This window comes from Ochotona princeps, chromosome 4 (assembly GCF_030435755.1).
Source record: "Ochotona princeps isolate mOchPri1 chromosome 4, mOchPri1.hap1, whole genome shotgun sequence".
NCBI lineage: Eukaryota > Metazoa > Chordata > Mammalia > Lagomorpha > Ochotonidae > Ochotona > Ochotona princeps.
In genome coordinates this window covers 1,643,021-1,782,345 of record NC_080835.1, presented here as the reverse complement: position 1 = coordinate 1,782,345, position 139,325 = coordinate 1,643,021, and the positions used below count along the sequence as shown (strand labels likewise).

General features: G+C 62.2%; 5 protein-coding genes and 1 pseudogene across 5 annotated transcripts in view; 3 read left to right on the top strand and 3 right to left on the bottom strand.

Annotated features, from left to right (window-relative positions):
• The window catches only part of PPFIA1 (PTPRF interacting protein alpha 1), a 101,366-nt gene extending 93,150 nt beyond the window's left edge, over nt 1–8,216 (bottom strand). The window contains exons 1-2 of the mRNA XM_058662692.1: nt 8,056–8,216; nt 7,061–7,324 (exon numbers count right to left, since the gene is read on the bottom strand). Coding sequence (XP_058518675.1) covers nt 7,061–7,324 — 264 coding nt within the window. The 5' untranslated portion in view covers nt 8,056–8,216. The remainder of the gene's footprint in view (nt 1–7,060; nt 7,325–8,055) is intronic.
• Nucleotides 8,217–29,719: 21,503 nt separating this feature from the next.
• FADD (Fas associated via death domain) lies at nt 29,720–32,470 on the bottom strand. The gene is made up of 2 exons (XM_004598276.2): nt 32,140–32,470; nt 29,720–30,141 (listed from the first exon to the last, which is right to left on the bottom strand). The coding sequence occupies exons 1-2, from the start codon at nt 32,423–32,425 to the stop codon at nt 29,816–29,818; spliced, it is 612 nt and encodes a 203-aa protein (XP_004598333.2). The 5' UTR covers nt 32,426–32,470; the 3' UTR covers nt 29,720–29,815.
• A 1,482-nt stretch (nt 32,471–33,952) lies between these two features.
• On the top strand, nt 33,953–34,463 carry LOC101532822 (small ribosomal subunit protein uS15-like; annotated as a pseudogene).
• Nucleotides 34,464–61,326: 26,863 nt separating this feature from the next.
• Nucleotides 61,327–89,116, top strand: MUC5AC (mucin 5AC, oligomeric mucus/gel-forming). The gene is made up of 57 exons (XM_058664141.1): nt 61,327–61,399; nt 62,949–63,023; nt 63,652–63,711; nt 63,923–64,184; nt 64,431–64,545; nt 64,839–64,929; nt 66,019–66,128; nt 66,220–66,433; nt 66,517–66,642; nt 66,767–66,884; nt 66,997–67,135; nt 67,700–67,810; nt 68,003–68,072; nt 68,155–68,292; nt 68,375–68,539; nt 68,809–68,903; nt 69,179–69,305; nt 69,492–69,747; nt 69,829–69,881; nt 70,229–70,329; nt 70,486–70,637; nt 70,745–70,883; nt 70,968–71,081; nt 71,167–71,346; nt 71,892–72,131; nt 72,430–72,586; nt 72,814–72,942; nt 73,050–73,212; nt 73,586–73,629; nt 73,722–73,910; nt 74,464–75,523; nt 75,625–75,761; nt 76,153–76,446; nt 77,287–77,778; nt 78,598–78,891; nt 79,612–80,220; nt 80,833–81,411; nt 82,171–82,464; nt 83,086–83,309; nt 83,695–83,889; nt 84,257–84,431; nt 84,538–84,791; nt 84,880–85,063; nt 85,263–85,455; nt 85,770–85,948; nt 86,045–86,132; nt 86,212–86,315; nt 86,412–86,443; nt 86,778–86,949; nt 87,205–87,306; nt 87,476–87,513; nt 87,815–87,940; nt 88,023–88,121; nt 88,236–88,355; nt 88,441–88,504; nt 88,587–88,701; nt 88,875–89,116. The coding sequence occupies exons 1-57, from the start codon at nt 61,327–61,329 to the stop codon at nt 89,101–89,103; spliced, it is 10,458 nt and encodes a 3,485-aa protein (XP_058520124.1). The 3' UTR covers nt 89,104–89,116.
• A 7,380-nt stretch (nt 89,117–96,496) lies between these two features.
• On the top strand, nt 96,497–126,758 carry MUC5B (mucin 5B, oligomeric mucus/gel-forming). Its single transcript, XM_058664139.1, is given in 53 exon segments — nt 96,497–96,566; nt 96,672–96,690; nt 96,868–96,931; nt 98,410–98,702; nt 98,785–98,899; nt 98,981–99,071; nt 99,241–99,347; nt 99,729–99,930; nt 100,052–100,177; nt 100,263–100,380; nt 100,485–100,623; nt 100,760–100,870; nt 101,012–101,081; nt 101,205–101,342; nt 101,557–101,721; nt 101,852–101,946; nt 102,545–102,671; nt 102,881–103,136; nt 103,392–103,456; nt 103,544–103,644; nt 103,726–103,877; nt 104,083–104,221; nt 104,371–104,484; nt 105,060–105,239; nt 105,513–105,752; nt 106,994–107,150; nt 107,407–107,535; nt 107,636–107,780; nt 107,862–107,905; nt 107,994–108,191; nt 108,516–109,529; nt 112,536–113,048; nt 117,603–117,643; nt 118,109–119,960; nt 120,095–120,285; nt 120,520–120,691; nt 121,194–121,447; nt 121,616–121,802; nt 121,945–122,100; nt 123,388–123,472; nt 123,556–123,737; nt 123,805–123,878; nt 123,997–124,096; nt 124,240–124,271; nt 124,493–124,673; nt 124,837–124,941; nt 125,030–125,067; nt 125,325–125,441; nt 125,610–125,696; nt 125,784–125,906; nt 126,005–126,050; nt 126,134–126,245; nt 126,572–126,758. Coding segments are annotated over 53 exon segments (9,819 nt in total).
• Nucleotides 126,759–133,363: 6,605 nt separating this feature from the next.
• The window catches only part of TOLLIP (toll interacting protein), a 16,165-nt gene continuing 10,203 nt past the window's right edge, over nt 133,364–139,325 (bottom strand). Inside the window, exons 3-6 of the mRNA XM_058662687.1 lie at nt 138,485–138,667; nt 137,728–137,880; nt 136,196–136,286; nt 133,364–133,937 (exon numbers count right to left, since the gene is read on the bottom strand). Of these exons, the coding sequence (XP_058518670.1) occupies nt 133,723–133,937; nt 136,196–136,286; nt 137,728–137,880; nt 138,485–138,667 (642 nt within the window). The 3' untranslated portion in view covers nt 133,364–133,722. The remainder of the gene's footprint in view (nt 133,938–136,195; nt 136,287–137,727; nt 137,881–138,484; nt 138,668–139,325) is intronic.

Below are 139,325 nucleotides of genomic sequence, written 5' to 3'. Positions count from 1 at the left end.
CCAGCTGATGCTGTGGCTAAGCCCAAACAACCCTCACCCACTCTAATTTATGCTTGCACCAGTAGGAATAATCAGCCCAGCCTGGCTTTTCCCTGATCTAGTCCACATGCGGCACAGGTGTTATAGCCCTGCTTAGTCTGGTCTGTCCCCATCCCAGCCCACGCTCTCCAGTGGGAGTGGCTGTCTGGCAAGGGGACCAGCCCCTTAATCCCCCTGCCAGCTCTGTCCCCTCCATTCCTGGATCTCACGCGTGCTGGTTGGGCGCTGCAGTCAAATCCAGTACAGGCAACCTCACCCTGGCATTCCATATTGTGCACTGGGTTTTGTCACGACCAAACCTGGCTCGACCCACACTCTGTTCTGGTGTCCGGATTTGCCAGTGGATGACATGAACTGATTCAGCCTGGTCTGCCCCCGACCCATGCCAAATGTATGCCAGTGGGAAACTTTCCATGGCCTGTTCTGGGCTGTTTCCTATCATGCTTCTTGCGCTTACCTGCAGGGACTGTGTCCTGCCAGAGGAGTTGCCCAGGCTCCTCCATCAGAACCCCTCCCAATGCCAGATTTTGCGCATACCAGGGGGTCCATGAGCCAGCCCTACTCAGTTCACCTCCTGTCCTAGCAGGAACAGTGGCTTTTCTTGGCTGGCTTTCAACCCATTCTGGTTCTTGTTGGATGTTTCAGCCCAGCCACGGCTCGTCCATACCCACATACAGCTCACACATGGCTCAGTAGGGGGTTGAGACCTAGCCTAGTCAGTCCCACATCTATCCTGGTTCTCCAGGACACCAGACGGTGTTGGGGTCTGGGCTGGCCTGGTGCATCCAGTCCCAGCCCACACTAGTGCCACGGGAGACTACAACTGTTTCCTAGTTAGGACGCAGCCCCCATTCCCAGACCTGGAACTGTTTACATCACGGCTTAGAGATAGAACACACCACTTATCTTCCACTTACACCTTCTACATATTGCCTGAAGGTAATTTACACAGTATTTCTAGTATACCTGTGTTTCACAGCAACTTGTCACATGAGACTGAATGTGGAATTTTCCTTTTACGACATCAATCGGCACTCAAAAAAATGTTGGAGGCACTGGGTTCTAAGCTCCAAGCCGGTAGGCCGCGAGGGGCTCTCCCACCTAGACAGTCTGAGGCCTGGTTCAAGTTTCTCCTACTTCCTACCCAGGTTCCTGCTACTGCACCTGCACACCCGGGGGGACTGTATGGAGCTCCTGACTTCCATGTTTGGCTCAGCCCAGCCTCAACTGCCAGACACTGGGGCAGTGGGTTGGCACACGAGACACACTCTCTCTCTCTCTACCTTTCAAAATGTTTTTAAAAATTTCTAAATTGGGGCCCAGTGTGGTAGCCTAGGGGCTAAAGTCCTTACCTTGAAAGCACTGGGATCCCATATGGGTGCTGGTTCTAATCCTGGCAGCCCTGCTTCCCATCCAGCTCCCTGCTTGTGGCCTGGGAAAGCAGCTGAGGACAGCTCAAAGCCTTCCCAAGGATTCTCCCACGTGGGAGAACCAGAAGAAGCTCCTGGCAGTGAGGCACAGGAGGACTCTGAGTGCTGGGGGACACCCAGTCACTCCCACCCCGTCCCCCCCAGGGCAGTGAGGCACAGGAGGACTCTGAGTACTGGGGGACACCCAGTCACTCCCACCCCGTCCCCCCCAGGGCAGTGAGGCACAGGAGGACTGTAGCTGAGTACTGGGGGACACCCAGTCACTCCCACCCCGTCCCCCCCAGGGCAGTGAGGCACAGGAGGACTGTAGCTGAGTACTGGCGGACACCCAGTCACTCCCACCCCGTCCCCCCAGGGCAGTGAGGCACAGGAGGACTGTAGCTGAGTACTGGGGGACACCCAGTCACTCCCACCCCGTCCCCCCAGGGCAGTGAGGCACAGGAGGACTGTAGCTGAGTACTGGGGGTCACCCAGTCACTCCCACCCCGTCCCCCCAGGGCAGTGAGGCACAGGAGGACTGTAGCTGAGTACTGGGGGACACCCAGTCACTCCCACCCCGTCCCCCCAGGGCAGTGAGGCACAGGAGGAAACCCCAAATGTGCATGGGTCAGCTCTGGACCACCATGGTGGCACGACCGAGGAACCCGTCACGGGACCCTGAAATCCCACACAGGAGTGCCAACCTGAGTCCCAGCCCCCAGCTCAGGCGTCTGAGAGGCAGCGGAGGACAGCCGGGGCTGTGCGTGGACCCGGCCAGGCACGCAGCAGACCAGGCGCAGCGTCACTGGCTTGGACCAGCCCTGGCCGTCTGGCAGGGGAACCACAACATCAGCGACCTCCCCCTCCCTCTGCCACTCTGCCTTTCAAATAAACAATCAATAAGCGAATCAGTTCTATCTCTATAAATCAATCAATACCAATGTGTAGCTTAAAGACGTAAGTTATAATGACATCAAAAACACCAGATATCCGTTAACAAATATAATTAAAGGTATACACCCTGTATAAAGGACAAAGTATTAGATAAAGTGACTTTATGTTCATATATTAGAAAGCTAATATAAGCAAGGTGTCACTTCCTCCCCACACTGGTCCACAGGTTAGCGCAACACTAAATAAAATCCCAGCACATTTTTGAAAGATGTTGCCAACTGGGTCCTACGGTTTATCTGAAAACGCAGAGCGCCAACATGAAGGGAAACTCGAGCTCAAAAGGGAGTTACGCGAGCAGCTCTCAGGGCAGTTACAGCCCCAGTGACCACGGATCTCCACGAGGAGCAGGGGCAGTCCAGGAACAGACCAGCACGCTGCAGCCCGATCCACACACGGCACTGGGCTGACCGGCTCCGGGTACATGAATACAGACCCTGGGGTGGGCTACGCTGGGGGCCCAGGGAGCCTCCCCAGGCCAGGCACAGCTGGCTCCCTGGGCCGGCTGCGGCACCTGCTGTGTGGAAGGCCCAGCAGTGACGTCACTGTCAGCGAGCGGCACGTCCTTCCACCTCATGCTGGCCTCGGACACGTCAGGCTCTCTCGGGGACCACAGCCTGAGGGCGTTGGTCTGGCCTCGGCATCAGAACACCCCTGCAGTGGACTCTTGTGCCAAGAAGCCAGCTGCTCAGAGCAAGGCTGAAGCCGCGGGGACACCGGTGCTGGGTGGGCGTTCTCCGGCCCGTGAGGGGGATGCATTAGACGGGAGAGGGCTCCGAGCCCGGGCGGCCAGCGGAAGGTAACTGCAGGAGGCGTGAGGCATCCGCGCCCTGTGGCAACCCTGACCTGGAGCTGGAGGCCTCTGAGGAGTGAAATGGGACGGGAGGCAGCCAGCTCAGGCCCACGAGCCGAAGCCACTCTCCCTGCTCCCCGACCCATCTATCAGCCAACAGAGTGACCCCTCCTCCAGGACCTGCTTCCCTCACGGGGACCTCGGGCGGACGTCACAAAACCACCCCCCTTCCCAAGACCACAGGAAGACGGGCAGCTCGGCGGGCAGCGGGTAAGCGTGCTCTTCCAGACACAGAAACGTTCCTGTCCCACCTTCCACCTCCAGAAGCCCCCCAAGGACCAACCACCTCCTCACCTTCTGAGTAACACTTAAAACTGTCAAAATTATCACACACATACACAAGACACAGCCCGTGCCTCCCAGCATGAACACGTCAGCCTCAGACGGCACACAACACCAAGCTTTGAGGGTCGGGGCTGTGGCCCGGCTGGCCAGGCCTCGCCGCAGCGCCAGCATCGCAGCGGACTGCTGCTCAGAGTCCTGAGGTCCGCTTTCCTCCCTTTGTTTGTTTTTCTTAAAGATGTATTTTGTTTTTATTGGAACAGCAGATATACAAAGACACAGAGAAAGATCTCTGTCCACTCCCAAAGTGTCCACAACAGTCAGAGAGAACCAATCAAAGCCAGGAGCCGGGAGCTCCTTCCGGGCCTCCCCGACGGGTTCAGGGCCCTAAGAACTGGGCCGTCCTCGACTTCTCTCCCAGGCCACAAGCAGGGAGCTGGAGCGCAAGTGGAGTAGCCGGAACATGAACCAGTGCTCATAACGGATGTGGGTGCGTGCAAGGTGGGGATTTAGCCACTAGGCTATTGCAGCAGGCCCTGGTGCTCCAGGTTAGCGCCTCACCTAACAGCCCCTCACCTGCATGGAGACTGCGGTGGAGGTCACGGCTCCTGGCTTCAGGCAGACCTAGCTCTGGCAACCGCAGTCACTTGGGGAGCGAACCATCGCATAAACGACATCTCCCTGCCTGTGTCCCTCTCCAGCTCTGCCTTCAAAATAGAAATCTCTTTAAAAAAAGAAAACAGAAAAAAGTGAGACATAGCTCTGTCACCAGCAGAGCAGTCGGGCTGTCCCGGGGAACTCGGCCCGGCAGACTTCCTCCGCAGCCCCGGAGGGACTGGCCAGCCGCACCACACTGCGTGGAAAGGCCACAAGGCAGGCACACACACACGACATGACCACCAATGTGTTCTCACACACGTGTCCTCACGTCCACTACAGCGACAAACGGGCAACAGACCAAAGGCCGGGCGGCACAGCGGGCAAGCTCTGCTCCTGCGTGTGTACCACCAACAGCCACCCAACCCGCCGACAATGACACTACACGCTGGCACGGGGGTATGGACCGGCACAAGTGCCCCACACTGGCAGGGTCCATCAACCAGGCAGGGACAGAGACAGGGCTTCACTCCGCAGTCCTTCCCATCAGTGGGCCTCCAACAGACACGCATCTGCACACAGACCTGAACGTGCGCAGGGACCACAGAGGGGGACACTGCGTACTGCACACCCAACACCGTGCCTCACCTCCAGGCCAGAGCGTGGGCGACCGGGAAGGCCCTCGGGGACAGAGCGTGGGCGACCGGGGCGGCCGTGGGGACAGAGCGTGGGCGACCGGGGCGGCCGTGGGGACAGAGCGTGGGCGACCGGGGCGGCCGTGGGGACAGAGCGTGGGCGACCGGGGCGGCCGTGGGGACAGAGCGTGGGTGACCGGGGCGGCCGTGGGGACAGAATACAGATGGAGAGAATCAAGAGACAAACCAACAGGCTGTTGTCACTGCGCAGGCACAGGTGGCGGCCCCTGGGAGGAGGTGGGAGGTGGCTCCAGGAATCCCAGGTCTGTTCCTCTTCTGCTGCTCCATAACCACTCCTCCTCTAACCAACCCACTCGCGTGACCCCTAACCTGTTCCCATAACCAACCCACACCCACAGCAGCAACTAGATCATGCCACCATGATAACTAACCCACTCCCATAACTAACCCACTCCTGCAACATCTAACCTGCTCCCAAAACCAGCAGGCTCCCATAACCAGCCCTCCCAGGACTGTCCCCTCCCACGAGAACAGACACGCTATGACAACGCACTCACAGGACAGTATCACCAGATCAATGAGGGTAGAGCCCGCAGCCAGTGGGCCTCTCACGCCCTGCAGCCCAGCGTGGCAGGTGGGGACGGGACCCACGCCCCGCAGCCCAGCGTGGCAGGTGGGGACGGGACCCACGCCACGGCCCTGGCGATACACAGCTTCCGGATGCGTGGCACCTGAGCAACTGCGTTCACTTTGTGACGAGTTCGCCAAGACACACTTCCTGCCCGGCGCTGTGTCGGCGAGGTTATCCACCACACACTCTGACTTGCTCATCTGGTCACAGTCGCCGAAGACGCCAGATTCCAGGAAAGAAGGAACAGGTTCATGGGCTGGTTCCCACAGGGCTGCCGCCGCAGGCTAGCTGTGCCCATGACTGCCCGTGTCCCAGGACAGTGCCACATGCTCGACTGTGCCCTGTGTCCCACAACTGTATCACGTGCCCCATGACCATGCCACATGCCCCATGACTGTGCCCTCTGTCCCACGACTGTTCCTCGTGTCCCACGACTGTGCCCTGTGTCCCACGACTGTTCCCCGTGTCCCATGACTGTGCCCTGTGTCCCACGACTGTGCCCTGTGCTCCACGACTGTGCCCTGTGTCCCACAACTGTTCCCCGTGTCCCACGACTGTGCCCTGTGCTCCACGACTGTGCCCAGTGTCCCACGACTGTTCCCCGTGTCCCACGACTGTTCCCCGTGTCCCACGACTGTGTCCTGTGTCCCACGACTGTGCCCGCGTCCCATGACTATGCCCTGTGCTCCACGACTGTGTCCCGTGCCCCACGACTGTGCGTGTCCCATGACCGTGCCCCTGACTGTGCCCTGTGTCCTATGACTGTGACCCGTACCCTATGACTGTGCTCCATGCCCCACGACTGTGCCCTGTGTCCCATGACCATGCCCCGAGCCCCACGACCATGCTCCGTGCCCCATGCTCCCTTCCCAATAATGGCCTTAGCAAGCACAGGAGCAGTAACGACCCACTGCTCCACATGTCCCTTAAATGACACAAAAACAGACACAACAACCACAAACTACCAAAAAGTCACAAATGCTATTAGGAGACAAGCGGGCCAATTCCTGAACACCTGCTGGCATTAAAACCTGACGGGCAATCAACCTGGTGATTCGAAAAACCTAATGATTCCAACACCCCACAGGCACTGTCGCTGAGGACAGCTTACCTGTCTCTCAGAACGACTACAGCGAAGAAACACATTGTGGCGTGCAGCGCGCAGAGCGGCCTGTGGCGTGCAGCGCACAGAGCGGCCGACACACGAAAGCACCAGCTGGGGACCAGTGAAGTGGCACCCACATGGCAACCGTCCTCCATGCTGCCCTGGGTGCCTGCCCTGCACTCCACACACGTAACACTTGCCCTGAGACTCTCACTCCCCTCCACGGCCTCCCTGTCTCCCGGCTCCCCAAAGAGGCATGACCCAGCGAACACGGGCAAGGCCAGCCCTGCTGAGCAGCTGGAAGCTCCAGGCTGGAGTGTAAGAACGGCCTGGAAGGCACTTTGGCACATTCCCCAAGATGTGCCCCAGAGCAATGGAGTGCTCCCCCACCCCGGGGCTGCGGAGTTCCAACCAGCCACCCCCCCCTCCGGCCAGGCACACTGCATGTGACCACAAACATCAGACCCTGTCCTTTCCTAAATGGTGGGCACGCAGCCTGCAGCCCCCAGACATCCCGAAGGCCCCGGGTGGCTGTACCTGCGGGAGGGCCGTGCTGAGCTGTCTCTGCAGTGAGTCCCGCTCGTGGCCAACCTCGTTCAGCTTGCCCTGGGTGAGCGCCAGCGTTTCCTGCGTTTCCCGCAGCGTGTCCAGCAGACGGTCCCTCTCTTCCAGCATGGAGACCATCAGCTGCTCGAAATGGGACTCGGCGTCCGGCTGGGAAGGGGAGCCAGCCCCGTGGCTGCCAGCGCCGCCCGGGGGGCCTTCGGCCTCGTTGATGGTCGGCATCACCTCGCACATCATCTAAGAAGCAAAGACCCAGAGGCGTCAGGGGGCGGCACGACCCACACCGGCAGGAACCTGCAGCCGTCACGACGGCTGAGCACCTGCGGACCCCTTTCTCGGTGTTGAGCCCCAACTGCGCTTCTGTTCCCTCGTTTTTATCATTAGGATTACTTTTTCCTGTTTTCCGGCTGGGGAGAGAGAAAGGCAAAAAGAGGCAGTGCACTTCGCAGGCAAAGCGGAGCAGGAGGAGGAAGAGGTGGAGGCGGCGCGCACGGCGAGCAGGACAAGTCCCAGAGCGCATCCCGCATCTCCCGGGGAACACGGGCGGCCGCGCTCCCCGAATTCTTGGGCTGCATTTGGCCAGCACTCTCGGGAACCGGGCTCCGGGAAGGGTTGGGAGAGGTGTTTTCTGGACGTACAGCCCCAAGGAGGAGGAGGCGGAGGCGGCGGGTGGGGGGTGTGGAAATTCCACAATGGAAAAGAGGGCCAGCCTGGAACGGAGGAAGAGCGAAAGGTGAGAAGCTGTTAGGTGTCCGCCGCAGGACCTCGGGGCCCGGTGACACCGGCTCCCGGCCGAGGACGAGCCCGGTGGCGCCGCTCCGTGACCTCCAAGCGCTCCGAGCCGGGAAGGCGCCCGCGCGTCCGAGCGCGCAGCCCCCATGGCCGGCCCGAGCGCGGGGCTCCGCGGCCCGCACCCGGCTCCCCGCGCCCCGCAGCCGGGCGCCCGCACCGGCGGCCCCGCGCCTCACCTTGCTCGCCGGCGGCAGCGGGCGACGAGGCTCCGGGGGCCGACCCAGGCAGCTCGCGCCCGCCCCGCGCCGCGGCCCCGGGGCCCGCCGCCCGTCGGCCGGACACTGGCCGAGAGCGCAGGAGGAGCGGGCCCGGCGGCGCGTCGCCGGCGTCAACGTGCCCGACGTCCGGCGCGTCGGCGCGAGCGTCAGCGCCGGCCCGGGGAGGAGGGGCCCGCCAGCGCGCAGGCGCCGCCGCTCGCGGGCCGCTGATTGGCTGCGCCGGCGGGAGCCCCGCCCAGGTGTGGCTCGGGGCCGAGCTGCAGGTGGGGAGGCGTGGTCCGAGGTGGGCGCACCCGGGCTGGTACAGGGTTCTCGCTGCCTACGGGGAAGAGGTGGACGGCAGCCGGGGGGGAGCCGGGGCGTGGCCTGGGGCGGCCAGGGGCGAGCCCGGTGTCGGCCTGGGGCGGCCAGCGGCTGCCTGGGACCTAGCCCAGTCCCAGGAGCCAGGGGCCAGCCCGGTGTGAGCCTGGGAGCCAGGGGCGAGCCCGGTCACGTCCTGGAGCGGCCAGGGGCTGCATGGAACCTAGCCCGGTCCCTGCCTGGGACCGCCTGGGGCGAGTCCAGTCCCGGCCCAGGAGCCAGGGGCCAGCCCGGTGTCGGCCTGGGAGGCAGGGGTGAGCCCGGTCACGTCCTGGGGCGGCCTGGGGCTGCATAGGATCTAGCCCGGTCCCTGCCTGGGGCTGCCAGGCACCGAGCCTGGTCACGTCCTGGGGCAGCCTCGGGTGGCCTGGGAGCCAGGGGCGAGCCCAGACACGTCCTGAGGCTGCATGGGACCTAGCTTGGTCCGGCCCGGGAGCCATGGGTGAGCCTGGTGTCAGCCTGGGAGGCAGGGGCAAGCCCCGTCACATCCTGGCATAGCCAGGGGAGGCGTGGGTCTTAGCCCAATCCCGACCTGGGAGGCAAGGGTGAGCCTGGTCCTGGGCTGGAGGGGCCTGAGGCAGCCCCTTGCTGCTGTCCTCGTCCAGGCGCAGGGAGCAAGCTGCGGCTTCGGGCACCAATCTCAGCCCCACTGTTTCCCAGGGCAGTGGAGAACATGCAGGGTTCCCGCCACAGCCACTTCTGGCCAGCAGTGTTGGGTTTCTAGGCTCCTGGGAGACTGTCGCCGTTGCCCGGGGGCTCTGGGGGCTGGCAGAACACACACCCAACCCTCAGGGCATCACTGCTCAGCCCCGCTGACCACTGGGTGCTGTTGGCGCTGAGCTGAGAACCGGGGCTGCGGTAGGGAGATCCCCAGCAGACTGCTTGGCTCCCCGTGTAAGCTGGTCAAGAGTGGGCACTGCCTCTCATGGTGTCCTCCGACCAGAGTCCCGCATGTCTCCGTCCACTCGTGGGCCTCTCCAGCACCATTTTCACTTCATGAAGATTACAGAATTTGGGGCTGGCGCTATGGCATGATACCCCTAACCCTGCAGTGCAGTGCCTGCACCCCATATGGGAATTCCTGCTGCCCCACTTCTCATTCAGCTCCCTGCTTGTGGCCTGGGAAATCAGCAGAGGACGGCCCAAGTGCTTGGGGCCCTACACCCACGTGGGAGACCAAGATGGAGCTCCTGGCTCCTGGCTTTGCACCAGCTCAGCTCTGGCTGTTTGGGGAGTGAGCCAGTGAATGGAAGATTCTCTGTCTCTCATTCTTTCTGTGAATCTGTCTTTTTTTAAAAAGCATCTTTAAAAGAACTTCAAAGCTGACCCCAAGTCCATCCTCCAGGTACCCGGTGCCCCTCCACACGCCAGCAGCCCTGCTGTGCAGGTCCCGGATCCCTGAAGGTGGGCTGCTGAGCCCGTCCCGCCCCTGTCGGCGCTCCAGGTACCCAGTACCCTTCCACATGCCAGCAGCCCTGCTGTGCAGGTCCCGGATCCCTGAAGGTGGGCTGCCGAGCTCGTCCCGCCCCTGTCGGCCCACTGCCCATCAGGCACCTGCCTCCTAGGGAGGGGTCTCCCATGCGGGTGCGGGGTCCGTCCCCCCGCTGCTCTCCTCTGAGAGGGTTGACTGTGTGTGTCCTGCTGCTGACGCAGTGCCAGAGTCCAGCGGTTAGGGACACGGGTTAGCATGCCTGCGTCCTGCATCGGAGTGACTGGGCTCCATCCCCAACTCCCACTCCTGCTGGCCGCAGTACAGGCCTGGGGCATGCCGGTGCTGGGCTCCTGCTGCCCCCGGGCGGCGTGGATGGCAGTCCTGGACCCTGGACCGCTCTCTGATGCTCTGCTTTTCCAACATGTATGTTTACGACTCTGGTCACCAGGCCTCCTTCCAGGCCGTTAACCTAAACTAAAGAATGCAAATGAGTGTGACCTGGGCTCTGCTTTGCCAGGAGCCAGAAGGGCTTCTCCTTTCCCTGTGGACACACCCAGCAGGGAAGTGCCAGCTCTGTGAGGCCCTGTGACCCGGAGCTGGATTCTGGGGTGACCGGTGCCATGTGGATGCTCCCCAGCAGGGTCTCGGCTGCCCCCGGGCTGAGGACCCAGGCCGTTATGGGCTCACACATGCTCCACATGTGTTCCGGAAGTCTGGTCCAGGCCCGCTAAGCTGCCACCCATGACACCAGTGTCCTCCATGTAGGCCAGTCCGAGTCCTGGCTGCTCCAGCTCCCTGCCAAGGCTTCTGCGAAGGAGGAAGAGGCTGGGTGCGTGAGCCTCTGCACCCATGTGGGAGCCCGGAGTCCCAGGCTCCTGGATTGGGCTGGCCATTGTGGCCATTTGGAGACAAGGGAAGATCTCTCTCTTACGCTTGGGTCAGTGACGGGCAGCCAGGGCGCTGAGTCCTGAAGCCCACCACGGGCGTGATAGCCCTGTTCCAGCTGCCTTGTCTGGGTGCTGTTCATCACCTTGGCATGGCTCAGGAAGTCGCTGGCCCCCGGGGCCCGTCCTGGCCTCCTGCAAAGGTGGAATGACTTTTGTCTCATGGGTATACATAACGTGCTGCTGGCACAGGGAGGAGAGTGCAGAGGATGCCCCTGCTCTCGGGAGCACCGCACCTGCCGGTGCTCATTCACCCGCCTGCCTGACCTCCAGCCCCGCCTCTTCTCCACAGGCAGGGTGATGACACCCACGCATGCTGTCTCCGGCCAACAGTGACGCTCGGTGCCAGCTCCTGGGCCTGTCACCTTTGCTCTCAGTGGAAGACACTCCCGTCCACGTGCAGAGGCCAGACGTCGGAGCCAGATGGCCTGCCTCCAGGCCTGGCCGCTTTTTTTTTTTTTTTTTTAAGATTGATATTATTTTTGCTTGAAAGGAAGAGATACAAAGAGGAGAGACAGAAAAACCTCCCATCTGCTGGTTCATTCCCCAACTGACCACAACAGCTGGAGCTGAGCTGATCCAAAGCCAGGAGCCAGGAGCTTCTTCCAGGTCTCCCACGTGGATGCAGGGTCCCAAGGCTTTGGGCCGTCCTCGACTGCTTTCCCAAGCCACAAGCAGGGAGCCTGGAGGAAGTGGAGCAGCCGGGATACGAACTGGTGCCCATATGGGATGTTAGCTCAGTTGGCTAATGCTCTACTTGCAAACGCTGGCAGCCTGTGTGGGCGCTGCTTGATGTCTCAGCAGGAGGTCTGGGGCGCTGCTCTCAGCTGTGACATACAGGACGAGTGTCTAAAGTTTTCTGCAGTTTTCTTCAATGGAAGAGAAAATGTCAGGCCATCCTTCTCTTCCTCTGTGGAACTCCGCCCTCAGTGCTGGGACCACAGCAGCCTGGAGACCCCGAGGGTCCATCGCGTTTCCGGGGGCTTCCCCACTATTTCTGAACACCGTTCCCAAAATGAAGAGAAAGAGGAAAATGCACTCTTAGGGAAATGCGCTGAATACTGAACACGGGGAGATCGCACGAATGGGCTCAGGACACTATCACTCGCAGCTGAAGGTCAAGGTGTCTGAAGCGGGCGGAAGTGTGTGGGCGACAGCCTGGCACCCTGAACCTGCCTGGCAGGCTGGTGTCCGAGGTACGCAGTGCCTGCTCTTGGCCCTGCCGCCACCGCCCACGGTGAGTCATCCCGGTGAACAGTCACTGCTAATGAGCCCCCGCACGGAGCGGGCTGGAGCCGCATCCAGTGTGCGGGGGGCCGGGCTAGGAGCAGGCCGAGGCGGCTTCTGGACTGACCCCTGGGCTGCACGGCTCTGCCGAGCCGCTACCCCGCTGGGCGCTCTAGCTGGCACACCACTCAAAACTGCCCCCTCAGAGGGGGGTTGAGGGTTTGTCCAAGTGCTACTCTCCATAGCAGGCAGAGTGGGCACCGAGTGGGTCCACAGGGCAGAGGGCCAAGGAAGGGGCACTTGGCTCATGCACCAAGCTGGGCGCTCAGTAACCGCCGCAAGAGTGACCTTTGTATCCTGCGAGCCTCGCCTCGAGGGTAAACGAGCAGCTGGACGCTGCCTGCTGCCCAGTCCAAGTGGACTTTTTTTTTTTATGGGTAAACATTTTAAGATGTATTGATTTTTACTGGAAAGGCAAACATACAGAGAGGAGGAGAGACAGAGAAAGATCTTCCATCCATTGATTCACTCCCCAAGTGAGCGCAACAGCCAGAGCTGAGATGATCCAAAGCCAGGAGCTTCCTCCGGGTCTCCCACGCGGGCGCAGGGTCCCAAGCCTTTGGACCATCCTGACTGCTTTCCCAGGCCACGGGCAGACAGCTGGAAGAGAAGTGGAGCAGCTGGATACAAACCGATGCCCGTATGGGATCCTGGTACATGCAAAGTGAGGACTTCAGCCACTAGGCTGTCGTGCCGGGACCCCAAGTGGACTTTTGGATGCACTCAGAAATTCTAGAACCTGAGCATTTGTCACAAAACAAACCCAGTTTATGCGTCTGAAGGCTGACCTGGGAAATGTTAGCCCTTGGTGTGGTCACCTTCAGATTTTAAGTAATTACTTCCACTTGCTTTCTTTTCCTGATATCCCATTCCTTCAAGCGTTTGTTTATATTCATTTGAAAAGCAGGTACAGAGAGATCTGGGTCACTCCCAAGAGGACTACAGTAGCCAGGTTGGGCCAAGCAGAATCCAGGAGCCAGGAGCTTCTTCTAGGTCTCCCACGCGGGTGCAGGGCCCAAGGACTTGGACCATCCTCGACTGCTTTCCCAGGCACATTAGCAGAGAGCTGGATGGGAAGTGTAGGAGCTGGGACTTGAACCACTTTCCAGGCGAAATGCTGGCGCTGCAGGTGGTGGCTTAACAGGCTACAAGACAAGCGTGTTTTTGTGATTGAAGTCCATTTACACATTGTGACAGTGGATCATCTTATCTGAACATCGTGGATTGGGGCAGTAAGAAGCCAGACCCTGCAACTTCTCTGAAGACCCCTGAGCTGTGTATGTCTTACCCTCGGCCACATCCTTCAGGAATAGATAAAAACCATGCCTGGCTGGGGGTGGGGGTGGGGAGGGTGGAGGAAGAGAGTCCAATTGGCGATTCCCAACAAGGTGAGTGCCTGTCTCAAGTTGGGAAACTGATGGGCACTGTGCCGCCACCACCCGCTGCCTCTCAGGGCCTGTGTTGGCAGGAACCGGGAGCCGGGCGCTGCAGCCCATACTCGCAAGACCAACTGCATGCGGGTGGGTGGGTGCCTTGTTGCCGCGTGGTCGGCGGTCCGTGCCACACAGCCTGCCCCTGTGCCCCTGTGGCATCTCATGTCTTGATCCCGGATGCAGGCTCTCTGCTATTGTGTGGGCATGTGGTGTCTTGGGTGGGTGTTAGGGTCTCACACATCAAGTGCTCCTCACACACATGTTTTCAGTACCACTGAAGTGTAGGTCGGCTCACCAGCTGTGCCAAACCGTGTCCCACAGCCAGCCAGCTCAGACCTCTCGGTGCCTCATGCCCAGGAGCCTGCACCTGCCGCAGGGTGGCCAAGGCAGACGCGGTCCTCACGCCTCCAGCCCAGCATCCCGAGAACTGGCTGGGCTCACTGAGTTGCAGCACAAAGAAGGGGAAATGAAGCCGGTTTCTTGGGCGGTGGGGGTGGGGACTGCTTCCCTGCCTCCTCAGCCAGACTGAAATGCTGCACTTGTTGGACAGATGCAGCCAGAGACCTAGGCCGGGCGCTGGGACCTGAGCTGTGCATGGAGTCACTCGGCTCCCGGAGGAAGTGACACCCTCACCACGTCAAGGCCGCGAGGAGACCACAGCAGCCGCTGCCACCACGGGAGTTCCAGGAACTGCAGCCCAGAGACAAGGCTGGCGCAGCTCCCAGCTAGGGTTCCAGGAGCGCACTGGCCTGGGGCTCCTTGCTGTCCCAGCAGCAGCAGCTCTGGGCTGTAACCCCTCAGAGGGACGTGGGTCGGAGTCTCCACAGGGCTCCCGCTGACCAAGGTGGCAAGGCTGTGACTCGCCTGTCGCCTGAGGGCAGCGACGATGAGACATGGGTGTCATTCCTCGCCACAAGCTGGCTGGGCGTTCACTGTGACCCAGCCCACCCTGCAGGCCACTCCGGCCCAGGTCAGACAGATCAGCCTCAGCTGCAGGAGACCCGTTCATTTACAGTGCCAGGATCTCTTACTGGGCACCCAGGAGAACCGAGCGGGCTGGGCATGGGAAAGATGTGGCTGAGGCAGGTCTTCGTACCCGCCACGACTTCCACACACCCCACAGAACAAGCACAGGATGCCAGGCCGTGGCAAACCACGCCGGAAGGCCCAGGTGAGGCTCATGGGGCAGGGCTCTGGGCCAGACTGGGCTCTGTGGACAGCAGTGTGGGAGGGAAGACATGGCCACTCCCACACACTCAGCAGCATCCTCGTGCCCCTCACAGTGTCCTGGGTGACCCCGCAGCTAGGGGGAGAGCTGCCAGGGGGGACCCCAATCACTAAGCAAATTGTATGTTTCTCCAGAAGGCAGGTGCAGACACCCACCCTAGGTCCCCACACACAATGACTTTGAGTGTTCTTAAATGACACACAACGAAGGCTGTCAGGGTGAAGCCAGCCCGGGTTCCGAGTGGGCCCCGGGTTGGAAGGACAGGGTCTTAAGGAGAGCAGGAGCTGACATGGGGGCGAGGGGCACTGTGGGCGTCCACAGCTCCTAGAGGACATGGACCTTTTCGTGGACTCAGCAGTGTGCAGGGGAGCTGGCGGGCGGGCAGCAGATGTAAGCAAAGCGCGGCACAGGTGGCAGGGATATGACGAGTCAGGCGCAGCAGGACGAGAGCTGGTCCTGGGGTGTGTGATCTCTCAAGGGGCAGTGGCACGTGGCTGCCCCTGGTCCGTGGTGTTTGCCTCCTGCAAAACATTCCCTCCGTGGTTCAGCAGGAAGGGAGTATTTCATCATCAAAGGCATTTTCTCTTTTAAAGACACGGGAACCGGAGTCAGGTGTTAGGGTCATGCTGGCCTGTGCACGTGCTGGCCTGGAGCAGGTCCCTAAGCTGGGGGCCTGAGGGCGCCTCAGACCAATCAGGTGCCCGGCCCAGCAGGCACATCCCAGGGGCCCAGCTGGTCCTGGGAGAGAGGTGAAGGACGGGCACCCTGGGCTTCATGACCCCGCGCTGCTCTCCCAGCCACCACCCGCCTTGGGGTGCGGGGAGGAGGCCTGCCGCTGCCTGGGCCACCCACTGCTTCCCACGCCCCCTCCACTCTGTGGGCGGCTGACACCCAGGTCTGCTTTGCCCGGGCCTAGGTCTTGCCTTCTGGGCCCTGGGTGCACTCCCTGCTGTGTCTTGGGTGAATCCCCCCAGAATGACAGCGGAAGGTGGGCGGGGAGGTGGTGGTGGCCACTTGGGGCAGCAGAGACCCCAGGACTACTGCGAACCACCCCAAGTCCCATCCTGGGGTCTCTGCTCACCAGGCAGGGGTCTACTTGGTTGGGTCGTGTCCATGCCTGGCTCCCGTCACACCACCCACGTGGTGTCACACAGTGGCAGGCCCAAGGCCCTCCCACCCGCCAGGCTGCTTCCCAGGCTGCTTCTTCGCACTTTGCCCGGCTGATGTCCCGTTTCTCAGGCCACAGCACCGTCCCCGCTCCTGGGGTGGGGAAGGCGGCAGGGGGGTGGCAGCCTGCTCACTCCCACTCCCCGAGCTCCTGGCTCAGCTTCAGGCTGGGTAGTCCCCGTGGGAAGGGGGAAGCCAGGGGCCGCAGGCAGCGGGGTGGCGAGCTTGTCGTGGGACGAAGGGGAGACAAGCAGGTACACTCCTGCCCCTCCCGCTGCAGCCCTACCTGCACTGTGCCTGGAGGTGGGTGCAGAGGGCACGGGCCAGAAGACCAGGCTGTGGAGAGACAAACACACACAGTGCTGGGGCATGGAGATGGTGAGGTGTTCTAGAACCATCCCAGGTCGGCAGCAGCAGAGCAGTGTTCCGGGAAGAAGGTGTGGCCCTGGGGTGAGCCAGAGCTGAGCGCTGGTCGCACAGAGCTCAGAGTGAAAGAGGGGAGCCCTGCGGAGGCGGAGGTGAGCGGGAAGCCACGGCCCTGGGCCGCACGTTTGACGGAGCTTGAAGACAGGTAGGGAAGCATGGTGAGAAGGAAATTCCTCCCTTCACTTATCTTGGGAGCCACTGGGGCCCGGGAACTCCCAGGGGCCCAGCAGAGCGGAGCGCCTGGCCAGGCTGGCAGCTCGGGTGTCCCCGCCCCCGTTTCCCACGGCCCGCAGGCAGCATGAGCTCAGGCGCCAAAGGCGGGCTCCCGCCCACCGGTCAAGCAGGGACTTGCCCCCGATGACAGGCTTTGGTCAACCGTGAGAAAGAGCGGCTGCAGAAGGCCTCTAACAAAAGCTAAAACTCCGAACCGACCCACCAGGGAAGCTCCCCTGGCCGGGGCAGGGGAGCCCCGAGGGGCCACGCGTGGACTGGCCAGGGAAAGAGAGCAGAGGGGTGGTGAGGGCGTGGAGGCAGCCGGCAGGTGACCTGCAGGGCCTCAGGCCCCCAAGACCGTGGTGAGTGGGAACCCTGGGTTTCCAGTGCACCACACCGTCTGGCTGGCACCCTCGCTTGGTGCTGGACGATGCCGTGGGATCCCATGAGGGGTCCTCCATGTGAAGGGCACAAGGTGCCTGGCGGCAGGAAGGGGTCAAGGCCTCTGCTGAGGCCAGAGCTGCGGAAGACAGTGGAGCTGCCACCTGGCACGGCCATGCCCCGTGAGTCCCTGCTGCTCTGCTCCTGAGCTAGAGCCCTGGGAAAGCTGGGAAGGATGGCCAAGCATTCAGGCTCCTGCACCCACATGGGAGATCTCCCCGGAGCTCCTGACTCCCAGCTACAGCTCTGGCTGTCATGGCCTTCCGGGGAGTGAACCAGTGTGTAGACGACCCTCTCTGTCTCTCCCTTTCTGCAACTCTGCCTTTCAAATGCATAATTGAGGGCCCAGCATGATAGCCTAATGGCTAAAGTCCTCGCCTGGCATGCCCCGGGATCCCATAGGGGTGCTTGTTCATATCCCAGCTGCTCTTGGCCTCACTCCCTCATCCAGCTGGGGCCGGGCTCCCGGCTTCTCCCGCTGCTCTACGGACCCCCAAATGCTGGGGCTGCTTAGGGCTCCCCCCTCCCCTCCTCCCACTTGATTCCTTCCAGTAGTTTCGTTTGCATGTGGGGGAGGGCACTGACACCGCATGGACACCTGGAGACCCCAGGAGGGCGGCTCTTGCTGGCCACAGCAGCAGGGCGGGCCCTAAACCCAGCCACGTGTGTGCTTGGGAGGTGCCGCGGGCCACGGACCATGGCGGGTCAGAGGGTTAAACGGCAGCAGTGCATAGATGACCACTGGTTTCACCTTGGACCGTCTGGCCTGAGTGCGCAGGGTCACAGCAGTGTGTTCAGGCGGCCTCTGTGACCCAGCAGGACCCGCGACCCAAACCCCTCACCTGTGGCCAGCTGCCCCTTTCCAAATCTGTTTCCCCAGAGAACAGTTTCCTCTGATTCCTCCCCCGGAGGGCCCACCCCAGGCCCCGACTCCCTCCACCCAAGAGACGTTCAAGCCCCTCCATGCCCTGCCGGGACTTTGCTGAGGCTTTAGAAACGGGTGACATCCAATGAGGAAAGTCAGCGCTGGGGCTGCTGGGCCTGCAGACGCGCTGGTGGCTGCCAGATTTCAAAGTATGAGGGGGGCCACCTGCCCGAGGGGACCTCAGGATCACAGGTGGAACACCATGCCTTGTCCGCTGCTGAGCCGCAGCAGCTCAGCAAAGTCCACCTGCCCCACTCCCCACAGCATGAACGCGGAGGGGAGGGCGGTCAGCGCCCGGCTCAGGACACCTGCTTGCTGGAGCACCTGCTTCGAGCCCCAGCTCTGTTTCTGATGACGCCAGCCTCCAGTGACGCCCATTATGGGAGGCAGCAGGTGACGGGCCAAGCCCCTCTCCTGCCTGGCCTGGTCCTCACTGCTGTGGCTATTTGGGCGCCGACTGTCTCTCTGCCCTTCAAACTAAATGAAAGGAAGTCAGTTAAAACAAGCATGAAGAAGAAAGCAAGAGGAAACACAAATTGTTGTGTAGTGTCTGTCTGAGGACACAGACGGTTCAGGGCACTGTTCTGTCAACTTTCAGAACTTTTTTCTTAAGATCAATTTTATTTGTTAGAAATAGAGAGAGAGATCTTCCATCTGTTGTTTCACTCCCCAAATGGCAACAGTAGCCACAACTCTGCCAGCCCACAGCCAGGAGCTTCTTCCAGGTCTTCCAAGCGGCTGCAGAGTTCCAAGGACTTGGGCCGTTTTCCGCTGCTTCCCAGGGTGCATTGGCAGGGAGCTGGATTAGAAGTGGAGCTGTCAGGATTCAAACTGGCACCCGTAGGAAATGCCAGTACTGCAGGCAACAGTTTAACAGGCTGTGCCCCAACTTTCAGAAGGTTTCTAGGAAAACTCAGGGCAGGAAACCTTCTACTCTGATGCCCTTGCTGCCCAGCCCATCTCTGTGCCCGCTGCCCAGGTGCCCAGCCTGCCCAGCCGGCGCAGCTGCCTGACTCCCCAGCCTTCTGTCTGCAGCTGGAGCTCCCTGCACACTCTGGCCACAAGCCCTCTGCAGCCTGCTCCTGGACAAGGCCCAAACTCCTGTGGTAACCTCGAGGTGCCCCCCACCCATCCAGCCCCTCAGCATTCCCGCAGGAGCCCGGCACCCCTCTGCTCTCACTCGTCTGCTCACCCGCTCCCCTCCCGTCCTCTGGGGAGAAGGCCCTTTCCTCCAGTGTCCCCCACCACTTCCGTCTTCACGTCTCTCCTCAGAAGCCCCTGCTCTGCGAGCCAGTCCTGTGCCAAGCACGCACGAGAGAACACGCTCGCCGTGAGTGGTGCAGCAGGCTCTGACGGAGTCTCTCCCCGCTGTACCACCGGCAGCAGTCTCCATATGGGGCAGGGCTGGGTGCTTCTGTCTCGCACACCTGTCAGGGGACCTGGCATTGCCCATCGAGTCAAGCACCCATGTTTCTATTTTCCTTGTTTTAAGTGAAGGGTGATGGATGGCTGAGTAGATGGGTGGGTGATGACAGGCATGGAAGTTGGATGGGCATGTGTGGACAGACAGCAGGCTGAGTGAGTGAGCAGATGGGGGCAGATGGGTGTGTGGACAGCGGGCAGTGGGTGCGTGGATGGTCAGGTGGCTGAGTGTGTGGAGGAGGCAGGGCCGGCACTCTCGGCCGTGATTGGATGAGGCTTGCTCTTGGCTGAGCACCCGGACCCGACCCTGTAATCTCCACGACGGCCCTTGCTTGGACCAAATTCTTTTCCCCCGTCCCCAGTCTCACTTCGCTGGCCACAATTATGTGAAAGGAATTTTAAAACATGTGAACTTTGCAGAAGGCAGATGGTAAAATCATGACAATTATCATAAAAACATTCCTCCCTTCGCAGACAGCTGCGGGCACGGCAGGGAACGGTGTCCACACACGGAATGCCCAGGGCCTCCAGGCTCGGTGCCCGGTGAGGGCAGGTCCTCTGGACCCGAGGGCACCCCTCAGCTCTCCAGAAGCAAAGGGTGAGAGGCATAGGGAAGGGTCTGGTCAGAGTGGGGTGGGGAGGGGTGTGCCAGGAGATAGGGGCTCAATGGAAGCGGGCGCTGAAGCCTTGTGTGCCAGGCTGGGGGCGGGCAGGAGGAGCTGGAACGGGCAGAGCTGGGAGCCAAGGCTGGGATGGCACTCAGGGCACACGGGGGAGGGGCTGCGACCATGCGCAGCCTTCCAGCCCCAGCCCAACAGCCTGGCTTCGCTCTACCTGCTCATTAATCACCCCACGTACGCTGGAGGGGACATGCCATTCTGCCCACGTTGCTGGCCAGGCTGAGGCTGCCCAGGGCTGCCATGCTTGCCCAGCAGGTGTCTCCGCTCCCTCCTCCTCCGGGTATGACTCATAGCAGGAGGTGCAGAGCCTGCCTCCTGGTTCTCACGGGAGCCCTGCCGCTGCTGCATGGCAAGCAGGTGTGGCAGCCCCTCTGTCCCTCGTGGGGAAGGACACCGTGCTGAGATTCAAGGGTCCTGGCTCGTGGTCTTGCTTTGCCACTGCATCATATGATGAGCCGGGACTCAACCTCTGTCTGCCTCCCTGTAACATGGGGTGATGCCCCCGTCAGGGGTCCTGGGAGACATCAACCCTCCCCCTACCCTCGGTGCTGCTGGATGCTGTCGCCATCTGAGCCAAGGCAGAGCAGGGATGTCGGGCTGGGCGGACAGTGGGCGGCAGAGCTGGGCCGTGGGCTGGGTGGACAGTGGGCGGCAGAGCTGGGCCGTGGGCTGCGTGGACAGCGGGCCAAAGCAGAGCTGGGCCGTGGGCTGCGTGGACAGCGGGCCAAAGCAGAGCTGGGCTGTGGGCTGGGTGGACAGTGGGCAGCAGAGCTGGGCCGTGGGCTGGGTGGACAGTGGGCCAAAGCAGAGCTGGGCCGTGGACTGGGTGGACAGTAGGCCAAAGCAGAGCTGGGCCGTGGGCTGGGTGGACCGTGGGCGGCACAGCTGGGCCGTGGACAGTGGGCGGTGAGCAATGGGCTGCAGAGAGAGCCTTGGGGAGTATCCAGGGCTCGGGCCTGGGGAGAGCAGAACCAGGAGCCCCAGGCTCCTCAGGACACAAGCTCCTTCTGGGGTGATGGCTGCCAGCTGGCTCTGGAGCTGAATGCCCTGGTGGGCTCCCACTGGCACCGCAGCCGAGAGGCAGGGAGACAGAGAGGAGGACAGGGAGAGGGAGGAGGGATGGAATCCCTAAGTCCCCCCTGCGTCTCCTTCCCTCTGCTCAGTCTTGTCTGGTTCCTTTTTAATTTCTTTTAAAGGTTTGAGAGAGGGGGCCCGGTGCAGTAGCCTACTGGCTTAAGTCTCCACTCTGCTTGTGCCAGGATCCTATATGGGCACCAGTTCACATCCCGGCTGCTCCACTTCCCATCCAGCTCCCTGCCTGTGGCCTGGGAAAGCAGTCGAGGACGGCCCAAAGCCTTGGGACCCTGCACCCGCGTGGGAGACCCAGAAGAGGCCCCTGGCTCCTGGCTTCAGATTGGCTCAGCTCTGGCCATTGTGACCACTTGGGGAGTGAATCAGCAGATGGAAGATCTTTCTCTCTCTGTCTCCTTCTCTTTATAACTCAGCCTTTCCAATTAAAAAAAAAAAGTTTGAGGTCTTTCATCTGCTGGCTCACTTTCCAAGCAGCTATATCAGCTAGGACGTGAGCTGGTCTGAAACCAGGAGCCAGGAGCTTCTCCCACGTGGGTACAGGCTCCCAAGGACTTGGAGCATCTTCCGCTGCTGCCCAGGACATTAGCATGGAAGTGGAGCAGCCAGGACTCGAACTGGCACTCTGTCACAGCCGGCCACTTGTCCACGAGTCTTATTTCCTGAAAGGTTTAAAGTCAAACGCGTGCCCCAGGGAGCAGGAACAAGACCCTCAGGGGAGCTTGCCCACCGATGAGACAGTTCCATAGGGGCTGGGGTTTCCCTCTCTCTCCCCAAATTCCCCTATATCATTACTGTAGTATAGTTCTTCATGCACAGTCATAGGTCCATCATTGCAGGCATGGACAGTGGAGGAGTCCAGCATCCTGTTGTCAAGATACAGTAAACAGTTTCATTGGGAGTCCATCTTGGTCTGGAAGTCGAGATGCCTACTGCATTGTATCCTCACATCTGGATAGGATAGTCTCCATGACACAGCTACTGTACATCCCATAAATGAAAAGCCACAAAACAAAATCAACAGCAGGAAGAAAAAAGAAATTAGCAACACCGTGAAGTTAAATAACACGCCACGCACTTTCACATGCAGATAACGACACGCCGGGCGCCATCGTGCCCTCGTAAATAAAAAGTCTCGCATACATTCTAACAAATTGTCACTTATTTCTTTTAAAAGATTTATACTTATTTTTATTGGAAAGTCAGTTTTAAAGAGAGAAGGATATGCAAAGGTCCTCTATCCTCTAGTTCTCCCCATATGGGCGCAATGTTGCTGAGCTGATCTGAAGCCAGGAACCAGGAGCCTCTTCCGGGTCTCCCACGCGGGTGCAGGGTCCCAAGGATTTGGGCCGTCCTCGACTGCTTTCCCAGGCCACAGGCAGGGAGCTGGATGGGAAGTGGAGCAGCCGGGACACTAATGGGTGCCACATGGGATCCTGGCACAAGCAAGGTGAGGACTCTAGCTACTAGGCTACCGCGTCGGGCCCTGTGATTTCTTCTTTTTTTTTTTTTTAATTGCAAGGCAGAGATGCCTACATCTTGGAGAGAGAGGAACAGAGCGAGCACCATGCCCAAATGATGGCTGGGCTGGAGCTGGGAACTTCACCAGGCCTGCTGCGTGGGTGACAGGGGTTCCCCCGCCCCTTGAGCCATCCCTGCCACCACCCCGGGGTGTGCTTGGGCGGGATGCTGGAGGCAGGCAGCAAAGTCGGGCCTTGAACCCTTGGAGGCCACTGCACTTTGTACAGAGTAGTGCCCCTTGGGTCTTGCCGCTGGGGGTGGAGCCAGAGATGGGTTGCTGAGGGGGATCCCCACACGGGGGCCCTGGCAGCAGAACCGGGCAGCAGCGGTGGACGGGGGAAGGTGTGGCTGGCAGCGGGGGCGGGGCCGCTCTGAGCTCCTCTGTGTCCTCAGTGTCCCCGAAATCCCAGCCTACCCTGCTCACTCGCCTGTGACCCCCTGGAGCCTCCCGGGCAGGAATCTGCCCCCTGCCGAGTTCCAGTGCTTTTTCAGAAACCCCGGTGGGCCCTGGGGCGTGGCCGCGTCCTTGCGTCATCAGTGGGGACTGTCCCCCCAGTGTCTCCTCGTCCACACTGTCGTCTTTAGAGGCTGCCATCCTCCAGGGTGACCATGTCTGGTGTGACGTGTTTCTCTGGGAGGTTATGCTTTCAGCTTTTGGGGGGGCCTGTGGGACAGGCAGGTGGGGGTGACAGAAGTGTGATGGTAGGTCTCTGTGTCTCATGTTGGTGCCCATGAGCCGCGCTCTGCCCCAGGGCTGGCCACTCCAAGCAGTCATGGTTCCCTGGCTTTCCCTGCTACGTATGTCCTGTGACTCGCTGCCCTGGGCTACAGACAGGCCACAGCCTGCACAAAGGCGGGGTGGGAGGCAAGGGAGGCCAGCTGGAAGTGACTGTGATGGCGTCACCCAGCACCGTGGATCTCATCAAGTCACGGTGTCTGCACCCAGCCACCCGCACGCACATCGGGGCAGGCTGCACCTGCCCTGGGGCACTGGCATCCTACAAGTCCCCCTAGAAGCTTCTCTGTCCAAACACCGCAGCCCATCCCCCTTCCACTCTGGGCCTGGGAAGTTCGCCTGCAGCTACCACTGACGCAGGGCATTCTGCTACCCCTGGGCTGCCATGCATGTCAGGAGGGAGCTCGGGCTGTCCCTCCTGAGCCCCAGGCCCTAGAGACACACACAGGACTCAGCAGTGCTGGAGGCCCCGGGGCCGGTGGCTCACAGACCACCTTGGCCCTAGCCGGCCTCTCAGGGCAGGGCGGGGTCGGAGGGTTCAGGCTGCTGAGTCACACAGCAGCAGCAGCCGGAGAGCCAGGCCAAGGCCCAGTGGCTGATGTGGAGGGCCCCCAGCTTCCTGCCTCCCACCCGTGTTGCTAAGTGAGCCCCTGGTGGCCAGGCCGAGCCGTGGACCTGTGCCCTCCCGCGTCCCAGGGCTCACCGTTTCCCCCCCGCTGCTCCCCTCGCCTGTCCCACCAGCTCCAGCCCAGGATCTGCACGTCCAGGTGAGCTGGCTTCAGAGCTCCCGGGAGTCATGGTCCCCAGCCCAGTAAGGGAGGGAGGCTGGTGACCAACAACCACCATGCCACCGGAACCTGGGGGGACACGCCCAAGAGGGGGCCGCGTCTGTGAAGTGCTCTCAAAGCCCTCCCCCCGGCCTGCTGACAGTAGGGCCTGCCTGGCTCCCACACTACACCTGCTACAGGAAGGGCCAAGCACCCTGACAGGCTGATGGGGGACAGTGGCTCCATGCTCACTGACCCCTCTGAGTACTGCCAGCCACCCGGAGCAGGGAGATGCTGTTGGTGCCCTGGTTTACAGACACAGCACGGGGAGCAGTGGGGCAGGGCCGCTGGATGGGATCCCAAAGGGTGGCAGGTGTTTCGAGGCCCAGGGAGGAGGGGGCGATACTGTGCACTCTCTTTGACTGTGTTTCCTGGGTGTCAGGAAGAGGGCATGGACAGGGCCCGTGATCACCACTGCAGGTAGGCAGGACACAGAGGGGCCCAGCTCCCCGCAGGCCTGGGCCTAAGGTGGGCAAGTGCCACAGGGACCCTGGGCGGGAACTGGCTCTGACGGGCAGTAGGTCCCACGGTGTACACATTTCTGCCTCATGAGGGACTGCTGGGTGTTTCTGAACACGCTGGAAAGATCTCTCGCTGGGATAACACTGGCGTGGGTCAGAACCATGCCTTCCAAGTGGCTCGGACAGCGTCCTCTTCGGAGCCCACCTCTGGCTTGTCCCCCGGGGACCTGGCTTCCAGTCGGGGGGGGGGGGGACTGTGTGTGCCTCTGACAACAGACATTTGTTTCTGGCTCCAAATCCACCCTGACTGAAGCCTCCCAGGGCTGACCTGGGAGTGCCTGCCATCTTCAGCCCTGCAGGCTCCTTATCATGGCCTCATTCCTCATGACTCAACACGGCTGCCTAGGTTCCAGCTATCGCACTTGCATTCCAGCCAGAGGCAGGCAGAAAGGGTGGGGTTGGGTGTTGAAGAGGCACATTCTGCACACCCCTGCTGGTCCCAGGCAGCCTTGTCTACCTTGGGGCAGGGTGGGGGAGGGTAAGGTGGGACATAGGGAGGTCCTGGGTGAGACATAGGGTTTCTGTTTCAACTTGAGTCTCTCTGTGTGAATGTGTGAAAAGGCTGAGAAAGGAAAGAGGTGGACCTGGAGCCACCTGAGCCGGGTGGAAGGGGCGCCTTCTTCCCCGCCCATGCTCCTGGTCTGCAGGCAGCTCCTGGGCTCCACCCCCAGCCCCTGGCCTGGGGCGAATGGTCCCGTAACACAGTCACCCACGTGGCTGAGCAGCTGAACATGCCAAACAGGGACGCTTTTCATCTGGGAGACCAAACCCATGCCAGGGCCGCCCCTGAACCCGGCTGGGCCTGGCACCCCTCACCAGCAGTGGCCTCCGCACCTGCTCATGCAATGCCCCTGGAGAACTACTCAGGCTGTGAACCAGCTCCAACTGGCCCTTCTCAGAAGAGGCAGTGGGCGTGCTGGACGGGGGGCGGGCCTCCCGGGCTCGGGCTCCAGGCCCATGCCCGCCCGTGACCGCCCTCAGGCCCGGGGCTTTACCATCTCCCTGTCCCCACAGAGTCAGGGGCCGCCTCCCCCCAAGTGCTCAGTCCCTGGCAGAGTCAGGGGCCGCCTCCCCCCAAGTGCTCAGTCCCTGGGAGAGTCAGGGACCACCTCCCCACAAGTGCTCAGTCCCCGGCAGAGTCAGGGGCCGCCTCCCCCCAAGTGCTCAGTCCCCGGCAGAGTCAGGGGCCGCCTCCCCCCAAGTGCTCAGTCCCCGGGAGAGTCAGGGACCACCTCCCCCCAAGTGCTCAGTCCCCGGCAGAGTCAGGGGCCGCCTCCCCCCAGGTGCTCAGTCCCCGGCAGAGTCAGGGGCCGCCTCCCCCCAAATGCTCAGTCCCCGGCAGAGTCAGGGGCCGCCTCCCCCCAGGTGCTCAGTCCCCGGCAGAGTCAGGGGCAGCCTCCCCCCAAGTGCTCAGTCCCCAGCAGAGTCAGGGGCCGCCTCCCCCCAGGTGCTCAGCCCGCCAGGCAAGACTGGAGGTGGGGTAGGGACACCACACACCTCGTGCCCCGCACGGCTCTCCGCCAGCCGTCGGGAGCAGCCTGTTGTCCTGACAGGAGAGGGGGCGCGTGGAGTGGGGTCACGGCCCCTCTGTCCATCAAGGAGTGCAGGGGACACAGAAGTCCAGCTGCCAGGAGTCTCGGGGAGAAAGCCGTGAGCGTGGCACCCATGTGACCTGCCGTGGGACAGGAGGGCGACCGTGAACGAGGCACCCATGAGTCACGCTGGCTCGCTTCAACGAACAGGACAGAGCCTGCGGGTGAACTGCAGACTGAACAAAGTCCAGCCCTGGCACTGCGCTCCGGCTGAGGTCACTGCCTTCCGGGGGCGGGCAGCCCCGAGATCACGGTTCCAGGCCCCCGCACCTTGGTGCCCCGAAGCGGAGGGGCGGCGGGTGGGAGGCAGACTGGCTGGCTGCCCCTGGGGCCCAGACTGCCGTCTGAGATGGGAGGGGAGTTAAGACGTTCCTGCTGACCCTTGGCCTGCAGCCTGGGGAGAAGGACGGAGCTGGGTGGTTAGTGCCAAGTAGCTGATGAGAAGCAGGCCCTCTGCCCGGCTCTGGACAGGGAGTCCATCATGGGAACACAATTCTGGAAGGTTCTCTCACCCCTGCTTTAGGGGCGCACGGGTGTGTCGGGGCAGGTGTAGGGAGGACCGCTGCCCCCACCCTGCCCTGCTCACCTCCTCTGGCCAGCTGGGCCCTGTGCTGTTACCCTCCAGCTCCGAGGACAGCCCTCCCCGGCCCCCGCGCTGGAAACCAGACACCTCCGCCACCAGCTGCCTCGGTGGCTTGCGCCCCAGCTTCTGACCAGGAGCATGGAGGGTGGCAGACCCCTGCCCGGCATGCCAGCCCAGCCATGTGGGCCCTCGAGCTCGGGGTGGGCGCCTGTTGCCCCCGGGAGGGGAGTCCTTCCTCACCCGTGTGTCCTGCGACCTGCCATCCGTTGGCCGCCCTCCTCGCAGAGGCCCTGAGGACCCTGCTCGCTGCCCTCGACGAAGCCCCAGGGCTGGCAGGCCACCACACAGCAGGCGCCCAGGGGACACTTGGTAGAAAGGCTGCAGTGGACAAATAATTCAGACTTTTTTTAATATCTGAAAGTCAAAGTCACAGAGGAAAGAGACAGCTCTTCCACCTGCTGGCTCATGTCTCAGACACAATGGCCACAGCCGAGCCTGTGCAGGCTGGGCACAGGGAACCTGCTCCGGTCTCCCCTATTCTGCAAGCAGCCCAAGCTTGCGGGCCACCTCCCACTGCTTTCCCAGGTAAAATCTCCAACTGGCTGAAGACACGGAAAAGTAGCAGCTTTTGAATGGAGGGCAAGTGGGCAGCGGGCATTCATGAATAGAGGGCAGGCAGGCAGCGGGCATTTGTGGACTTAGCAGGGCTCCTCTGGCTCCACCGTGGTGAGGAAGGCCAGGAGTGAGAGGTCACAGGGAGCCACGGCCGTGCAGCCACCGAGATCCTGGCCCCTCAGTGACCTGGCCACGGCCATGCAGCCACGTGGCCGACACCCTGGCCTTCAGTGACCTGGCCACGGCAGCTTAGGGACACTCACCCAGGGAGTCAGCTCTCCCCTTCCCGCTCAGATCAGCCCCTCCATGAACTGGTCTTGCCTCTGCAGGGCCCCTAGCCCTCCCCACCCCACGCATGTGGCTCCATGAATTCCGATCAGAGCTGAGAAGACTTGGGTCTAGATGTGGCTTATCTGTCGGTTCCTGTGGCCTCTAGCCTGGGGGCCACCACCAAGAATTTACAGGACAAGTGATTGAGGGTGTGGAGCTGTGCCAGCATCAAGTCCACCTGGGGAGTGCCACGCTCGGGGCCCACTCCAGGTGGGGGACACCGCTGGCGGCCCTGCCCAGCCCAGCGTTTGCTGCAGAGGGGCAGGTGGGCCACGTCCAGGCGGGCTGAGCCGGATCTGAGCTTGAGCAAGGCCAGGGCTCAGGCAGGGCTGTGAGCTGGGCTGCTGCTCAGGGGCTGGGGGCAGGCTTGGAGCCATGCTCGCCACTGGAAACTGTGCCCCAAGGGTCCCGGGGCCACTAGGGAGGGAGCAGGGCTGCCCTCCCCCTACAGGCACAACCCACAAAGCAGTAGACACACACAAGTGGTCCCTAACAGCTCACACTTCTGCCAGGGAGGGAACACCCGCCCCGCCAGGACACAGGTCAGGTCAAGCGCATTACCAAATTTGCGGCATTTACTAACTTGGTCAGGGACAGCATTGCTCCCACCGAGCGGCCGAGAAGGCTCACAGTCAACCGACGCGGCACAGTTGCCGGGACCTCCTCCCCCGTTCTGAACACAAGCTGTCCCCAGTGCGTGTGCCACACACGTGGCCACCCCTGCGCATCCACTCACTCGACAAACACCCCATTTGTGTCCTAATCAGTCTCTGCTCCTTGGTGGCCATTCCTTTCACGGGTGGACAAGATTCCCACGATGGATCTCCACTCAGTCTGAGCCCCGAGGAGGTGGCCTTCCAGCCACACGTGTTCCCGTCCCAGAGCAGTTGCAGGGTGATTGGTCCCTTTGGCACATCCACGTGGTGGCCTGCCCACCCAGGCAACACGACATGGAGCATCTATGACAGAAATAAAAACACAAACGGAAAAAGAACAGGGTCCCAGACCCCATCTGTGGTCCCACACGGGTTGTTCCTGGTGCCGGGGTGTCAAGGGCTAGGTCCCCAGGGCTGTCCCGAGAGAAGGGTGAGGCCCTCGCGGGGCAGAGTGACAGGGGTCAGCCAAGAGCTCCAGCTACACATGGGGCTGGGGGAGCGAGGGGCAGGAGGCCCAGGTTCTAAACCCCAGGGACACCCCACATCTCCCCTCGTGGGGCCCGTGGGGTAAGAGGCCAGGAGGGGCCTTGTCAGAGGCTGGCCCCTGGATCCTGCCAGACGCAAGACCGGCCCCCAGGCCGGCCAGCGCCAGGCAATGGGGGACCGAGGGCCTGGCCGGCCCAGCCCCGAGGAACACCCAGACACCCCGGCAGCATCGACAAGGGGACAGGCCACCCAGTCCTAGGCTGCAGCAGACGGCGCTGGGGGCAGAGGAGGCTCCGGCCGCGGGCTTCCCAGCGTAAGGCACCTTCTTGGCTGAGCTGGCAGCAAGAGGCCAGCTTACAAATGAAGGCTCCTGCTTCCTAGCTGGTTCGTTAGAGAAACATGGCTCTGAGCAGAATATCAAAGTGAATAGCAAAGTGCAGTCACCGGGACCATGGTCCTTCTCAGGGTCGCCCCTGTTGGGGCATGTGGCACACAGCACCGCAGCCTTGTGACCACCAGGGTCCTGTGGTGCCAGTTAGGGCCTGAGCGGGGTCTCCGGACTCCAGGACCATCCTGCTGACCTGGTGGGGCAGGCCGGGCTCAGGCCCCGCTCGCTGGTCACTGCTGACCCTTCTGCCCTCACCCACGGGGGATGGTGTCACCGGCTCATTTGTAGACACCCTCTCCTGGGGCCACAATGAGATGCCTGCCTGGCACACAGGTGTGCTGGGTAAATGCAGCTCTGCCACATAAGTGGCAGGCCCAGGGCTCCTGGGACGGGGCCTTCCCCTGCCCGGCTCTCCGTCAGGGTGATCCTGAGTCCCACAACATCGGGGATGCGGCGCCGCTCTGGTTCTGGGGGTCCCGGCTCTGCTGCTCCTCCTCCACCAGGTCAGCCACCAGGTTCATCCGGCAGGCCCTGAGCGCCTCCACCAGGCGGGCTACCGTGGCGTTCTCCCTCTCTGAGTTCTTCCAGACTCGCAGCGACTCCCTCACCCGCTCGGACAGATTCCGCGGATAGCGCTCCTCAATGCCGTCGATCTTGGCATCCGAGACCCGCAGCTGCCGGGCCAGCCGCCGCCAGTCCTTGCCCACATTGTCGCACACGATGTCGAAGGCTGCACGCAGGTCTGGGGGAGAGAACACAGTTACTCCAGAGACCTGGGGGAGACAGGTGGCCCTGCATCCCAACCCCTAGGGGGCTCTCGGCGGAAGGCAGCAGACAGGAGGCCACTGCACGGTCAGGAGAAGCCCAAGGGCAGTCCTCCCCACCCCCTGGTCTCGGCAGGTGTAACCACCTCCGGGGAGCAGTCTGGAATACACAGTGACATGTCCGTTCCTGTGAGGCGCACCGAGGCCACACGCCCCGGAAGGCCTGCAGCCCCCAGAGGCAGCGAGAGGAGTGAGGAGGGTGGCCCTGGTCGCTGCCAGCCCTTCACTCATCGCGGCAGCCCCAGGGCTGGGATGGGGTGTTCCCACAGCTCCCAGCCACCAGTCTCCGTTTCTGGGTATGAAGCTCGGCTGTGGGGGTCCAGGGTCCCCAAGGTCACCGAGCTGGGCACCAGGGACCGCCAGATGCTGGCCTGGGCCATTGGGGAGGTTCCTGCCAAGTCCCTTTTCTGGGAGGTGACTGCTGCATGCTGGGCTTCTGTGGTACCACGACCTCCTGAATCACTGAGGGGACAGTGGGACAAGGACCCCAGCGACTTCCCTGAGGTTGGGCAGCAGGACAGTGGCAGACGGCCTGTGAGAGCAGCAGGCAGCCACCCAGCCCCCACACCCAGCACTTGGCAGCCTGTCACTCCTGCTGAACACCACACCTCTCTTTGTGAGCCACCATGTCCATCCATATGTAACATCTGACCAAGGAGCTGCTCCACTTCCCACCCAGCCCCCTGCTTGTGGCCTGGGAAAGCAGTCAAGTGCTTGGGCCCCTGCACCCGGGTGGGAGACCCAGCAGAAGCTCCTGGCTCCTGATGGGCTCAGCTCCGGCAGTTACGGCCATGTGGAGATTGAACCAGCGATGGAAGAGTTGTCTTCTGTTCTCTCTCTCTGCAAAATCTGCTAAACAAACCTAAAAATCTGATCTTGACCATGTTCAGCAGCTGCACTGCCCAACTGACCACCCAGGAGCTCTGGTCCTTAAGGTGCCAGCATGCGGACACGCCTGTGTCTGTGTCTGGCCCGGCGACTCTCGCGCTTCTGGGTCCAGCTGCAGGTGGAGCGAGGGGTGGCAGCCCCCTGCTAGCCTACAGTCCACTGCTGGACACTAAACACGGAATTCGTTTCCTTCAGAAGCACGAGTGGGTACCGCCTACGGCCAATGCTATAGGCTGTGCTTGAAACTTTACTGGAAAGGAAGACAGCCATCTCCTCCCTGCGCATAATCAGGAACTCCCGCTGGGAATGTCCGGGGCTTGTCATCACACTGCGTCCAAACAGGGTGTGGACATCCGTCACGGCCCTGAGCTTCGGGAATCCTGGCATTCGGGACTCCTGGACTGGGCACTCACAGCCAGCCCCTGGGCGCACACGGGCACCCCTCACTGGGCACTCAGCCCCTGAGCGCACACGGGCACCCACCTCACTGGGCACCCACCTCACTGGGCACTCAGCCCCTGATACAGACGGGCACCCACCTCAGTGGTCACCCACAGCCCCTGGGCGCACACGGGCACCCACCTCACTGTGGACTCAGCCCCTGGCACACACAGACGCCCACCTCACTGGGTTCCCACAGCCCCTGGGCACACACGGGCACCCTCACTGGGTACCCACAGCTCCTGGGCGCACACGGGCACCCACCTCACTGTGGACTCAGCCCCTGGCACACACAGACGCCCACCTCACTGGGTACCCACAGCCCCTGGGCACACACGGGCACCCTCACTGGGTACCCACAGCCCCTGGGCACACACAGACGCCCACCTCACTGGGTACCCACAGCCCCTGGGCACACACGGGCACCCTCACTGGGTACCCACAGCCCCTGGGCACACACAGACGCCCACCTCACCGGGCACCCACAGACCCTGGGCACACACAGACGCCCACCTCCCGCTGTGCCCGACGCACAGGGTCCCCGGCCGCCCGTCCCGCGCCCCTCGCCCCGGAGCCGGCCCACCCACCTGCCGCCCCCGGCGCCGGCCCGCTCGCCGCCCCCGCCTCGAAGGCGTCCAGGCGCAGCAGCAGGTCATGGCGCCGCAGCTCCGTGAGCAGATCGCGCAGCAGGTCGGTGCGCTCGGGCTCCAGGTCGTTCTGCTCCAGCAGCACCGAGAAGAGGTCCAGGCCGCTCTGCACGCGCTCCAGCTTCCGCTTGCCCACACGCCCGTTGCACAGGAACTTGAGCTCCCTCAGCTCGTCGCTCGACAGAGAGGCGGACAGCGAGTGCAGCAGCACCAGGAACGGGTCCATGGCGGCGGCGGCCACCCCGGGGAAGCCCGAGCCCGCCTGCCCGGAAGCGGCTACCCGGAAGCAGCTCCGCCGGCCCTGCCGCCGCGCACGCGCCCTGAGCACGGTAGAAGCCGTTTCCGCCCGAGTGTCCGCGGCCCCGGCGTCTGCGCCTGCGCGCTCTGCCCGGGGGAAGCCGGGCCGGGGGTTCCCGTCCCGCACCCCGCCGCCCGGGCGTGGCCGGTTCTCCCCGAGCCCTTCTTCAGCGAGGGACGCGGAGCAGCTGTCCTCGGCGTCCTCCTCCCCCAGGACCTTCTTCTAGGGTGCATTAAGATTTAATTTCTTAAAGCGACAGCCGCCACCTGTATCGGTGGCCCGGGGTTCACGCTGACCGCAGCCCGTCGGGACGGGGGTCCCACAGCCCCTCGCCGCCCCGAGGAAAGCAGCAGAGGGTCACCCAGATGTCCGGGCCCCTGCACCCATGTGGGAGACCCAGATGGGGCTCCTGGCTCTGGCCTGGGCCAGCTCCGTGCGTTGTGGAAGTTTGGGCGCCCTGCACCCCCGGCCCACCACCGGCGGGGTCTTGTCCTGCATGTCCGACGCAGGGGGCGCTGCCCACGGACACGCTCAGCTCTGCTGCCCTGTGTATTGTGTGGTCGCCCAGGGTCTTCCTGCTGAGCTGGGACCCCCAGAGCCCGACGCTGCCAGGGCCAGAGCTTCTGCCTCCTTACCCCGCCCCCCACAACCCCAGCCCAGGGCACTCCCACGCTCGGCTCTCCCTGCTGGAGTGCCCACTCCGCTGGGATGGACAGCAGCCATCTCCCTGAGCTGGCCTTGTGTCCCAGAGACCCAAATGCCACACAGGCCCGGTGCCGCAGGGAACCACACACCACATAAGTCCCATGCCCCCTGGACCCGCATGGCGGCACCAGCCCGGTGCCTGTGCAGCGGTGGTTTCATACAAGGGTGGCATTTGCAAAGCCTCAGGCAGAGAAAAACCTCCTGGGACCCCTCCTCTTCGTCACCCCAAGTGTGTCTATAGTGGGACCCTTTGCGGGGGTGGGACCAGCGAGTCGCAGCCAGAGCCTCCTGCAGACCCCCTACCACGCTGGCGCCTTGGCGGTTCCTTGGCACCGGGGCGGGGCGGCACACCTGCCGGACCCTGGGGAGACCTGGATGGCGCTCCAGGCCTCTGGCTTCAGCCTGACCCAGTCCTGGCCTGTGTGGTCACTTAGTGAACCAGCCGGTGACAGATCTGCCTCTGTGTGTGTTCATCTCAAACAAATCATGTTTTAAAAGATTTATTTATTTTTGTTGGAAAATCAGATATACAGAGGAGACAGGAAGATCTGTCCATTGATTCACTCCCCGCACAGCCTCAATGGCCGGAGCTGCGCCAATCCGAAGCCAGGAACCAGGAGCTCTTCCAGGTCTCCCACGTGGGTGCAGGGTCCCAAGGCTGTGGGCCGTCCTCGACTGCTTTCCCAGGCCACAGGCAGGGAGCTGGATGGGAAGTGGGGCCACTGGGATTAGAACCGATGTCGTGCTCTGCTGCCTGTCCACCGCCATCATGGGTCCCATGCACGGTCCCGGGAAGGGCCTGTCCCAGTCGGCTCTGCCCTATCGCCGCAGCGTCCCCACCTGGCTGAAGCTGACGTCCGACGACGTGAAGGAGCAGATTTACAAACTGGCCAAGAAGGGCCTGACGCCCTCCCAGATCGGTGTGATCCTGAGGGACTCCCACGGCGTCGCTCAGCTGCGTTTCGTGACAGGCAATAAGATCTTGAGGATCCTGAAGTCCAAAGGCTGGCTCCCGATCTCCCTGAGGTCTGGATCATTTAATGAAGAAAGCCGTCGCTGTGCGGAAGCACCTCGAGCGGAACAGAAAGGATAAGGATGCCAGATTCCGTCTGATTCTGATAGAGAGCCGCATTCACCGATTGGCTCGATACGACAAGACTAAGCGCGTCCTCCCCCCCAATTGGAAATATGAGTCTTCCACAGCATCTGCCCTGGTGGCATAAATTTGACTCCGTATTCAAGCAATAAAATCATTATTTGAATGAAAGAACCGATGTCATATGAGAGGCAAGGACTCTAGCCACTAGGCTACCGCGCCGGGCCCAAACAAAATAATTTTTTAAGTCACACATCCTGTGCAGGAGGGTGGAGGCCATGTGACTCTCCCCTCCCCACTCATGTCCTGTGGCCTTGAGCTCAGAGTGTGAGGGTGAGTTGGTGGGGCGCAGTGGGGTCCCCACAGCCCCGCCCACAGGAAGGCTCCTATCCTCCGAGCTCAGCAGCTGCTCACCCCAGTGGTGGACACGGTCACTAGGCCTGGCTGCCTGGCTGGCTGCTAAGTTCCGCAAGTCGGGCACATGTGGTTGGGGGCAAAACCCCTCCATGGACCTGCTGGTTCCCTGGGTCTGGTAATGACCCGAGAGGAGACAGGGCCTGGGCATGGGGTTTCTGAGGTCTTTTCTGGGGCTGCCCTGCAGGAGTAACGGAGGGGCCAGACAGGGCAGTGGGCCCCGGCGTCTGACAGGCTGGGGTCCTCAGGGAGGTGGGCAGCTTTAGGGCCGACCCGTGGGTCCCAGGGCTGGGAGGCAGAGCCTCCATGCCCGTGGTGGGAGTGAGGCCTCTGGCATGGGCATGCCTGCCCGTGGTCACACGTGCTGCTCTGCAGGCTCACCTCAGGTCGCCGAGCGTGAGGTGCTGTGCCCTCCGGGCCAGCCCTGGTGCCGGCGCCTGTGCTGAGCACGGAACATGTGTGTGTGCTGCAGGCCCAGAGGCTGGAGCATGTCAGGCCCCTGTCCGACGGGGAGGCTGCCTGTCCTCCAGGGGTCCCAGGCTGAAGGGTCCCCAGGCCTGGTGCCCGAGCTGCCCCAGAAGCAAGATGGCACCGTGACCCGGTGATCTGCAGACCCTGGGTGCCTCCAGCTCGGCCGAGGGTTAGGGTTAGCAGCGGCCGAGGCCCTGAAGGAGGTGAGGGTGTGACCTCGTGGGAGGAAGGACACACCTCCCTGCAGAGGTCTTTGGGGAGTCGCTGGGACCAGGAGCAGGGCACGATGCCTTGGGACCGCTTGGCAGCAGTGCTGGGCGGTGGGTGCCCGTGGAGTCAGTGTGACACGGGCTGGGCCTGCCTGGGGACCTTGGGGTCAGTGTGACGTAAGCTGGGTCTGCCTGGGGACCTTGGGCTCAGTGTGACACGGGCTGGGCCTGCCTGGGGACCGTGGGGTCAGTGTGACGTAAGCTGGGTCTGCCTGGGGACCTTGGGCTCAGTGTGACACGGGCTGGGCCTGCCTGGGGACCGTGGGGTCAGTGTGACGTAAGCTGGGTCTGCCTGGGGACCTTGGGCTCAGTGTGACACGGGCTGGGCCTGCCTGGGGACCATAGGGTCAGTGTGACACGGGCTGGGTCTGCCTGGGGACCATAGGGTCAGTGTGACACGGGCTGGGTCTGCCTGGGGACCATGGGGTCAGTGTGACACGGGCTGGGCCTGCCTGGGGACCATAGGGTCAGTGTGACACGGGCTGGGTCTGCCTGGGGACCTTGGGGTCAGTGTGACACGGGCTGGGTCTGCCTGGGGACCTTGGGGTCAGCGTGACACGGGCTGGGTCTGCCTGGGGACCATAGGGTCAGTGTGACACGGGCTGGGTCTGCCTGGGGACCATGGGGTCAGTGTGACACGGGCTGGGCCTGCCTGGGGACCATGGGGTCAGTGTGACACGGGCTGGGCCTGCCTGGGGACCATAGGGGTCAGTGTGACACGGGCTGAGCCTGCCAGCAGACCTTGGGCTCAGTGTGACACGGGCTGGGTCTGCCTGGGGACCGTGGGCTCAGTGTGACACGGGCTGGGTCTGCCTGGGGACCGTGGGGTCAGTGTGACACGGGCTGGGCAGTGGGTGCTCATGGGGTCAGTGTGACTCGGGCTGGGCCTGCCTGGGGTGGCAGGCCCTGAGTGGCTCCAGCACCTCCACACAGCTGGCGTCCAGGCCTTGGGGACCATGTGTGCTGGTGAGGCTGCGCAGGAGGCAGCAACCTGTAGCTGGCCAGGGACCAGACGGCCCAGGCCACCATCCTGCTGATGATGACATGGCCCCAGCTGTGGCCCTGGTGGGAGGGGTTTGATTGTTGTTTTGGTCTGAGAAAAAATAACTTTCTGTAACTTTGCCTGTTGAACTTACTGAACTGAGAGCAAGGCCCTGGCCCAGCAGCAGGAGACGCCTGGGACGCCCACTTCCCATAGCAGCCCAGGAGCCTAAGACCCGGCTCGGCTTCCCCTCCAGCTCCCTGTAACAGCGCCCTGGGAGGCCGCAGAGGGCAGCCGTGTGCTGGGGTCCCTGCCCGCACGTGGGACACCAGGACACGTTCTGGGCTCCTGGACTCCTGGCCTCAGCCCGGCCCATCCCGCCCGCACTGTTGTGGACACTTGGCGAGTGGACCAGTGAATGGAAGAGCTGTCTTCATCTTTCTGCCTTTCTTTTCTTTTTTTTTTTTTTTTTTTAAGATTTATTCATTTTATTACAGCCAGATATACACAGAGGAGGAGAGACAGAGAGGAAGATCTTCCGTCCGATGATTCACTCCCCAAGTGAGCCGCAACGGGCCGATGCGCGCCGATCTGAAGCCTGGATCCTGGAACCTCTTCCGGGTCTCCCACGTGGGTGCAGTGTCCCAATGCATTGGGCCGTCCTTGACTGCTTTCCCAGGCCACAAGCAGGAAGCTGGATGGGAAGTGGAGCTGCCGGGATTAGAACTGGCACCCATATGGGATCCCAGGGCTTTCAAGGCGAGGACTTTAGCCACTAGGCCACGCCGCCGGGCCCCATCTTTCTGCCTTTCAAATAAAAAGATGAAAATGAACAATTTCTCACTGGCAGGTGCACAAGCTGCAGTGTGGTCCCAGGACAGCAGGGGGAGCCAGAGACGCCAGCTGGCGAGCCTGGTCCTGTCTGGTGCAAAGATTTGAGCAAAAAAAAAAGTCATAATTTTTTTGAGGGGGTAGATAACTTCCATGGCATGGATTTGAGGTTTCCAGCCTTCTGTTGTGAAGTAGATTGAATTGCCTCACATCACGCCTGCTATCTTAGTGTGTGCCGGCCATGGCTGCTGCCGGCCTGTCCAACAGCGACCCGTACCCACCACAGGCCAGCCAGGACCAGAAGGTGCTGTTCACCAGCCTGGGCACTCGGTCAGCCTCCGCAGACCCTGGAACCATCCTCGACCAAGGCACGCTGGGACAGACTTCCGCAGGGGCCCTCTGCAACCGTGAACCAAAGCCCCGGGTGCTGTGCACAGTGGGGTAAGTCCCCAGAGGTCCTGTCTGGAGTCCTGGCGGCTCTGCTTCCTGCTGATAGGCCCGGGGAAGCGGCGGAGGATGGCTCGGGTCCCTGGGTCTCTGCACCCACCTGGGAGACCCGGGATTCATTCTGACCCAGCCTGGGATGTTGCAGCCGTTTGGGAAGTGAGCCAGAAGATAGAAGATCTTTCTCTCAACTCTGTTTTTCAAATAGAATAAACGCTTAAAAAAAGAGCTGTGTTTGAAAAAAAAAAAAAAGACAGCAAAAGGAAGACTCAAGCCAGGGGTGGGAGCTGGTGTGTGTGTGTCCTGTGGCATCTGGAGCCATGGCCACCGGGCAAGCAGCAGGAGGGGGCGGTGGGAGTGAGGATGGGGTCACTTGAAGGGAACACGAGGCTGAACAGTGCCAGCAGACTGCCCGGGGCCCAGCACGGGCGGTGCCACGCCCCACGCGGCCAGCAAGGTGCACACCTCTCACGGTGCACCTGGCCCCTGTGGGCAGCGCTGTCCACAACCACGGAGCCCAGGCAGAAGGGTGGGAAGAGTCGAACACCTCCCACCGACCCCAGTTCTGTCCCTGACGGAGGGGCACGTGACACCCTGGATTCAGGGTGCTGGGCACCCCGGGGAGAGGCAGGGCTGGAAGTATCCCCTTCCACGTCAGCATTTGTTCTCCCAGCGTTACCCTCAGCTGCGTAGCGTTCAGCTCCCCAGTCACGGGAGCACGGGGTGGGGCTGTCTCCCGGGGGACCCTTTGGCTTGGGTGCAGCCCTATCCCTTCGCGCCTCTGTCCACCCCTGCCAGGCCCTGTAGCTCGTGGGTCCTCAGTACCCAGGGAACAGCTCCTTGGCCTGAGCAGGCTAGACCCATGGCACACAGCATGGTCGATTCTGCAACCCTCCGGAGGCCCCTAGAGGGGACCCCACCGCGCAGTGTTGGTCTGGGCAGGGGATGAAGCTGTCCCTCACCCCTGGTCCTGGGGGACTCCCCCCCAGCCCTTTTGGAGGCTGTAACCATCCTCCAAGCCATGGGCAGGAGTGCCTGCCTGCCCTCGTCCTGCTGTCCCCCGGCCCTTGGCAGGGCTAGCCTCAGCGGGGCTCTGTGCCTGGACGGCCGCCCCGGTCCTTCGGTCCCAGCCAACGGCTGCGTGGCTGTGTACACCAGCCAAACCCGCTTCCTGCCTGTGCTGGTGGAAGCCATTGTCGCCGAGGCCTGTGACTGACAGCCAGGTCAACTGTGGGCTGTCATTCTGAGGGGAAGGGAGAGGTCTCTTATCTCTGGCTGCCCTGGCCTGTCACTCCAGCCACCACACCATGGCTTATCTCAACCTCGGCCTGGTGAGTCACCAGTATCTTACTGCTTCCTGGCTTCCCGCATTGGGAGAGCCAGGGACCCCGAGTGCGGTGTCCTGCCAGCCACCACTCTGCAGGGTGGTCAGTGGTACTGCTACACCCCATGGCTCCTTAACTCCCAGCCCCGACTCCAGCTCCAAGGCCTCTTGGGAAGGACAGGTGCCAAGCCAACTACTTGACCCTGGCCTTGACCCCTTGATTCTGGGCTTCTTGGTCGCATCCTGCAACAGGATCAGAGGCCCTGCCAACATTGGTGCCTGGGGCGGGTTCTACCCCACGGTGTGTGCCCAGCAAGGAGGGAGATGTTGGGGTATCGAGTCCCCCTCTGCCTGTCTGGCTGGCCGTAGCCGTGGCGACTCACTGCCCAGTACTGGGACCCACTGGGGCAGGCGCCCCTGCATGGCCATCCCCCTAACCGCCCCCTCTGATGCCCAAGCTCAGCCTTCTCCATCTGGGCCCCTGGACTGAGCCCAAAGGACTTGTGGGTTTTGCCCCTGTGCCCAACCCAGACCCTTCCCCAGAACAGGGGTGCCAGAGGTGTGGGAGTCTGTCCGACACCACTCTGAAAGCAGGGCTCACCTAGGACCCGGCCCCAGAACAGCTGGATGGGGGCCGACTGGCATCTGTTTCAGCCCTTCCTGCCCTGCTGGCATAGGTCCTGCTTCAGGCCACCCGGTGCCACAGAGGACTCTGCACCCCACCCGTGGTCACTGAGATAGACCACAAGAGCTTGCAAGAAAACAGGGCTGGGCTTGACGTGGGGGCCTTCAGCGCCCCGTCCGAATGCCACCGTCAGAGACCGCTGGGCAGAAGGCCTCCTCTCCTGCTGTGTCCCTCGGACGTGTGGTCATACCCTGGTGCCCAGGCACGGGGAGAGGGCCCTGAGGGTTGGATGCCAGTGGCCCCTGGGCATGGGAGTGGGCCATAGGGTGGAATCCTGGTTCTGTGGTCCAGGGAACGTCGTTGGCCTTGGGTCTCGTTTGGAGGTCTCTGGTGTTCTGAATCTGTCTGAGGTCGTCTGTGTGCCGTGTGCAGGTGGCATGTCAGGGAGGCACGCCTGGCGTTTGATTCTGTCTCTCCACATCTCGACAGCAGGAGTTCAGTGTATCCTGTCTGCACTATGGTTCAGCTGTGTATAAAAATTCAGGCTCAAAGTTATTTTCTCTCAGCTGCTTAAGAACATCATGTTGGGCCGCAGTACCAGCCAGTTCACATTAGGGCCGGGACTTGGGGCTGGCCGGCTGGGTTGGGTGGCAGTACCTGCCAGCATGAGCTGGAACTGGGGGTAGACCAGGCCAGGCCAGGCTACAGCACCCACTGGCAAATGCAGAGGTGAGACAGTCCACACTAGACTGGGTCGCAGCACCTGACGACACGTGCAAGACCTGGGAGTTGGGGGTGAGCCTGGTAGGGGAGCAGTGGGGACTCCCTTGCTGGGCCACTGTTCCTGCTGGAACTGGGAGTGGAACAGGCTGGGCAGGGCTATAGCCTGGGGGTCTGCGTGGGAACTGGGCTGGGGGAGAGCCAGGCTGGGCTAACTGTTGTAACCACTGGTACAGGCATGAGCCAGAGTAAGGGCAGGCAGGTTGGGCTTTGCCACAACATCAGCTGGCAAGTGCTGGGAAAGGGGGCAAGACCTGTCGAGCTAGACTGTGGAAATGCCTGGAAGTGCAAGCTCGGGGGCAGGGAGTGAGCCCAGTAGGGAAACTGTGGGCACCTCTCTGATGGGCTGCAGCTCCCACTGGTGAGCATGAGGACCAGGACTGAGGACGGGCCTGACTAGACAGGCAGTGGCACCTCCTGGCATGAATGTGGGCTGGAGGGTGGAGTTGGTTGGGCTAAGTTAGTTACAATGATGTGTATGAGAGCTGAAAGGGATGTGGGACAGACTGGACCAGTCTACTACACAGGCAGGTGCAGCAGCCAGGACTGAGAGTGGGCCTGGGGAGGCTTTTTGTGGGTTGCCCTGACTGGGCTGCAGCTCCGGATGGTGTACATGGGGGCTCAGTGTGTGGAGGGCAGGGTTGGGCTGGCCGCACACTCAGTGGTTTGTGTAAGAAATGGGTCTGGAGAGCTGACCTAGCAATTGCAGCTATTGGTGTGTGTTTAGAACTGATGTGGGTAACAGAATGAGCTGGACTCCATACCGGCAGGCACACGAGTCAGGTCTGGGATCGCCTCAGACAAGATTTCTCGGAGGGTCCATCCAACTGAGCTAAGCTGGGCTTAGAACTCCAGGACCTGTGGTCTGACCGTGGAGAGCATGTGTCAGAACTGGGCCTCCTCAGCGGCTTAGACGGGGCGGTGGACGGCATGCCCAGATACATCTGGAGGACATGGCAGTCCATTGTGGCCCGCAGAGAGCATCTGGTACCGTAGCAAAAGAAGGATGACATAGCAAGTTGGACAAGTACCCCAGCCTAGCACTAACAGTGAGTATCTGGGCGAGTGGAGACTCTGAGGTGGACTATGTCAGCCAGTCGACCTTGGAAGGATTTCCTCATCCTTGGATCAGTGAGATTGACAACATGACAGAACTACCCAAACCACCTGAGCAGAACCCTCGGAGCGTGCTCCGCATTGGGTGGCGTTCGCCATCTCTGGGTCCTGAGGTGGCTGAGAGGCTGGGTGTGGCTTCTCCCCTTATCTCCCCTCTTCCTCCAGATACAGGAAGAACAAAAAAAAAAATTGTGGAAACAATGATCGCACGCACTTTCTCCTAATCCCCGAGCTTTCCCACCCTAATCAACTGTGTAAACATTATCAAAAAGCAAGCAAGCCCGGTATCCGGCTCAGTGTGATCTAAGCAGGGCACTGGCTAGGACGCCTGCGTGTGGGGGTCCTGGATCCTGTCGTGGGGTCCCTGCCAGCCACCAGGGCGAGCTAGGTAGAGCCTGTGGCTACAGCCTGACCCAGTCCTGAGACGGAGCAGCACACGCAAGACCTCCGGGGCTTGCGTAATGAAATGGGAAGAAATCAGGGCTCGGTCACTGCCGTGCAGGGCGGCGGGACCCTCCTCTGGGATCTGTCCGGTCGGCCACAGCGGCGGTGTGACCCACGATGCATGACTGGAGGGGCTGTCCTGGCCTCTCCTGTCACGTGCTGAGAGGAACAGAAACCACGCTTCTCCAGCTGAGGCGAATCCCGAGCGTTCACGTGTCGTGTGGGCTACGCTAGCTCCACAGCTGGCTGGCAACGAGTGTTCCAGTTATTCTCAGGGTTACAGTTAGGCTCAGCGTCCCACACGCACACATGGCCCGATCAGCACACTGCGTGGAGCAAGGCCCAGGGTGGGCCGTGAATGTCAACATGACACGCAGTGTGTGATTATAAGGGAAGAGCAGGGGCAGAGCCAACAGAAAGGAGCTCAGGGGGGCAGCGGCTCTGTGGCAGGGGCCAGGCCAGGACCAGGCAGGGAGCAGGGACAGAACAGCACCCAGAGCAGGAAGGAGGGTGTGATGGTGGAGGCTGTGCTGTGAGAGTGTGTGATGGTGGAGGCTGTGCTGTGAGAGTGTGTGATGGTGGAGGCTGTGCTGTGTGAGTGTGTGATGGTGGAGGCTGTGCTGTGTGTGTGTGATGGTGGAGGCTGTGCTGTGTGTGTGTGATGGTGGAGACTGTGCTGTGTGAGTGTGTGTGTGATGGTGGAGGCTGTGCTGAGTTGAGAGGTGAGTGTGTGATGGTGGAGGCTGTTCTGAGTTGAGAGTGTGATGGTGGAGGTCTCTGTCGCTGGTGTTGGTTAGGCCAGCCTCACAGAGGACGTTTCCAAGTTGTGCTGTGCTTGTGGAGTGGGTCCCGATCTGCCACTGCCAGGATTCGATCCGGCCACCTCCGCGGTGCAGTGCTGCTGCTCAGCTCTGTGAATCACCGGCGTCTCTTTGGGTCCCCGTTCTTGCCTGTTGTTTCCTGGCTGTCTCGTGTTGCCCAGGACGCCCTCACCCCACTCAGGCTATCTCAGGCGCCGCTGTCCTGCAGGGCTGTTCACTGCAGGGCTCCCTTGGCCTTTGGGGACCTTTGACCTTGGGAAAATCCCCTCCACTTATACTTTCATATGTTTTCTTTCCTTGGAATTTTTAAAATTCAGAAAATTGAGGTTAATTAAGAAACATGCAACATTGCCCAGCGTGGTGGCCTAGCGGCTAAATCCTCACCTTGCATGCACCGGGATCCCATATGGGTGGGGGTTCACGTCCCGGCTGCTCCACTTCGCATCCAGTTCCCTGCCTGTGGCCTGGAAAAGCAGGGGAAGATGGGCCAAAGCCTTGGGACCCTGCAGCCATGCTGGTCCCCAGGCCCACCTTCATGCAGCCTGCCGTGTGCTGGGCCCAGCCACGCTGGGGGGAACAGAGCAGCCCCTCCCCACTCCCTGACTCCCGGAGGTCTGGTTTCCTTTGTGGGCGTGGCAGGGCGGGACCCACTGTCTCCCCTGTGGCTCTCTGCTCTTGGCTTTGGCTGAGCTGAGACCCCGGAAAATACCCAGCTGTTTCCAGGACTACAGTGTGCTACCACCCCAGCAGAGGGTGCCGTCCATGGCTGCGTCATAGACAGTTTAAATCTCATAACCAAATAAGGTGACTGGGTCAGCCCCTTGTGCAAACACAGAGGCTGCTCTGTGGTCCCAACCACCACTGGAGAATCCGGGACCCCCCCCTCCCTATCCTGGTTCCCCCAGCATCAGGTACCGCCTTGCCCTGAATCCCACAGATGCACCTAGAGCCCCCAGCTCCTGCCTCCCTGATTGCTGCTGTCTGCCACGCTCTCAGTGAGGAGGTCCTGGCACATCACGGTATCTGTGGAACAGAGACCTGCTCAGCCCGGGCATCCCGAGGGCAGCCAGGCGGAGCTGTGGAACCTGCAGGACTTGAGACGGGTGGATGGGAGACTGGCCTCTGCCCCCACTGGAGGCTGCTGTCCAGAGCGGCATCCAGGGACACAGGTGCACCTGTCAGAGGAGGCCCAGTGATGCCCGGCCTCGCTGCCTGCCCCGTGAGGCCCAGTGATCCCCGGCCTCGCTGCCTGCCCCGAGGAGGCCCAGTGACCCCTGGCCTCTCTGCCTGCCCTGAGGAGGCCCAGTGACCCCCGGCCTCGCTGCCTGCCTTGAGGAGGCCCAGTGACCCCCGGCCTCGCTGCCTGCCCTGAGGAGGCCCAGTGATCCCCGGCCTCGCTGCCTGCCCCCGTGAGGTCCAGGCCGTTGGCTCTGGGCAGTGCTGGCCCCAGGCCCACAGCACAACCAGCCTGGGTGCTCTCTCCTGGGGAGATTTCCTCTTCTAAGAAGAAACATCTCTCGCTGGCGTGGGGCCAGTGCTGCCTGCCACCCACGCTGCCACGCGCCTCCTGGGCGGGAGCCGGTGACTCAGCTTTCCCGCCAGACCCCAGTGCCCCGAGCCCGTCCCCAACCTGTCCTTCGGGAAGCAAGGAGAGGGCAGTGCAGCGGACGCCTTCTGGGCGTGGGAGTCGGCTCAGTGCCTGCCTTTGGGAAGATGGTGTCCAGCACACCAGCTCAGCACACAGCTGACCTAGGGAGGGAAGGGCCTGTCCACCAAGCGTGGTCCCCAGCAGGCAGCGCCCACTCCCTCTGTAGTGGCCATAGCCTGTGCAGGGCCGTGCCTCTCTCCCAAGTCCCTCGCCGCCCTCCTCTCCCTGTCGCCATGTCCTCTTGCCCAGCGCCTCTGCGATGTGCAGGCTCCCTTCTGACCATGAATGTTCCGTGTCCCCTGCAGCCCGGGGCTCTGTCTGGGCAAACAGAAGGACAGCGGCCTGGAAACGGCCAGTGGATGTGCTTAGGGCCCCAGCAGTGCGTGGATGCTGTTGAATGAACTAATGAGCAAGCAACACAGCAGGGGCACAGCTGCCATGGACACCGAGGCAGACCAGCCTTCCTGCTCTGCCTGGCTGGCCCTGGGCACGCTCAGCAGGGCCCACCCTTCTGGGCTGACAGTGGTGGGCACAGGCTGGCTAGCTCAGCGGGGGCTTTGCTCTGGAGAGACTGGCTACAGTCAGCTGCCCCCTGCCCCTGTCCCACCCAGGGTGGCTCTGGAGCCCAGGCTGCACCCTGTCCACATGGCGCTCCCCCGGCCGCCCCGCCCTGGGGAGGTGTGGCTGCACACAGGGCCGGTGGGTGGATGCCTCTGTCCCTCGGGAGGACACGAACGGTAGCCAGCAGCCCTGCCTCTCTGACCCTCGGCAGGTGTCCCAGGGACGCCGAGTGCGAAAAGTGCTGGGCAGGGCACATGGGGTCGTGGCACCTGCCAGCTGCACCTCATTGACCCCTGAAGCAGCTGCCTGGCCCTGCTTGCCCAAGCCGTCTTTTTGGCAGCCTGGACCTGTCACCAACCATCGTCCTGTGTCTGTCTCCTGGGGAACTCAGCGATGCAAGGCCGGGATTTTTGTCTGAGATACACCCCAAGTACCCTTGGCTGGAACAGGACGGAGAGGGATGGAGGGGTTCACCTTTCACCTCTGGCCTTTCACCCCCACTCTCAGCCAGTAGTGGTCATCGCAAAGGACTCCAGGCAGCTTTGGTCATGGGAGGTGCTGGACTTGCAGTGACGCGGAGAAAGCACAGCTGTGACCTGTGAGCTCTGTGACACACCAGGTCCCAGGGGTCACAGGCACACACAGGCGAGCCCATGGCAGCACGTGAACGGGGTGAGACCATCAGCCGAGGCCCTGCCCTGAGGCCCAGTGCGTGCGGGGCAGTGCTGGAAGGGCTGAGCTCTCGGCTGGCTCCCTCACCTGCGTGCCCTCTGCCCTGTCTGCTGTCACTTCCTTCGGAGGGGCTTCCTGAAAGGGGTGCCCCCACCTTCACCCTCTGCTGAGGCCCTGAGGGCTCCAGGAAGGGGCCCAGCCCAGCCCAGCGGGGTCCTGCCTGCTCTCAGCCTCCTCCCTACAACCCCTAGGTCCCCCACTGCCCTGCTGTTCCTCCGGCCCTCAGGGTCATGGGAGGGCTGTCTGAGGTTTGAGAATGGGGTTGGCAGGGCATACGAGATGGGCTGCATGGGGCGCTCCTTCCCTGTGGACAGGCATCAGGTGCAGGGGCTGGGTGATGGCAGCTGCCTTGGGAGCACAGAGCCCTGGGAAGGTGGTACCTGAGGCTAGAGGGCCAGGGAGAGGAGGCATGGTGGCGGGCTGTCTTCCCCCCTGCTCTGTCCCTAGGCAGCTGCCCAGTGCTCAGACCAGCCTAGGGCTTGGCTCTCAGCGAGCAGATGGGAAACAGGGCGAGCCTCCCACTGGCCACTTGCTGCGCCGCTCAGAGCCGTCTGCCTCGTGTGGGGTGGCCAGGGAGCTCAGCCCAAGTCACAGGCCCAGACACGACCATTAGTACGCCTCATACTTGTCCTGCCACAGAGATGGGTTCCCAGGGCAGCTATCCGTGAGGCCCTGGAGGGTGGGGCACATGACAGGGGTGGGTGCGGAGGGGCCTGGGGACAGCCGAGTGGCCCCGCCCTTGCCAGGCCCCTATCTCTGCCCACGCGGGCTCCAGTGGGGCGCGGCTTGTGGCAGATTAGCAGATTAGCACGGTGTGTGCCCCCAAGCGTGTTGGGGTGGCTTATCGGGCCAGGATGTTGTCTCAGGTGGAGCTGGGCAGGCCTGGGTTACCGGGCGTTCCCTGCCACCAAGCAGCACTGCCAGCGAGGGCACACAGGAGGGCAGGTGCCAGGCCAGGGTTGGCATCCTGCCTGCTGCCCCGTCCTCATCATCCACCAAACCTCCCCCAGATCATCCCCTTCGGGTGGAGTGGGGGGACGGAGCTGGGGGAGCCCCAACAGGAAGGGGCTGGGTGTTGAGAAGGCTGCATCCCCTGGGCAGGACCCTCAGGGTGGGCCCCAGGAGCCTGGAACCTCGGGGCCAGGGTGGTCACACATACCCCAGCTCCTAGGCCCTCCTCGTCTGGCTGCCTCAAGCCCGTGAGCATCTAGCCTCAGCCACAGCGGCCAACATCCTCCATGGTGAGATGACCCACAGCCTGTGTCTTCCAGAACGTTCTGGGCCTTGCTGAACCTGGCCTCCCTGCCGGCCCTGGTTCCACTAGCCCAAGTCCTACGCCATACCAAGGCTCACTGAAGGCCCTTCTCCGCCAGCTGCTGCTGTCCCCAGGGTCTGTCCTTGCCCACGTTCACTCCTGCCCTGCACCCCCCAAGCTGCCCACCCTCCTTACAGGTGGAGGAACAGCCTCTGGGTGGTGGGCCTGGGGCCCCAAGCTGGTCCCAGACAGGGGAGCAGGACAAACACTCCTTTGTCTGCAGCCTGGGTGCTCAGGGAGAAAGCCTGGTGGGCCCAGGAGCCTCCATCTGGACAAGCACGCTCCCAGTGGCCGGCTGTGGGAGGCCTGGGAGCCTGTTCAGGGGCCGGGAGGGGTAAGCAAGGCCATGGTCCTGGATCAAGACCAGGTCAGCTCCTCTGCTCTCTGCCTGGACCAGGTGTGGTCAGTGTAGGGGCTGAGACCCCTACCTCAGCCTCTTCCTGCCTTCTGCGCGGCCTGTTCTTCCCTGAGGTGTGCTGGACAGGCCCTACCTGCTGAAGCCCTCAGGCACCCGGTGCTGAGCCCGATTCCTCCCCCGCCCACCCCCAGCTCTTCCACCAGGGCGGTTGTGCTGGGCATGGTCACTGCAGGACTTGACCGGAGAGAGGCTGGGGAGGGAGCATCAAAGCACTTCCCGAGCCTGAGGCCAGGCTGGAAGACCGGGTTGGGAGGTGGGGCTGGCATAGGTGTGCCCAGTTGTTCCTCAGAGGTGTCTGCTGCTGCCCAGCCACAGTCCTAGCGTTTCTGATGCTGCTGTTGGCTGCCGGAACGTCACATCTTCTGTTCACCCAATTCTCACTGCTTAAGGCCTTGTCTATACCTGGCCGTGTCCACACCTGCCTTGTCCTCAGCTAGCCTTGTCCACGCCTGGTCTGGTCCACACCTGGCCTTGTCCACACCTGGCCTTGACCACACCTGGCCTTGTCCACACCTGGCCTTGTTCACACCTGGCCTTGTCCACACCTGGCCTTGTTCACACCTGGCCTTGTTCACACCTGCCTTGTCCTCAGCTGGCCTTGTTCACACCTGGCCTTGTTCACACCTGGCCTTGTTCACACCTGGCCTTGTCCACACCTGGCCTTGACCACACTGGGCCTTGTCCACACCTGGCCTTGTCCACACCTGGCCTTGACCACACTGGGCCTTGTCCACACCTGGCCTTGTCCACACCGGGCCTTGTCCACACCTGGCCTTGACCACTCCTGGCCTTGTCCACACCTGGCCTTGTCCACACCTGGCCTTGTTCACACCTGGCCTTGTCCTCAGCTGGCCTTGTTCACACCTGGCCTTGTCCACACCTGGCCTTGACCACACTGGGCCTTGTCCACACCTGGCCTTGTCCACACTGGGCCTTGTCCACACTGGGCCTTGTCCACACCTGGCCTTGTCCACACCTGGCCTTGTCCACACCTGGCCTTGTCCACACCTGGCCTTGACCACTCCTGGCCTTGTCCACACCTGGCCTTGTCCACACCTGGCCTTGACCACACCTGGCCTTGTCCACACCTGGCCTTGTTCACACCTGGCCTTGTCCACACCTGGCCTTGTTCACACCTGGCCTTGTTCACACCTGCCTTGTCCTCAGCTGGCCTTGTTCACACCTGGCCTTGACCACACCTGGCCTTGTCCACACCTGGCCTTGACCACACTGGGCCTTGTCCACACCTGGCCTTGTCCACACCTGGCCTTGACCACACTGGGCCTTGTCCACACCTGGCCTTGTCCACACCGGGCCTTGTCCACACCTGGCCTTGACCACTCCTGGCCTTGTCCACACCTGGCCTTGTCCACACCTGGCCTTGTTCACACCTGGCCTTGTCCTCAGCTGGCCTTGACCACACCTGGCCTTGTCCACACCTGGCCTTGACCACACCTGGCCTTGTCCACACCTGGCCTTGTCCACACTGGGCCTTGTCCACACCTGGCCTTGACCACTCCTGGCCTTGTCCACACCTGGCCTTGACCACTCCTGGCCTTGTCCACACCTGGCCTTGTCCACACCTGGCCTTGACCACACCTGGCCTTGTCCACACCTGGCCTTGACCACACCTGGCCTTGTCCACACCTGGCCTTGACCACACCTGGCCGTGTCCACTCCTGGCCTTGTCCACACCTGGCCTTGTCCACACCTGGCCTTGACCACAGCTGGTCTTGTCCATACTGGATCTTGTTCACACCTGGCCTTGTCCACACTGGGCCTTGTCCACACCTGCCTTGTCCACACCTGGCCTTGTCCACACCTGGCCTTGACCACACTGGGCCTTGTCCACGCCTGGCCTTGACCACTCCTGGCCTTGTCCACACCTGGCCTTGTCCACACCTGGCCTTGACCACAGCTAGCCTTGTCCACTCCTGGCCTTGTTCACACCTGGCCTTGTCCACACCTGGCCTTGACCACACCGGGCCTTGTCCACTCCTGGCCTTGTCCACACCTGGCCTTGTTCACACCTGGCCTTGTTCACACCTGGCCTTGTCCACACCTGGCCTTGTCCACACCTGGCCTTGTCCACACCGGGCCTTGTCCACACCTGGCCTTGACCACACTGGGCCTTGTCCACACCTGGCCTTGTCCACACCTGGCCTTGTCCACACCTGGCCTTGTTCACACCTGGCCTTGTCCACACCTGGCCTTGACCACACTGGGCCTTGTCCACACCTGGCCTTGACCACTCCTGGCCTTGTCCACACCTGGCCTTGACCACACCTGGCCTTGACCACTCCTGGCCTTGTCCACACCTGGCCTTGTCCACACCGGGCCTTGTCCACACCTGGCCTTGTCCACACTGGGCCTTGTCCACACCTGGCCTTGACCACTCCTGGCCTTGTCCACACTGGGCCTTGTCCACACCTGGCCTTGTCCACACCTGGCCTTGACCACACTGGGGCTTGTCCACACCTGGCCCTATGCATGGTTTGCCCTCAGTGCCCTCAACATAGGTGAATGCATTCTTAGGGGAATGGTCAGCAGCCCCCAGGCTCCTTTCCCACCACCTCCTTTCCTATGTGTCTGGACCATACTGTAGCAACAGGACACAGCTGTGATCCCACCAGACGTTCTAACTGGGCTGCAGCCATTCACCCATTGGGACTGGCACCTCTCTGGTACCCAGCTGTTACCACCTTCCCACTCAGCTCTGTTTTCTAGCCTTCATTTGCCTGCCTGAGGGATAAGGATCTGCAGAAATCAATAACACAAATGCCTTGGACTAACTCCATAGTGACCTCCCCTGACAGGTCACAGAGGACTCCACTGGAACCTGGGGCAATTATAGACTGCCCAAGGTTGGCCCTGCAGTAGCCAGAGGCACCGTGTCCGGGGAACAGTCCTGAAGGACACGAAGAAGAACCGGGAGATGCCAAAGCATGAGAACAGGTGGCATTCCTGCAGGCAGAGGGACGTGTGGCGCATCTGGGACCAAAGCCCATTGGGAAAGTGCACATTTGTGGTATTCATTCACGCCAGGAAATGCTGAACCAGGAGGGAAGGACAGGAGGCCGTGGGGAGAGTAGGAGGGGCGTGGACAGCAGTGACAACAGCCTGTGGAGGACAGCCCCCTCCTACGCCAAAGGAAACCCCACATGGACCTGAGTGAGGAGCAGAGGGTAGAGGTGAGCTGGCGTGAGTTTCTGGCCATGTGTGTGACATGGCTCCAGTCAGGTGAACATGGGGCCAGCCATGACAGCAAGCTGGGGACCATGAAGGAGAGGCAACTGCTCTGAAGGCTGGCGAGCTTGCAGCGGGGAGCCCTGGGGGCAGAGGTGTGAAGGAGGAAGTCTCTCTTTCAGCAGAGTTCCCCATGGGCACGCCTGCGGGGCCAAGGAGGCTATGGTCTCAGTGTCATGCTCCAGGAAGGGCTCCAGGAAGGGTTAGGAAGGAGATTATGGGGGGATGGATCCCCAAAGGACCATGTGGGGTAAGACCCTGACATTGGGAGGTGGAAGCCCAGGTGCATGAGGGCAAGTTGGCTAAGTTAGGGCTACAGGGAACTCAGGAGACAAGCTGTGGGGGTTACAGCAAAGCTGACAGAGTCCCAGAGCAGAGGCCCCATGCAGGAGTGTTTTCACAGATACCTTGTTCAAATTCTCTCAGCAGTGTGGAAGAACCCAGCACCCTCAACAACCAGTCACATGTGAAGTGAGGACATGCAGTGAGGGCTGTGGACACGCAGTGCAGGCACACACTTGTGCAGTGAGAACTGTGGGCATGCAGTACAGCTCACACGTGTGCAGTGAGGGCTGTGGACATGCAGTGCAGGCTCACACGTGTGCAGTGAGGGCTGTGGACACGTAGTACAGGTGCACACATGTGCAATGAGGACTTGACCTCGTGTGGTGACCCACCGTCCATGGGAACATGCCCTCAGAGACCCTTGTCTGAATTAGGCCTCTAGGACACTGACATACAAGAAATAAATTGCAGGAGGAAATGGTTACAGCAGAACAGAGTGTGGGGTGTCTGGAGATACAGACGGACAGCCTGAAAAACAGGCGGGGAGCTCACAGCCGAACCCAAGCACGGCCTCCTCCTGCAGTGGGACGGCCAAGGAGGTGCTTGGCACACGGATCCCGAGGAGGCTCCGGGGACGCCGGCTGCAGACTGCTAGAAACTGTCTTCCCTGCAGAACAGACAGAACATGGTTCCTAGAGTCTCAGGGGCTGACAGGATGCGGTAAGGTGTCTGAGGACAAGGAAAAGCATCTCGGAAAAACGTAACAATCTCAACTGAAATGCTACACCCCAAACACAGGCGCACATCTTGCTCAGGGCAGACGCTCTGCTGAGGAGGTGGTGGAAACCCTTGGTAGCCGATGAAGCATAAAGTGTTCCTACTTTAGTACTTTCTCCATAACTGATCAAGCAAACCAAAGCTCAGCCAGATTCTAAAAGACCCAACACTCTCCACCAAGCGGACCGGCTTGTCCTTTCTAGAACGGCGTTCCGCAGTCATGGAACACACTGTCCTCCGGAAGTCCACGTGTTGCTTCGCGGAGCGAGCCTTCTTCAGGAACGTCAAAGGACTGAAACCCTCAAAGTCTGCTCCTCCACTAGAGCCTCAGTTCAAAGCCCAGGCCCGTGAGATGTCACGGAGAGTCCAAGCAGTGGCTCCAAATCAGCTGAGTTCAGATCAGCGCCTCCTTACGTGTGTTAGGTGCCACGGGGCCGGTGCGAGGGCTCAGCTGTGTAATCCTCCCCCTGCAAGCCCAGGATCCCATATGGGCACTAGTGTGTTTCCAATCTGGCTCCCTGCGTGCAGCCTGGGAAAGCAGTGGAGGACGGCCCAAAACCTTGGGACCCTGCACCCATGTGGGAGACCTGGAAGAGGCTGTGCCTCCTGGCTTCAGATTGGCTCAGCTCCAGCCGTTGTGGCCATTTGGGGGGTGAACCAGCAGATAGGAGATCTCTCTCTCTCTCTCTCTCTCTCTCTCTCTTTCTCTGTAAAATATCTCTTTCCAATAATCATAAATAATTCTCAAAGAAGAAAGAAGTAGCGGTGGCCACAGGCCAGTGGTGGAAGTGGCTGGGCTGTCAGGTCACATGGCCGTGCCGGGAGTCAGGGAGGGTGCTGAGCACGGCGGAGGGGGACTCGCTGGGCACGGTGGAGGGGGACTCGCTGCCTTGCTGCTTCCTCTTGAACACCACCTGCTCAAGGTGTGCACTTGAGGATGGAAGTTCAGTGAGGTCAAGCTGGAAGTGGCAGGATGTGACCTGAAGCTGGGTCGCTCTGCTCACTTACGGATGCAGGCTGCAGGTTTCAGGTACGCGACAGCACGCAGGGCTGTTAGACACCGAGGTGCCCCTGAGTGTGCCAAGCTCGCGTGAGGCCGTGGAGCAGTGGGCGCCCTCAGGCCCTGGCGCCATGGCTTTGGAAAGCTGCCTGGGCTTTGGTGTGGGCGTTAGGCCTGTGCTGGGCACACAGGGCAGGGATTCCAGTCCTGGACCCTGCTTCCAGGGGGGTGCAAGCATGCTTCCACACACGGGGCTGCATGCGGGGGGCCGGCCCCATCCTAGGATGCTGGGTCGAGCACTGGCTTCAGGCTGACGCTCCTGGGAAGGCAGCGGAGGACGCCCAGGTGCTTGGGCCTGGCCTCACACTGGGCTGTTGCAGGCCTCTGGAGGGCAAACCAGCGTGTGGAACATGTGTCTGTACTTCAGTTACAGTGGAAAGACACATGAAAGCTTTGTGCAAGCACACATACAGGCAGCGGCCAGCTCAGTGGTTCCCTTCCGGAGGTGCGGGGAATGTCGCCATGCAGGCACCCCGTGCACCAGCGAGGACGGTGGGTGAGGAGCCGCACAGGGCACACGTGCTGGCTCTCCTGTTGGCAGGGACGGAACAGAACCAGGGAAGGGCCAGGGTCTCTCTGGGTGCTGGAGGTAGCTCTCTAGCCAAAGCTCCTGCAGTATTAGCTTACAGGGAATTCATTCTATTGCCCATAAGCCACATCTCTATAAAGTCAGTTTTCAAAGAAAACGGAATAGTGCCTAAATGACATACAAGATGGCAGAGAAGAGGTGGGCAAGACACAAAGTGATCGCAGGAGCAGAGCCCGAGGCTGGGTAAGGACCAGCCAATCACAGGGCGTGACACTGGTAGTGTGACTCCGTGGCGGGAGAGGGCACTGAAGCCGCAGGGCCACTGCGTGGAGACCAGGCAGGTAAACCCGACTTTCTGCTGGAGACCCTGTGTGCGCTCCTCATGGTACACACACAACCGTTGCGCCTGGCTGGGGGTCCCACCTTGTGTTGCACAATCGCATTAATCACCCTGTGACTGCACACAGGCTCAGGACTTTAGAGGGACAGTGTCCACGCTCTTCGGAAACAGGGGCGAATCCCGGGAGCCTGGGCAGCAGCCCGAGACCAAGTGGCCAGGGCTGAGCTCGCCAGCAGTGAGCTCTGCTGTGAGAATGGGGGAGTGGACGGGAGGGGGACCAAACGCCACAGCCACTGTCCAGCTGTTGACCCGCAAACGCCAGGGAGAGCACCCCCAGGGAGGACACAGAGGCACCAGGCAGGGCCGCCAGGCCAGAGACCCTCTGCAGCTGATGGGAGACGCGCCTCCTGTGACCATAACAGTCCCTCCCCCTTATGCTGGGCACAACTAGCACCCCAGGCACAGTCCCCGACACACGTGTGAGGAGGGAGCCGTGGGAGGAGGGGGGAGGCAGCTGGGCCCCGCACCTCGGGTCTGAGGCTGGCCACGCTGGTGGGTTTCCTGGCTTTTTTCACTGCCTCATTTATCCTGGAGTGGCCAAAGAAGTGGACAGTGTGGAACCATTGACAGACATGGACAGAAGGAAAATCTAAACGAGGCTCATAAAACTCCGCTTTCTTGAGCCAAAACGATGAGGAAGAGGCAACTGAGCCAAATGGGCCATTTGGATAAGAAAGGCTTTGCCCTAGCTGGAGGACACGGTGCAGCCGGCAGCCAGGGCATCTTGGTAGGGCCAGCGTGCTTGGCCAGCACACGTAGCCCAGTTGATTCTTGCTTAGGTGATGATAGTCACGGGCTACAGGAAGGTGGGTGAGATCACCATTTCCACATTCTCTTTTTTTTTTTCCCTTTCTGTATCTAGGGGAAGTGGGGAGACAAGCAGAGAAGCCACCCCCAGCCTCCCAAAACCTCTGTACCCTGGGATGGAGGACAGCCACCTGACACCGCCCCAGGGTCCCCAATGCTCTGAGGATCCTGCTCAAGCAGTTTCGATAGTTCCACAGTAGAGACAGCAGACTGGTCCGGTCTGTCCCATGTCCCATTCCGCTCTCATACATGTCATTGGGCATTGAAGCCTAGCTCATCCCAACCAGCCCCACTATCCACTCCACACACATGCTGCTGGGTGCCACTCTGTCTAGCCATGCCTGCCCCAGTCCTGGTTCTCATGCTCACCAGTGGGAGTGGCAACCCAGGAGGGAGGTGCCCACTGTTTCCCTCCTGGGCTCACTCCCACTCCCGGATCATGCACTCTCCAGGTGGCTCTGCAGTTTAACTTGACAGAATTTGCCCCCCATGCCAGCGTCTGCCAGCTGATGCTGCGGCAAAGCCCAACCACTCCAAGCCCACTCTGACTTATGCATGCACCAGCAGGAACAGTCAGCCCAGCCTGGCTTTTCCCTGATTCACCTTACACGTAGGCCAACAGGTGTTGCAGCCCTGCCCAGTCTGCTGTGCTCCTATCCCAGCTCACACTCTGCAGTGGGAGTGGTGCTCAGGCGGGGAGCCCCATGCAGTCCCCCATTGGGCTTTGCCTCCTCCCTCCCTCCCCCTGGATCTCACGTGTGCTGGTTGGGCGCTGTGACTTGGTCTGGCATGCCCTGCCTCGCCCCGGCATTTACCAGTGGGTGCTGAAGCCTGACTGGGCCCGGCCCACCCTCTCAATTGCAGCTCATGCTGGTGGGGGCTACAGCCTAGCCCAGCCCAGCCAGCCCCCAGTCCTGGCCCTCATTTGAACTGATATGTGTTGCAACAGGACCTGGCCCAAGCCACACTCCTTTCTGGTGCTTGGAATCACCAGTGGGTGATGTGAACTGGTTTAGCCTGGTCCACCCCAATCCTGAACCAAATATATGCCAGTGGGTACCATTCCCTGGCCTGACCTGGGCTGCTCCCTGTCTTGGTTCTTGTGCTCACCTGCAGGGACTGTCCTGACAAAGGTATTGCCCAGGCTCCTCCATCAGAACCTCTCCCAATGCCAGATCTTGCACCCTTTGGTGGGTTCATGGGCCAGCCCTACCTAGTTCACCTCCTGTCCTAGCAGGAACAGTAGCCTTTCCTGACCAGTCTTCAACCCATTCCAGTTTCTATTGTTGGGTGTTACAGCCCAGCCAAGCCTGGTCCACACCCGGACACAGCTCACATCTGGCTCAGCAGGAGCAAAGACCTAGCCTAGCCTGTCCCACACCTACCCTGGTTCTCATGAGCACCAATTGGTGAAGTCTAGCCCAGTCCAGCACGCCAAAACCTAGTCCACACTTGTGCCAAGGGACACTGCAGGCATATACAGACTGGACTGGAGCCCCACTCCAGCCCCTGCGCTCACCACTGGGACCCACAACCTAGCCAGGGCATCCCCTTAGCTCCCCAACCAGGCCTGTTTCCAGTCATAGATCGTGTGCTCTGACCCAGCTTGGCATAGTCCCTCCCCTGTCTTGACCTTTGCCTTTGGATGCTGTAGTCTGGCCTGAGCTGGCCTGCCCCTAGTCCCAACTGTCATTGGAGAGTGCTGCAACCTGGCCCTGCTCAGTCTGCTCCCATCCCTGGCTCTTGCAAACCAGTAGCTGTGGCAGCCTAGCCTGGCATGACCTGTGCTCCAGCCCAGTTTGTGCACTTGCATGTGAGCTCTGCCTGGTCCACCCACTTCCAAAACCAGCCCACACATTAACCAACAGTTGGAGCTACCTTGCCCAGCCTGCCCAACCCCCAGGCCTGGACCATGTGCTTACCAGTGGGAGCTTTGACCCACTAGGGGAGTTTCCCATGTTCCCCCACTTTGCCCACTCGCAGACCCAGATCTCATGCATGCCCTTGCCGGCATAGCCTGCCTCTCCATCTTGGCCTTGTTATGTCCCGGCACACCCCACACCCTGTTTTAGGATGCACATGCGGGTGCTGCAGCTTGGATCTGCCCAGCCTGTTCTCGGTCCCTGTACCCGCGAGTGATGACAGGTTCCATGGTCACACCTAGCTCAGCCGATCACTACCCCAAGCCTTGAGCTCACCAGCGGGCTTGTATTTCCAGAGTTGGGTCCACATATGCTTTACAGAATCTACCCCCGGACCTGGTTCTCTCACAAGCTGGCTAGTGTCATGGCCCTGCCTGATGTGACCCGTCCCCTGTTCAGACATTAGTCAGGTACCTGCTAGGCAGGTCCCCGGCCCTAGCTTTCACGTGAACTAGCGTGTGGTGGTCAGCAATGTTCCATGGTAATAAACCCTACTCAGGACTCCGATGTGGGCTGGGGCGTTGGTCTGACCCACACAGATCTTCCGGTCTCTCCTCCAAACCACCTGGTCTCAGTCCCCTCACTTACCTGCAAGTACAGTGGCCCTGTCATTGGGAGTCCCTCAGGATTCATTCCTCACCTACATGCCAGTGGTCTTGTCCATGGATGACCCTAGGCAGCAATTCCACACCCCCCAAGACCCCAGAGCTCACCGCAGGGTGGCCAGCGGGTGGAGCCTAGCATTTGTTGACACTTGGCCGCTCGCAGGCCCAAGGTGGCGGCGGCGGGCAGAGTCAGGGACTGAACTGAGCTCCCAAGACATCCCTTCACAGCGCACTTACTGTGAAGGGAGAAAACTCTTCGCAAGCCCAAGACTTGCTCACTGCTTGGCAGTGGTGGCTGGGCCTAGGGCCCCAAATATTGAGTCCGACCTGGCTCGGGTATCTCCAGCAGCTCCCACACTGCTGGGAGGTCCCTCCACTCAAGCCCTGAGGTCCACAGTTGCTTCAGTAAGCACAGCTGAAGCCACTGGGCACACACACATGTGCTCACACGTGCTTAGTCACACACCTGCACACACCAAACGGAAGGGGCAACCTCAGAATCTTTGTGTTTCCTTTCAAACTTATAGAAGATGCAGAGCAAACTCACAGCTCTTCTACTGCTTCGTTCACCGCAAAGGCCCACCAAGGCCAGAGCCATGCCAGGCTGAAGCCTCGGTGCCCAACCGCAGAGCCACCAGGGTCTGCAGTGGAAGCAGCTGGACTTGGGACTGGAATCCTGGTGCTGTGACATGGGACATGGGTGTCATGTTGGGTGCTGTGACACGGGACATGGGTGTCTTAGCCCCTGGGTACTGTGACACGGGACATGGGTATTGACCACTGCATAAGCACCTACCTCTTTCAACCATGGCTCAGTGTGGGCATGTCTGTGTGAACAGTCACCATGGCTTGCACCCCAGCACATCTTCAGCACCCCGGTCTTGTTCCTGTCCTTAGGTCTGACCTTTCAGTCTGTGACCCTCATTGTAATGTCCCAAGGTGGGTCTGTGGGTGCGGGCAGTGATGGAGTCCCTGTCTGGGAGGCTGCCTATTTGTGGACCCTCTGCTGAGCAGGGGTCAGCAGCACCAGTTGCCCCAAGCCTGTCCAATGCCAGGGAAGCTCCCAGGCATTGGAGGTGCCGGTCCTGGGCTGATTAGGCACCTGGAGTGGGTGACCCCAACCCTGGTGCGGGGAGCGGGTCTCTCTGCCAGGGCCCCTCGCTCGTGCGTATAGCTGACTTGGGCGAGGAATCCTGTTGACACAGTGACTCAGAGAAGACAAATAGCTGTGGGAAGGCTCCAATCAGTGCAGCCCCGCCACAAAACCAAATTTACCCTGAGCCCTCTGGGCAGCCGGGCCGGGTTCTGCACATCCGCACAGGGCAGGCTGGCCCGCTTGGGCAGTGCCTGCCCGGCTCCCCTCGGCCCCGTGTTCGGCTCAGAAGAAACCCAAGCCGCCTTCCCCCTATCACGGAAGTTTTCCTTGGTGAGAGCCCAGCTCCGAGCCTGCCCTTTCTGTCAACAGCACCGATAATTCCTGTAATCTTTGGGGTTGCCCAACTGCAGCGAACACCCCCACCCCCTCTGGCTGGTGCCCACTTCCCCTTTGCTGGGATGGGGGATCCAACACGTTCCTGCTTTGTGTCACCCCCACTGCCCACACGGTGCTGGGGGTCCCTTCCCTTTCTTGAAATCGCACGGGGCATTAGTGCCTGCTCCTGGGACAAGGGGCTCCGCCGTCCCCCGAGTTGCCCTCAGTAACCAGCCCTCTGCGTGCTTGGACAGGGGAGTGGGCACACGCAGGGTGCTGGGATGGTGCCTCCTGCCCTGCAAACTCCAGCCCAGGGACCATCCCTGCTCCCCGGGCAGCCTGATGCCAAAGGAAGGCAGAGGTCAGGCTGGCTGGAGTCCTGTGGTCATCAGGTCCTGCCCTGGTGGGCCCCGGGAGGTGTGTGAGAGCAGGGACCAGGCAGGGGGAGGCCCAGGCCAGGCTGCCTGCCCTGCTAAGGCCAGTGGTCCTGGGGCCCAGGCAGGGTTGGGGTCAGCTGTGGGCAGTTCCCTTCCCCACCGTGTTGCTGCAAGCCCAGCAGAGCTGTGTGAGGGAGCAGAGAAGCAGCACACCCCAACATCACGGACTTCGAGACTCCAAGGGGGCTGGGACATGGTTGGCGGCATGGGTATGGGGGCAAAAATTGGCGCCCTGCCCGTGTGGGGACGGCTCGTCCCTCGCCGACTCTGGGCTTGTGAGGGAGGGCAGGCATGTGACAATCGTGGGTTTCTGGCCAACTCGGACCGTACCCATCCTCCGTCAGTCTCTTGCCCACCGTGGGGCCTGTTCCCAGCCGGATCCAGGCTGGCCCAGTCTTAATCTCCTCTGAATCAGTGCCAGCATGCCTATCGGGGGCCCAGCCACCCGCTTCCTGTCCCAGATCCCAGGAGCCAGAGGCTGGTCCGCACCCCGACAACAGCGCGACTGTGAGGCTGAGCCACGCGGCAGGGCCCCCGCCCTGGCCTGGTCCAAACAGTGCCCCTGTCTCCAAGGCGACACCTGGACCACCCATCCACAGGCCCTCGTGAGAGTCCACTAGCTTATCAGATGTCAGGAGGTGGCACCACCCAGTCCAGGCCTGGAGCTAAGCAGCCCAAGGGACCTGCCGGGGTGAAGGCTTTGGGATCACCCAGCAGCCCTTGCGTGGCTTCCTGCAGTACTGCCTCACTGGAGTGGGTCTTGTCGCAGAGTTTGCCTCAAGGGGTACACCTGCTCGCCCCCCGGCCCCTGTGCTCCTCCCCCGCCCACAGCTTGCCAGGGGTCCGGGCCATGCACAGCCGTGTCCACTTGAGGGCCTCCCGAGTCCAGGAGTGCACAAGCAGTGGGCTGCAAGGAGGCCCCTGCAGTGGGGAGGCCAGCTCAGAGCCAGTGGGGCCAGCCACGACCCCACGTGGGCTTGTGTGCCAAGTAGGGGCTGGGCAGTGCAGGCCAAACACCCCGTGATGCCCTGGCTGGTTTAAGCCAGTTCAGGAACTGGGGGTTGGGAAGCCTGGTCCAGGTTGGCATTCACCATGCAGGGTGTCGGTTCCCCCTGGCTTGGATCTTACGGTGACCCCAGAGAGCGTCACGTGGGGCTGTGTCTGAGAAGGAGCGTGGCCTGGAGCTGGCCGGGGCTGCCCGCAGTAGTCAGTCGGCCACCTGGTGACGTGGCCGTGGCCTTGGCCACACAGCATGCACCCCCTTCTAGGCCAGACTGGTGAGTCAGCTGGGCTAGGGGTCAGGGTGTGGGTCCCGGCTGGGCGGCCACTGCCTTCCTGGGAACATGAGGAGGGCAGGCCCAGGCTCACCCACACTGGCCTTGGTTTTGGTCCCTTGTGGCGTCCCCCGGGTCCCCAGCACCTGTCGGTGCAGCACAGCCCTCTGGAGCCTCCTCAGGGAGATTTCACCGTCCGCTCCTGCCCTGGACACCGGGCCCCCATGAGGCCACCCAGCATCCGTCCTCGGCTTCTGCTCAGGGCGCCGCGGCATCTGAAGAGCCCGCTGTGTGGGAGGGCATGGACTCACCGCGTCACCGCTGCACTGCCGCTCCACTGCGGTCACTTGGCCACTCGCACGTCCTGTCACTGAATCATTCACTTTCTCTCACCAAGTCATTAATTCAGTCACTCATTCATGAAAGCATTCACACATTTGCTCCGGGCGCCCCCTCCCCGCCATCTCCAAGCGCCAGAACGAGTGGGGGCCAGCACAGGAAGGTCTGGACCGGAGGAGCTGTGACTGGCCCAGCAGAGCAGGGAGCAAATGCTTGGAACGAACCAGAAGCTTCCCTGACCCAAGGCCCTCCCAACCCTGCCTCTCCCTTTGGTGTCTGCTTGGGGGCTCCCTGGACAGCCCCAGGAGCTGTGGCTAGTGGGTCCCCCAGGTGCTGTGGCGTCTCCAAGGCCCAGTTGTGGCCACTAGAGTGAACCCAGGGAAGGCCCAGGAGGGGGCCGTGTGGGGGAGATGCTTGCAGACCTGGACTAGGGGGCGCCCTCGGGGAGCCAGGCCTCACCTCCGGACACGCCCACCTCCGCCCGCCACTGGCCTCTGGCCTCTGGCCAGCCCCAGGTGAGTGCCCACTGTTTACCCGGGTGAGGGGAACTGCGGGTGCGCCCCGCCCACCCACGTGAAGCTGCTGGGGCCAGAGTCGGCTCCGGGGCTACAAAAGGCCGCTGCAGACTCGGGTCCCTCCTCAGAGCCTGTGCCTTGGGGAGCTCTCCCCACACTCCACGCCATGGCCGTCGGCCGGAGGAAAGTGGCCCCGCTCTGGGCCCTGGCTCTGGCCCTGGCCTGCGCCCAGCTCTCAGGTAAGATGGGAAAGGCTGCTCTTCCAAAGCTGCTGCTGGCCATGGCACAGAGCCCCTGGCCAGTCCCCCGAGTGGGCAGTGGGCAGGGTGCTTGCCTGGGAACTGGGCAAGCTCGATGTGGCCATGAGGGGCTCCCACCCTTAGTGCCTTCCCCTGGCCCTCTGCTTCAGGGCTCAGGAAGGACTGGGGCCTGGCTGCTCCCTGAAGTCCCCGGGTCCCTGCCACACCCTGCAGCCCTTGCCCACCAGTGGGTGACCCCTGGCCAGGACACTTGCCTGCTGCCTGGCCTGGCCAGTTGTTCTTTAACCCCACCATGCATGCCCAGCTTGGGTAACTGGTAGGGAGGGCATGAGGCCCATGGGCAGCTCCTGTGCCTGGGGTGGACGGGGAGTGGGCAGGTACTAGGCATAGGCACTTCGCCCCTGCCAGGGAACATGGAGCAACCAGGCCAGTCAAGGGTCTGCTGCCCCAGTGCTGGCTAGCACAGCCTAGGCCCCCTGCCTCTGCTCCCCTCACTCCCAGTCACAGCCAAGATTTCTGGGCCTATCTGTTTGCATGGGGGACTCTCTAGGGTCTCCCCTCAAAGCCCTGCTGGGCTCAGTGCCTCCCCTCACCTCCTGAGCCAGGAGCAGCCTGCGGGGCCCTGTCCACTGAGCCTGCAGCTGAGGCCAGCCCAGGGTCAGGGCTGCACCTGCTGGGCCAGCACTATCCTTCCGCATCAGCAGGCCCCTCGGACTATGTCTGGTTGCTTTAGGCATGGGGTCATAGCTGCCCAGGTCTTACTTGGGGCTCTACCAGGGCATTGCTGGGGTTCCCGCTGGGTGAAGCTAGTGGGATGTCCCAGGCCAGTGGAGGAGGAAGGTGGCCCCGTAGGGGGCACAGGGCCTGAGGGGGCAGTGAGGGACTCCCACTCCGTCCCCTGTGTCCCTGGAGCTCCAGGGTTGGCCGATGAGGAGGATCTTGTCCCTGTGGGAGAGTGGGTTCCTCCCAGCCTCACCCGGGACTCAGTGACAGAAGCAGCAGCTGGGAAGCCGGACTGGTGAAGGGTCCATGGCATGAGGTGGACCCCTCCCGCTGGACTGGGTCTGGGGATCCCGCCCCCTAAACCCTGCACATTTGTCACAACATGACCTTGGAACCACACAGCCCATCCCACTGCCCCGTGGCCACACCCTGATGGGCGTTCCCTTTAGTCCCCAGGGCTCCTGCCTCTGGGACCTGCAGGGTCAGGCCCCGTCCCCCTGTCTGAGCTGGGTTGTGGCTCACTTCCTCACATCTCCAACATGGAGACTGGGCTGACCACCGCACTTTCTTGGCAATGGCAGAGTGGCCCCTGGAGATGTGGGTTAGGATAAGGGGGTGCCCTCCTTGCTGGGGGCTCTATGGGACCCAGCTGACAGCCCCTGGCCCCCAGCTGGGCAGAGAGTGAGAGCTGCACCGCTGGCCAGCTGTGTTGCCCTCCCTCTGCTGTGCTGCCCCTGGTAGCTGGCAGCCTGCCTATACCATGCCTGCCCCGGGCTGCCCCTCAGGCCTGCCCCTTCCTCCACAGGCCATGCCCAGAGTGGCTCCTCGGAACCCAGCTTCACCTACACTGACCTCCTTGCCACCCCACAGGCGTCCAGCGGTGAGTGCCAGCCTTCTGTCGCCCCTGGCCACCACACGTAGCTGTGCCCTGGCCCCTCCCTGACTGCCCCTCTCTGGCCATGCCCCCACGTCCCCAGAGGCCCTGCCACGTGGTTCCTGTCTCTGTCCCTCCCTGTTGAACCCCCGTCTCAATGAATGGAGCCTGCATCTTTGGGTTGGTCTCTGGCTGCTCTGTCCTCGGTAGGCCTGGCACAGGGGGCACAGGGGGACCCTCCAGCACATGAAGCCCTAAAACAAGAGGAACTCCAGGGGCCTCAAGGCAAGGCCTGTCCCTCCAGCTGTGTTCCTGCAAAGGGCCAGATGGGTCCAAGCCATGGGTGTTGATCCAGCAGTTCTCAAGGAGGCCCCACAGTCAGGTGGAACATTCTGGACTCCAGGAGAGCTGACAGCTCCCAGGGCTCCCTGGGGTGGGGGCCAGAGGACGAGGAAGGTCCTCAGGGAACAGGAACATGTAGCTGGCATGCCCCTTCTCTGCTTTCCCCTGTGAACACCCCATGGCCAGGGAGACCAGAGTCTACTCAGAGCCCCAGTCTTGAGGCCCTCCCGTGGCAGTGGGTCCACGCAACCTGCCAAGGCCACGAGCACCCCATGAGCCCTCGTCTTTGCAGGTGATCTCCTCCGGGCATCGACCGTGGCCTCCCCCCCAAGGACCATCCCTGTGGTGCCAGGTGAGAAACCCCAAGGTCCAGCCAGAGAAGGGGCTGGAAATGGGGCCTTGCCCTTCAACCCTGCAGTAAAGACACTGGGGTGTCTCCGTGCTGGGTGGGCATCCCATAGCTATGGAGAGGGTGTTCCCCACTTGCCAGCTCCCACAAGGGACAGGCTGTAGGACGGGCAGAGCTGGGGTGCCTCCAACGGCCGTGGTGGCTTTTGCTGCAGCTCCAGACCCCAAGCACAATGGCCGTGTGTGCAGCACCTGGGGCAACTTCCACTACAAGACCTTCGACGGCGCCGTCTTCCGCTTCCCCGGCCTCTGCAACTACGTGTTCTCCGCACACTGCGGCGATGCCTACGAGGACTTCAACATTCAGCTGCGTCGCGGCCTGCACAATGGCACCACCTCCCCAGGCAGGGTCACCATGAAGCTGCAGGGCCTGGTGGTCGAGCTGACCAACACTTCTGTCCTGGTCAACAGCCACCCGTGAGTGTGTGCCTACGGTGGCCCCAGGGGAGGAAGCAGTGTTTCCTGGGTGTGGGGCAGGGTGGGGGGCTTCCCCAGTGAGATGGACAGACTCCCCCCCGGGTCCTGGCCCCTCCCCAGTTCCTCAGTGACCCTAGGGCCCCAGGGTCGCCGTCCCCTTTCTGCTTTTGGTCCTGTGTCCCCTGCCTGCCCAAGGGCCCTCTGTTGGCCCACCACCGGCTCCTGAGCCCCAGCCCGTCTCCCCAGGGTGCAGCTCCCGTTCAGCCAGTCCGGGGTCTTCATAGAGCGCAGTGATGACTACCTGAAGGTGGTGGGCAAGCTAGGCCTGGTCTTCATGTGGAGCCAGGATGGCAGCCTTCTGGTGAGTGAGGGGCCGCGGGGCTTGGTTGGGGGGACGAGGGATGCTGTGCACCTGCAGCCGCTCCAGAAAAGGAGCAGAAAGTTCTGGGTGGAGGCGAGGTCAGATCCGGCCCCCATGGCAAGGGAGTGGGGATGCCAGGCCCCGGCAGGACCTTGTGAACCTGTACCCCCAGATGGTCCATCTGTGTGGCTTATGGCGAGGGGGTCTTCTTGGTGAGCCCCAAGTCTCTTTGGGGGGCCCTCAGTCCTAGACATCCCTACGGAGCACTTACCTGATGCCTCCTCCTGTTGTAGCTGGAGCTCGACTCTAAGTTTGCCAACAAGACCTGTGGGCTCTGCGGAGACTTCAACGGCAACCCCACGGCCAGCGAGTTCCTGTCCCACAGTAAGCAAGGCCCCGCGGCCACCGCAGCACTGTCCACGCCCCTCCTGGCGGCTGCAGGTCCATGCTACACACACAGTCCCAGCACAGACGCCTGTCCACACCCAGCACACAACCCAGCATACACACACACACCATCCTGTCTACACCTGGCACACACACACACACACACACACACACACACAGTCCTGTCCACACCCAGCACACACATGGTCCTGTCTACACCCGGCACACACACACACGCAGTCCTCTCCACACTCAGCACACACACACAGGCACACACACAGGCACACACACACATAGTCCTGTCCACACACAGCACACACACACACAGGCACACACAGGCGCACACACACACACACAGAGGCCTGTCCACACCCAGCACACACACACACACACACACACACACACACACACACACACACAGAGGCCTGTCCACACCCAGCACACACACCCAGCATACACACACAGCATCCTGTCTACACACAGCACACACATACAGGCACACACACACACACACACACACACACACAGAGTCCTGTCCACACCTAGCACACACACAGTCCTGTCTACACCTAGCACACACAGCCAGCATACACACACACTGTTCCTGTCTACACCTGGCACACACACACGGCACACACACACATGGCACACACACACACACTCAAAGGCGCACATATAGTCCTGACCCATGGCCACGCTGTGCACAGGAAACAAAGCACCTACTAGGTCTCTTGTTCTCCTCGTGACCCCTGGCCATCCACGACACTGCCCCTGCCTTCCTCTGCTGGGCCCTGGAAGCCCCACACAAGCCCCCCACGGGATATACAGCTGTGGTGGACCGGTTGTCCAGCAGGCCTGGCCAGCTCTCCCTGCGGCTCCTGGGGCTGAGTCCCAGCCTGGCTGGCAAGACCCCAGGGTCAAGCATTGGCTAGTGCTGGGCCACTGCCCTGTGACCCCAGGGCTCCCAGCCCTGTGCCGATTCCCTGTGGCTCTTCCCCTCTGGGTGTCCCATGCAGTGTGGATGGGACGGGTGGCCCCTGGGACCCTGCTGGTTAGCTGCATGCCAAGTCAGCCGTACCCCTGCAGACGCCAGGCTGAGCCCCATGGAGTTCGGGAACCTACAGAAATTTGATGGCCCCACCGAGCAGTGCCAGGACCCTGCCCCTGAGGGCAGGAGGAACTGCTCCACAAGCCCGGTGAGCCCTGCGTGCAGAGGGGTGCGGGAGGGCTCCCCCGGCCATGCAGGGGGCACGGAGGCAGACCCAGCTGCTCCTGGTTTTGCCACAGGGCGTCTGTGAGGAGCTGCTGAACGGCCCGCTGTTCTCGGGCTGCACGGAGCTGGTGAACGTGAGCAGCTACATCGAGGCCTGCAGGCAGGACCTGTGCCTGTGCGTCAGCACGGACCCCCAGACCTGCCTCTGCCACACCCTGGCCGAGTACTCCCGCCAGTGCGCCCACGCCGGGGGGCTGCCCCAGGACTGGCGGGGCCCCGACCTCTGCCGTGAGTGCCCCCACCCGGTCCTCCCCCTGCCAGGCTGTGCCACCCTGCCTGGCGTGCCCTAAACTGTCCCACTGCCCGCACAGCTCGCACATGTCCCCACAACATGGAGCACCATGAGTGCCGCTCGCCCTGTGCTGACACCTGCTCCAATCCTGAGCGCTCCCAGGTCTGCGAGGACCACTGTGTGGCCGGCTGCTTTTGCCCCGAGGGTGAGGAACACATGGATGTCCCCCATCCCTGCAAGGTGCCAGGCACTGGATGGTTGGGGAGCCTGTGGGTGCTGGGCCATCCCCTCCACAGTGGGCACCTGTCACACACCTGTCCACCCCACAGGGCTGGTGCTCGATGACATCGGCCAGGCTGGCTGTGTCGCTGTGTCCCAGTGCTCATGCACGTACAATGGGGCTACCTACGCCCCTGGAGCCAACTACTCCACGGACTGCAGAGAGTGGTAGGGGTCCTCGGGGGGCTGTGCCTGCTGAGGCCAGTGTGGCAGGGGCCAGCGGGCTGGGCTGGGCGCAGGGCAGCAGCACACAGCGGGTCTCCATCTCCACTGCTTTTAGCACCTGCATGGGAGGCCGCTGGAGCTGTCAGGACGTGCCGTGCCCCGGCACCTGTTCGGTGATGGGAGGCGCCCACTTCTCCACATTCGATGAGCGACAATACACGGTGCATGGGGACTGCAGCTATGTGCTGGCCAAGGTGAGGGAGTGCATGCAGCCGGGCACACCCAGCCTCCCCAGGCCGGGTCCATCACTGCCGCCCCCCATCCAAGCTCAAGCCACGCCCTAGGACATAACCCGGCTGCTGACTCAGCCTTTATCCCATCCTTCCGCCCTCGGATCCTATCTTCTGAGAGACAACATTTAGGGGTCCCAGGTCCTGAAACAAGCAAAACAGAAAACCTGGAGTTCCCCAACAACCATGGCCTGAGTCGGGGGGGTGCTGGTGTTGGGGTCCCTCCCGGCACTCTGTGTTGGTGTTGGGGTCCCTCGGCACTGTCCATCCTGGCAGGATGATATGTGTCCACCATGAGGTATCACACAAGGTCATGTCCTCCCCAAGCATCGCTGGGCTCTGTGCATCCCCGCGTAGGCACAGCCCCAGGCGGCTCTGCCCCACCGGGTGTCGCTCAGCGGCTGCCTGGCCGTCCCTGCAGGGCATGGGTCCTGAGAGTCCCTCTTCTCGGGCGCTTCGGGTGGGTAGCTGGGGCGACGGGACAGGGCTCTGTTGAGGCTGAGTGTGAGCCACCTGTTGCATTCCCAGTCCTGTAACAGCAGTACCTTCAGTGTGTTGGCGGAGCTGCGCAAGTGTGGGCTGACAGACAGCGAGACCTGCCTCAAGAGTGTGACGCTGAGCTTGGGCGGGGGGCACACGGTGAGTGTCCGCTGCAGCTGCGTCCAGGGCATGGGGGTTTTCTGAGTGACCCCGAGGCCCTCCACATCCATCTGATGGCTCTGCCGAAGCCCACCTCTATGGAGTGCAGGGCCCTCTCCACAGCCTTGCGAGGTGCTGGGAGACGTTGGCCACGACCTGGCCCTAACTCTGCTGACTGCTGTCTGCCCACAGGTGGTAGTGATCAGGGCCAGCGGGGAGGTATTTGTGAATCAGATCTATACCCAGCTGCCTGTCTCTGCAGGTGAGATGCCCCCTACCCTAACCAGGGCTGCCTGGTGCCCGGGCCCCTGCCCCCAGCTGAAGCCCCGGTCCTCTGTCCACAGCCAACGTCACCATCTTCAGGCCCTCCACCTTCTTCATTATCGCTCACACCAGTCTGGGCCTACAGCTGGACGTGCAGCTTGTGCCCACTATGCAGGTGTCTGTGCAGCTGGAGCCCGAGTTCCGTGGGCTGACATGCGGTAAGAGGGGGCTCTGTCCAGGCCTGAGCCCACCCTGGCTGGCGGGAGCCCTGGGACCTCAACGCCATCCTCCCCGCACCAGGCCTCTGCGGGAACTTCAACAGCGTGCAGGCTGACGACTTCCGGACCATGAGCGGCGTGGTGGAGGGTACGGCAGCTGCCTTCGTCAACACCTTCAAGACCCAGGCCTCCTGTCCCAACGTCAAGAGCCACTTTGAGGACCCCTGTTCTCTCAGCGTGGAGAATGGTACGTGAGCCCCCACCCCCAACTCAGCATGGCAAGTCCAAGGAAATGCTGCAGGCACCCAGGCCTGGGTGGGATGTGGAGCTGCCCCCTTCCTGTGGCTCCAGGGGGAGGCCGGAGGGAGCCCTGGTGGCCGTCCACGCTCTGGGCCTCGACAGGCTGGCCTCTCCAGGACCCCAGGTGGCCTCTGCCGGCGTGGAGGAGCCCCCAGCCCCAAGCTAGGAACAGCCGGGTGACATGCGTGTGGCTGACGGCCTCCCCTCTGTCCACAGAGAAGTTTGCCCAGCACTGGTGCTCGCGGCTGACCGATGCCAATGGCACCTTTGCCGAGTGCCACACTGCCGTGAACCCCAGCACCTACCACTCGGTAATGCCCACTGCTTCGGGAGGTGGGGAAGGTCCTGGACCAGGCGAGCGGGGAGCCGTGGCCCAGGGACCACCGGCACAGTGCTTGCTCCTCCCACAGCCCTCACGTCCACTCATTTCTTGTCACATGTCCACTGAGCATGTCCAGGCACAGGGTGAAACTGGGAGTTTGTAACCAGGCAGCAGGGGCAGAGACGAAGGACCATGGTCCAACAGAGAGTGAGGGGGACATGGGGGGCCCGACTGCTCCCTGACACCCGCCGGCCCCGCCCCCAGAACTGCCTCTTCGACACCTGCAACTGCGAGAAGAGCGAGGACTGCATGTGTGCAGCCCTGGCCTCCTACGTGCACGCCTGCGCGGCCAAGGGCGTGCTGCTGCGCGGCTGGCGGGACGGCGCCTGCAGTGAGTGTGCCCCAAGCCCGGCCTTCAGCCTGCTCTGCTGGGTGCTCCCCACCCCGGGTCCCTTAGGCTCTCATTCTGCATGCCAGGCCTGGAGGCCCAGCAGCAGGAGGCTGGCGTGCTCCCAGCAGGGGCCTGGGCTTCCGTACCCTGCCTCCTGAGGGCCACCCTCTCTCCACCACCCTGCAGCAAAGCATGTGACTGCCTGCCCCAAGTCCATGGTTTACCACTACAACATCAGCGCTTGCCAGCCCACCTGCCGCAGCCGCAGCGAGCCCGACCTCACCTGCAGCATTAACTTCGTGCCCGTGGACGGCTGCGCCTGCCCCGAGGGCACCTTCTTGGACGATGCGGGCAAGTGCGTGGAGGCCAGCAGCTGTCCCTGCTACCACAGCGGCTCTGTGGTCCCCAACGGCGAGTCTGTGCACGATGGTGGGGCCATCTGGTAGGTCCCCTGGGGGCAGGCGGGAGGGGCCTGGGAGGCTCTTGGGCCTCGAAGGGAGGCATGACCGCTCTCCCCCCACAGCACCTGCACACAGGGGACGCTGACCTGCATTGGCGGCCGGGTCCCTGCCCCAGGTGAGCTCTGAGGGACAGCCTGCTGCCGGCTCACCGGCTTCTACCTGCCCTGCATGTCCGGGTCCCACTGCGCTTAGCCAGGGGGAGGGATGTGGTCCTCTCCACACACTCACCACCATGTCACATTGTGTGCCACACAAACTTACACACCATGTCACATGCATTGCCACACTCGTATACCATATCAACACACAGGCACACAGCAGAGAACCCTCCAGGTGCTCTAGTGAAGTGCAGCTGTGGCTGTGGGGACTTGCATGTCCTGGCCAGAGCCCCTGCCGGGTCCCACCCAGCGAGCCTGGTGCGGGGTGGGCTGCGATCCCCTGAGCACCCCCTTTTCCTGCCAGTGTGTGATGCGCCCATGGTCTTCTTTGACTGCCGCAATGCCACGTCCGGGGCCACCGGCGCCGGCTGCCAGAAGAGCTGCCACACCCTGGACATGGACTGTGTGAGTGCGCAGTCCCTCCCGGTGTCCCCGTGACCCCAACCATCCTGGCCTGCCCAGGGCACTGTGATGACTGTTTTGGTGCGAGGATCCCATATTGGTCCCAGGGCTCCACAGGCCCTGCAGAGGTCCGCTGATCCGTGCGCTCTGGCCCTGCAGTACAGCTCCCAGTGTGTGTCTGGCTGTGTGTGCCCCGACGGGCTGGTGGCTGACGGCCTTGGCGGCTGCGTTGCTGAGGAGGACTGTCCCTGTGTGCACAATGAGGCCAGCTACAGGCCTGGAGAGACCATCTGGACAGGGTGCAACACCTGGTATGTGGGCAAGTGACACCCCGGCCACGAGCCTGGCATGGGGGGGGGACTGGGGCAGCCCCAGCCATGGAGATCCCCGCCTGGCCTGATTCCTGGTTTCCGCGCAGCACCTGTGAGAACAGGAAGTGGCAGTGCTCGGATGAACCCTGCCTGGCCACCTGTGCCGTCTACGGGGACGGCCACTACCTGACCTTCGACGGGCGGCGCTACACCTTCAGCGGGGACTGCCAGTACACTCTGTTACAGGTGTGGATGGGGGCCCCTGGGAACACACAGCCAACCTCCTCTGCCATGGGGTTCCCAGCTCCCTACAGCCTCTTGTGCCCTCAGGACCAGTGTGGGGGCAACAGCAGCGCCCAGGATGCCTTCCGTGTCGTCACGGAGAACGTGCCCTGTGGCACCACAGGGACCACCTGCTCCAAGGCCATCAAGATCTTCCTGGGGGTGAGTGGGCGCGGCTGGCGGGGCGCCAGGACAGGTGCTGGGGGGCCGCAGGCCGGCTGACCTGTGGGGCGCTGTTACCGTGCAGAGCTACGAGCTGAAGCTGAGCGATGGCAAGGTGGAAGTGGAGGCGAAGGGCAAGGGGCAGGAGGCTCCCTACACCATCCGCCAGAAGGGCATCTTCCTGGTGGTGGACACGGACCTCGGCCTGGTGCTGCTGTGGGACAGAAAGACCACCCTGTTCCTCCGACTCAGCCCTGAGTTCAAGGTGAGGCCCCGGCGTGGCCACTGCCTCACAGGAAGCTTGGGGTGTGAGTGGAGTGTGGACAGCTGGAGCAGGTGTGAGACTGAGCCCCAGGGAGGGCAGCTGGGAGAGGCCACTGCTGGGGCCACAGTCCTGGCACGGATTCTCTTGGGGACACAGAGCCTCAGGGTCCCAAGTGGGCAGGCAGGGCTCGGGGCATCACCCCTGAGCTCGGCAGCCTTCTGTGGGCTCTGTGTGACCCCCCCAGCTGTGGTCTGTCCTCAGCTCACAGCCTCCTCCTCCCTGTGTGTGGGTGGGTCCACACCACCTTTCCACAGGCTCCAGCCTGGGCTCCATGCCAGGTTGAGGCTGAGGGAGGGAACAGGCAGCACTGCAGGGCACGGCCAGCCAGGCACGGCCAGGGGACAAGACCGTCATCAGTCACCTCCTACTATCTGGGCTCATCCTGGGGAAGCCAGGGGGCAGTGTTCCACCCACCCCTATGCTGGGGTCTGCAGCCCCTCCTGTGCCCCCAAGGCCCCAGGCCCACGGGTCTCTGCACCTCTCAGGGCAGGGTCTGCGGCCTGTGTGGGAACTTTGACGACAACGCAGTCAACGACTTCACCACACGGAGCCAGTCCGTGGTGGGCGATGCCCTGGAGTTCGGGAACAGCTGGAAGTCCTCGCCGTCCTGCCCGGACGCCCAGGCGACCCGGGATGCCTGCACTGCCAACCCCTACCGCAAGTCCTGGGCCCAGAAGCAATGCAGCATCCTCAACAGTGCCACCTTCGCCGCCTGCCATGCCCACGTATGGCCCTGGGGGATCGGGGGTGCTAGGGATGGCTTGGGGCATGGTGGGTAGCACTCAGCAGAGGACAGCAGGCATGGGTTCCGTCAGACAGGTGGATCCAGGGCCTTCACCGTGAAGACGCTGGAGAGGGCCCCAGGCAGCCAGGGCCTCCAGGCCAGCCAGGAGCAGTGTCAGGAGAGGCTGAGCCCGGCCTGACAGCCACTAGGGTGGGGCTGGGGAGGTGCCAATTCGCTCTTCTGAGCCAGGCCCGGGACACAGCAGCCTGATGTTGTCACCTGAACTCCCTGTCCCCCAGGTGGAGCCTGGCGAGTACTACGAGGCCTGCGTGCAGGACGCCTGCGCCTGTGACTCGGGGGGTGACTGTGAGTGCTTCTGCACCGCCGTGGCCGCCTACGCCCAGGCCTGCCATGAGGTGGGCGTGTGCGTGTCCTGGAGGAGCCCGGATGTCTGCCGTGAGTGCTCAGGGCGGGCACCAGGGGCAAGGCTGGCACAGGCTCCGGGATGCACTGCTGGGGGGAGTGCCCGAAGGGAAGTCGGGGAGGGTGCGGGTTTGCCCCGGCAGCCATGCCAGGCTCTAGGATGCAAAGCTGCATGCTGCCAGGGCTGGAGATCCCCAAGTCAGGTGCCTGTCTGCACACCCCACCCCCGCTGCTGCGGCTGAACCCCCTCTCCCCCACAGCGCTGTTCTGTGATTTCTACAACCCCGAGGGCCACTGTGAGTGGCACTACCAGCCATGCGGGGCGCCCTGCATGCGCACATGCCAGAACCCCAACGGAGAGTGCCTGCACAGCGTGGCCGGTTTGGAAGGTGGGTGGGGCCCCTGACTGCACGCCCCCCCGAGCTATGTCCCCTACCCTGGGCGAGGCAGCCAGGTGGCCAGGCTGCAGGGACTCAGTGTGCTGTGTGGCCTGCAGGCTGCTACCCCAAGTGCCCATCGACGGCACCCATCTTTGATGAGGATGAAATGAAGTGTGTGAGCACGTGCCCACCCAAACCCTCTGTACCACGCTGCCATGTCCATGGGAAGTCATACCGGCCAGGTGCAACGGTACCCTCGGATGAGAACTGTCACTCCTGGTGAGTGGACGGGATGGCAGGGCAAGGGGCCCAGGGTGCGGTGGACGCCACTCCGGCCATTCTCTGTGGCCTTGTGCCTGCAAGGGCCAGAAGGCTGCACTGGCCTGGGTCCCTGTGGAACCAGCAGAAATGCCTATAACTGGAAACCCTGGGGGAGCACCGCTTATTCTAGTGGGGGAGCCTGGAAGAGGTGGGCAGCGGGCAGCAGAGAGAGCTGGACGTCCCCAGAATCCCCACGTGGGGCAAAGTGGCAGCAGTTCAGCCCTCACCTCCACCATTCATGGTGTTTGGGGGTCCATGAGTGTGTGAGTGTGGGCCAGTGGCCCTCGGGGGCCCCGCGTGCCGCCCAGACACCTCTCCCTTCTCTGCCCAGTGTCTGCACCGAGAACGGCGTGCGCTGCTCCTACGACAGCAAGGGTAAGCAGCATCGCCTCCTGGGCACAGGGGGAGCAGGGGTCCCCATGTCTGCCACCACCCACGCCTGATGGGCCGCCCCCGTGTCCCCGCAGCCTGCGTCTGCACCTACAGCGGGCAGCAGTATCAGCCAGGGAGCATCATCTACGACACGACCGATGGCGTGGGCGGCTGCATAACGGCCCGCTGTGAGGGCAACGGCACCATCCACAGGACCACCTCCGCCTGCAGCCCCACCACGGCCGCGTCCTCGACCCCCTTCGCCTTCTCCACGGCTCCGCCGGGTAAGACGGGGCAGGACAAGGCCAGGCTCTGCACTGCTTCTGCTGGCCACAGCTCCGTCCTGCACCGGGCGCTGGCCCTGCTCTGGGCCCTGCAACTGGACACAGGCACGGCTTGGTGTTAGATGGTACCACCATCCTGCACTCAGCAACAGCTGGGCCTAGCCTCAGCCGGGTGGCACTGGCAGTGCCAGCAGGCTCCAGAGGAACCTGGCAGGCCATCAGGGTGCCGTAGAGGTGTCCTAAGGGTGTCTTAGGCCTTTCGACTATGAACATGACTCGTGTGGGAGTTGGAACAATTCGGAGATCCTCCTCACATGTCAGATCAGATGCTCAGATCAGCTGCTATGCGCACACTCACACCGGCTCACCCTTGACCTGCTAACCCCCGACCTGCCCACTCCCTGCTTACTGTCACCTGCTTGCCCACCTGAATATCCTTGGGGCAGTGCCCACAGGGCAGCCGGCAAGGCACAGGCCCAGGACACAGGAGTGGCCAGCGGAGGAGCTCAGCACAGCCCCGATGCTCAGTCTCTGCCTCCTCTTCTCCCTACAGCGGTGAGCTCCGCTCCTGTCCTCAGCACCAGACACATCCCAAGCGGCCCCGTGTCTACCGCCATGAGCAAGTCTCCCAGGACAGTGCCTACGACTGTCCCCGTGACCGCCCCCACAGCCTGCGGGGAGCAGTGCCTGTGGTCCCCCTGGTTGGACGTCAGCCGACCCGGACGGGGCAATGACAGTGGTGATTATGATACGCTGGACAACCTGCGTGCCCACGGCTACCGCATTTGCCAGGCACCGAGGGAGGTGGAGTGCCGGGCCGAGGACGCACCTGGCGTGCCTCTGTCCATCCTGGGCCAGCGCGTACAGTGCAGCCCAGATGTTGGGCTGAGCTGCCACAACAGGGAGCAGGCGTCCGGTCAGTGCCGCAACTACCAGATCAGGGTGCAGTGCTGCTCTCCACGGGACTGCCAGGAGCCTGGTCCAGCCACGCAACCCACCACCTCCAGCACAGCCCAGACGGGTGGTTCTCCTGCCCCTGGAATCACAAGGCGAACCACAGTTACCGCGGCTAGCGCCACAACAGCGCCAAGCACCACCCACGCGCTCAGCCCGAGGTCGGGGAAGAACACAGCCCGGACAACGTCCTCTGCGACCAGCCACACCCAAGAGACCTCTGCAGGCACCCACGAGCCGACGCCCTCTGAGCCCAGCCGAGTGTCCTGCGTGCGGGAGATCTGCAACTGGACACAGTGGATTGATGGCAGCTACCCAGTGTACGGCGAAAACGGCGGAGACTTCGACACTTTTCAGAACCTGAGAGCCAAGGGTTACAAGTTCTGCAAAACGCCTTCGAACGTGCAGTGCAGGGCCGCGTTCTTCCCCAACACGCCCCTGGATGAACTGGAACAGGTGGTGACCTGCAACAGAGAAATCGGGCTCCTGTGCCTGAACAAGGACCAACTGCCACCCATCTGCTACAACTACGAGATCCGTATTCAGTGCTGTGACATCGTGGATGATTGCCGGGGAGAAAGCACGGTTCACACGGAGACCGAGAGCAGCACTGCCACACCCACAACCAGGACCAGAGGCATGCCCTCACCCACACAGCGGCTGGGCACCACGAACTGGAGGAAGACCACGACACACAGTGGGACAACAAGCATAATCCACACGGCCAACTCACTCATGCCTACAGACACCTCCACAACAGGAAGCAGAACCACCACTACAGGGACAGCAAGATCAACCTCCACGACCAGCACAGAGACAACCTCAGAGCCGAGGAGCACCCATACCTCCACTTCAAGAACCACCACAACCTCAACAGCGACAACAAGTTCAACCACTGTGTCCCACACAGAGACAACCTCAGCACCTAGCACCACCCATGCCTCCACTTCAGGAACCACTTCAGCTTCTACAGCAACACCAGGAACAACCACCATGTCTCACACAGAACCAACCACTGTGCCGGGGACTATACACACCTCCACATCAGGAACCACCACTACAGCTTCTACAGCAACAACAGGAACAACCTCCGTGTCCCACACAGAGACAACCTCAGCGCTTAGGACCACCCATGCCTCCACAGCAGGAACCACCACAACGTCTCTTCCTGTAACCAGCTCAACCCATGCCTCTACAGCCACATCCACTCACTCCCAAACCACAAGCTCTAAGTGCCAGCCACAATGCTCATGGACCAAGTGGTTTGATGTGGACTTCCCGACCCCAGGTAGCCACGGAGGTGACAGGGAGACCTACGACAACATCCTCAGCCACGGTGAGAAGATCTGCCAACAACCAGAGCACATCCGGTCTGTCGAATGCAGGGCCGAGAGCTACCATGATGTGAGCATTGAGCGCCTGGGCCAGGTGGTGCGCTGTGACCCAGATGTGGGCCTGGTGTGCCACAACCGCGACCAGGAAGGAGCTGGTGGCATGTGTCTCAACTATGAAGTGCGTGTGCTGTGCTGCGAGATGCCACAGAACTGCCCTCCTACCACCACCCCAGAGCCGACCACCACCAGTACCACCCACCGCACCTCATCTGTGGGGACAGGCACATCTCCCTCCATGTCCCACACAGAAACAACCTCTAAGCCTAGCACCACACACACCACCATGTCAGGAACCAGTATGACCTCAACTGGGACAGCAAGACCAACTGTGTCCCACACAGAGACAACCTCTAAGCCTAGCACCACACACACCTCCACTTCAGGAACCACCACAACCTCAACAGCGACAACAAGTTCAACCACTGTGTCCCACACAGAGACAACCTCAGCACCTAGGACCACACACACCTCCACTTCAGGAACCACTTCAGCTTCTACAGCAACACCAGGAACAACCACCATGTCTCACACAGAACCAACCTCTGTGCCGAGGACTATACACACCTCCACTTCAGGAACCACCACAACCTCAACAGGGACAACGAGTTCAACCTCCGTGTCCCACACAGAGACAACCTCAGCGCCTAGGACCACCCATACCTCCACTTCAGGAACCACCACAATGTCTGTTCCTGTAACCAGCTCAAGCCATGCCTCTACCACAGCCTCCGTGTCCCACACAGAAAGAACCTCTAAGCCTAGTACCTTCCACACGTCAGGAACCAGCAAGACCTCAACAGGGACAGCAAGGCCAACTTCCTTGACCCATACAGAGACAACCACTGTGCCGAGGACTATACACACCTCCACATCAGGAACCACCACTACAGCTTCTACAGCAACAACAGGAACAACCTCCGTGTCCCACACAGAGACAACCTCAGCGCTTAGGACCACCCATGCCTCCACAGCAGGAACCACCACAATGTCTCTTCCTGTAACCAGCTCAACCCATGCCTCTACCACAGCCACATCCACTCACTCCCAAACCACAAGCTCTAAGTGCCAGCCACAATGCTCATGGACCAAGTGGTTTGATGTGGACTTCCCGACCCCAGGTAGCCACGGAGGTGACAGGGAGACCTACGACAACATCCTCAGCCACGGTGAGAAGATCTGCCAACAACCAGAGCACATCCGGTCTGTCGAATGCAGGGCCGAGAGCTACCATGATGTGAGCATTGAGCGCCTGGGCCAGGTGGTGCGCTGTGACCCAGATGTGGGCCTGGTGTGCCACAACCGCGACCAGGAAGGAGCTGGTGGCATGTGTCTCAACTATGAAGTGCGTGTGCTGTGCTGCGAGATGCCACAGAACTGCCCTCCTACCACCACCCCAGAGCCGACCACCACCAGTACCACCCACCGCACCTCATCTGTGGGGACAGGCACATCTCCCTCCATGTCCCACACAGAAACAACCTCTAAGCCTAGCACCACACACACCACCATGTCAGGAACCAGTATGACCTCAACTGGGACAGCAAGACCAACTGTGTCCCACACAGAGACAACCTCTAAGCCTAGCACCACACACACCTCCACTTCAGGAACCACCACAACCTCAACAGCGACAACAAGTTCAACCACTGTGTCCCACACAGAGACAACCTCAGCACCTAGCACCACCCACACCTCCACTTCAGGAACCACTTCAGCTTCTACAGCAACACCAGGAACAACCACCATGTCTCACACAGAACCAACCTCTGTGCCGAGGACTATACACACCTCCACTTCAGGAACCACCACAACCTCAACAGGGACAACGAGTTCAACCTCCGTGTCCCACACAGAGACAACCTCAGCGCCTAGGACCACCCATGCCTCCACAGCAGGAACCACCACAATGTCTGTTCCTGTAACCAGCTCAAGCCATGCCTCTACCACAGCCTCCGTGTCCCACACAGAAAGAACCTCTAAGCCTAGTACCTTCCACACGTCAGGAACCAGCAAGACCTCAACAGGGACAGCAAGGCCAACTTCCTTGACCCATACAGAACCAACCACTGTGCCGGGGACTATACACACCTCCACATCAGGAACCACCACTACAGCTTCTACAGCAGCAACAGGAACAACCTCCGTGTCCCACACAGAGACAACCTCAGCGCTTAGGACCACCCATGCCTCCACAGCAGGAACCACCACAATGTCTCTTCCTGTAACCAGCTCAACCCATGCCTCTACAGCCACATCCACTCACTCCCAAACCACAAGCTCTAAGTGCCAGCCACAATGCTCATGGACCAAGTGGTTTGATGTGGACTTCCCGACCCCAGGTAGCCACGGAGGTGACAGGGAGACCTACGACAACATCCTCAGCCACGGTGAGAAGATCTGCCAACAACCAGAGCACATCCGGTCTGTCGAATGCAGGGCCGAGAGCTACCATGATGTGAGCATTGAGCGCCTGGGCCAGGTGGTGCGCTGTGACCCAGATGTGGGCCTGGTGTGCCACAACCGCGACCAGGAAGGAGCTGGTGGCATGTGTCTCAACTATGAAGTGCGTGTGCTGTGCTGCGAGATGCCACAGAACTGCCCTCCTACCACCACCCCAGAGCCGACCACCACCAGTACCACCCACCGCACCTCATCTGTGGGGACAGGCACATCTCCCTCCATGTCCCACACAGAAACAACCTCTAAGCCTAGCACCACACACACCACCATGTCAGGAACCAGTATGACCTCAACTGGGACAGCAAGACCAACTGTGTCCCACACAGAGACAACCTCTAAGCCTAGCACCACACACACCTCCACTTCAGGAACCACCACAACCTCAACAGCGACAACAAGTTCAACCACTGTGTCCCACACAGAGACAACCTCAGCACCTAGGACCACACACACCTCCACTTCAGGAACCACTTCAGCTTCTACAGCAACACCAGGAACAACCACCATGTCTCACACAGAACCAACCTCTGTGCCGAGGACTATACACACCTCCACTTCAGGAACCACCACAACCTCAACAGGGACAACGAGTTCAACCTCCGTGTCCCACACAGAGACAACCTCAGCGCCTAGGACCACCCATACCTCCACTTCAGGAACCACCACAATGTCTGTTCCTGTAACCAGCTCAAGCCATGCCTCTACCACAGCCTCCGTGTCCCACACAGAAAGAACCTCTAAGCCTAGTACCTTCCACACGTCAGGAACCAGCAAGACCTCAACAGGGACAGCAAGGTCAACTTCCTTGACCCATACAGAGACAACCACTGTGCCGAGGACTATACACACCTCCACATCAGGAACCACCACTACAGCTTCTACAGCAACAACAGGAACAACCTCCGTGTCCCACACAGAGACAACCTCAGCGCTTAGGACCACCCATGCCTCCACAGCAGGAACCACCACAACGTCTCTTCCTGTAACCAGCTCAACCCATGCCTCTACAGCCACATCCACTCACTCCCAAACCACAAGCTCTAAGTGCCAGCCACAATGCTCATGGACCAAGTGGTTTGATGTGGACTTCCCGACCCCAGGTAGCCACGGAGGTGACAGGGAGACCTACGACAACATCCTCAGCCACGGTGAGAAGATCTGCCAACAACCAGAGCACATCCGGTCTGTCGAATGCAGGGCCGAGAGCTACCATGATGTGAGCATTGAGCGCCTGGGCCAGGTGGTGCGCTGTGACCCAGATGTGGGCCTGGTGTGCCACAACCGCGACCAGGAAGGAGCTGGTGGCATGTGTCTCAACTATGAAGTGCGTGTGCTGTGCTGCGAGATGCCACAGAACTGCCCTCCTACCACCACCCCAGAGCCGACCACCACCAGTACCACCCACCGCACCTCATCTGTGGGGACAGGCACATCTCCCTCCATGTCCCACACAGAAACAACCTCTAAGCCTAGCACCACACACACCACCATGTCAGGAACCAGTATGACCTCAACTGGGACAGCAAGACCAACTGTGTCCCACACAGAGACAACCTCTAAGCCTAGCACCACACACACCTCCACTTCAGGAACCACCACAACCTCAACAGCGACAACAAGTTCAACCACTGTGTCCCACACAGAGACAACCTCAGCACCTAGCACCACCCACACCTCCACTTCAGGAACCACTTCAGCTTCTACAGCAACACCAGGAACAACCACCATGTCTCACACAGAGACAACCTCTGTGCCAAGGACTATACACACCTCCACTTCAGGAACCACCACAACCTCAACAGGGACAACGAGTTCAACCTCCGTGTCCCACACAGAGACAACCTCAGCGCCTAGGACCATCCATACCTCCACTTCAGGAACCACCACAATGTCTGTTCCTGTAACCAGCTCAAGCCATGCCTCTACCACAGCCTCCGTGTCCCACACAGAAAGAACCTCTAAGCCTAGTACCTTCCACACGTCAGGAACCAGCAAGACCTCAACAGGGACAGCAAGGTCAACTTCCTTGACCCATACAGAGACAACCACTGTGCCGAGGACTATACACACCTCCACATCAGGAACCACCACTACAGCTTCTACAGCAACAACAGGAACAACCTCCGTGTCCCACACAGAGACAACCTCAGCGCTTAGGACCACCCATGCCTCCACAGCAGGAACCACCACAACGTCTCTTCCTGTAACCAGCTCAACCCATGCCTCTACAGCCACATCCACTCACTCCCAAACCACAAGCTCTAAGTGCCAGCCACAATGCTCATGGACCAAGTGGTTTGATGTGGACTTCCCGACCCCAGGTAGCCACGGAGGTGACAGGGAGACCTACGACAACATCCTCAGCCACGGTGAGAAGATCTGCCAACAACCAGAGCACATCCGGTCTGTCGAATGCAGGGCCGAGAGCTACCATGATGTGAGCATTGAGCGCCTGGGCCAGGTGGTGCGCTGTGACCCAGATGTGGGCCTGGTGTGCCACAACCGCGACCAGGAAGGAGCTGGTGGCATGTGTCTCAACTATGAAGTGCGTGTGCTGTGCTGCGAGATGCCACAGAACTGCCCTCCTACCACCACCCCAGAGCCGACCACCACCAGTACCACCCACCGCACCTCATCTGTGGGGACAGGCACATCTCCCTCCATGTCCCACACAGAAACAACCTCTAAGCCTAGCACCACACACACCTCCACTTCAGGAACCACCACAACCTCAACAGCGACAACAAGTTCAACCACTGTGTCCCACACAGAGACAACCTCTAAGCCTAGCACCACACACACCTCCACTTCAGGAACCACTTCAGCTTCTACAGCAACACCAGGAACAACCACCATGTCTCACACAGAACCAACCTCTGTGCCGAGGACTATACACACCTCCACATCAGGAACCACCACAACCTCAACAGGGACAACGAGTTCAACCTCCGTGTCCCACACAGATACAACCTCAGCGCCTAGGACCACCCATACCTCCACTTCAGGAACCACCACAATGTCTGTTCCTGTAACCAGCTCAAGCCATGCCTCTACCACAGCCTCCGTGTCCCACACAGAAAGAACCTCTAAGCCTAGTACCTTCCACACGTCAGGAACCAGCAAGACCTCAACAGGGACAGCAAGGTCAACTTCCTTGACCCATACAGAGACAACCACTGTGCCGAGGACTATACACACCTCCACATCAGGAACCACCACTACAGCTTCTACAGCAACAACAGGAACAACCTCCGTGTCCCACACAGAGACAACCTCAGCGCTTAGGACCACCCATGCCTCCACAGCAGGAACCACCACAATGTCTCTTCCTGTAACCAGCTCAACCCATGCCTCTACCACAGCCACATCCACTCACTCCCAAACCACAAGCTCTAAGTGCCAGCCACAATGCTCATGGACCAAGTGGTTTGATGTGGACTTCCCGACCCCAGGTAGCCACGGAGGTGACAGGGAGACCTACGACAACATCCTCAGCCACGGTGAGAAGATCTGCCAACAACCAGAGCACATCCGGTCTGTCGAATGCAGGGCCGAGAGCTACCATGATGTCAGCATTGAGCGCCTGGGCCAGGTGGTGCGCTGTGACCCAGATGTGGGCCTGGTGTGCCACAACCGCGACCAGGAAGGAGCTGGTGGCATGTGTCTCAACTATGAAGTGCGTGTGCTGTGCTGCGAGATGCCACAGAACTGCCCTCCTACCACCACCCCAGAGCCGACCACCACCAGTACCACCCACCGCACCTCATCTGTGGGGACAGGCACATCTCCCTCCATGTCCCACACAGAAACAACCTCTAAGCCTAGCACCACACACACCACCATGTCAGGAACCAGTATGACCTCAACTGGGACAGCAAGACCAACTGTGTCCCACACAGAGACAACCTCTAAGCCTAGCACCACACACACCTCCACTTCAGGAACCACCACAACCTCAACAGCGACAAGTTCAACCACTGTGTCCCACACAGAGACAACCTCAGCACCTAGGACCACACACACCTCCACTTCAGGAACCACTTCAGCTTCTACAGCAACACCAGGAACAACCACCATGTCTCACACAGAACCAACCTCTGTGCCGAGGACTATACACACCTCCACATCAGGAACCACCACAACCTCAACAGGGACAACGAGTTCAACCTCCGTGTCCCACACAGAGACAACCTCAGCGCCTAGGACCACCCATACCTCCACTTCAGGAACCACCACAATGTCTGTTCCTGTAACCAGCTCAACCCATGCCTCCTCAGCCACATCCACTCACTCCCAAACCACAAGCTCTAAGTGCCAGCCACAATGCTCATGGACCAAGTGGTTTGATGTAGACTTCCCGACCCCAGGTAGCCACGGAGGTGACAGGGAGACCTACGACAACATCCTCAGCCACGGTGAGAAGATCTGCCAACGGCCAGAATACATCGTACAGCTCGAATGCAGGGCCGAGAGCTACCATGATGTGAGCATTGAGCGCCTGGGCCAGGTGGTGCGCTGTGACCCCGATGTGGGCCTGGTGTGCCACAACCGTGACCAGGAGGGAGCTGGTGGCATGTGTCTCAACTATGAAGTGCGTGTGCTGTGCTGCGAGACGCCCCAGAACTGCCCTTCCGAGACACCAGCTGTAACATTTTCTCCAACTCTTTGGACTTCTACTCCAGCCTCTGTCCCTGGTTGCTTCTGCAGTGTGTCCGGACATCTGTACCCTGCAGGTCAGTGTGCCCCCTGCTGGTGCTCTGGTGCCCTTTGGGCCTTCCTCCACTTGTCCCAGTAGATTGTGGAGTTTAAACCAGGTATTGCTTCCTTCGGGACACCCTCTCCTCTGCAGGCCACCAGTTCCTTCAGATTGCATCCTCCTCCCCTGGGGTCTCGGGCTCCCCTGTCCTGTTGCTGTTGACATCTTGGGGTCCTTCCTGCGTGGGCTCTTCTGATCTCTTCCCTTGCCTTGGCCTGCAGGGTCTGTCATCTACTCCCATAAGGACCTGGATGGCCACTGCTACTCCGCCTACTGCAGTCAAGACTGCCAGGTGAACAGAACAGTGGACCAGCAGTGTCCTCCCACCACATCACCTGCCACCACTACTGTGTCCTCGTCCACACCCACCTCTGAACCTCCCCCCGGCTGCCATAACACTATTCCCCCAAGAAAGGTAAGCTCACTGTTGCTTTCTGTGGGATGCCTGGCTCCTGGGTCCCTGCCTCCCGTCCCCCAGCGCATCCTGGTCTCTGGCGCAGGCATCATCAGGAACGGGTCCTCCTGCAGTTGGCCGGGGGCACCCCCCAGACTCAGCACAAATGCCTGGCCCACATTTGGGATCCCAGCCCGATCTGTGTTTTGACGCAGGGCCCTGAGCATGTGGTCCAGAAACCTGGGTCAGAACCTGGGAGAGAGGGGCCGCCGCCTCTCAGCCTTCTGGGTGGCATGGAGGGGCCCATGGCTCTGTCCACTGTCCCTGTGAGGCTGAGGGGCCCCTAAGGCCTGGACATCAGTTCTGCAGCTTCCTCCGTCTCCAACAGAAAGGCGAGATCTGGCAAATGCCCAACTGCTCCCAGGCCAAATGCAACGGCCACAACTCAGTCTCCGTGTACCCGCGTCAGTGTCCAGATGTGGCGGAGCCCACGTGTGCCAATGGCTACCCGCCCCTGAAGGTGCCCAATGATGACGGCTGCTGCTACCACTACCAGTGCCAGTGTGAGCCGGCGGGCAGGGGCCAGAAGGACGGGACGGGGTCGGGCACCAGGGCGGGTGCAGGGTGCAGCCTCCGGCGCTTGGGTGACCCCTGTCCCAATGCCCACAGGTGTGTGCTCTGGCTGGGGCGACCCCCACTACCTCACCTTCGACGGCACCTACTACACCTTCCTGGACAACTGCACCTACGTGCTGATGCAGCAGATCACGCCTGTGTTTGGCCACCTGCGCGTGCTCATCGACAACTACTACTGCGATGATGCTGGGAACGCCTTCTCCTGCCCGCGGTCCATCACCCTCGAGTACCAGGACGCCCGTGTGGTGCTCACCCGCAGGCCTGTCAACGGGGTCATGACCAACCAGGTGGGGCTGCCTCCAGGGGTTGGCACGGGGCGGGGGTGGCGTGCTGCGGCCCCAGCGGAGCCTGCTGCCATGTTTGTGCCATGTGCAGGTCATCTTCAACGGCAAGGTGGTCAGCCCCAGCTTCCAGCGGGACGGCATTGTCATCACACGCGTTGGCATCAAGATGTACGCGACCATCCCGAAGCTCGGCGTGCAGGTCATGTTCACCGGCCTCATCTTCTCGGTGCAGGTGCCCTACAGCACGTTCGCCAACAACACCGAGGGCCAATGTGGTGAGCCTGGGCAGCTGCCACTGGGAGTCCTCCCTGAAGACAGCTCCTCTGCCGAGCTGAGGGCCCCTGCATGCTGGGCCTGGAGGGGTTGCTGCCCAACTGGAGTCACCCTGAGGCTCACACCTGTGGCTGTGCCTGCGCAGGCAGGTGGTGGGGTGGGGTGGTGTCTAGCCGGCCTGACTGTGCCCCGTGTGCACAGGCACTTGTACCAATAACAAGGAGGATGAATGCCGCTTGCCCGGGGGCAAGGTGAACGCCACCTGCTCCTCCATGGCCCACCACTGGAGGGTGCCTGACCAGTCCTGCCCCGTGCCTCCGGTGACACCCACAGCTGTAAGCACCACAGCACACCCCTGCCCGAAGTCGCCGATCTGCGAGCTCCTCTTCACCAGGTATGCCAGGGGCCAGTGGGAATGTGGGGGTGAGGGGGCAGCTCCAGCACTGCCCGGGACTGTGAGCAGCCTGGGCAGGCAGCGAGAGCGGACTCTGGGGACAGGTGCTCAGGACCGTGAGCGGCCTGGGCAGGCAGCGAGGGTGGGCCCCTGAGTGTGGGTGAGATTGGACCTTGCACTGGCTCCCAGGACCCAGAGAGATGTCCTGTGCCCTGGATGAAGGCGTCCTGCGGGGCGTGCATAGCCGCCACTGCCCCACGGGGTATCTGGAGGCAGCCACGGCAGAGCCAGCCCCCACGTGTCCCTACCTGCAGGGTCTTCGAGTCTTGCCACTCCACCATCCCCCCGATGCCCTTCTACGAGGGCTGTGTCTTCGACCACTGCCACGTGAGCCAGCCAGACGTGGTGTGCTCCAGCCTGGAGCTCTACGCCTCGCTCTGTGCCTCCTACGACATCTGTGTCGACTGGAGAAGCCATACCAATGGCACTTGCCGTAAGTGTTCTGCCTTGCTAGGGGAGGGGGCTCGTGTGGCCACGGGAGCCCTGGGGACGGCCCCCAGCCCCTCACCTTGGCTCCCCTCCTCTGCAGCGTTCACCTGCCCTGCCGACAAGGTATACCAGGCCTGCGGCCCAGCCAACCCACCCTACTGCTACGGAAACGACAGTGCTATCCTCCTGTAGGTGTTGGCCCCCCCCGCACTCCCCAGGGTCCCGTCCACCCCCGGGCACTGCTGGCTGACCGTGTGTTCCCCGCAGGACCCTGCCTGAGGCCGGCCCCATCACCGAGGGCTGCTTCTGTCCCGAGAGCATGACGCTCTTCAGCACCGACCTGGAGCTCTGCGTGCCCTCGGACTGCTCCAGTGCGTGCCCCCGCCCCTTGGCCCACCCTGCTCCCCATATCCCACGGTTCTGCTGTGGCTGATGCCCGGAGCTGTGACCCCTCCCTCTTTCCCCAGGGTGCCTGAGCCCCTCTGGAGAGCCAATGGAGGTGAGTGTAGCTGGCGGTCCTATGTGGGAGATGCAGGCCCTGGCATGGCTGGCACTGGGCTGTGGTCTGGGTGGGCAGGGCCGGAGCTGGGCTCCCCAGTGGGACCTGGACCCCTGTGCCAGCAGCCCTGTGCCCCCACTGCCTGAGCCCTGCTTCCTGCACTTCCCTAGAGCCGCAGAGGGGACGCGTAGGGCCCACTCTCCCGCCTCCTCCGGCCTGCAGGGGCCCCGTGCTGTCCAGAGGTGCCCTCTGCAGGCCCTCAGCCGCGGCTCCGCGGCACTCCCACCCCATCTGCCCTGCGAGGGCCTGGCCGCTGACCGTCCCTCCCCTGCAGCCGGGCGACACCATCACCAACGGCTGCCACGAGTGCACCTGCGACAGCAGCTCTCTGTCCCTGAGCTGCCAGCCAGTCTCCTGCCCGTCGGCCCCTCTCTGCAAACAGCCTGGCTTCGTGGCAATGCCCATGGCCGCAGAGCCCGGGACCTGCTGTCCCTCTTACAACTGCTGTGAGTCCTTGCTGGTGGCCAGAGGGGTGTGTCCAGACACCGTGCGGGCGGGGCTGGAGGCGTCCTCTCCCTCCTGGGGCAGCCCCCTCTGGCATGGACCTCAGGGAATCTGGGTGCCAGAAGGAAAGGGGCTTCCTCCCCACCAGCTGACCCTCGAGCCCATGGGTGGTTGCATTCCTGATGGGGGTGCCAGGGCCGGGCGGGACCAAGCACAGGGGACCCTGCGCCCTGACCGCCTTCTTCCCTCCCCTGAAGCCTGCGACCCCAGCTACTGTCCGGAGCCCATGGACTGTCCCGCGGGCTCCCTCCGGATGCACAATTACGAGGACCCGAGCTGCTGCCCGAGCTACTGGTGCAGTGAGTGTCCTGGCTCATGTGGGGGCCCTGCGGGACCTGGGGGAAGGCACGGGCAGCTGAGGCTGGCCTCCTTCCTGCGGGCCACGAGCCCAGCAGAGCAAGCCATGGGGACGGCGGGGCTGGCCGGGTCCTGTGTGGCTGGGCTGAGCGGTGTGTGTCTCCCCCACAGGGTGGCACAGTTGCAGCATCAACGGGACCCTGTACGAGGTAAGGCCTGCGTGCTGAGCCGCTGTCCCCTCAGTTCCAGGTTACAGTGAAGAGTGAGGCCCCAGCGAGCTCGCCCTGGCTCGGCGTCCCAGGGCAACAGGGCCTGGACCCCAGCAAAGTGCCCCCAGTGCTAAGGCCCTGGCCCTCGGAGGCACGGCCATGGAGCCTAGTGGCCCCCTGCTGGGGACACGGGTCTCAGCCCCAGGGAGGCACTACCCAGGCTCACCCTGATGAGGGAGGGGGTCGGCCTGCCCAGGCCCCGGCCTGAGCTTGTTGACACTGAGGGCCCCTCTCCCTGCAGCCCAGCTCGCTGGTCCCCTCTGCTCCATGCAAAACATGCAGGTGTGAGGTGTCCCAAGGCCCTGGTGAGTTCAGCACGTTCTGGGTCAACTGCGAGGAACCTAAATGCCCCACAGAATGCCTGCTGGTGAGTCTGCCCTGTCCCCACCCGTCCCCGCCTGCTCGCCTCTCCCCCAGGGCTCAGGCCACCTGCACATCCCCTCCCACAGGGCTTTGAGTACCGGAAACCGGAAGGGCAGTGCTGTGGGGAGTGTGTACAGGTGTACTGCACGGTCAGCGTCAACAACAGCTCCACCCTCCTCTACCACGTGAGTAGCGCCCCAGGCCGCGCAGGGCTGTGACCACGGGGAGTGTCTGTGAGGGGGAGACCATGGGGAGTGCCTGAGGCGGACCCTCACCCCCGGCTGGGCATCTGCTTCCAGCCCGGGGAGTCCTGGCCGGACCCCAAGGATGCCTGTGTGAGCTACCAGTGTGAGCAGCAGCTGGACAAGCTGGTGGTGGTGACCATAAAGGAGTCCTGTCCCCCGCTCAGCTGCCCCTATGTGAGTCCCTGGTGTACCCCGCTGGGCTGCCCGAGTCCCCACTCCTGTCCCTCAACGGGCACTAACGGCACCTCTGTTGGCACAGGACCAGGCTTTGCTAAGCAAGGATGGCTGCTGCCACTACTGCCCCCCACCTCCCTCTCAAAACAGTAAGTGGCCACGTCTTGGGCCGGGCTGGGGCTGAGGGCGCGGCTGGCCATGCCCCCTGCCTTACCTCACCTCCGTTATCAGTGTCCACCTGCACCCTGCACCATGAGCACCAGGTCATCCAGCATGAGGGCTGCAACTCCTCGGAGCCCGTGCAACTGGCCTACTGCCGGGGCAACTGCGGGGACAGCAGCTCCAAGTACGTGAGCTCTCCTCTCGGCACCCCTCCGCCTGGGGCTGAGCCCTGATCCGCGGGGCAGAGGGCTGGAGGGGAGCGCCTGGTCTCAGTGCCCCCTTGGCCCCTGCTCTGGGTTGCCCAGGGCCCCATGACGTCAGGGCGCACTCGCTCACGCCCCGGCTCAACACCCACAGGTACTCCCTGGCAGCCAGCATGGTGGAGCACCAGTGTAGCTGCTGCCAGGAGCTGCGAACCTCGCCCAGGACGGTGACCTTGCACTGTGCGGATGGTGCCAGCCGCAACTTCACCTACACCGAGGTGGAGGAGTGTGGCTGCCACAGCCAGCAGTGCCCTTCACCTGCCGACAGCAGCCACTTGGATTCATCCGGGTCAGCCCAGTGGTCACTCAGGCCTGGCCACTAACTTGCAGGACACACCGGAGACCATGCCCTCACCCTGCCATCCCAGCCCCCCCCACGCGGTGGCTGGCCGCTCAGCTGGCTGTGCAGAGGGTCACCCTCACTCCTACCTCGGCCCTGGGCTGGGTCCTCCTTCAGGAAATGATGCTCATTCATAAACCCATGGAGCATTTTGCATTCTGTTGTCTCTGCGATTTGTATCTCATCCAAGAAGCCAAGAAGGCGGGTTGGAGGTGCTGCCCCATCTGTGTGGAAGGAGGGGCCTGGCCCAAAGGTGGGCCACAGCAAAGGCCTCACAGGACCTGGCCACTGTGAGACAACTGCCCGGAGCTAAGCGAGTGGGCCAGGGAGGGTCGGAAGGAGCCCAAGGCCCGCCCTCCCTCAGGCCCAGGTCCCTCTGCCAGGAGGTGGCCCCTGGATCCCAGGGCCCTGGGCATCAGGGTTGGGTGGAAAACACTGGCTGCCCCATATTCCTAGGGGTGGTCAAGGATCTGGAGTGAGTGGTCCAGCCAGGTAGAGCTGAGAGCCGAGGGTCCACACAGGGCCAGTGGGACTAGGAGAGTGAGAGGCTGGGCACGGGGTGGCATCCAAGGCAGGTGCCAATGCAGCAGAACCCACTGGCTAGGCCAGCCACAGGCAACACCATGCCCTGACCACTGGTGTCCATGTGGCCCAGGAAGCAATGTGAGGGCAGGGCCACAGAGTGGGCAGAAGGGAAATGACGGCTGCCCATGCCAGGCCCATAGCTCGTGAGTGGCAAGGGAGGCCCAGAGTGGGGCAAGCTGGGGCAGGCGGGGCAGACACTGCCCTCATACAAGATCAATGCCTGAGCTCAGCTCCGACACAGGCCTCCCAGAGAGGCAGAGCAGGACAGCTGAGGCCACAAGAGGCCTTTGCTCCTGCCAATTCAGGGCAGCCACGCAAGGGGAGACACTGTGAATGGGGGGTGGACCCCGCGGCAGCAAGAACTCAGGGTCTCAGACGCAGCCTCAGTGGTGAGCAGGGGAGGGGAGGACGATCCTGTACAGGGAGCAGGGGAGGGGAGGGTGGTCCTGTACAGGGAGCAGGGGAGGGGAGGACGGTCCTGTACATGGAGAACAGGGGAGGGGAGGGCGGTCCTGTACAGGGAGCAGGGGAGGGTGAGGAGAGTTCTGTACAGAGAGTTGCCGGGGAGCAGACAGTGGCCTTGGACAGTGGCCTTGCACAGCTGCCGGGTCCCATGAAGCCAGCCTCATCCCCCTGCTCCTTGTCCTAGTGGGCTAACTTGTATTTACTCTTCAGGGTCGTTCTTGGCTCCAGGGACCAGAGGGCACCACTGTATCCTGTCCTAGGCTCCCAGGTCACCCTGTCGGGCCTCACTGACTGGGCCCAGCCCTGGCCCTAGCACCCTGCCCCTTGGTCAGTGGCCATTCCGCGATGACCCTTCCCTGGCTGGGGATGTAGGGGCTGGCCCCAACTGACAGCCCACTGCCCGGCACCCTCACCACGTGCTGCCCCTGGAGCTGGTGAGGTGTCAGGAGAGTGGCCCCTCCTCTCAGGGGCGGGGACACCACCGTGACCAGTCCTGCCTGTCGGGGATCCTCTAAGCCCAGGCCTTCCTGGTCTGCTGGGTACCCACGGGGCAGCATACTGGAGTAACCGGATCACAGGTCCCCGGGTTACACAAGCAAGCACAGTGTTCTGGAATGCATCACTAGGCACCACCCAGCGCCCCAGCACCACCACCCACACTTGCCTGGACAGGGGTGGGTGTTGGGGGTCGCCTGTCCTTCCGTGGCAAGCCGAGGAGGGGGCATCCCCTGACTCCCGTGAGGTGAGGGCAGAGCTGCCGGCCTGCGGCGCTGTGACCACGGCCAGGTACCTGGCTCCCGCCTGACTCCATCCCTGCCAGCCTAGACCCATGCTGCACCCCAGGGAAGCTCATCTGGGCCTGGGGCCAGGTGCCCACGAGCCTGGCTGGGGGAGGAGGGTCCCAGGCACAGTTCCTACTGGGTGCCCTTGAGTGCATGGGTGGCTGCGGTAGACCAGAGGATGACACTGAGCTTGGCACCGGCCGGTCCTGGCAAGGCCCTGGACACATTGTCGGGGAGCCCACAGAAGACAGAACCCCGCTGGGAAAGACCAGCTGGTCAGGAAGGTGATGACCACAGCCTGGTGTGTGCCCAGCTGATTGGCACAGAGGGCATGGGGCCTCTGACCCTGGGGGCCTGAGGCTGCCAGGTTCGTGGGAGGAAGTTGGCACAGTGATGGTCAAATGCCGTGGGGCAGACAAAGGCACTCAGAATATCCGGCTCCCTGGCGGGGGAGGGGCTGGGAGCGGCAGCTGCTTCCCAGCCTGGCGGGGCCCCGGGGGACCCACAGGAGGGCTGTGGTCCTCGCAGCTCTGGCATGGGTTCCCGTGTGGGCCATTTTGGGCCTTGCCCCCACGGAATGCCTCCCCAACTCTCCTGTCTAGCCGCCCACCCCAGCCCTCAGCCTCAGCTGCTACAGCAGCGGCAGCCACGGGGCCTGGGAGAGTGGGCCTGCTGGCTGGAGACATTCCAGGCCAGCCAGGCACTGCACGTCCACCCAGGGACCCTCACCTATGGCCCTACGCCACCGCCACCTGCTAACAAACTTTGGGGTCCCCTGAGTATTTTGTGAGCGAACTGGAATGGGGTGTGGTCTTGCTGTGAATGGCCCCACGGGTCTGGGAGGCCAGCTGTGGCCAGAGGTGCAGCCTGGCTCCTGAAAGCCCCTGTTCCCACACCACTGCCGCCATTGGTGGTCCCTAGCTCCTCCACATACAGTGGCCTGGGGCTGTACCCACACTGCCAGATGGGTCTATGTGGCAATGTCAACCTTGGGCATGGTCACCACGGCATGTCCCTGGCCTGACGCACAGAGTGACCCCAGTGGGGGGCTCAGAAATGACCCTTTCAACCCTGACAAAGCCAGAGCAGCCCCTGGCCAGGTCCCTGTGTGTGTGTAGGGTGGGGGGCACAGGAAACTTCCAGAGACCTGGACACTGGTGGCACAGAGTGCCAAGACGCTCCAGTGCTAAGGACACCAGGCAGCAGCCCCCCCAGGTCCCCCTAGGCCCGGGCCATGGCTGCTCCCAGACCTGGACCCTGAGCACCACAGACCTGCAGTGTTGGACTCGGGTCCACCCTGAGACAGTGGCCTGCAGGGACATGGACACCTGAGGGGCTGTCTGCACACACACTGACCCATGCTGAGGGGTGTGGGGGCAGGGGCAGCAATGGCCTGACAAGGACAGGAAGGCACCCAGAGGTCCGGCTCCTTGGGTGCCAGCCCTGCAGGGAGTGCTCAGTGCAGGCCACCGGGCAGGAGCCATGGGTACACCCCACGGCTGCTGAGTCAACACAGACACACACATACACGCACACACAGACACACACGCACACACGCACACATGGGGTTACGGGCTTCCTGGTCGCCTCCATGGCACAGCCATTGTAGCCGGCACGGCGGCCCCAGATCCTGTTTGCTCGCTCTTGTATGGCCCTAATCCTGAGCAAACGGGCCCCAGGCCTGCCTCTGCCCCGATTTCCCCACATCCTCCTGGCCCCACTGTCCAGGGCTGTGACTGCGTGCGTGCCTGGGCTGGGGCAGGGCCTGGGCTGGCCGCCTACGGTGCGCACACCGCCCCCTCCCAGCCCGCACTGCCATGCCCTCACCTGCAGGGGTCACCCCGGACCCGCTGGCCTGCATGGCAGCTGGCCCCAGTGCTGCAGGTCGGACCCCCGGATGTGACAACTGGACCCCTCCAGGTCTGACGTAGCAAGGCGTGAAGCTACACATCCATGGAGCCGAACAAACCCGGGAGGACGAGCCCAGTGAAAGCCTTGCGTATGGGCGGGGTGCCCGCCCAGGGAGCCATGCGGAGGCGGGATGTCTGCCCCAGGTCGCAGGGTTCTGAGGACCAGCAGGGAGAGGCCATGAAGGCAGTGGGAAGTACAGATTCAAGATGCAACAAAACAAAATAACCAAGGAACATCTACAGAGAGCCCCTCAGCTGCCAAAGCTCTCCCCTGCAGGTCACGGCCGCGGGCAGGTCAGCACCTCCCCTGCAGGAGACTGTGTAGCTCCAGGCTCCTGGCTTCAGCACGGGCCCAGCCTGGGCCTCTGTGGCCATCTGGGAAGTGAACCAGTCGATGGACCACTCTCTGTGTAACTTTCCAATAAATAAATAAACCTTAAAAATAAAAGTGAGGTGTAACTGAGACATTCTCAGATCAACAGTAACTGGGAGTAGACCTTCTAGACACATCTCAGGGACGCAGATCCATGACCTGTGACACCCAGGGCCCAACGGGAGGCTTATTTGAAAGTCAGAGAGAGAGAGAGCTCCCAGCTACTAGTGCTGCGTCCACTCCGCCACTAAAACAGAATGCTGCACAGCGCAGTGAGTCATCGCGATGAGCGGTGAAGCAACAACCAGGTGACCGGCATGCGGCCCGGACAGCACACTTACAGGGTGTTTATAATGACCGTTGACACTGGCTGGCATCGTGTACCAGGACAGGAGGCGCTGTGCGTTCCCTGCCTATCTCAGCTGGGCGGCCTGTGCCCGTCTCCCCTCCGGTCCGGCAGTCCGGATGACCAGGCCGAGGCCTTGGCGACATCCGTGAGATAACCGAGCTGGGACCTGAGTCCCTGGGAACTGGGAGCCGTTCGTGCTGCAGGTCACGCAGGAGGCTCAGCTTGCGAGCCTACCCGGACAGTCTCGTACGTTCTCACAGCCAAGCAAGCAAGGCAGACATTACAGAAGTGACAAGTGTTGCAATGAGCCGTGCTTACTCCATTTTGATCTTAATTCTACACTGGTTCATCCCCCAGATGCTCACAACAGCCAGAGCAGGCCAAGGCCGAAGCCAGGAGCTTCTTCAGGGTCTCCCATGTGGCTTTAGGGCCTCAGAGCTCGGGCCACCCCCCACTGCCCTGCACATGCATTAGCAGAGGGCCCAGCGTGGTAGCCTGGTGGCTAAAGTCCTGGCCTTGCATGCCCGGGATCTCATGTGGGCACCACTTTGTGTCCTGGCTGCTCCACTTCCCTCCCAGCTCCCTGCTTGTGGCCTGGGAAAGCAGTGGAGGACGGCCCAAAGCCTTGGGACCCTGCACCCGTGTGGGAGACCCGGAAGAGGTTTCTGGCTCCTGGCTTTGGGCAGTCCAGCTCCAGCCATTGCGGCCGCTTGGGGAGTGAGCCAGTGGGTGGAAGATCTTCCTGTGTCTCCTCCTCTGTGTAAATCGGCCTTTCCAATTAAAATAAATAAACCTTAGAGAAAACAAACAGCATCTCTTCCAATGGCAGGCGAGGAAGCGGAACAGGGCCGGGAGCCGACGGTCCCGACACAGCGCGGGCCGTGGCGTTGTAGGATGGACAGCGCCTCCCAGACCGGGCCATGTCCCCCACTGCTCAACCCGGGACCAGGACTCCCAGTGAGGTGTCACTCACAGGTGCCACACAAGGGTGGCCAGTACAGCTCTCTCTCTTCCTCAGGGTAGAGTGTTGTGTGGAGCTTTGAAGGGGCAGCACCCCCAAGTGGCCCAGTTGTGACCCCATGTGGAACTGGGCAGAGCTCCTGCCCAGGAAATGCCAGAGGCAGCTGGAGCCTGTCCTTGGCCCTGTACCCTGGGGTTTGAGCAGGCTCACGCAGGGGAGCGGCCTCTTCAGGGAGGGTCAGTTCTTTGTGAGCTCTGTGTGCCAGGGGCTTCACCTTGGGAGCCTCCTGTGTCCTGGACTCTGAGCACCCACCAGCTGTCCCCGCTGCCCCCCACACTGCGAATCCCCATGAGGGGCACCACACCCCAGCAGGGCCTGGCTCTGACATGGCAAAGCCGCAGGGAGGTTCCTGGCACAGCCGAGCTCACGCCTGCCCGGCTTCCCGCAGGAGCCGTGGTGGGAGCAGAGCCGCCGCCCGCCTCTGCTTCCTGGGTCTCCCGTTCCAGCTACCTCAAGTGTGAAGAAGTAAATGAAAGCCTGGTGGGTAAACAGGCGTGGCCCTGGCCACCGCATCCGGGTCGGTACAGCTGAGACCCCAGGCCCAGCTCGCTCACCTTGGCCAGGTGGGGAGGGGCTGGGCGCAGCTGCTGGCCTGCTTGCCTGCTGGGGCCAGCTGGGGTCCTGCTGCTCCATCACTCTGGAGGACTGGGGTGGGGGGGTTTGGGGCATCGCTGCTTGTCCAGCTTGCGCCTGCCCAAGCTGGTGGAGGGAGCTGCCCGAACCATCCCGGGGAAGGGGTCCCCTGGCCCCTCTGGCTTGTGAGTACAGCCACACCACCACTGTCCCCTCCCACCCACACGTCCTCTTCCCCCCCCCCCGCCTCAGCAAACCCTGGGGCCCCTCCCCAGCTGCAGTGCCCCCTCCTACTTCCTGTCCCTGGGTGGGGACCTCCCAGGAGTGCAGTCCCAGGGTGCTGTGCTTGAGGGTGACAGGCCTCTGTCAGCAGCCCCAGGGGCCACCCAGGCAGGGGCAGGAGGCGGCCCTCCTGTGCAGGCTCCCTGGGGTGCCCACCCTCGGGTGGGCTTCCTAGGTGCAGATGGGAGAGTGTCTCCCTGTAGGAGATGCAGGCTTCCTGTAGGCCTCACCCCACAGCAGCCACCTTGGCACGCCACGTGGCACCTGACTGGCATGTCCTACCCCATCAGTCCCTGGGGCGCCCTTGGGTACATGCACAGCTCACCCTGAGAACACACCACACGGGGAAGGAAGCCGTGGACACCCAGGCATGCCTCCAGCTGAGGGCCCCCAAATCTAGCCAGCACCAGCTATGCACTTGAGCCCTCGGTGCTCATTGGGGCAGCACTGTGGGCACCGTCCACTGTGGACTGCGGCAGGGCTGGCTACGGAGCTGGGAGCTGAGCAGGACAGAGAATGGGGGGCCTCTGACCCCACCCTGGCCAAGGCACACAGTGTCCTCTGCGCATTGACCATTGAACCACATATCCAGGCGTGGATTCTCTCCCTGGCACCCAACCCTGCCCGTGGCCAAATCACAGCCCCACGGTCAATCCCCACTTGCCAGGTTGGTAACAGCCTTCATGGCTCCGTCCACTCCCTACAGACTGGTGAGAGGCACTTCCGGGCAGGTGCCGGCCTCCCGCGCAGGACTGGGCACGGCAGGGAGGAAGGCAGCCCCGCCTGCCCTGGCCTCCCCCTGTTTCTCAGAAGCTGCGTAGGGCGGGTGGGGTCGGCCACAGGGCAGGGGCCAGGGCCTCCTGCCTGGCCCCTCCTCAAGAGCAAACACACAGGGCTTCTGGGGGCAGGGGGGCCGAGCCCCACGAGGCCACGCACCGGGCGCAGGGCCAAGGTTTCCTGCTACATAAGCCCTGGTCCCCGGGGAGCAGCCGCCTGCCCCTTCCCTCCTCGCCCGCCTGCTGTGCCAGCACCCAGGATGGGTGCCAGGAGTGGGAGCCGGGCCCTGGTGTGGGCCCTTGCAGCTCTGCTGCTGGTGTGGCCATCAGGTAAGGGCGAAGGTCCTGGGGCTCCTCCGGGGGCAGGTACCCCACAGCTCTGGGCCCCAGACATGGCTCTCCAGGACCACTGGGCTCAGGCTGTGGTGATGTCAGAAGCCAGAGGTCAGGCTCGGTTGGGGTTCCTGGGGAAGGAGCTATAGGCCACAAGCCTGGACATGGGATGGCTGCAGGTGCTGGGTGAGGGGGCTGCCATCGATGGGGTCTCTCGGGGTCCCAGTGAGTACCACAGCCTCCTGGCCAGTCCACACAGACAGCCCCTGCCCAGGACAGGGTCTGCCCTCCATTGCAGCTCCACACGTGGGCACCGCCTACAAGTCACGGGGCTAGAAGAGGAGCAGACCACACGGCACCTGGTCCCCGGCCTCCCAACCAGGAGCTTGTCCCGCATGTCAGCCATCACCGCAGGGCAGGCTGCACAGCTAATACTCACAGTCAACACAGAAAGACAGGCCCCGGGGCTGCTGGCCAGCGTCCACCCAGGCTTAGGTCGCAGCTGGGCAGAGCCCCATGTCCCAAGCTTCTCCAACCTGGGCAGGGACTTCCTATAGCCAGGGGACACGCATGGAGTCTGGTGTATGCGAACAGGGATGGCCCGCACCTGTGCACACAGCCTCCCTGGGCCCTGCGGTGGCCACTTGGACCTGGGTTGGGTGGACAGGGGAGCCCTGGGAGCAAAGGTTGAGGTGCTCATGGCGACTCGGCTGTCGTGCGCCAAGCAGGTGCCATGGTGGCGGCACGGCCTGGCCTGACAGCAGGGCCTCAGGATGCCTCCTCCAGGAGCCCGTGAGGCCCTGCCCCAACCTCCTGCATCCCTGCAGGCCCAGAAGTGGGTGCCCAGCCCAGGCCTGCAGAGGGAGGCGTGGGTGAGGCTGCCCCTTCCAGGCCCTTGGTCAGGCTGCAGGAAGAGGTGTAGCATGGTGGCGGCAGCCTTGGGACCCCCACAGCAGTCCCCTCCTGCACCCCAGGCCAGCCGGCTTCAGTTCGGGGCTGGTTCTGGTCTCAGGTTTCTGCTAAGTCACGGCCGGGAGCCTCGGGCTGCCTGTGCCCGACAAAGGTCGCCTTTGTCCTGTGGAGGACACAAGGGATGGACACAGTCTTACCCCCAACAGTCCAGGCCACAGCCAATGGCACTTTCTGATTCCAGTTCCCTGGAGCAGTTCCAGTTCCAGCAGCCCCTGGGGACTGGCGGGGGCAGTGCGGAGAGGCAGGCAGCAGCCACCCGCTGGGCCAGGGCTCGCCCATGCCAGTGCTCAGCTCCCTTCCGGAAGTGTCCATTCTGCTGGGGTCACTGAGGGCCGTGGGCACTGATGGGGTCGCTTCTCCTTTGCTGCCCACAGAGACGCAGGAGCCGAGCCCAGCGAGCACAGTGCGTGAGGCAGACGGAGGTGCGGAGATTGGCGGGCCATGGGGTGGGAAGCAGCAGAGACCCCACAGTGACGAGACGCCCCTGAGGGGGCCATGAGACCCTTCAGAGCTCACACACACACACACACACACACACACACACGGAACAGCCCCCAGAGACATCTGGCAGATGGGGCGGGTCTCTGGGGGGACAGGATGCCCCTCAGTTGCTGCTGTCCCCTGGGGTGGCCAGTGAGGACGGGACCTCCCTGGTGACCCTGCCTTGCTCCACAGCAGCCCACCCCACACGCTGGTCGACTTGGCCGGTGACCTTCACCCCGTCCATTCCTGTCTACCCTGCCATGAACTGTAAGTGGACAGCTCTCTTTGCTGGAGGAGGCTGGGAGGATGGAGGGGAGCTTGCTTGGGGTGGGGGGACACGGTGTGGCTGTTGAGGGATGGCGAGCTGGAAATGTGGCAGCGTCAGACGTGGCCCCCCATAACACTGTTCCCCGCAGCCCGTGCCCCTGCGCACAACGGCCGTGTGTGCAGCACCTGGGGAGACTTCCACTACAAGACCTTCGACGGCGCCGTCTTCCGCTTCCCCGGCCTCTGCAACTACGTGTTCTCTGCACACTGCGGCGCCGCCTACGAGGACTTCAACATTCAGCTGCGCCGAGGCCTCGCGTCCTCCCTGCCAGTGGTCACCCGCGTGGTGCTCAAGGCCCAGGGGATGGTGCTGGAGCTGAGCAACGGCTCGGTCTTCCTTGGAGGGCAGCGGTGAGCTGGGTCCCTGGGCTGGGGTCAGAGGGCACAGCGGGCAGGGAGGGAAGCCCCAGGCACAGCCGGCTTCTTCTGGCAGGGAGGACCTGCCCCTGAGCCGTGCAGGCCTTCTGGTGGAGCGAAATAGCCATTACGTCAAGGTCAGCCTCCGCGGGATCCTCACCTTCGTGTGGAATGAGGAGGACAGTGCCCTGGTGAGGATGCCCGCGGGGGGCTGGGCAGGGCCAGGGGCAGGGGGCAGAGGCGCTGAGGCCACCCTGTCCCCACCCCGTCAGCTGGAGCTGGACCCCAAGTACGTGAACCAGACGTGCGGCCTCTGTGGGGACTTCAATGGACTCCCGGCTGCCGGCGAGTTTTATGGCCACTGTGAGCGCTGCCCAACCCGGGTCCTTCCCTGCCACCCTCTCATGTCTTGGGGGAGGTTGGGGGTGGGGCAACGCTCATGGGCATGTCCTTGAAGGGCCCTGGGGGGGGTCTTAGCACAGAGTGGACAGGTCCCCTGGCGGCCATCCAGTGAGCACTTCTTGTCTGGCAGACGCCAGGCTGAGCCCCCTGCAGTTCGGGAACCTACAGAAGCTAGACGGCCCCACCGAACAGTGCCAGGACCCCCTGCCCTCGCCAGCTGCCAACTGCACAGATGAGGTGAGTGCCTTTCCTGGGGGCAGCAGGAGCTGGGCCAGGGGCGGGAGACCAAGTAATATCCACAGAATCCAGCAGAGGACGTGGCTCGGCTGGGGCCGTCAGGGTATGAATGTAGCAAGGACAGGAGTAGGAGCTGGGGCACAATAGGGGATGCCCGCACCTGTGCTGGGCACTCCTGTGAGCTGTGGGGGTACCAAGAAGCTACAGGATCCCAGACTGTTGGGCAAGCCCCTGGCACCTGGGTGGGCGGCACTGCCTGGAGTCCGGGGCCCTGCCTCTCCCAGGTGCACGGCCCTCACCCGAGGGGAACAGTGGAAGGGAGTGACGGGTAAACGAGAGGGAGGAAGGGGCGGCAGGTGCCCAGCCCGCTGTGCCACCCAGGAGGACGTCTGCCGCCGCACGCTGCTGGGACCCGCCTTTGTCGAGTGCCATGTGCTGGTGGATGTCGATCCCTACGTGGCCGCCTGCGTGCAAGACCTGTGCCGCTGCCCCAGCTGCCCGTGCGCCACGTTGGCCGAGTATTCCCGCCAGTGCACCCACGCCGGTGGCCGGCCGCAGAACTGGAGGCGGCCCGACCTCTGCCGTGAGCAACCCTGCCCACAGAGGGCACTGGGGGCAGGGGGACAGCCGGGGGCACAGGCACGGAGTGCTGCCCCCTGCACCCCGAGTCCCCTCCTGGGCCAAGCATTACCTCCCCCTTGCAGCCCGCACCTGCCCCCTCAACACTCAGCCCCAGGAGTGTGGCTCGGCCTGTGCCAGCACCTGCTCCAACCCCCAGCACGCCCAGCTCTGCGAGGACCACTGCACCGATGGCTGCTTCTGCCCCCCAGGCAAGTGCCCGCCTCACTCGGGCACCGGTGGGGCGGGGTAGGAGGCGCGTGTGCAGAGACTGAGTTCTTGTGTCCCCGCCCCCAGGCACGGTGCTGGATGACATCACACACTCGGGCTGCCTGCGCCTAGAGCAGTGCCCCTGCACCCATGGGGGCCGCACCTACGCCCCCGGGGCCTCCTTCTCAACCAGCTGCAGCTCGTGGTGGGTCTGGGTCTCCCCAGCCACCCCGGGGCAGGGGCAGGGTTGGGGTCCAGGTCAGGCTCCCCATGCCGTGCTCTTTGGCTCATGGCCTTCCTTGCCGCCAGCACCTGCACTGGGGGCATGTGGCAGTGCCAGGACATGCCGTGCCCAGGCACCTGCACCGTGAGGGGTGGCTCGCACATCTCCACCTATGACGAGAAGCTCTACAACTTACATGGCGACTGCAGCTACGTCCTGTCCAAGGTGCAGCCGCGGGCGCGGGCTGTGCCTGGGGAAGGGTCCTGCGACAGGGCTGGGCCCCACCCCTACCCCACACACCTCCCCTCTCCTCCCACCCCTATCCCGTGCGCCTCACCTCTCTCCCCCCACCCGCCCCCAGCAATGTGCTGACCACACCTTCACCGTGCTGGCCGAGCTGCGGAGGTGCGGCCTGACGGACAGTGAGAGCTGCCTCAAGGCACTGACCCTCAGCCTTCCCAGCACAGACACGGTGAGGGCCGCCCGGGCCCGGCTCCCCTGCGCTGGGTTGGGGGGACCCCAAGCAGACAGCTGGAGGCCCAGGCTCCCCTCGAGTGGCTCTGGGTCACTAACTCCCTCCCCAGGGTCCTGACCAGCGCTCCCCGCTCCCCAGGTCATCCGGATCCAGGCGGGTGGATCGGTGTTCGTGAACTCCATCTACACCCAGCTGCCCGTGTCTGCAGGTGTGTACTCCCCAACCCCAGGGCGGAGTTCTGAGCCTGGCTGCTTCTGCAAGGCCCCGCCCAGGTCACCATGGGGGTGCGGGAAGGGTTGGTATGGGAGACCTGACGTCACCCTCCCCGCAGCCAACATCACCATCTTCAGCCCCTCCTCTTTCTTCATCGTGGTGCACACCAGCCTCGGCCTGCAGCTGCAGGTGCAACTGGTACCCCTCATGCAGGTGTTCCTCAGGCTGGACCCTGCCCACCGCGGCCAGATGTGTGGTGAGGCTCGTGTCCGCGGGGGACCAGGCTCAGCTCCCAGGCTGGGGTGGATGGGGACTGGGGAGACGCCAGCACCCACCCTGGGCTCAGCTGCACCTCCTTGGCTCTGGCCCCACCGGGAAGGGGGTGCGGGGAGACGAGCCTGTTGTAGGCTGCCTCATGGCGGTGCCTAGAGCCGGGGCTGAGGGCCCACTGATGCGGGCCCGGCCCCCAGGCCTCTGCGGGAACTTCAATCAGAACCAGGCAGACGACTTCGTGGCCCTCAGTGGTGTGGTGGAGGGCACAGGGGCTGCCTTTGCCAACACGTGGAAGACCCAAGCCACCTGCCCGGATGCCAAGAACAGCATTGAGGACCCGTGCTCGCTCAGTGTGGAGAATGGTACCCGGCCTTGGCCTGCCCTGGAGTGGAACCCGGAACCCCACTCAGGGAGGGAGCACAGGGACTCAAGGGGTCGGGCGGATCCTTGTGTCAGAGCTGACCCTCCCTGCCCCCTCCCACCACCACCCAGAGAACTACGCCCAGTACTGGTGCTCACGGTTGACCGACCCTGCTGGCGCCTTCGCATCCTGTCACTCCACTGTCAACCCCGCGTCCTTCCACTCGGTGAGAGATGTGGGCGGGAGGGGGCGGAGGGGCTTCCCGGCTCCCAGTGGCTCTAGGTGGTGGCCTTCCAGGGCAGCCAGCACCACGTGGGGCTCCTGGCCTCTCCCAGGGAGCCACTGGCTGCACTGTGCCCACACCTGCCCACAGCTGTCGGGGTCTTAAAACAACCCCAGGACTCTGGGCCTAAGACCCCCAGCTTAGTCCAGCCCAGCCCAGCCCAGTGGGGCCCCATCTTCACTAAAGGCAGCCAGCTCGGCACTGAGCTCTTAGCTACTTCTGAAGGGGCTGTAACTCCAGGTGGCAGCCCCAGGCCCACTCTGCCAGGTGTGCCCACCACCCTGGAGCCCCAGCCCACTTGTCTCACTCCCTCCATGGCACCCGCCGCATACACATGCCAGGCCTGGCCTTGCCCTAGGTCCGGCCCAACCCAGCTGCGCCCACGCAGCCCTGGCCTGGAAGTCCCTACCACCTCCACATGACATCCAGGCCTCCAGGATGCCCCCTGAGAGTCAAATCCAGGAGGTGGGAGGCAGGGCCAGTGGCAGCTGGAGGGTCCCTGCTGGGCCAGGTCCCTGACACCCGCCGGCCCCGCCCCCAGAACTGCCTCTTCGACACCTGCAACTGCGAGAAGAGCGAGGACTGCATGTGTGCAGCCCTGGCCTCCTACGTGCACGCCTGCGCGGCCAAGGGCGTGCTGCTGCGCGGCTGGCGGGACGGCGCCTGCAGTGAGTACCCGCCAGCAGCACCCTCCTCCAGGCCGTGGCAGCAGGGGAGGGTGGCACGGGGTGTATGTGTTATCTCGACTTTGCCAAGGGCTTGGCATCCTATGCCCCCAAGTCACCACTGGGGACTTTGAACCTCTCCCTTGGGTGGGTGAACCCCAGGCCGCTGTGAGCCGCCGGGGGCTGACTCCTCCCTCTCCCACTGGCCACAGCCAAGTACATGAGCGGCTGCCCCAAGTCACAGAACTACTCCTACGTGGTAGACAGCTGCCAGTCCACCTGCCGTGCCCGCAGCGAGCCCGACCTCACCTGCGCCGTCAGTTTCGTGCCCGTGGACGGCTGTGCCTGCCCTCAGGGCACCTTCCTGAATGACGCGGGCGCCTGTGTGGCCGCCCAGGAGTGTCCCTGCTACTTCCAGGGCCTGGTGATGGCACCCGGAGAGGTGGTGCATGACCAGGGCACCGTGTGGTAGGGAGGGGCCACCCTGACTGCGGGTCCTGGACACAGAGGGGCTGGGTGGGGAGCGGGATCCCTGTGGCCCCAGACTGCCCCGAAGGTCCCGGGACCCAGTGCAAAGCAGGGGTGATGGGGCCCCTCGCCCTAGGCTTGGCTGCCTCTTGCCCACCCCACAGCCTTCCCGGCAGCATCCTGGTCTCCGATGGAGGCACGTGGTGGGGTGAGGGCGTGCAGGGCGCCCCAGGCTGACGGCCCCTTCTCTCCTAGTTCGTGCTCTGGTGGGAAGCTGAGCTGCCTGGGAACAGCACTGCTGCGGACAGGGAACAGCACGGGTAAGTCCCCATCCCCTCTGTGGGCCCCCACTGTTCCAGGGCCGGGAGGGGCCTCAGCCCAGGACACTGCACATACTACCCTCCCAGGCTGCGCGGCGCCCATGGTGTATGTGGACTGCAGCGACACCCCAGCCGGTACCCCAGGCGCCGAGTGCCTCCGGAGCTGCCACACGCTGGATGTGGACTGCGTAAGTGGCCCTGGCGCTGCCAGGCGGGTAAGGGGCCTCCCAGTGCCACAGCCGCTGACTGGATCTTGTCCATGCCCACAGTTCAGCACACACTGCGTGTCTGGCTGTGTGTGCCCATCCGGGCTGGTGTCAGACGGGAGCGGGGGCTGTGTGGTCGAGGAGGACTGCCCTTGCCTGCACAATGAGGCTGCCTACCAGCCGGGTCAGACCATCCGTGTGGGCTGCAACACCTGGTGAGTTCAGGGACCTTGGGAGTGGGGGACTGGAATGGAGCATGAGAGCTGCAGGGGAGACCCTGGGCACCCTGCATGCTTGAAGGCGCCTGGGGTGCCAGGTGTCGAGCCCCCTACACCAAGGGTCACCCCGGGAACCCCACTCTGGAGGACCATGAGTCTGGGGAGAAAGCCTCATCTCAGGTCCCACACTCCTCCCCTGCAGCACTTGCAGAAAGCGCAGGTGGGAGTGCAGCCAGAGGCCCTGCCTGGGCACCTGCGTGTCCTACGGGGACGGCCACTTCATCACCTTCGACGGCGAGCGCTACAGCTTTGAAGGCAACTGCGAGTACACCCTGGCCCAGGTGCATGCGGTCCACATCCCGTGCCTCCCACAGGCCTCCTACAGGTCCACGGCCCCCCACCCCGTGCCTCCCACAGGCCTCCCACAGGCCTCCCACAGGCCCAGAGCTCTGAGGCCATGACCAGCGCCCTCTGTCCCCTCGTGTCCCAGGACTACTGTGGGGGCAATGGCACAGCTGATGGCTCCTTCCGCATCCTCACGGAGAACGTGCCCTGCGGGACCACGGGGACCACCTGCTCCAAAGCCATCAAGCTGTTCGTGGAGGTGCGCGGGGAGGGCTTGCCCAGGCTGCCACTGCAGCTGACCAGTACTGAGACCTCTGCAGATGCTCAGCTGGCAGGGCCTGGCTCCTTGGAGAGGCCCCGGGGGCGTCCTTGTGGCTGCCCACAGAGCCTGTGGGCACCAGGCAGCCCTGGTCTCTGCCTCCTGCTTCCCCACCTTCTTCCCTGCTCAGCTCAGGGCCTGCTCATGATGGAACCCTCACTCAGCCCATGTCCAAAGAGCCTGCTTCCAGGTTCCCAGCTTGGGGTTCAAACATGAACAGATCTTTTCCTGGGGGTGCATTCTGCTCCCCACACCCAGCCACACCCCGGCAAGGTGGGGATCAGAGGAGCAGAGTGGCTGGGCCTGGGCCCTGAAGGTGGAGCCACGGGGTGCTGGTGGCCCTGATGCTCTACTTCCTGCCCAGCCTCTGCCAGTTCCCTGGAGACCCCAAGAGTCTGGCCCATCCCTCACCTGCATGTCCCTGAGTGCCCGTGGCCGGTCTCGGGAGAGTGGCTGGCCTCCAGGGCCCCTCAGCTGTCTGCCTCCTGCAGCCCCCACTCTGCTGTGTCCCACAGGGCACGGAGCTGCTCCTGGAGGAGGAAGCAGTCAAGGTTGCAGAGAGCGTGCCTGCCAGGGACCTTCCCTACAGGGTCCGCCACATGGGCCTGTTCCTGGTGATCGAGACCCGCCATGGGGTGGTCATGGCCTGGGACCGCAAGACCAGCGTATTCATCTGGCTAAGCCAAGATTACAAGGTGAGTGTGGGCAGGTTGCCTCCCGCCAGAGCCAGCTGAGGCCTGGGCTTCCTTAAGCGGTGCCACGCATCAGAGCCCTGTGACGGCTAGGACCTGTGCCCCCACCTCGGGCAGGTTAGGGCTCTGCCTGGGAGCAGGACTCCACCATCCACTGCTCCCTACAATTTCACACAGCACTGCCCAAGGCCCAGGATGCCACCCTGTGCCCCTCCTCCTCATAAACCCCCTACCTCCTCCCGCGACCCCAGGCCCACGGGTCTCTGCACCTCTCAGGGCAGGGTCTGCGGCCTGTGTGGGAACTTTGACGACAACGCCGTCAACGACTTCACCACACGGAGCCAGTCCGTGGTGGGCGATGCCCTGGAGTTCGGGAACAGCTGGAAGTCCTCGCCGTCCTGCCCAGATGCCCAGGTTCCCGAGGACGCCTGCACTGCCAACCCCTACCGCAAGTCCTGGGCCCAGAGGCAATGCAGCATCCTCAACAGTGCCACCTTCGCCACCTGCCATTCTCAGGTGAGGCTCGGGCTGCTCCCATCTCCTGGGAGGAGGGTCTGGCCAGGACTGGGCACAGAGCCATGCTTGGGTTTCCTGGGGGATCCGTTGACCACAGCCTTGGTCAGGGGTCTTGGCGGGGCCTCAGCCACCCCCCTGTCTCCACGGCCCGTAGGCCTACCCAGCCCCCAGGAATATAGCGGGCACTCCCGCAGTCCAGCCAGGCAGGGTTGGGCCCAGCCCCAGTGAAGAGCCGAGGGTCTGCATAGAGAGGCAGTTCCTTTACTGGTCCATACCCTGTGGAGAGGAGCAGCTGGAAGAGGCTGCCAGGGTGCCCTGCTCATGCCAGGGTGCCCTGCTGGGCAGGGGCACACCCCATTCTGTCAGGCCAGGCTTACGTGGCGGCAGATGGGGCCGCATGAGTGCTTGGGTCCGCCCTGGGTGTACCACGTGGGAGCAGGCCCTCATGGCCCTCCTGGTCAGGGTGGGTCAGCCACAGGACCAAGATGGTGCCACCCTCCCTCTGCCCAGGGTTTGTGTGTCAGGTGCCTGGGAGGATCTGGCATGCTCTGGCTCCTGGGCTCCAAGCAGAGGTCAAGGGACAGGCCTGTACACACAGCTCCCGTTCTGGGGACAGCTGGCAGGGGATGGGGCTGCAGTACAGGGGACCTGGGCAAGGAGGCCCTATGCACAGTGGGGAACTGTAGTCCGGGGCACCATACTGAGGTAGAGACCAAATCTGGAAACGAACACAAACCACAGGGGTGGCAGGGCAGGGGTGGCCAGAACAGGGGCAGCCAGGGCAGGGCTGGCAGGGCAGGGGTGACCAGGGAGGCTTGGAACTGCAGGCCAGCTGACCAGAGTCCACATGCACAAGAGAAAAGGCCCCGAGAACATGCAGGTGCGCAGGAAGGGGCCCACAGCTGGAGGCCCACAGGTGCGCAGGAAGGGGCCCACAGCTGGAGGCCCACGGGTGCGCAGGAAGGGGCCCACAGCTGGAGGCCCACGGGTGCGCAGGAAGGGGCCCACAGCTGGAGGCCCACGGGTGTGCAGGAAGGGGCCCACAGCTGGAGGCCCACGGGTGCACAGGTGGGTTGGAGGGACAAAAATCTGTTTGCAATACTCAGGCCTCACATAGTTCCAGAGTTGGGAGCTCAGCCTGCTGGTGTGAGCATCATACTAAGTGGCCAACGACTGCCCCTGGCTTGAGCGGGGCTGGGCCTTCCTTCTTGCTGAGCCATACCTTGGCCACTCTGTCCCAGGTTGACTCTGCCAAGTACTACGAGGCCTGCGTGCAGGACGCCTGCGCCTGTGACTCGGGGGGTGACTGTGAGTGCTTCTGCACCGCCGTGGCTGCTTATGCCCAGGCCTGCCGCGAGGCAGGCGTGTGCGTGTCCTGGAGGAGCCCGGACGTCTGCCGTGAGTGCTCAGGGCGCGGTCTGTGGTGCTGAAAGGCGGGGCTTCTGGGGCGACAGGAGGAGGTGGGGTCCCAACAGGAGCATACCCACCACAGGCAGCCATGGCCACTCACATGGCTGCAGACCCCTGTATGATGCATGGCATGCGATGGCTGTCTGGAGAATGGGGTGTCCCAGGGCGGAGCTGGGAAGCACCCTGTGCAATCCCTGGGGACCCCACAGGTGTGTTTTCAGCTGTGCCTCCCCGCACCCCACAGCCTTGTTCTGTGAGTACTACAACTCCCACGGGGAGTGTGAGTGGCACCATGAGCCGTGCGGGGCTCCCTGCCTGAGAACCTGCCGGAACCCTGAGGGCCAGTGTCTGGTGGACCTGCCCGGTCTGGAAGGTGAGGGGCAGCTGGAACGGGGGCTGGGGAGGGCTCCTGACAGGGAGCACTCCAGGCAGGGGAAGGCCAAGGACCCAGCAAGCACCCACGCCTACCCTAGGCTGCTACCCAAGGTGCCCAGCAGATGAGCCCTTCTTCAGCGAGGACCAGATGAAGTGCGTGGCTCAGTGCGGCTGCTATGACCAAGAGGGACACTACTACGACGTTGGTGCGTGGGTCCCCACAACAGAGAACTGCCAGGCCTGGTGAGTGAGGGGCACAGGGCTGTAGGAGGTGGTAGGGCGGGGGCCGCCCATCGCATGCTCAGCTCTCCGCCCCTCCCCCAGTAACTGCACTCCAGGCGGCCTGCAGTGCACACATAGCCTTGCAGGTGAGCAGGGTGCTGGGCTTGGGCAGGGTAGGGGGGCAGGTAGGGGGCTGGGAGGGCCCCACGTGAGCCAGCCTTTCGTCGCTCCCAGCCTGTAGCTGCAACTACGAGGGCAAGGCCTATGGCTACGGGGATGTCATCTACAACACAACCGACGGCCTTGGGGCCTGCCTGATCGCGGTCTGTGGGGACAACGGCACCATCTCACGGAGGATGGAGGAGTGCCCCGGGGTCTCCACCACAGCCCCCTTCACCTTCACCACCACTGCCCTCCCACCACCCACCACAGGTCAGCACCCTGTCCACCTGAGGCTCGCCTAGAGGGCCCAAGAGTGCAGGTGCCCAGCAGGGTCCCACCAGCCACCCAGAAACTCCCGTGGGTGCATAGCCCCAAGCATGTGTTCAGGAGCCCTGAAGTCTTCCCAGGGCGCTCCCAGCTGCACCCTCAAAAGCTAGCTCAGCCAGGAAACAGTCCCCGCTGGGACTTAGGGTGGGCCTGGCGGGTCCCCATGCACTGTAGGACAGGCCCCAGTCCCAGAGAAAGAGTCCTCTGCCGTGGCCAGGGAGCATGGCAGGGCATCGCCGAGGCTGCAGCCCCGTTCATGTTCCACAGGCTCGGAGACCACCACCTCCACCGCCTGCATTCGCGAAGTCTGCAGCTGGTCCCCCTGGTATGACGGAGGCCGCCCTGAGCCGGGGATGGCTGGCGGCGACTTTGAGACATTTGCGAACCTCAGGCACAGGGGGTACCAGCTGTGCTGGAGCCCAGTGGACATCGAATGCCGTGCACAGCAACTGCCTGACATCCCCTTAGAGGAGCTGGGCCAGAGGGTGGACTGTGACGTGGGCCGGGGACTCTCCTGCTTCAATGCAGAACAGAGCCCCGCTCTCTGCCACAACTACGAGCTGCGTGTGCTGTGCTGCCAGCCCACACCCTGCGAACCCACCACAAGCGTCACTTCCCAGCCTAGGACGAAAACAGAGACCTCTGTGCCCACGGCCACCCAAGGGACCACCACGCCTGGGTCCCTGTCCACATCCGTGGGGACATCAGGAGGGCTGACAACCTGGAGAGACAGAGTGACCAACTCCCACCTGATGTCCACGTCACCCACAACAGTGCTTCCTGCTTCCAAGACACCAAACACTGCCACCACCAGCCACAGGGTGACCCAGTGCATATCCCGCTGCCAGTGGACAGAGTGGCTGGACGTGGACTACCCCACATCTGAGGACACAGGTGGGGACATGGAGACCTACGAGAACATGCGGGCTGCAGGGATACCAGTGTGCGCACAGCCGCAGATCATCCAGTGTGAGGCCGAGAACTACCCCGGGCAGTCCCTGGAGCAGGTGGGTCAGAAGGTGCACTGTGATGTACGTGTGGGCTTGGTGTGCCGCAACCAGGAGCAACCGGGCCTGTTCCGCATGTGCTACAACTACAGGGTCCGTGTGCTGTGCTGCGAGGTCAGCCACTGTGGGTCCAGCAAATCCACACCATCCACTACCATCCCCACGACCACCAACGTGCCCAGCACCCGGCAAAGTCGCTGGACACCCACTGCAGCCACGACAACAAAGGGGTCACAGACCACAAGCCATGTGCTGACAACAAGCACACAGCCACGTTCCACATTCAGAACGTGGACAACACAGACATGGCCAGGCAGCTCCCAGACCACGAGCCATGTGACAACAACAACCACACAGCAGCCGTCCACAGCCGAGCCTGAGACAACCAGCACGTGGACAACACAGACATCAACAGGCAGCTCCCAGACCAAGAGCCACATAACCACTAAAGCCACAGAGAAGCTGTCCACTGCCCAGTCTGCGACAACCAGCACATGGACAACACAGACAACCCCAGGCAGCTCCCTGACCACAGGACACAGGGACACTACAACCACACAGCAGCCGTCCACAGCACAGCCTGAGACCACTAGAACGTGGACAACACAGACATCAAGAGGCAGCTCCCACCAGACCACGAGCCACGTGACCACCAAAGGCACACAGCAGCCGACCACCACCCAGTCTGAGACAACCAGCACATGGACAACACAGACATCAACAGGCAGCTCCCACCAGACCACGAGCCATGTGACAACAACAACCACACAGCAGCCGTCCACAGCCCAGCCTGAGACCACTAGAACGTGGACAACACAGACACCAACAGGCAGCTCCCACAAGACGACAACATACGTGACCTCAACAGGCACAGAGCAGACTTCCACAGCCCAGCCTGAGACAACCAGCACGTGGACAACACAGACATCAAGAGGCAGCTCCCAGAACACCAGCTATGTAACCACAACAACCACAGAGCAGCTGTCCACAGCCCAGCCTGAGACCAGTGCAAGAACAGCACAGACATCATCAGGCAGCTCCCAGACCACGAGCCAAATGATCACTATGACCAGACAGCAGTCGTCCACTGCCCAGCCTGATACCACTAGAACCTGGACAACACAGACATCAACAGGCAGCTCCCAGACCAAGAGCCACATAACCACTAAAGCCACAGAGAAGCTGTCCACTGCCCAGCCTGCGACAGCCAGCACATGGACAACACAGACAACCCCAGGCAGCTACCTGACCACGAGCCATGTGACAACAACAACCACACAGCAGCCGTCCACAGCCGAGCCTGAGACAACCAGCACGTGGACAACACAGACATCAATAGGTAGCTCCCTGACCAAGAGCCACATAACCACTAAAGCCACAGAGAAGCTGTCCACTGCCCAGTCTGAGACAACCAGCACATGGACAACACAGACATCAAGAGGCAGCTCCCTGACCAGAGGTCTTGTGACCACTACAACCACACAGCAGCCGACCACAGCCCAGCCTGAGACAACCAGCACGTGGAGATCACAAACATCCCCAAGCAGCTCCCAGACAACGAGCCATGTGACCACAACAACCACACAACAGCCATCCACAGCCCAGCCTGAGACCACTAGAACCTGGACAACACAGACATCAACAGGCAGCTCCCACCAAAACACGAGCCACAAGACCACAACAACCACAGAGCAGCCATCCACACCCCAGCCTGAGACCAGCACAGGGACAACACAGATACCAACTGGTAGCTCCCACCAGATCACAACATACGTGACCTCAACAGGCACACAGCAGCCGACCACCACCCAGTCTGAGACAACCAGCACATGGACAACACAGACATCAACAGGCAGCTCCCACCAGACCACGAGCCACGTGACCAGAACAACTACACAGCAGCCGTCCACAGCCCAGCCTGAGACCAGCACAGGGACAACACAGATACCAACAGGCAGCTCCCACAAGACCACAACATACGTGACCTCAACAGGCACAGAGCAGACTTCCACAGCCCAGCCTGAGACAACCAGCACGTGGACAACACAGACATCAAGAGGCAGCTTCCAGAACACCAGCTATGTAACCACAACAACCACAGAGCAGCTGTCCACAGCCCAGCCTGAGACCAGCACAGGGACAACACAGATACCAACAGGCAGCTCCCAGACCACGAGCCAAATGATCACTATGACCAGACAGCAGTCGTCCACTGCCCAGCCTGAGACCACTAGAACCTGGACAACACAGACATCAACAGGCAGCTCCCTGACCAGAGGTCCTGAGACCACTACAACCACACAGCAGCCGTCCACAGCCCAGCCTGAGACCACTAGAACCTGGACAACACAGACATCAACAGGCAGCTCCCACCAGACCACGAGCCACGTGACCACAACAGCCACACAGCAGCCATCCACACCCCAGCCTGAGACCAGCACAGGGACAACACAGATACCAACTGGCAGCTCCCAGACCACGAGCCAAATGATCACTATGACCAGACAGCAGTCGTCCACTGCCCAGCCTGAGACCACTAGAACCTGGACAACACAGACATCAACAGGCAGCTCCCTGACCAGAGGTCCTGAGACCACTACAACCACACAGCAGCCGTCCACAGCCCAGCCTGAGACCACTAGAACCTGGACAACACAGACATCAACAGGCAGCTCCCACCAGACCACGAGCCACGTGACCACAACAGCCACACAGCAGCCATCCACACCCCAGCCTGAGACCAGCACAGGGACAACACAGATACCAACTGGCAGCTCCCACCAGACCACAACATACGTGACCTCAACAGGCACAGAGCAGCAGTCCACCACCCAGTCTGAGACAACCAGCACGTGGACAACACAGACATCAAGAGGCAGCTCCCAGAACACCAGCTATGTAACCACTACAATGGCAGAGCAGCAGTCCACAGCCCAGCCTGAGACCAGTGCAAGGACAACACAGGCATCAACAGGCAGCTCCCACCAGACCACGAGCCATTTGACCACCACAACCACAGAGCAGCCGTCCACAGCCCAGCCTGAGACCAGTGCAAGAATAGCACAGACATCCCCAGGCAGCTCCCAGACCACGAGCCAAATGATCACTATGACCAGACAGCAGTCGTCCACTGCCCAGCCTGAGACCACTAGAACCTGGACAACACAGACATCAACAGGCAGCTCCCTGACCAGAGGTCTTGAGACCACTACAACCACACAGCAGCCGTCCACAGCCCAGCCTGAGACCACTAGAACCTGGACAACACAGACATCAACAGGCAGCTCCCACCAGACCACGAGCCACGTGACCACAACAGGCACACAACAACCATCCACCTTGCAGCCCAAAACAAGCCCACGGATGCTAAAGACATCTCTAGGCAGCAGCACTCGAGCCACCACCAGCCACAGGGTGACCCAGTGCATACCCCGCTGCCAGTGGACAGAGTGGCTGGACGTGGACTACCCCACATCTGAGGACACAGGTGGGGACATGGAGACCTACGAGAACATGCGGGCTGCAGGGATACCAGTGTGCGCACAGCCGCAGATCATCCAGTGTGAGGCCGAGAACTACCCCGGGCAGTCCCTGGAGCAGGTGGGTCAGAAGGTGCACTGTGATGTACGTGTGGGCTTGGTGTGCCGCAACCAGGAGCAACCGGGCCTGTTCCGCATGTGCTACAACTACAGGGTCCGTGTGCTGTGCTGCGAGGTCAGCCACTGTGGGTCCAGCAAATCCACACCATCCACTACCATCCCCACGACCACCAACGTGCCCAGCACCCGGCAAAGTCGCTGGACACCCACTGCAGCTACGACAACAAAGGGGTCACAGACCACAAGCCATGTGCTGACAACAAGCACACAGCCACGTTCCACATTCAGAACGTGGACAACACAGACATGGCCAGGCAGCTCCCAGACCACGAGCCATGTGACAACAACAACCACACAGCAGCCGTCCACAGCCGAGCCTGAGACAACCAGCACGTGGACAACACAGACATCAACAGGCAGCTCCCAGACCAAGAGCCACATAACCACTAAAGCCACAGAGAAGCTGTCCACTGCCCAGCCTGTGACAACCAGCACATGGACAACACAGATAACCCCAGGCAGCTCCCTGACCACAGGAAAAAGGGACACTACAACCACACAGCAGCCGTCCACAGCACAGCCTGAGACCACTAGAACGTGGACAACACAGACATCAAGAGGCAGCTCCCACCAGACCACGAGCCACGTGACTACCACAGGCACACAGCAGCCGACCACCACCCAGTCTGAGACAACCAGCACATGGACAACACAGACATCAACAGGCAGCTCCCAGACCACGAGCCATGTGACAACAACAACCACACAGCAGCCGTCCACAGCCGAGCCTGAGACAACCAGCACGTGGACAACACAGACATCAACAGGCAGCTCCCAGACCAAGAGCCACATAACCACTAAAGCCACAGAGAAGCTGTCCACTGCCCAGTCTGAGACAACCAGCACATGGACAACACAGACATCAATAGGTAGCTCCCTGACAACAGGACACAGGGACACTACAACCACAGAGCAGCCGTCCACTGCCCAGCCTGAGACCACTAGAACGTGGACAACCCAGACATCAAGAGGCAGCTCCCTGACCAGAGGTCTTGTGACCACTACAACCACACAGCAACCGACCACAGCACAGCCTGAGACAACCAGCACGTGGAGATCACAAACATCCCCAGGCAGCTCCCAGACAACGAGCCATGTGACCACAACAACCACACAGCAGCCGTCCACTGCCCAACCTGAGACAACCAGCACGTGGAGATCACAAACATCCCCAGGCAGCTCCCACCAGAACACGAGCCACGTGACCACAACAACCACAGAGCAGCCATCCACACCCCAGCCTGAGACCAGCACAGGGACAACACAGATACCAACTGGCAGCTCCCACCAGACCACAACATACGTGACCTCAACAGGCACAGAGCAGCAGTCCACCACCCAGTCTGTGACTACCAGCACATGGACAACACAGACATCAACAGGCAGCTCCCAGATTATTAGCCACATGACCACTACAACCACAGAGCAGCCGTCCACTGCCCAGCCTGACACTACTAGAACCTGGACAACACAGACGTCCCCAGGCAGTTCTCACGAGACCACAAGCCACATGACCACAACAACCACAGAGCAGCAGTCCACTGCCCAGCCTGAGACAACCAGCAAGTGGACATCAACAGGCAGCTCTTTGACCACGAGCCACATAACCACTACAACCACAGAGCAGCAGTCCACTGCCCAACCTGAGACAACCAGCACGTGGAGATCACAAACATCCCCAGGCAGCTCCCAGACAACGAGCCATGTGACCACAACAACCACACAGCAGCCGTCCACAGCCCAGCCTGAGACCACTAGAACCTGGACAACACAGACATCAACAGGCAGCTCCCACCAGACCACGAGCCACGTGACCACAACAGCCACACCCCAGCCGACCACCACCCAGTCTGAGACAACCAGCACATGGACAACACAGACATCAACAGGCAGCTCCCAGACCACGAGCCATGTGACAACAACAACCACACAGCAGCCGTCCACAGCCGAGCCTGAGACAACCAGCACGTGGACAACACAGACATCAACAGGCAGCTCCCAGACCAAGAGCCACATAACCACTAAAGCCACAGAGAAGCTGTCCACTGCCCAGTCTGAGACAACCAGCACATGGACAACACAGACATCAATAGGTAGCTCCCTGACCACAGGACACAGGGACACTACAACCACAGAGCAGCCGTCCACTGCCCAGCCTGAGACCACTAGAACGTGGACAACCCAGACATCAAGAGGCAGCTCCCTGACCAGAGGTCTTGTGACCACTACAACCACACAGCAACCGACCACAGCACAGCCTGAGACAACCAGCACGTGGAGATCACAAACATCCCCAGGCAGCTCCCAGACAACGAGCCATGTGACCACAACAACCACACAGCAGCCGTCCACAGCCCAGCCTGAGACCACTAGAACCTGGACAACACAGACATCAACAGGCAGCTCCCACCAGAACACGAGCCACGTGACCACAACAACCACAGAGCAGCCATCCACACCCCAGCCTGAGACCAGCACAGGGACAACACAGATACCAACTGGCAGCTCCCACCAGACCACAACATACGTGACCTCAACAGGCACAGAGCAGCAGTCCACCACCCAGTCTGTGACTACCAGCACATGGACAACACAGACATCAACAGGCAGCTCCCAGATTATTAGCCACATGACCACTACAACCACAGAGCAGCCGTCCACTGCCCAGCCTGACACTACTAGAACCTGGACAACACAGACGTCCCCAGGCAGTTCTCACGAGACCACAAGCCACATGACCACAACAACCACAGAGCAGCAGTCCACTGCCCAGCCTGAGACAACCAGCAAGTGGACATCAACAGGCAGCTCTTTGACCACGAGCCACATAACCACTACAACCACAGAGCAGCAGTCCACTGCCCAACCTGAGACAACCAGCACGTGGAGATCACAAACATCCCCAGGCAGCTCCCAGACAACGAGCCATGTGACCACAACAACCACACAGCAGCCGTCCACAGCCCAGCCTGAGACCACTAGAACCTGGACAACACAGACATCAACAGGCAGCTCCCACCAGACCACGAGCCACGTGACCACAACAGCCACACCCCAGCCGACCACCACCCAGTCTGAGACAACCAGCACATGGACAACACAGACATCAACAGGCAGCTCCCAGACCACGAGCCATGTGACAACAACAACCACACAGCAGCCGTCCACAGCCGAGCCTGAGACAACCAGCACGTGGACAACACAGACATCAACAGGCAGCTCCCAGACCAAGAGCCACATAACCACTAAAGCCACAGAGAAGCTGTCCACTGCCCAGTCTGAGACAACCAGCACATGGACAACACAGACATCAATAGGTAGCTCCCTGACCACAGGACACAGGGACACTACAACCACAGAGCAGCCGTCCACTGCCCAGCCTGAGACCACTAGAACGTGGACAACCCAGACATCAAGAGGCAGCTCCCTGACCAGAGGTCTTGTGACCACTACAACCACACAGCAACCGACCACAGCACAGCCTGAGACAACCAGCACGTGGAGATCACAAACATCCCCAGGCAGCTCCCAGACAACGAGCCATGTGACCACAACAACCACACAGCAGCCGTCCACAGCCCAGCCTGAGACCACTAGAACCTGGACAACACAGACATCAACAGGCAGCTCCCACCAGAACACGAGCCACGTGACCACAACAACCACAGAGCAGCCATCCACACCCCAGCCTGAGACCAGCACAGGGACAACACAGATACCAACTGGCAGCTCCCACCAGACCACAACATACGTGACCTCAACAGGCACAGAGCAGCAGTCCACCACCCAGTCTGTGACTACCAGCACATGGACAACACAGACATCAACAGGCAGCTCCCAGATTATTAGCCACATGACCACTACAACCACAGAGCAGCCGTCCACTGCCCAGCCTGACACTACTAGAACCTGGACAACACAGACGTCCCCAGGCAGTTCTCACGAGACCACAAGCCACATGACCACAACAACCACAGAGCAGCAGTCCACTGCCCAGCCTGAGACAACCAGCACGTGGACATCAACAGGCAGCTCTTTGACCACGAGCCACATAACCACTACAACCACAGAGCAGCAGTCCACTGCCCAACCTGAGACAACCAGCACGTGGAGATCACAAACATCCCCAGGCAGCTCCCAGACAACGAGCCATGTGACCACAACAACCACACAGCAGCCGTCCACAGCCCAGCCTGAGACCACTAGAACCTGGACAACACAGACATCAACAGGCAGCTCCCACCAGACCACGAGCCACGTGACCACAACAACCACAGAGCAGCCATCCACACCCCAGCCTGAGACCAGCACAGGGACAACACAGATACCAACTGGCAGCTCCCACCAGACCACAACATACGTGACCTCAACAGGCACAGAGCAGCAGTCCACCACCCAGTCTGAGACAACCAGCACATGGACAACACAGACATCAACAGGCAGCTCCCACCAGACCACGAGCCACGTGACCACAACAACCACACAGCAGCCGTCCACAGCTGAGCCTGAGACCAGCACAGGGACAACACAGATACCAACAGGCAGCTCCCACAAGACCACAACATACGTGACCTCAACAGGCACAGAGCAGACTTCCACAGCTCAGCCTGAGACAACCAGCACGTGGACAACACAGACATCAAGAGGCAGCTCCCAGAACACCAGCTATGTAACCACAACAACCACAGAGCAGCCATCCACAGCCCAGCCTGAGACCAGTGCAAGAACAGCACAGACATCCCCAGGCAGCTCCCAGACCACGAGCCAAATGATCACTATGACAAGACAGCAGTCGTCCACTGCCCAGCCTGAGACCACTAGAACCTGGACAACACAGACATCAACAGGCAGCTCCCACCAGACCACAACATACGTGACCTCAACAGGCACAGAGCAGCAGTCCACCACCCAGTCTGTGACTACCAGCACATGGACAACACAGACATCAACAGGCAGCTCCCAGAACACCAGCTATGTAACCACTACAACCACAGAGCAGCCGTCCACAGCCCAGCCTGAGACCAGTGCAAGGACAACAGAGGCATCAACAGGCAGCTCCCACCAGACCACGAGCCACGTGACCACAACAGCCACACAACAACCATCCACCTTGCAGCCCAAAACAAGCCCACGGATGCTAAAGACATCTCTAGGCAGCAGCACTCGAGCCACCACCAGCCACAGGGTGACCCAGTGCATACCCCGCTGCCAGTGGACAGAGTGGCTGGACGTGGACTACCCCACATCTGAGGACACAGGTGGGGACATGGAGACCTACGAGAACATGCGGGCTGCAGGGATACCAGTGTGCGCACAGCCGCAGAACATCCAGTGTGAGGCCGAGAACTACCCCGGGCAGTCCCTGGAGCAGGTGGGTCAGAAGGTGCACTGTGATGTACGTGTGGGCTTGGTGTGCCGCAACCAGGAGCAACCGGGCCTGTTCCGCATGTGCTACAACTACAGGGTCCGTGTGCTGTGCTGCGAGGTCAGCCACTGTGGGTCCAGCAAATCCACACCATCCACTACCATCCCCACGACCACCAACGTGCCCAGCACCCGGCAAAGTCGCTGGACACCCACTGCAGCCACGACAACAAAGGGGTCACAGACCACAAGCCATGTGCTGACAACAAGCACACAGCCACGTTCCACATTCAGAACGTGGACAACACAGACGTCCTCCAACGTCACCATGCCAGATACCTCCAGTGCCTGTCAGCCTCGCTGCCAGTGGACAGAATGGTTTGATGTGGACTTTCCTGCCTCAGGCGTTGCAGGAGGGGATATGGAGACCTATGAGAACATCAGGGCAGCTGGTGGCAAGATGTGCCTGGCCCCAAAACAGATTGAGTGCCGTGCAGAGAACTACCCTGAGGTCAGCATTGACCAGATTGGGCAGGTGGTCACCTGCAGCCTGGAGGTGGGGCTGGTGTGCAGGAACACAGACCAGCAGGGCAGCTTTGGCATGTGCTTCAATTACAATGTGCGCGTGCTCTGCTGCGATGACTACAGCCACTGTTTCCCACCCGCAGCCTCCTCCACCACCGCGCTGCGCCCCAGCACAGGGAGTGCCACGCCGGGGACATCAAGCACCACAATCAAATCAAGCGCACCTACTGCACCACTGGTGACACGCAGTACTCACACTCCAAAGACTCCTCACACGAGCACAGTTCTCAGAACTAGTGCCATCACCTCTATGGCCACACACTACTCACCACACTCCTCCACAGCAGAGATGGCGCACAGCTCCACTACAGTGACCATCCGTCCGTCCTCAGTGCAGACCACCAAGGCCACCTCGCCTACAGTCACGGGATCCACAGAGCCCCCCTCCTCCACTGTGGACACCATCCTGCCATCTTCAACATCGACCACCAAGGCCACCTCGCCTACAGTCACGGGATCCACAGAGCCCCCCTCCTCCACTGTGGACACCATCCTGCCATCTTCAACATCGACCACCATGGCCACCTCGCCTACGGCCACAAGATCCACAGAGCCCCCCTCCTCCACTGTGGACACCATCCTGCCATCTTCAACACTGACCACCAAGGCCACCTCGCCTACAGTCACGGGATCCATAGAGCCCCCCTCCTCCACTGTGGACACCATCCTGCCATCTTCAACACTGACCACCAAGGCCACCTCGCCTACAGTCACGGGATCCACAGAGCCCCCCTCCTCCACTGTGGACACCATCCTGCCATCTTCAACATTGACCACCATGGCCGCCTCGCCTACGGCCACAAGATCCACAGAGCCCCCCTCCTCCACTGTGGACACCATCCTGCCATCTTCAACATTGACCACCATGGCCGCCTCGCCTACGGCCACAAGATCCACAGAGCCCCCCTCCTCCACTGCAGTAACCACTTCCCCATCATCAGTGCCAACCAGCACAGCCACAAGTTCTTCAGCTTTCACTGCTAGCTCCCCACAGTCTTCCTCGAGCAGCCCACTGATCCCAACTATGTCTCCCATCGTGTCCTCCAGCTTACCCTTGACCTGCATGTGCCAGGCGCATGGACAAGTGTTCTCACCAGGTTAGTTGGAGGCTGAATACCCTGCCATGTCCCATGAAACCCCAGCCTGCCTTTCCTAGGTCCTTGTATCCCTTTCCCATGACCCTCAGGCCAATCATGGAGTGTTCATGACACAATGGCCACGTCCCTTACAGGGGCTGTCATTTACAACGAGACTGATGGAGCCGGCTGCCATTTCTACGCCATTTGTGGACCACACTGTGAGCTCCGCCGCTTCCAGGGCGACTGCTCCTCTCCGGCCCCACCTGTGTCCCTGCCCGCAACACCTCCAACTCCACCGCCCCCAGAGCCTCCTGGCTGTGACAATGCCATTCCGCCACGACAGGTGCACCCTCCCACCACGACATCTCCCTCTGCAACAGGCCCAGGGTCACAGACAGGTGGCTCTCTCACAGCTGCCCCACAGAGCCTTTCGAGCTTGAGTCACAGGTTTGAGTCATGAGGGGGTGTCCCTCTCCCCAGACCCTGTGGCAGTCCAGGACGAGGGACTAGAGTGTTGGAGAGGGACCTCCACATGTCTGTTCAGGTATGCATCCTGCATGTTTCCCTGCCATTTCAGGTGAACGAGTCCTGGACCTTGGAGAACTGCACGGTGGCCAGGTGTGAGGGCAACAATCGTGTTGTCCTTCTGGCACAGAAGCCTGTTGCCAACATCACCTGTGCCAACGGGCAGCTACCTGTCACAGTGTCGGACCCCAGCGAGCCCTGCAAGTTTCACTATGAGTGTGAATGTGAGTGGGCAGAGTTGGTGCTCATGGTGGGGAGAGAGGACCCTCTGGTCAGCAGCCAGAGGGATGCTGTGTCCAGGGTCCAGGTCCAGGCTCTCCCCAAGGGGCCAATGACTCCCTGAGGCCCTGGGAGCCTCCTTGTGGCCACCTGCTGGCACCAGACATCCCTGGCTCTGGTTGCATCTCTGTGCTTCCCTCCTCCCCTTCTTCCTCGTCTTCCTCCTTCTCTTTCTCTTCCTCCTCCTCTCCCCTCCACTTCCTCCCCTTCTTCATCCTCTTCCTCCTCCCCTTCCTCCTCCTCTTCCTCCTCCCCTTCCTCCTCCTCCCTCTCCTCTCCTCCTTCTCCTCTTCCTCCTTGATAGGCTCCCTTCCAGCTCACTGGACTTGGGGGCAGCCGACACAGGACCCCTTGCTTCATCCTACCCTCAAAGACCCTGCTCCCAGGAAGCCCCCACATTCCCAGGCAGGAGCAGGTGGTCAGGCCAGCACTGTGCCCTGTCCACAGGCTCCTGCAGCGCCTGGGGAAATTCCCACTTCTTGACTTTCGATGGCACTGCCTACTCCTTCTCCGGCAACTGTACCTACGTGTTGATGAAGGAGATCCACCCTGGCCCCGGGGACCTGAGCCTGTACCTCAACAACCACTACTGCGGGGCGACCATGGCCCCCCGCTGTGCCCGTGCCCTCCTGCTCCACTACAAAGCCATGGACATTGTCCTCACCACCACGACCTCCCCCAGTGGCAAGGAGAGGAGCCTGGTGGGTCCACAGGACGCAGACACAGGGTGGGGTGGGGGACAGGGAAGGCACAGCCCAGCCTGCTAGAAGGCCACGATATGACCTCGGGTGGGGGGCAATGCCCAGGAGGCAGAGCCTCCACAGCTGCCCTTCTGTGCCCATGGTTACATGCCACCTGGATGTCCCCAGATTCTTGTTGACGACCAGCGGGTGAGCAGCAGTTTCGTCAAGGACGGTGTGAGTGTGAGTGTGGCGGCGGCCACAACTATGCGTGTCGACATCCCTGCGCTTGGCGTGATCGTCACCTTCGACGGGCAGCTCTTCCAGGCCCAGCTGCCCTTCAGTCGCTTCAGCCACAACACAGAGGGCCTGTGCGGTGAGTGGGCGGCTTGCCCCTCACACCCAACCATCACCTGCTCAAGGCACCACAGGACATGGACTCCACAAGCCAGGAGAAGCAAAGAGGAGGGAGGAAAGGGAAAGGCCATATCCCCATGACCCTGCCTCTCTTTGCCCAGGCACCTGCACCAACAACCAGAAAGATGACTGCCGCCAGCCAGATGGTACCACGGCATCCTCCTGCCAGCATATGGCCAAGAACTGGCAGGTCAATGACAACAGCACCGAGGGTTGCTCTGCCCCGACCAGCGCACCTCCGACCAGCCCAGTCCCAAGCACCAGCACCCAGCACCCAACATCCAGCCCGGTCCCAGGCACCAGCACCCAGCACCCAACATCCAGCTCAGCCCCAGGCACCAGCACCCAGCACCCAGCATCCAGCCCAGTCCCAGGCACCAGCACCCAGCACCCAACATCCAGCCCAGTCCCAGGCACCAGCACCCACCACACAACATCCAGCCCGGTCCCAGGCACCAGCACCCAGCACCCAACATCCAGCTCAACCCCAGGCACCAGCACCCAGCACCCAGCATCCAGCCCAGTCCCAGGCACCAGCACCCAGCACCCAGCATCCAGCCCAGTCCCAGGCACCAGCACCCAGCACCCAACATCCAGCCCAGCCCCAGGCACCAGCACCCAGCACCCAGCATCCAGCCCAGTCCCAGGCCCCAGCACCCAGCACCCAGCATCCAGCCCAGCCCCAGGCACCAGCACCCACCACACAACATCCAGCCCAGTCCCAGGCACCAGCACCCAGCACCCAGCATCCAGCCCAGCCCCAGGCACCAGCACCCAGCACCCAACATCCAGCTCGGCCCCAGGCCCCAGCACCCAGCACCCAACATCCAGCTCGGCCCCAGGCACCAGCACCCAGCACCCAACATCTAGCCCATTCCCGGGCACCAGCACCCAGCACCCAACAACCAGCTTGTCCCCAGACACCAGCACCCAGCACCCAACATCCAGCTCGGCCCCAGGCACCAGCACCCAGCACCCAACAACCAGCTTGTCCCCAGACACCAGCACCCAGCACCCAGCATCTAGCTCGGCCCCAGGCACCAGCACCCAGCACCCAGCATCCAGCCCAGCCCCAGGCACCAGCACCCAGCACCCAACATCCAGCCCATTCCCGGGCACCAGCACCCAGCACCCAACATCCAGCTCGGTCCCAGGCACCAGCACCCAGCACCCAGCATCCAGCTTGGCCCCAGGCACCAGCACCCAGCACCCAACATCCAGCTCGGCCCCAGGCACCAGCACCCAGCACCCAACAACCAGCTTGTCCCCAGACACCAGCACCCAGCACCCAACATCCAGCTCGGCCCCAGGCACCAGCACCCAGCACCCAACATCCAGCCCATTCCCGGGCACCAGCACCCAGCACCCAACAACCAGCTCAGCCCCAGGCACTAGCACCCAGCACCCAACATCCAGCCCATTCCCGGGCACCAGCACCCAGCACCCAGCATCTAGCTCGGCCACGGGTACCAGCACCCAGCATGCAGCATTGAGCCCATTCCCAAGCAGCAGCACCCAGCACCCAGTGTCCAGTCCGTTCTCAGGCACCAGCCCACAGAGCTCAGTGGCCAGCACACCCGCCTCCACCCCATGCCCCCCATCTCCACTCTGCGAGCTACTGCTGGGCTCGTAAGTCCTTGTGTGGGGGTGGGGCATGCCTGCCTGAGCCCTGGTCTGGACTCCCATGGGAACTGACCTCCTGGTGCCCACAGGGTCTTTGCGGAGTGCCACGCCTTCATCCCGCCCAGGCCCTTCTTCATAGCTTGTGTGAGTGATAGCTGCCTGCCCGGCAGCCACCATGGCCTGGCTTGCCAGAGCCTGGAGGCCTACGCGGGGCTGTGTCGTGGCCGGGGCATTTGCAGTGACTGGCGCAACTCCACCAGCGGGCTGTGTGGTGAGTCCTGGGCAGCCCCAGGGGCCCTGTCGACCATGGCCCTTCTGACCCCCGTCTCTGCCTACAGATCTGCCCTGCCCGCACTCCAAGGTGTACCGGCCCTGTGGCCCTGTGCAGCCTGTGTCCTGTGACTCCAGGTAAGCGTGGGCCCCCTAGCCTGCTGCCCCTACCTGCCCATCCCATCCTGTCCCATCCAGTCCCACCCCAGGTGCTGGGGAACAGAAGTACAGGCTCCCAGGCCTGCCCATTCACCTTGCAGAAGTCAGAGCACCGTGGACGAGGAGCTGACTGAGGCTGCTTCTGCCCTGAAGGCCAGATCCTCTTCAACACGCACACGGGCGTGTGTGTGCCCCAATGCCGTAAGCAGCTCTCCTGCAACTGGGCCCAGGGACATGCCCGGCCAGCAGGGGTTTGGGTGTGATTGCGGCAGGGCTTGGCCCGGCCACACTGGGTTCCCCACCACATGGGGACAAGTCTGATTCATTCTAGCTTTCTTCTTCAGCTTGCGTGGGGCCAGACGGGTTTCCCAAATTCGTGAGTGCTCTGCCCCCATCCCTGCCCCTGCCCCATCCTCACCCCTGCCCGTCTCCACCCCTTTCCTGCCCCTGTGTCCGCCCTGGCTAACTGGAAGAAGGGAGCCCCGGTGGGGAGTCCTCACCCCCCTCCCCCCGGACTGCTCCTGTGGCAGGGCCTGACCAGGGCTGGGAGCTGGCCCCAGGGCAGCCCCGGGACGACGCTGGCCTGGTCTCTTGCAGCCGGGAGAGCAGTGGATTAGCGGCTGCCAGAGCTGTGTATGCGATGCCAGCTCCGTGTCGGTGCGCTGCCAGCCAGTGCAGTGTGAGGCCCAGGACGGAGCCGGGCAGTGCAGCGGGGCTGGTTTCGTGCCGGTCACTAGGCCCCGGGAGGACAACCCCTGCTGCCTGGAGCAGCTCTGCGGTGAGCGCCCTGGGAGCGGAGGCCCAAGGCCCAGCCGGCCTGTGGAGGACAGAGGGGCTCAGAGGGGCTGGGAGGGTGTCAACCCCCAGGAGTCCTCTGGGAGCCAGTAGCACAACCACGGGGCCAGGAGGGCAGGGCAGTAACTGTTCCACTTCTCCTTCAGTCTGCAACACGACCACCTGCCCCCAGAGCCAGCCTGAGTGTGGGCCAGCCCAGGAGCTGATGCGCACCCAGGAGGACACTGACTGCTGCCCCACCTTCAGCTGTCGTGAGCGCCAGGGGCTGGCGGGGGCTGGGGGACACTTGGGGCTGGAGGTGCTGGGCCCTGGCAGGAGCTCACCCCTCTTTCCTTCCAGGACCTAAGCTGTGCAGCTACAATGGAACCGTCTATGGGGTGAGGATGAGTTGGGTCATAGCAGAGCCAGTGGAGGGGTGGGTGGAGATGGTGGGGTGCCCCAAACCCCTGCCCATCCCAAGGGCACAGCACAGGGCTCTGGTGTTTCAAGACAGACAAGGGAAGCAGTGCCTTGCGCACCAGTGGCTCCAGTCCCCCCCCCCCCGTCCCATGTCCTGCCCCCCACTTGAGGAAGAGCCCTGTGGGCCCACCTGGCCTTGCTGTCATCCCCGGCACCACACCTTCGTCCACCACAGGTTGGGGCGACCTTCCCAGGGGTCATTCCCTGCCACACCTGCACCTGCGTCACGGAGGACACCCAGGACCCCACTGTGCGGTGTGAGGAGGATTCCTGCAGCACCTCCTGCCCCCAGGTGAGCCTGAGGCTCAGCGGGCCTCCCCCTGGGGCCCCGGGAGCCAGGCTGAGCCTGAGCAGATAATCAGACTGCACCCACGGAGGCTCGGGCAGGGACGTGGCCACACGGCAGGTGCAAGGTGTGGACCAGAGGGGCTGGGGCCTGACATTTTGGCCATTCCCACAGGGCTTTGAATACTCCAGGGTGTCCGGGCAGTGCTGCGGGGAGTGCGTGCAGACAGCCTGCCTCACGCCTGAGGGCAGGCTCGTCCAGGTAAAGCAGCAGGAAGGGTCCTCCCCCAGAGACACAGGGTCCACAGGCTGTCCCCCGCCTGACCTCTGCTGCCACCCTGCATTTCAGCCCAACGAAACCTGGACCAATGGCCGTGTGGATAACTGTACCCAGTACCGCTGTGAGGCTGGGCACGGGCCCCCCGTGCTGACCCCACAACCTGTAGCCTGCCCTGACGTGTCCAGCTGCAGGGTGTGTAAGGGACGACCTGCCCCAGCCACACCCGGCCCCGCCCCTGCCCTTCCCGCCCCCAGCCCTGCCCATACACCTGCCACTTCTTGGCCCCGCAGGGCACCCTTAGGAAAACCGGCTGCTGCTACTCCTGTGAGGAGGGGGGTAAGTCAGAGCTCCCTGCCTGAAGCAAGTCCAGGCCAGCTGCTGGGAGGTACGCTCTCTGCATCTGGGTCTTCTCTCCCTAGACGCCTGCCTCGTCCGTGCCAACACCACCATTCTGCAGCATGGGGACTGTGTAGCCGAGGCGCCCGTCAGCATCACCTTCTGTGAAGGCTCCTGCCCTGGAAGTGTGTCCAAGTGAGTGGCCCACAGTGCCTGCCCTGCCGCGTGTCCAGGAGGACAGCAGTGCTCCGTCACTGCTCACTGTGTGTTCCACCTGCACAGTACTGGGGGATGGGCCTTCCAGGCAGGCTGCACGGCTGTGTGAGACAGAGCCCACCTGTTGTGGATCTGGGGTCACCTGGGGAGTTCTGAGCAGCCTGTGGGCCCTGGGCTACAGCCCTCAGGGGTAAGGGGGGCCAGGAGAGGCAGGAGGAGCCTGAGTGCCTGGAGCCGGGCCCGGGGCAGCCGTCCAGCTGGAGCGTGTGGCTGGGCGGAGCAGTGACCAGGGCGCATGTCCACAGGTACTCCATGGAGGCCCAGACCATGCAGCACTCCTGCTCCTGCTGCAAGGAGACGAGCACCCATGAGGAGGTGGTGACCTTGCAATGCCCAGACGGCACGACCATCCAGCAGGTCTACACCCAGGTGGACGAGTGTGCCTGCTCCCTGTCCTGCCTGCCACCGCCCACAGCACCCACCCTCAGCTAGGGGGATCCTGCAGCCTGGAGCCCCCACGACCCCTCCGCCCGTGCCATGAAAGTCTCCAGTGGGGTTGCTGCACAGCACCCACTCCTGCCCACCTTCCACATACCCCAGGGTGGCAGAGTGGAGGGCTACGGCTGGCCAGGAGCTGCTGGAGGCCCTGCTGCCAGTCTCAGCCACCCGCCCTGGCCCCAGGATGTCCGAAGCACAGTAGAGTACTACAGTGACCACAGCTACCAGTGCCGCACTGCCGGCAGAGCTCTGGACTCCACGGCTGCTGGCTGGCCACCGCCTATACGAGTGGCCTGTCCAGGCCACATCAGCCACCAGCCCATGCCAGCCACCACATGGAGCTGCACCAGGAGAAACAACTGAGACCCCCCATGGACAAGAGGCGGGCCAGAGAGCGGCCAGATCTCCCACACAGCTTTTCTGCCCGCCCAACCCCGACTTCACAAATAAATTCTGAGCATGGCGGATGTGTTCCGATATGGCACCGTTCCAGCAACCTGTAGCCCTGGGTTCACTCCCTCCTGTGGGTCAGCCACCGGGGCTCCTGGGGAGACTGAGGGAGGGCAGGCAAGGCAGGAGGCAAGGAGTCCCTCAGCACCTGCAGGCCCCTGGGCATCCCCACTGTCCCTTCAGACACAGGGATTGGCCTAACAGTGGGTTAAGTCATCCCGTGACACCAGTGTGCCACATGAGTGCCAGCTGGAGTCCCAGTCGCTGCATGTCCCACCCAGCTCCCTCCCAGTGCACCTGGGAAAGCAGTGGAGGATGGCCCAAGTCCTTGGGCCCCCGCACCCCGTGGGAGTCCCGGAGGGAACTGGCTTAGGGCTGGCCCGGCCCTGGCTGTTGTGGCCATTTGGAGAGTAAACCAGTGGATAGAAGATCTCTTGTTCTCTAAAACTCTTTTCAAAAGGCGGGGTGACTTAGCAGAAGGCGGAAGTGGGAGAAAAGTGCACAGCTAGGTTTTTGAGCCACACAACCCTCCGGCACGCCGGGACTCATACCAGAGATCTACTCCGGCAAGGCTCTTCAGAGCTCAGCCTGCTGGTAGCAGATGGAGGGGACAGGAAGGCAACTGAGAGAAAGGGGGTAGAAGCCCGCCCGGGGCCACTTCCACAGGGCAGGCTGCCCACGTGAGGGCAACCGCCGCCCCGCGCGCACAGCACTGGGGTGGGGGAGGCTCCTGTTTGCAAGTACTTGTAACAAGTCATCATGGCGGGTGTTCTGTGCGTTCCAAGCATTCCTGGATGGGAGTGTCTGCTTGTTCTCGGCAGAGGGCCAGGGTCACCTTTACTCAGTCCCAGTACACACCAGACAGGGAGGCTGTGGGCAGCACAGCCCCCCGGGGAGCTGTGTGTGCTGGGAACCACCGACCGCAGCCTCAAGGGCAAGGGTCCTTGCACGCGCACACAGGCCCGCGGGGCCAGGGTGTGGCAGGTGCCAAACACAAGCTGGAACCACACATAGAAGCTGGGAGCGGGGGGCAGCGAGGGCTGGGTCTCCAGCTCTCTTGCAGCCTCCAAGGGCCAGGAGGGCAGCCACCACTGGGTACACATGTGCCAGTCTGCCCTCCTGGTTGCCAGGGTCGGGTCATTCCCTGTTCTGAGCCTCCAGGAGGCCACAGCATGGCCAGCAACACAAGGTGGGCCCTGCTGGTGGGCCCCCTGCCCCGAGCCTGACCCCTCCATCACTGTACAGGTGTCCATTTGTTCCAAAGGGAGACTTGCAGTGCCGGTGCTGGCAGGGTGCTGGGCCTTCGGTGGGGGCAGAAGCTGGGGGTGCGGGGTCTCCACTCGGTGCCCCCAGAGACGGCTGCTGTGGAGCCTGGGAGTGGATGGGGGCAACACCTGCTCCCCACTGTGGCCACTCACCTGGCCTCCAGCCATGGCCTCTGAGACTCCGTCCTGCTCCTCTCCTCTGCCCACCCAGTGCTCCTGCTCCCAAGCCGAGGGCCAGCTTCACCCGCAGCCGCGGCCAGCAGGGCTCACTCAGCTACACCCACCCTGCCCGTGGCAGCTCTGCCTGGGAGCCTACTTTATCCCCCAATCCTTTCTCTTCTCTCCTGGAGACCCCAACCCACCCAAGGGCTTGAACCGACTGGCCTCTGCTGTGGTTCGCCTGCAGCCATGGAGGCCACCCATCTCAGCCGTGAAGGGTCACACGGGAACCCCGGCAGGCCACAAAGGGCAGCAGTTGTCCGACACGCTCGAGCCTGGGAGCCGCATGGATGGGACTTGGCAGGGAGTCCCCCACTGCTCCAGGGAAGTGTAACTCGCTCCAAGGACAGTGCCTTCCGCTCTCCCCAAGAGATAAACAGTTCCTTTGTGAGTCCCAGTGAAACAGCCTGGGAAACGCTGGAAGCAAGCCACGGGCCGGTACGGCCCAAGTGCGGGGAGGGTGGCAGGCACGGGTGGGAGGCGGCCAGGAGACTGGGTCCGACCCTGCAGCCAGAGATAAACTCAGCAACATGACTGGCTTCGTGAAAGGGAAAGCAAATTAAAAACTGCAGGTGGCAGAGGAAAGCCCCGATACATTCCTGCAAACCCTCAACACTGCCACCATGCGAGCCGTGCCATCCAGCCCCACGACCACAGCTGACACGGGCGAGTGGCTGGCAGAGCACGACGGCCAGCCCCCAGGGGGTGTGGGACATGCAGACACAGCGAGGGGTACCCCCTAGAGCTCGGCCAACCACCAGGAGGCCTCCGAGAAGGGAGGCCAAACAGGACATGGTGGCACATGCGACAAGGGGGCAGTGGGACAGGGTGGTCTGCAGGACGCAGCAGAGTGCAGCAGTCCACGCCTGGAGTGCCCTGTGCCAGCCTGTCCCCAGCAGAGGACAAGCCCCAGGCCCCATGGGATAAGGGACACAGTGGGGAACCTGAGTTCTCCGCAATCCCCCTGCTTGGCATTTTGGCTTAAATCAAAGCAGACATCAGAGAATTCCAGAAAGCCAAAACCACGCCACTCCAACATGACCGTGCTGCCATGCACAGCTGCCCCGTGAGCTGCACCCCCAGCGGACAGCCACCTGCACCAGGGCCCGGGCTGGGGGCCAGCTCCTCCAGGGTAGACAGCAAGGCGGGTGTGGTGGCAGCGCTGCCGCTGGGCTGGCCGCCTGGGACGCGCCCCACTCCAGCTCAGCTGGTGCTAAGGACCCTGGGTCAAGGAGAGCGAGGGGTAGGCGTGCCTGCCAGAAGCGCCAACACGACAGGTGACGGGCAGGGGCTGTGGGTGACTTGGTGACTTCCTGAAGTCTGGCCCCCACAGCCACAATGAGGAAGCAGTCCTCTCCCCGGCCTTACCTGAACCCCACGAGCCCCAGGCTACACCCCACAGGTGCCACAGCTGAGTCTCAGGCTCCCTGGGGGTCACAGGTGTGTGTGTGTGTGTTTCATTTTTATCAGAAAGGCAGATTTTCAGAGAGAGAAGGATCTTCCACCCACTGCTTCAGTCCCCAAGTGGCCACAACGGCCAGAACTGAGCCAATCTAAAGCCAGGAGCCAAGAGTTTTCACAGGGTCCCAAGGCTTCGCACCATCTTCGATTGCTTTCCCAGGGCACAAGCAGGCAGCTGGTGGGAACTGGACCAGCCTGGATACAAACTGGCACCCATGGAATCCTGGAGGTACGTGCAAGACAAGGATTTAACCACTGAGCCATCGTGCGGGGCCCCAGTCATTCTTGAATTCCACAAACAACATTCTCAGCCAAAGTCCTCTCCAACACCTCCCTGTGACACATACACAGAGACACACACACACACACACACTTCCCAGCCTCCCTGTGACACACACACACACATACACACACACTTCCCAGCCTCCCTGTGACACACACACATACACACACACTTCCCAGCCTCCCTGTGACACACACACACATACACACACACACTTCCCAGCCTCCTGTGACACACACACACACACACTTCCCAGCCTCCCTGTGACACACACACACACACACTTCCCATCCTTCTGGCTCCTTCTGCCCCCCTCCACCTGCTGACTTCACACACATGGCCGTCAGGACCCCAGCCCCAATGGCGATTTGGGCCCACATGTTCTCCCTGGTTTGTTTCCGTTCCCGATTGATGCTGACAGTCCTCGTGGCTCACTCTGCACTTGGGTCTTTGGGACACTTCAGCACCTCCGTGTGACACAACGGAGCTGGTGGCCACAGGCATGGCACCTTGTGAGGCTAGCTGCCTGAGCTACTTTCCCGGCCCATCAGCAGGGGCCTGGAGCGGCTGGGACTCGGGGTGCCCAGGCGGGACACAGGAGTCACAGGCGGCAGGTCAACCTCTACATCATGCCGATGCCAGGCTCCTCTTACAACACATGCTCACGCCTGCCTACTGGACTTCCTGCTGTCAGCAACACAATCTTGTCTATGCCAGGAGGTGGGCCTGTCTGCAGCTTAACCTTGGGGTCACCACGCTGGCATGGGCGGGCAGGGCTGCTACCTGCAACCCCAACAGCCCCTGTGGGAGCTCTCCACCCAGCTCCCTGCTGAGGGTCTGGGAAAGCAGCCCTGGCTTGGGCCTGGCCCAGCCGTGCCCCGCGGACCCCAGGGCACATCCGCAGACTGGGGGTCTGTGCTGGAACTCCCTCTGGCACTCAGTCTTCAATGTCCTAGTGCTGAGCAGGACAGCTCTGGTATTGACGGGGCACTGGGTCACACGGGGTGGACGGCAACACACAGACCGCTTGAGGGAGCGCAGTTCTCTGAAGACAGCACATGTCTCCAGCACTCCGGCACCCTGTCACACCAGGGCTTTCAGAATAAGCACCGCCCCGCGTATCTGTCCCGTGTCCACGGCAAACACACAGCCTCCTCAGCAGGGCCAGCACTGTGCAGAGGACACAGGGCCAACTGCCCCCAGCACACCCCTCCCCACAGGCGTCCTCAGCGCCCCTGCTCCAGGGTCGGGAGAGGGGAGCGACGGGAGGAGTAAGGGCAGTGTGGTCAGAATCCGACCGAGCACAGCCGAGCCCCCAGGGTGGTGCCCGGGCAGCCCGGTGCACCAGGCCTTCTGCCCAGCGTCTCCTGCAGCACCGCCCCTTTCACGGGCTGCACCTCTGAGTCACGCACCTGTAGCTGCCGAACGCTGGGTAAACACACGGCAGCCAAACTGGCCACGATTCCTTCAAGGACTTTATTTCTGTTTTTATATGGATTGTTTATTAAATTAGAAGGCTGAAAAGTAAAAATATATTTTACAATTAAAGAAACATCTAGACACTGGGCCCCAGTAAAATAATCAGAAAGGCCAGGTCTGGGAACTGTGCCAGCCGCTGGTGGCCAGAAGAGGTGCGTGCGGGGAAGGCCGGGCGGGGACGCGGGAGGGTCCATGCTTACAGCAGACTTCCGTCATGGTCCCAGGCTGGCCGCCACTTGGGACAGGCTGCGCACATCCCAGCAGCCAGGCCTCTGCAGTGCGGCCCCCAGCTTGCCTGAGCCATCTGGTCTGCCGATGCTCTGGGGTGGTCACCAGTGGCCTGTCCACATCCACCCGAGACCCACGTGGCCTCTGCTGCCAAGCTGACAGCTACCTTCCAGCCCACCAGCCTCAGCGCAGACGGGGCGGGAGATCTCAGGAGGCTCTGACTTCCAGGGGCCTCAGCCAGGATGGACACCGGGGCCACAAACCTGTGAAACGGAAAGCCTTGGAAAGCACAGCCTTCCACGCGCTCCTAACAGAGGGATGCGAGCCATGTGGACAGACTGGGGAAGAAGCGCTCTCCGGCCCGCAGACGGCTCGTGCCTGAGCAGCAGCTGCTGCTGGCCTGCAAACACGGGCCTTCAGGCTGCTGGCCGTGTCCGGGGCTGTGCCTGGTCTGTGCCGGGTCTGCAGGCTACGCCCTGGAACAGCCTGCGAGGAGGGGTCAGGGCGATGTCCATGGCCGCTGTCCCATGTGGCAACAAAAACCTCTGGAGCCAAGAGACGCTCCTGGAGCCACACCCCCCTTCACCATTACAAAAATTAGCATGGATGAGCAAAGCATGTGGCAGAAAGCTGTGTTCTCTGACATCACGAGGGAGCAGGTGGAAATATGAGCGCAGACACCACCTCCACACCCTTCCCAGAAGGCCCGGCCACTGGGGCCACCTCTACGTCCACCTGCACCCACACGACTTCACACCCACAGGCAGCCACTGACCAGTACCCGCGGCACAGACAATACACCCCGACCGCCTGTGTGCACAGGCTAAAGCACACTGCCCCTCCCATGCCAGCCGCCTGGCTCCCCAGCATGCTCTGTCAGAACCCGAGCCGAGCTGCCACTGCAGGATGGGGCCCAGCAGGCCGACACCAGCCATGAGCAGACCACGTGCTGCGCACAGGGCGGGCCACAGGGGCAGTGGCCCCAGGACACGGCAGGACAGATGACCAGGGCCACCTGGCCAGCCACCTTGTTTCCTTCACAGACTAGGACTCATTCCCCTTTATGCTGGAATGTGCCACTGAGGCACGGCCAGACCGGGACCAGACCAGGCAGCAAGAGACGCTGGCTGGTTCTAACAGGAAGCCATTCGCTCAGCTGGCTGCAGCAGCGCTGGTGGAACCCAGGGTCACAAAAGAACATCAAGGGAGGGACGTAGATTTTAGCATGTAAGTTCTAAAAATAACCCCTAAGTCGGTGTCAATGGACTGTGTACGCCTTCAATCACAGTTCTGTCCCCACAAGCCCCCACCTGCCACCCACAGGGCCAGCGGGGCAAAGTGGCCGCATGCGTCGGGGCAAGGGGCAGGGCGCCCCCCACCCAGGCCTCCAACCAAGACAAGGAAAGGCTGCCCACCCTCATGGGCTGGCCAGCCAGAATGGCTGTGGGAGGGAGAACCCACACATGTCCGAGCACAGGTGCGAGGAGGGGCCCCAGGGCGCTCTGTGCCAGGAAACCTGTTGGGACGATGAGCCCGGGGGCCGTGGGCGGGCAGGCATGGAGGGCAGGCGGCCCTAGGACTCCTCGCCCATCTGCAGCAGCGAGTTGACGGCCGCAGCCTTGCTTCCGCGCTGGGCTTCCAGCACGGACCGGATCACCTCCCTGTCCATGCTGGGGAACATGTCCTCGATGGCCTTGAGGTCCTCCTCACTACAGCGGGGCGGAGCGCTCACAGCCGGTGGGGGCACGGCCACGGGCACCATGCCAGGGCCACACACGGCGGGCATTCCTGGGGGCAAAACACCAACACTGGTCAACACATCACGGCCACAAAGGACAGCGTGTGCTCAGCATGGGGAGATCACGCGGGCCCACAAGGACACGGGCGACAGCAAGGGCCACAAAGGACAGCGTGTGCTCAGCATGGGGAGATCACGCGGGCCCACAAGGACACAGGCGACAGCGTGGGCACAGCCCACGGAGCAGATGCATAACCTTCTCCCCTCGAGAGGCCCAGGTCCCTGACCTGCAAAGCACAGCGCACACCCCACACAAGCCTGTCTCATCCAAGTCCTGGTGCTCCCACGCAGAAACCAAGGCCCCGTGGTGACAGCTCAGGTCCTATCCCACGGACATGCATCTCCACGGCAGATACCACACAGCCTCTCTGCCCAACCACAGCCACCCAGCCAGCAGCCAGTGTGCAGGGAGCACACACAGGAGTTCCACAGCCATGGTCAGGACAGTCCCAAGGAGTACCTCTGAATTCTAACTAACTAAACCAAAAGCAGAGGGACTAGACCTGACGCGGTAGCCTAGAGCTAAAGTCCTCGCCCTGCACATCCCGGGATCCCATATGGCCACCGGTTCTAATCCTGGCAGCCTCGCTTCCCATCCAGTTCCCTGCTTGTGGCCTGGGAAAGCAGTAGAGGACGGCCCAAAGCCTTGGGGTCCTGCACCTGCATGGGAGACCGAGAAGAAGCTCCTGGCTCCTGGCTTTGGATCGGCTCAGCTCCAGCCATTGCAGCCTGCTTGGGGAGTGAATCATCGGTCGGAACACCTTCCTCTCTGACTTTCCAATAAAAATAAATAAGTCTTACTTAAAAAAAAAAAGCAGAGGGACAGGCAGGCAGAGATCTGCCCCAGGCCACCCCAAAACAAGGCCAACTAGAGCCAAGCACCAGGAATTCCCCGGGTCCCCTGCCAAGATGGCAGGGCCCCAGGTGCTCACACAGAGCACCAGCAGTCATGCGTGGCACTCAAGCCTGGCACTCAACACAGCACGCGGGTATCCCACGCAGCCCTGGGACAGCTGGGCCACTAGCCACCTGGAAGCCACTTCCTGCCAGGACCACGTGGGGCTGACACTGTCCCACAGAGCACAAGTGCCTTCCAGGAGGGGCCACACTCCGTGCTCCACACAACCACATACAACACACCCACAAAGCGCACACAGGCACCTACACACCCAGACACAGTGCACGCACAACCCAGGTACACGCACCCTGTCCACACACAGAGTCCACGCATCATTAGAGCTTGGGTTTTCACAAAGGCAGGCTCAGCACTGCCCGCTGTCACCTGCGGCCTGTGGGGTGCCGCCTGTGGGGGTGCCGCCATCACAGCCCCGGGCAGCAGGAGGCCAGCAGTGAGGCCGGCTGACTCAGCTCCCCCAGCACTCCCCGGACACCCGAGAGCAGGTCGGGGCCTGGAGCAGGCAGGCAGCAGTGGGGCAGGGATGCTCAGGGTGAGCCAGGGGCCTGCTGTCACGCTCAGCCAGAGGGACTCCCTCTGGCCCCGTCTGGGATGAACCGAGTGGTTGAGTGACTGACAGCAGTGGATGGCACCCCTGGGCTGGCACAGGAACCGCCTCCCCCAGAGAAGCCGGGCCAACCCCACAGGACCCCTGGGCTGGCACGGGAACCACCTCCCCCAGAGAAGCCGGGCTGACCCCACAGGACCCCTGGGCTGGCACGGGAACCGCCTCCCCCAGAAGCCAGGCCCACCCCACAGGACCCCTGGGCTGGCACAAGTGCGAGACGGGGACTTGCTCCAGCCAGCGTGACACGCACGTCCACGCAGCGCAGTAGGACCATGTCACGTCATGATCACAACGCTTGGGCAACGACGTATGCCCTCCCTTGTACTCTCCTGTAAAATTCTCCGCGAAATCTGGAAGCAGCATGACGTCTCTGTTCAGAGACCGCACGTTTTCACAGGCGTTTACAAAGAGAACAGGGAGCCGAGCGAGAGGACTTGCCAAGCACGTGAAGCCCCGGGAAGCTGCGGGCGGCCCAGCCACGGTCGTGACCGTGGACACAGAGTGCGCCGCGCAGTCACCCACCCTCAGCGGCAGGAGCGTCCCCACAGCAGCGCATTCACTCACGCGTGTAGAAATCCCCCGTGCCTATGAGGTAAAACCGATCCCGCCCACCTCACCCACGGGAGATGCTGGCCTGCACTGCACCCAGCCTGGGGAGCTCAGTACGAGAACCCCCTCCCCTCAGCTGCTCTGCCCCGGGGTCCCATCCAAGGAGTGCCACCCACCTGTAATGGGCACGTAGCCGACGCCCTGCTGGTACACGGTCGGCATCAGGACGACAGGCTGGGGTGGCATCATCATGGCAGCGGGCAGGGCCTGCAATACCGAGCCGGCTGGGAGTCAGGCAGACACCCAGCACACACCTCACAGTGCTAAGCCCACCACAGCCGTCACACCAGAAAGCACAGTGCCCAGGGCACCAGGCCCCCCGGGCTGCCGCGGCCTGCCCAAGAACAGGCGGCCAGGAGCACAGGGTGGCGTGAGCATCAGGCCTGTGTCTGCAGGGACCAGGGCTTGCTGCAATGACACCCTGCTGGCTCTCAGAGCCTGCAGGGGGAGGCGCTGGCCTCTTCCCAGAGCACCTGCCACCATTCCCAGTCCCAGCTTCCTACTGACGCACAGACACCGGGGCCCCGGCCACCCACACAGGAGACAAGGACAGAGCTCCTGGGCCCTGGCTTCAACCTGACCAACTCCCACCACTGTAGCCATTACGGAATGGCCCAGCACACAGATCTCGTTCCTGCCCTCCCCAATCCTGCCTTTCAAATAAATAAATAGACCCAAACCCAGGACCTGCTCAGCATCCCTCCTTAGCTCCCCAAGTCCCAGCAGCCACAGCTGTCCCCAGAGAGTAGGGACGGCAGGCCCCAAGCCACTGGGCCACTACCCAGCACACCACGCCACTGCTTTACGACCCCTAGGGCTGTGGCCTCTCTCAGCAGAGTCTCCAGAGTTCCCGGCCCACAGCAGGAGACCATTCTAGGGCGGGGACCACAGTACAGGACACCGCCTCTCCAGGCTGTGCGATCGAGAGGGCGGGAGGGCTGGGGACAGAGGGGGCAGCCGTGCCCACAGCCCCGGGCCCGCTCCCTGGGCTCTGCTGGGACAGAGGGGGCAGCTGTGCCACCAGTCCCGGGTCCGCTCCCTGGGCTCTGCTGGGACAGAGGGCAGCCGTGCCCACAGCCCCGGGCCCGCTCCCTGGGCTCTGCTGGGGACAGAGGGGGCAGCTGTGCCCACAGCCCCGGGCCCACTCCCTGGGCTCTGCTGGGACAGAGGGCAGCCGTGCCCACAGCCCCGGGCCCGCTCCCTGGGCTCTGCTGGGGACAGAGGGGGCAGCTGTGCCCACAGCCCCGGGCCCGCTCCCTGGGCTCTGCTGGGACAGAGGGGGCAGCTGTGCCACCAGTCCCGGGTCCGCTCCCTGGGCTCTGCTGGGACAGAGGGCAGCCGTGCCCACAGCCCCGGGCCCGCTCCCTGGGCTCTGCTGGGGACAGAGGGGCAGCTGTGCCCACAGTCCCGGGCCCGCTCCCTGGGCTGTGCTGGGACAGAGGGGGCAGCCGTGCCCACAGCCCCGGGCCCGCTCCCTGGGCTCTGCTGGCATCTGTTCCTCAGGGATCCCCACCGCCCTGGAAGACACCATGAGGACCCGTGGCCTGTGAGGCTGAGGCTGCCTTTAACGAACTGCCCAGCAGAGCCGACTGCGCAGGCCACCCCTGCCGCGAGTGCGGCTACCGGTGCAGGAGCGTCAGGGACTCACCGTGTAGGACATGACCAAGTTGATCATGCCCTCCTTGTCGTCGCCCTGCCTCCCACTCAGGCTGTACCACTCGTCCTCCACCTTGCCCTGCTTCAGCGACTCGGGGATGGTGATGTGGGTCCAGGCAATGCGGTCATCCATGGAGAAGGCGCGCTGGGGGCAGCAGGAGCGAGGCCATCAGCTGGGGTGCCCACTCTCAGCCTTCCTTCCGAGATTCCCACCAACAGCCCACCCAAGCCCTCCCAGCAGCCTCAGGACCACGGGCAGATGGGGCAGGGCCAGGCTGTCGGAAGCCCTCCAGGCTGCTGTGCCCCAGGCCCCAGGCTGCCCTCCTGCCTGGCCCTGCCCCGCAGGCCACCATCTGAGAGCCCCACCACACGGGGCACGCCCCCCTTCACCCCGGAGGGTCAGACAGGCAGAGGCAGGACTGGCTGCCCATGGCCCTGGCCCTTCCTCCGCTGTCCCCAGCCTGGTCTCGATCTGACAGATTCTCCAGGGCCTCCATCCTGACACGCTCCTGAAGCACACGTGGCCAGACACAGGCCGGGGGACACTCCCGAGGCACGCCCAGCCTGCCTTCAGGTCGGCCATGTCTGGCTCCCTGGAGGAGCCTAGGGCAGGACAGGCCCACCCAGTCCAGTGACCAGGGTGCTCTGGGCCAAAGGAGTTGAGAAGGGTATTTTCTTTCAAAGGCAGCCAAGCGAGCGTGCCCGCTATCAGCACAGCATGGCACATGGGCACCAGCGGCACCCCTCACCTCATCGAAGATCTCCAGGTAGAAGGAGTCGACGCCCGGGGGCACCGTGCACTGGACCACCTTGTTCCAGCGTGGGTTCTTGGCACCGTTGTGCGCTGTGGGCGTCTCGTACACAGCGTAGCCCAGGCGCAGCCGGCAGTACGGATCCATGCGGGTCATGCCATAATTCTTTGCCAGCTTTGCCTGCAACAAAGTTCGACAAAACAAGGCCTGACCATCAGAGAAGGCAGAAGCCTACTCACACTGGGCCTCTGGATCCCATCTGGCCTTCCCAGACGTGTGAAGGAGCTACTCCAACACACCGCAACACAGCTGCACCATGACCCCAGCATGCCTCCTCCCAGCCCGCAGAAACACACTATGGGGGCTCATGGGCCGGGCGGCACGGAAGCCGGGACACCCGCTGGGCAGGGCAGGGCGGCACGGGAGCCGGGACACCTGCTGGGCAGGGCAGGGCGGCACGGGAGCCGGGACACCTGCTGGGCAGGGCCCGGTGGCATGGGAGTTGGGACACTCGCTGGGCAGGGCCGGGCGGCACGGGAGCCGGGACACTCGCTGGGCAGGGCAGGGCAGGGCGGCACGGGAGCCGGGGCACTCGCTGGGCAGGGCAGGGCAGGGCGGCACGGGAGCCGGGGCACTCGCTGGGCAGGGCAGGGCCGGGCGGCACGGGAGCCGGGACACCCGCTGGGCAGGGCAGGGTGGCACGGAAGCCGGGACACCCGTTGGGCAGGGCAGGGTGGCAAGGGAGCCGGGGCACTCGCTGGACAGGGCCGAGCAGGGCAGCAAGGGAGCCGGGACACCCGCTGGGTAGGGCCGGGCGGTACGGGACACCTGCTGGGTA

What these genes read in the sequence shown, in the direction of transcription:
- MUC5AC (XM_058664141.1), top strand. Translation starts at nt 61,327, where the DNA reads ATGGCCGTCGGCCGGAGGAAAGTGGCCCCGCTCTGGGCCCTGGCTCTG. An exon ending in GGCCTGCGCCCAGCTCTCAG is followed by an intron (nt 61,400 to 62,948) that starts GTAAGATGGGAA and finishes CTTCCTCCACAG; the next exon opens with GCCATGCCCAGAGTGGCTCC. An exon ending in TGGACAGGGTGCAACACCTG is followed by an intron (nt 70,638 to 70,744) that starts GTATGTGGGCAA and finishes GTTTCCGCGCAG; the next exon opens with CACCTGTGAGAACAGGAAGT.
- FADD (XM_004598276.2), bottom strand. Translation starts at nt 32,425, where the DNA reads ATGGACCCGTTCCTGGTGCTGCTGCACTCGCTGTCCGCCTCTCTGTCG. An exon ending in GCCGGCGCCGGGGGCGGCAG is followed by an intron (nt 30,142 to 32,139) that starts GTGGGTGGGCCG and finishes TCTCTCCCCCAG; the next exon opens with ACCTGCGTGCAGCCTTCGAC.